This window comes from Haliotis cracherodii, unplaced genomic scaffold, assembly GCF_022045235.1.
Source record: "Haliotis cracherodii isolate W230 unplaced genomic scaffold, xgHalCrac1.p SCAF_8, whole genome shotgun sequence".
Lineage (NCBI taxonomy): Eukaryota > Metazoa > Mollusca > Gastropoda > Lepetellida > Haliotidae > Haliotis > Haliotis cracherodii.
Window position 1 is genome coordinate 46,438,224 of NW_027266341.1, and position 111,959 is coordinate 46,550,182.

The window sequence follows — 111,959 nt, forward strand, 5'->3', positions numbered from 1 at the left end:
GTTGTATAATGATGGGAAGTTTTACTTTGGCCTCTGTAACCTAATGTCTGCTCATGTTGTATAATGATGGGAAGTATTACTCTGGCCTCTGTAACCAAATGTCTGCCCCTGTTGTATAATGATGGGAAGTATTACTTTGGCCTCTGTCACCAAATGTCTGCCCCTGTTGTATAATGATGGGAAGTATTGCTTTGGCCTCTGTAACCTAATGTCTGCTCATGTTGTATAATATTGGGAAGTATTACTTTGGCCTCTGTAACCAAATGTCTGCCCCTGTTGTATAATGATGGGAAGTATTGCTTTGGCCTCTGTAACCAAATGTCTGCCCCTGTTGTATAATGATGGGAAGTATTGCTTTGGCCTCTGTAACCTAATGTCTGCTCATGTTGTATAATGATGGGAAGTATTACTTTGGCCTCTGTAACCAAATGTCTGCTAATGTTGTATAATGATGGGAAGTATTACTTTAGCCTCTGTAACCTAATGTCTGCTCATGTTGTATAATGATGGGAAGTATTACTCTGGCCTCTGTCACTAAGTGTCAGCCCCTGTTGTATAATGATGGGAAGTATTGCTTTGGCCTCTGTAACCAAATGTCTGCCCCTGTTGTATAATGATGGGAAGTATTACTTTGGCCTCTGTCACCAAATGTCTGTCCCTGTTGTATAATGATGGGAAGAATTACTTTGGCCTCTGTCACCAAATGTCTGCCCCTGTTGTATAATGATGGGAAGTATTACTTTGGCCTCTGTCACCAAATGTCTGCCCCTGTTGTATAATGATGGGAAGAATTACTTTGGCCTCAGTCACCAAATGTCTGCCCCTGTTGTATAATGATGAGAAGTATTACTTTGGCCTCTGTCACCAAATGTCTGCTCATGTTGTATAATGATGGGAAGTATTACTTTGGCCTCTGTAACCAAATGTCTGCCCCTGTTGTATAATGATGGGAAGTACTACTTTGGCCTCTGTCACCAAATGTCTGCCCCTGTTGTATAATGATTGGAAGAATTACTTTGGCCTCTGTCACCAAATGTCTGCCCCTGTTGTATAATGATGGGAAGTATTACTTTGGCCTCTGTCACCAAATGTCTGCCCCTGTTGTATAATGATGGGAAGAATTACTTTGGCCTCAGTCACCAAATGTCTGCTCATGTTGTATAATGATGGGAAGTATTACTTTGGCCTCTGTAACCAAATGTCTGCCCCTGTTGTATAATGATGGGAAGTATTACTTTGGCCTCTGTAACCAGATGTCTGCCCCTGTTGTATAATGATGGGAAGTATTACTTTGGCCTCTGTAACCAGATGTCTGCTCCTATTGTGTAATGATTATCTAAGAGTAATCATTGATATTGATTGAATGCCCTAAAGTGAAGTAGGTGTAAGATGTTCCCACTTTAGTGTCGGGGAGTTTGGTTTTATGTTGCTTTGAAAAATATTTCAGCTTAATGTGGATGGAAAAGGCCTAGGAGTCACGATGAATGACTGAAACATATGTCACTATTTGTAATTAGGATTGTAGTGACCAACAGTTTTTATACAATACCTGACACTCGTTCTTCTCTTCTCATAAGTTCGCATTACAGTTTGTTATTCAAGAAAATGATTTATATATTTATGCATCCTACTTATAAAGCTAGATACCACCCACATCCTTCATCGAGATACTATTGTTTGTTTGTTCACAAATGCAGTTCCACCTGTGTAACAGTGGTCCATCAAAAATCTGAGCCTGGACCATACTCTGGTCGATACCATGAGCACCAAGATTGTCACCAGACTCTGGCAATCTGATCCACTTAGACACCTCTTAAAACAAGCAAGGGTTATTGGGCATTCATTCTTACTAAACATCCTGATACAGATATGGAATACAGATATGGAATACAGTAGTGGAAATAGGTGGAATGACAGGAGTGAATTGCCAATTTACCAGAGTGAGTGAGTGAGTGAGTGAGTGAATGAGTGAGTGAGTTGGGTTTTACGCCACTTTTAACAGTATTCCAGTTATATCACGGCGTGTCAGCTTAATGTGGGAGGAAAGCCCGAAGTGTGCAGGTCTCAGAAGTTTACCACTTTGCTGAAACCCAAGAGCACGGGTATGGTGCTGATAAACCTAGAACCATAATTGGGGCGAACCGGAATTCAAACCCACAATGATAGGTTTCTGGCGTGCCCAAGGGACGCAACTCTGCACAGCGAATCGCGGCGTCTTAGACGACTGGGCCACCCGTGCCCCATAATTTACAGAGAATATATTTACATTACTATGTATATAGGCACACATACGAACCAAAGACCCGTGAAGGTTCGGGGTAGAATAGGTCTTCAGCAACCCATGCTTGCTGTAAAAGGCGACTATGCTTGTCGTAAGAGGCGACTAAAGGGATCGGGTGGTCAGACTCGCTGACTTGGTTAATGCATGTCATCGATCCCAATAGCGTGGATCGATGCTCATGATTTCAATCACTGGATTGTCTGGTCCAGATTCAATTTTTTACAGACCGCCGTCTTATAGCTGGAATATTGCTGAGTGTGGCGTTACACAACAAACCCATCCAACTTCAAACCAAAACCAGTATGGGTTAACTTCTTTCAAATTGTCTGGTCCAGAATTGATTACTTACACGCCGCTACCATATAGCTGGAATATTGCTGAATGTTTTGTTAAGAAAATAATACTCACAAAGCATTAAAAAAAAAAGATGTAAAGCATAGGAGAAACTTGTTGAGCTGGATCAGGTATTCAAAGCCACGTTTCCGTATAACTGCTGACATTGAAAGACAACCATACTATAAATCTCATCATAAAAACTGAACACAATATTTATTGTCCGATAAATGATAAAGTTACAAGCAGTTGCTGCTATAATTTGACGTGAACAATGGATACACAGCAAAACCAAATATTGGCCATACAGAGTCAGTGAATTGCTTCAATGATGCTATATATGGAGCATAAGTTAACAGCAATGTGTAGAAGCAAGAATACTAGTTCCTGGAGGACCTGGCAGTTAGAGGGTGGGAGTGAGAGTGGGTCTCGCAGATTCATGTCCTGAAAAATTGTGCCAGTAAATAAGGTTTCAGGCCCCTTTTATGAGCATTTCAGTTATATCTGGGCATGTCAGCTTGTCTTGGGAGGCAAGTCCAAGGTGAGGAGCATGCTGACAAGTCATAACCAATCTGGGATTCAAAGACTTGGTTCTCAGGCAAAAACTTTTGAAAATATAGATCAGGCAGGCGGTGTTTTTTGTGTGTGTGTGGCTTGTTCAAGATAGTATGTAACCAAATAAACAGTTGTGTACCATCAACCTCCCTCCAAAAACAAGCATACAAACTCCAATTGCCAGCAGCTCCGTAACACAAGATACAGTAAAGCAGTGCGGACCTAAAGTGAAGTAACTGTGTGCTATATTGGAATGCATAGTTCTTAAGTATTGGGATTATTTTATTATTTTTGAAAATGGAAATAAAAACTAAATGTGGAGCAGACTTTATGACGCTGCGGGTGGTGCCTGAGAACCAAGACTATTATTTTTTATCCCTAACGAACATTTCTGTCCTCAAAACCTGAACAACTGAGGGAAGTTCATGATCCAAATGAACAACTGCATATGGTTAAAATGCCCAAAACATTTGATAACTACTTTGGCAGTTGTGTGTACTGGTGCAGGATCACAAACCAAATGGCCAAAAATGGGAGGCCAAAATTGTTAACATTCTTAAACACTAATCTATGACAATCCAGGCCCACCCAACCCTTTAATAAATGACAGGGTCCTTCGGGACAAAGTTACAAGCTGCCATATTGGATATGGCAACCTAAACAAACATTTGTATCTGTAAAAACAAACATTTGTATCTGTAAAAACAAACATGGTACAGAATTAGAAAATTCAACACATATACCAGATATACACTCACAAAATCAAATAGCCTTCTAAAGGGAGGTTTCACAATGGTTGCCATAGTTACAACTGAAACACCATATTGTATTGGGATATGATTCTAAATCCATAAGTCTTAGACCACGGATGTATATACGTCTTTGCTTAGACTTAAAACAGTACACAATAAACAAAACTTAAGTATGGACAATAATAGTTGAAAAACAAAGTTTGCAGCAATAGGCAATTGTCCATCTGTCTGGATGGGAATGGCCTTGCTCCAAGTCCAAGAGAGTACTGAATGGTTAAGTCCATGGGTGCATAGTAATTCTATCCTTATAATACTCAAGTCTAGATAAGCAGACAGTACTAAGGATGCCACTTACACTCTTACACTTGTTCTTACCTTTTATCTAATCTAGAAATTATGATTTAAACTAATAAATATTCCCTTAGAGACTTGGGCAAGTCTAGGATCAGATCAAGATAGGCATGCACAGACCCCTCCCCTAACCCCCGTTTATATGTATTTACTTTTGTCACCAAGTACATGTACAAGAGAACGTTATGTGCAAAGCTTTAGCATGTGTATACCTTTGATGCTATGGGATCTATTTACTGAGTTAACCAGTCTTTGAAGGTGTCATGAAGGTGCCATGAAGGTAGGGGTGGGGTGGGATAAGGCAAGTTACTTTTGATCACTTGAGAAACTTAATGATTGCAGGAGTTACTTTGTTCACAATATCCACAATTTCCCAAAGGAAATTTACTTAGAGAAGGGCTTGCTTTGCTGCTGTGTCTTGCTTTTTGTTGGTTTGTTAACTCAGGCCATCGTAAGCACAGACCTCATCACAAGTGTTACCCAGCATGATACCAATACACCATCTGCCTCATCACATCATCATTAGATGCATCATCAAAATCTGGCAAAAAAGTGGTGTGTGAATGAATTCTATCAATCTTGCCATAACTGACAAAGTGCAAGGCATTAGTCCCCGGTTATCCAGACTGACAAACTAGTGGACCATCCCTACCTAAAGTGTGTTACAGTCACCTCCCTGTCCTCAAGAAACTAATTATCAATACTATTGAAAAACAAGGAGCAAGTCACAATACAGTGACACATCAATAACAAGCTGCTACATTGTATAAATGATACAAACACAAGTACTGACAAAATAGTGCCACTAATGCACTGCAGCTCACCTGTATATATGTTGACAGTTTGAAATGTCAAGATGCCTCTTACCAAAAAAGTTGCTGTCAGCATTAATATATTCAAAAAGAATTCTGCACAAGATTTAACACTTAAAACTAAAGATTTGAACAAAATATCCAACAACCAAATAAACTTTGGAACAATCATGCTTCATTGGTTTGTGAGCAGATGATGTTAAGGATGAATGATGCACGTTTTGAATTCTTAAATATGGTCAATATGATTTCCAACCATGAGGTCTCGGACAAATTTGGAACTACGTATGGAGACAATCTCACTCACAATGTTCAGGCCTCTGGCACTTTAAGTGTCGGAAAACAAGATTTCTTAATTTGAATTTTTATGCATCCAATGGTGGAAATGTTGTAATTCCAATTTTGATGCTTTCAACAAACTTGAACCCCCTCATAATAACAAAAATCTACACATTTTCAGTGAAAAATGCCAAATCTACAATTTTTATAATATACCCATAAACAAATGAGTTTGGTTTCGATTACATGACACTGTCAGTTTCAAATGAGAGAAAATGTAGGTTGTAGACATTTACAACTTGGGTTAAACTCAAACCTTGAAATAACAATGACACTGGGCCCCATTATGTAAAGTTTGTTAGATGGTTTGTCTGTTGTTAAACGCTGTACTTGGCAATATTCCAGCTTTATGAAGGCGGTCTGTAAATAATCGAGTCTGGACCAGACAGTCCAGTGATTGATATCATGAGTATCGCTCTACACAATTGGGATAACCAAGTCAGCACACGTGACCAGTCATTGAAGTGTAAAACTGGTTGAACAAATATTTCAGCTTGCTTTTGGTAAAAAGTCAAAGTGCAGTCGACTGACATCAGTGTCAACTTCCCTGTTGATGAGTTACATGGGTCACTAGCGGGTTGTACAAAATTATAAGAGCAGAATCGACTTTTGTAACAGGCTGACCATCCCACCTATAGGAGTTTCTACAGGATGGTGACAAGGAACACAATGACTTCTCTATCCTGTACAGGCAGACCATCCCACCTATAGGAGTTTCTACAGGATGGTTACACAGAGAACACAATGACTTCTCTATCCTGTAAAAGGCAGACCATCCCACCTATAGGAGTTTCTACAGGATGGTGACAAGGAACACAATGACTTCTCTATCCTGTACAGGCTGACCATCCCACCTATAGGAGTTTCTACAGGATGGTGACAAGGAACAAAATGACTTCTCTATTATGAAAGGGGAGACCACCCCACCTATAGGAGTTTCTACAGGATGGTTACACAGAGAACACAATGACTTCTCTATCCTGTACAGGCAGACCATTCCACCTATAGGAGTTTCTTCAGGATGGTTACAAGGAACAAAATGACTTCTCTATCCTGTACAGGCAGACCATCCCACCTGTAGGAGTTTCTACAGAATAGTTACACAGAGAACACAATGACTTCTCTATCCTGTACAGGCAAACCATCCCACCTATAGGAGTTTCTACAGGATGGTGACACAGAGAACAAAACGACTTCTCTATCCTGTACAGGCAGACCATTCCACCTATAGGAGTTTCTTCAGGATGGTGACAAGGAACACAATGACTTCTCTATCCTGTACAGGCTGACCATCCCACCTATAGGAGTTTTGTACAGGATGGTGACAAGGAACACAATGACTTCTCTATCCTGTACAGGCTGACCATCCCACCTATAGGAGTTTCTACAGGATGGTGACAAGGAACAAAATGACTTCTCTATCCTGTACAGGCAGACCATCCCACCTATAGGAGTTTCTACAGGATGGTTACACAGAGAACACAATGACTTCTCTATCCTGTACAGGCAAACCATCCCACCTATAGGAGTTTCTACAGGTTGGTGACACAGAGAACAAAACGACTTCTCTATCCTGTACAGGCAGACCATCCCACCTATAGGAGTTTCTACAGGATGGTGAAACTGTAAATTGGCCTGGGGAAACTCAAACATTTTTTGCCCCAACATGTTTGTTGGTGTATTGGCCAAATCAGTTATACTCTAACCTGTGAAAGTAAGTAGAATAGATGGTCGATTGTAAAGAAGGACAGACTTTCACTGAAACACAACAGACAACATTTAGACATCTATGCACATCATGTACACCATATTTACTACACAATTAAACTGAATTCATTCTTGAACAAGTGAATTCATTGAATTCTCGGACCCCACTGCAGCATCACTTTCACAGAGGCGATAACATGTACTCTGACATTCAATGAAAACTAACATCTCATCATTACTCAAACAAACGGTTCTCCGACAAATAAGTTTCAAAAACTATTTCAGGTAGGTTGACTATTTAAAAACAAGTTTAATCTTACATTCCATTTTGTGGCAGTAAGAAGAAAATACTTGTGTGTTTAACCAACACAAGAGAGCCTCTATCTGGACCACAGGCACTGCATAATGTAAGGAACTGGTCAAAACATTTAGAAACCATTATGAGATTTGATAATCGCATGTGAGCTCATTTTCCTCATGTCAATGATTGTGAACTTTTGGAATATAACAGCTTTTGAATGTATAGGTATGGCTAAAATTTAATACAAATTACTGATTTTGCAAGTTTTCAGGAGTACTTTCTAATATTTTGAAATTGAGGAAGTGTTTGACCGAAACCAAGTTTCTTAGATGTAGATAAAGTCAGTAGAACAATCTTACGTCACAGACTTGCTCATAGTTTTTCATTCATTTCAGCCAAACTCAAAGACTCAAATTAAGATCAAATTTTGCAAGTGTAAGGAGAAATAGTGCAAGGGCACTGTAGCTCACCTAGATATGAAGTCACAGAGCTTAAAATTTCAACAAAGACATACACATACACAAACATTGCTGTCAGCCTTGATATTAAAAAATTCTGACTCGAATCTGTTGAAAATATTGGTGTGTCGTCACTGGTGGGAAGAAGCGTGTGATATACTCAGATTCACATTGGTCCAATGGTTTCTGATGGGATGTCTACCGTGTTCAGAATGTACTTTGAGAGAATTGAGGAGTAAAGTAAACGCTTACAATGTCACAAACGTGAGGTGACGTAAGGTGAAATGGGTTTTAACGTCTTGTTCCACACCATTACACACATACAGCAACATGCATGTTTGTGTCTGTCTGGACTAGTGCCAGGTTTTATAGTAGTACTAGCCCACTGAGATACCATGCCACAGTTTATCATATACTGACACTGAGCTGACCAGTTTTTGTTTTCTCCCTATGATGCCGAGTGCAAGGTAGGGTAGCAACAAGTACCATCTAAAAATGTTAACTGGTATGATGTGGCCAGCGATTGAACTGACGATCTTCTCCTCTATCAGCTGTTCATTACAATTTTAAACAAAAATGGCCCAAAACAAAGTTAATCAATATGGCAGCCACACTGAAAATCAGATTCAATACTCTTGATCAAATTGGGGTGGCATCAAAGGTAGGAACAAGCATGTAAAGTCTCAGCTTCATTGGTCCAGTGGTTTCTGAGATCAAGATGATTATGACGGATGCTGGACAAATAGGCAAAGATATGAGCTCACATGACTTTCAGACTGGAGAGCTAAAAAATGGCTAGTTTTCAACTATTCGAACATGTCTTGTAACTTTCATACAAATATTCTATCTTGTCCTTTTTCAGCCAATATATTGAGATCATGATAAAGAAATATTAAAAACTATGTGTTCGGATCGAACGGAAGTCATTCACAAAAAATATGTGTAGACAATTCATAGCATCAGAATTAAGAAAAATATTTTGAAACATTCGTTGACATTAGGGATGTTTGTTTATTATCCATAAAACTATCTTGTTGCAATTCAAACACTAGCCAATTAATACTTATAAAGAAAATTGATATTTTTAATTATTTTTGCAAGATTAAGGGCATCATTTTGTTTCATTTCTTTGTTGTTGAACACCACACTCGGCAATATTTCATACATCAAGCTGAAAATGATGGTGTCTGGACCAGACAATCCAGTAATTTACGTCATTAGGATTGATCCATGAAATTGGGACAAATGACATAAAGTCAACCAAGTCATTGAGTCTGACCACCCAATCCACTTAGTAGCCTCTTACAACAAGAATAGGCTACTGGGGATCTATTTTCTCACATGGAATCCCCGAGAACCTGTTTTTAAGAGCATCAAGAAAACAAGGACCATTTTGTGTCAAGCATCATCAGTTCTGTGTAACATGTCGGAAACTTTTATTACAAGTTGCCTCTAAGATCACAGCAAATGGAAATTTGTCAATTTCCAATTCTCAAATCATAATAACTCAGTCGACGAAATGCTTTGGATACTTACTACAATCTATCATCTTGTCAAATACTTTGTGTGGTTCCATCTGATAAAACCAGATCTTATGTTCAAACTTTGTGACTGCATTACCATCCATAACAGGCGATCCTGAGTTGTTGTCATATCAAAACAATTGTCTAAAACTTAGAAAAGTTCTTTTTGAGGTCAAAATGTTTGAGGTAAATAGGATGATGAGCATATAAAACACATACATTTCATTTTGAACCTGTAGGCAGAACTCATAGGCAGAATCTTGGTTGAACCAGTAGGCGGAACCTGTTTGACAAAGGCTCCAAAGTGATACAAACCTGATATGAGAAGTCCCCCACTCAGTCATTGGTAGAACCACTACAACATCAAAAATCTCAGTCCAATGTCCAAGCAACTAGATTTCAGGTGGGCACTACCGAGCTACATGAGATGCATTTTGATCAACAAGATCAAATGAACTTGTTACTTGTGATTCATTCTCATTTTCTAGTTTTCTGCCGCCTTTTTGAAAACAGCAATCACAATTCTACACAATTTTACAGTTTTCTAAATTTTTTAAAGCAAAATCTTTTTACCAACAAAAAGCTATTGAATTCTCTCCCCATAACAGTTATAGACACGACCACTATTTTGCAACTCTCTGACTAGAGAAGTTCTTGAAGAATCAGTTCTTTTCTCTTAAATATTAACTTATACACTCCAATCACCAGCTGGAAAGGAGCCGAGGAATAGCTTGGACTCTACACATGGTGTCTTCCCCTTACATTGATAACCCATGCCAATAAGGGCGGACTTTAAATTCCCTAAAACATCCAAATGATTCAAGAGTTGATCAACTTATGGATTCCTACTTCTCTATTTTTTCCCTACAAAAAAACCAACAACGTGATTGTCACCGTTGTTTGTTGTTTTAATTAATGTCTATGTATGTAATCCTAAGCTATATAACCATATACGTCTGTGTTACTGGAGATTCTGAAATTCCACTTACAGATATTGGCAAATGGTTTGATCCTCAGGCTTCAAGTCCATGACATTCTCATTGAACATCATTTCATCCTGAACAATACTTCTTACAATACCAGGTGACAGCTCTGCTACATCTATTTACAGCATTTACATAAACTGCTAAAATCATTTTCATGTACAAATTCAGGCCCACAACTAAGGCATATTCAGTCCTCTCCACATACAATGACCGTCTTGCCTTGTCAGTCAGGCCTCCTTCGAAGGAGCAAACTAAACACCGAACACTCAGTTGTCCACTATGGCTGAGTTTAGTTTGCATTCAACTGTATTTCAGAAATATCATGGTGTCAGCTTCAATCGGGAGGAAAGCCCAAATGTGATACAGGTCTTAGATGCTTTCCACTAATTTTAACCCCTCAAGAAATGGTGCTAACAAACCTAGAAACATTGCCAGGGAGAATCTGGGATTCTGGTACATATAAGGGACAAAACTCTGCACAATGCTTGCTTGGTGCTAGAAGGCTTCAGCTCCCATGCCCCCAGGTACTTGTCATGACATTCATATGCTGGCTACAATACAGACAATGATAAAATAATGGTTTCAAGTAACACGCATGCTAAAGCAAAGCAATGGTCCCAAGAACATTGGCTTCATATCTAGCAACATGAGAGACATCTAGAGCAAATATGTCTGTTCCTTCATTCTGTTAACACTTAACAAAACATGGAGACTGACATTTCATACTCACCACATCTTCCCGAGGCAAAGGAGTTTACCGACTATAAAAGTCCAGTTTCCACCCTTGCCAAACTAGGGTTGAGTTATGGAGTTATATTTTGGCTGGACCAACGAGTCTATCCATAGTCCATTCAAAATTTTGGAATGAAATCAACATTCGGTTCATAAACAACACGGCAACTGCCATGCTGATTTCAATTGATTGCTGGATTTGCAGAGCAAGTGTACCGTCAAATAGGCGTCGACAGATGTTTTCCAAATCTGTTCATGTTTTTTATAAACGTGCTCAAGTGATTTGATCTACTCTGCGAAATAAGACCCATTTTATTACAAAAAGATCTTGATTATCAATCAGATTGTCTTCACTGGGCACTGCAATTTTGTTTGAAGCAAATGCAACTGATATGAGAGGTTGAAATCTGATTGATCAATAGGAAGGACAAAGAAGGGACACAATCCATAATCGTCACTGGTGGTGCTACATCCGAACCACAAAATTGCAAACTAGTTTGGCAAGGGTGGAAACTGGTCATTTCCAGTCAGTTAACTCGTTTGCCTCGGAAGATGTATTCACCAGGTCACAGTTTAATTATAGCCACTAGTCCAGAGTCCAAGACAAGAAAAATTTCTTACAGTATAGTAAGACCAGCTTATACTAGTCCATATACTATAGTCCATATACTAAGGGTAAAGTCTACTAAAAATAATGCCAAAATACCTTTTCGGAACAGTAGACTTGAAAGGCTTTGGCACAGATTGAGGTCAGACATCTTTGCATTTGTCAGATTTGAAAATGACTCGGCCTGGTTAATGTGTTCATATGTTTAAAGAGGCAAGCACAGGGTTGCTGTCTGTACACATCAATACCACTGTGGAGAGGCCAAAAGTAGAACTGACAAGTCCAAAGCCAAGGGACATAACTCTGCCCAGGTGAAAAACAATATCTCCAAACCCCACAATGCAACATATAACAATAATGGAGAGAGTAAGTATGAAAGTCGATGAAACGTGTCTTGTGTCATCAACAGACAGCATAATGTACAAAGAAGGCCTACAAACATTACCTGCCTGAATATATCATACTCCATGCTCATGGATTTCAATAGCACAACAAGAATATGATGTTCTAGAGATGTGCTTCAGGGACTTATCACAGATTCTAAATTAAGTGCCTAGGCTGGCAAATTTGAAAAAATCATTATTGTGCAAAACTAGGAATTTTACATCATGAGATAGTCAGAATCATAATTCAACACTGCTTTTAGCAAAGATTTCTTAGGCTTGTGGAGAAAAGTTGTTGTTGTTTTATGTCCAAATTTTCTTAAATTCAGAGGTATTACAACATTGTATTCATTTGTATAATGTCTCTTCCTTGGTCCTGTTCTCAGTGAAATGCAAGTCACCTTTCCAAAACGATACTATAAGACACAACAATATTCACATGAAAACAGGAAATCTTAATTCCAAATTGGGAAGTTCTACTGATCTAGAACAGACCTGGGGCTGAATATCAGCCTCTGACCAGGCCCAGATAAACCCATGTGCTTAATAACAAAAGCACATGGTAAGTTGTGTTTGTCAGGTTTGTCATAATGGGGTCTTCCCCTTGAAATAATGTCTATCTAGCCTTGTTACTGCAACTGCATCAAATTGTGAACTTTGTGGATATATAATTACACCATTGGGTTAAAACACATACTAAATAACCAAGGTCATAGTTTTGAAATTTGTCCTGCTATGTTAATAAACACACTTACTTTCAGCTGCTAATGCGTCACTTCATAAGTATACTCATGATAAACATTAGCTATTTGTCCGTACAAGGGAGACAATTTGAAAAGAAACCTGTCACAATCTTAAATCATCTCACATGACCTTGATATATTGGGATAAAGATATTTCGCTCCATTTTGTCAATGCAGCTGTGAATGTGTCATGTCAACATCAGTACTAAACAGTGCCTGATGGGCCATAGACTTTTGTTGACTTCTTCACTTTACATGCCAATCTCAAAGTCGTGTGTGGTGTAATCAACAGTTTCCCTCTCTTGTTTCAAATCTAAAACTTTATTATGTATTTAGTCATGAAACGCTGCTTCATATGTATATAATGTAAGCATTGAAAAGAAACAGTAAGTAGGTTGTTAAAGCCTCAACCTCACATTTCAATTCTGTATGTTAAACCTGTGTGTGACAGGTGACACAGGACAAACACATGGGACATTCGGGAGGATACATGTAAAGATTCCTACATAAAACGTCAGTAACAGTCAGCTACTGAAGTATTCAGTAATAATGGATTATCTTACGAATGACAGATCAGTAACGACTAACAAGGATGCCATCTCCAGAACAAGTGAGAATGTACAGAATCACACAAATGTATCTCACAGTAGCTCATCTCAAACAGCGTTCAGCCAGACTCTTGGAGCATTCAGTGCCAAGTCATGTCCTACACTCACATATTTGTTTCTTATTTGAAAGCATATGTAACATGACATCTGTGTGTATACTGATAGTAGTAGGCTGTGATGCACATCCAGTCACTGGGTAGCCCTGGGGAGTTGATATCAACCTATAATGGATGTCCATGAACAAAAGCATGATATATCTGTTTCTTGATATGCACATGGAGGTGCTTGATATTCATTGGAGGTGTTTGACATTCCCATGTTGATATCAACACAGAGTTGCTTGATATCTACATTGACTTCTTGATATCCATATTGAGTAAGCTGATATCCATATTCACAGTGGTGCTTGATAATCCATATAAAGTAGATATCTACATTGATACCCACTTGATATCAACTTGATATCAAAATGGAGTTCTTGATGTCCATGTTGAGTTGGTTGATATCAATGTTATATTGAGATTCATATACAGTTCACACAAAGTTCTTAATATTGATATGAATTTTCTGACATCAATATGCAATCTGTTGATACCAACACGCACCTGGTTCATCAATAAAGTGTCTCGCTACTTACATTGAGCTGGCTGATATCCATTTACAACAGCTGAAATCTGTGACCGGCCAATACCTAGAAGTAACATACTACTCTCACTGTCTATTGCACACACCAGTTGTAGGCATTGAGGAACATCCGGATCCACGGTGAATATGTGTTGTCCTCTCGCCATTCGTACGGCATCCACGGACATTGCCAGGTGAGGAAGCACCGCTCTGGGTGTGGCATTATCGCCAGGTGGCGGCCATCTTGAGAACACACTGCTGCTATGCCATCGGGAGATCCATTGGGGTTGAGAGGGTAGTTGGTTGTAATTTCACCATCGTCATTGACGTAGCGGACAGGCGCGAGGTTGTTAGAGAGGATGTCATGATGTAAGCCATCTGTCTTGAAAACCATTTTGCCTGGAATGCCAAATATGTTGTATGAATTGTTCATTCTGCATAGAATGTAATACAAAGTCTGTAAGTCATTGCCTACTTGGACTAAGGGACACGGTGGACCAGCGAATATGTGTCTACAACTAGCTTTTCCTTGAAACCTGCTCTGAAATATTTATAGTCAAGACGTTTCCATATTCACGATATGTATCATATTGTGACCTACGTATCACGATACGTATCGTACCATGACCTTGCTGTATCGTTTATCCCCTACATACAAGGAGTATTAAGTACTGGGGTCTACTTACCTGTCACCCAACATGGTGAGGTAAAATGGGGTTAAACGACATGTCCAAGATTATTGCACTTATATATATAGTCATGTGCATGCATGTGTTTATGTGTGTGTCTGCTTGTTCTAGTCCGGACTAATGCCGAGTTTTTAGTGACAGCCCACTGAGACACCATGCCGCAGTTTAACATAAATACCCCACTCGGACACAGTATACTCTAAGCCGACCAATCCTTGTATTAGCCCCTTGATGCCAAGCGCCAGGAAGGATAACAACAAGTACCATCTTCTTACATTGTTTGGTATGATGTGGTCGGGGTTTGAACTATGTACCTTCTGCTCACCGGGCAGATGCTAGACCCCGGAGGAAGTCGTGCTCAACATGGAGATATACACACACACACATGTGGAACCTACAGGGAGAGCATGAGGTACTGGAGACTGTTGGGGAGACAAGCATGAGGTACTGGAGACTGTTGGGGAGACAAGCATGAGGTACTGGAGACTGTTGGGGAGACAACCATGAGGTACTGGAGACTGTTGGGGAGACAAGCATGAGGTACTGGAGACTGTTGGGGAGACAAGCATGAGGTACTGGAGACTGTTGGGGAGACAACCATGAGGTACTGGAGACTGTTGGGGAGACAAGCATGAGGTACTGGAGACTGTTGGGGAGACAAGCATGAGGTACTGGAGACTGTTGGGGAGACAAGCATGAGGTACTGGAGACTGTTGGGGAGACAAGCATGAGGTACTGGAGACTGTTGGGGAGACAAGCATGAGGTACTGGAGACTGTTGGGGAGACAACCATGAGGTACTGGAGACTGTTGGGGAGACAAGCATGAGGTGCTGGAGACTGTTGGGGAGACAAGCATGAGGTACTGGAGACTGTATCGGGGACAAGCATGAGGTACTGGAGACTGTATCGGGGACAAGCATGAGGTACTGGAGACTGTTGGGGAGACAACCATGAGGTACTGGAGACTGTTGGGGAGACAAGCATGAGGTACTGGAGACTGTATCGGGGACAAGCATGAGGTACTGGAGACTGTTGGGGAGACAAGCATGAGGTACTGGAGACTGTTGGGGAGACAAGCATGAGGTACTGGAGACTGTATCGGGGACAAGCATGAGGTACTGGAGACTGTATCGGGGACAAGCATGAGGTACTGGAGACTGTTGGGGAGACAAGCATGAGGTACTGGAGACTGTATCGGGGACAAGCATGAGGTACTGGAGACTGTTGGGGAGACAAGCATGAGGTACTGGAGACTGTATTGGAGACAAGCATGAGGTACTGGAGACTGTATCGGAGACAAGCATGAGGTAATGGAGACTGTATCGGGGACAAGCATGAGGTACTGGAGACTGTTGGGGAGACAAGCATGAGGTACTGGAGACTGTTGGGGAGACAAGCATGAGGTACTGGAGACTGTGTGGGAGACAAGCAAGAGGTACTGGAGACTGTGTGGGAGACAAGCAAGAGGTACTGGAGACTGTTGGGGAGACAAGCATGAGGTACTGGAGACTGTTAAGGAGACAAGCATGAGGTACTGGAGACTGTATCGGAGACAAGCATGAGGTACTGGAGACTGTTAGGGAGACAAGCATGAGGTACTGGAGACTGTTGGGGAGACAAGCATGAGGTACTGGAGACTGTTGGGGAGACAAGCATGAGGTACTGGAGACTGTTGGGGAGACAAGCATGAGGTACTGGAGACTGTATCGGGGACAAGCATGAGGTACTGGAGACTGTTGGGGAGACAAGCATGAGGTACTGGAGACTGTATCGGAGACAAGCATGAGGTACTGGAGACTGTATCGGAGACAAGCATGAGGTAATGGAGACTGTATCGGGGACAAGCATGAGGTACTGGAGACTGTTGGGGAGACAAGCATGAGGTACTGGAGACTGTTGGGGAGACAAGCATGAGGTACTGGAGACTGTGTGGGAGACAAGCATGAAGTACTGGAGACTGTATGGGAAACAAGCATGAGGTACTGGAGACTGTATGGGAGACAAGCATGAGGTACTGGAGACTGTTAGGGAGACAAGCATGAGGTACTGGGGACTGTTGGGGAGACAAGCATGAGGTACTGGAGACTGTTTGGAGACAAGTAAGAGGTACTGGAGACTGTTGGGGAGACAAGCATGAGGTACTGGAGACTGTTGGGGAGACAAGCATGAGGTACTGGAGACTGTGTGGGAGACAAGCATGAGGTACTGGAGACTGTATGGGAAACAAGCATGAGGTACTGGAGACTGTATGGGAGACAAGCAAGAAGCACTGGAGACTGTTGGGGAGACAAGCATGAGGTACTGGAGACTGTATGGGAGACAAGCATGATGTACTGGAGACTGTTAGGGAGACAAGCATGAGGTACTGGGGACTGTTAGGGAGACAAGCAAGAGGTACGGGAGACTGTTAGGGAGACAAGCATAAGGTACTGGAGACTATTGGGTGACAAGCAAGAGGCACTGGAGACTGTTGGGGAGACAAGCATGAGGTACTGGAGACTATTGGGGAGACAAGCATGAGGTACTGGAGACTGTATGGGAGACAAGCATGAGGTACTGGAGACTGTATGGGAGACAAGCATGATGTACTGGAGACTGTTAGGGAGACAAGCATGAGGTACTGGGGACTGTTAGGGAGACAAGCAAGAGGTACGGGAGACTGTTAGGGAGACAAGCATAAGGTACTGGAGACTATTGGGTGACAAGCAAGAGGCACTGGAGACTGTTGGGGAGACAAGCATGAGGTACTGGAGACTGTTGGGGAGACAAGCATGAGGTACTGGAGACTGTGTGGGAGACAAGCAAGAGGTACTGGAGACTGTTGGGGAGACAAGCATGAGGTACTGGAAACTGTTAAGGAGACAAGCATGAGGTACTGGAGACTATTGGGTGACAAGCATGAGGTACTGGAGACTGTTAGGGAGACAAGCATGAGGTACTGGAGACTGTTGGGGAGACAAGCATGAGGTACTGGAGACTGTTGGGGAGACAAGCATGAGGTACTGGAGACTATTGGGGAGACAAGCATGAGGTACTGGAGACTGTTGGGGAGACAAGCATGAGGTACTGGAGACTGTATCGGAGACAAGCATAAGGTACTGGAGACTGTTAGGGAGACAAGCATGAGGTACTGGAGACTGTATGGGAGACAAGCAAGAAGCACTGGAGACTGTTGGGGAGACAAGCATGAGGTACTGGAGACTGTATTGGAGACAAGCATGATGTACTGGAGACTGTTAGGGAGACAAGCATGAGGTACTGGGGACTGTTAGGGAGACAAGCATGAGGTACGGGAGACTGTTAGGGAGACAAGCATGAGGTACTGGAGACTATTGGGTGACAAGCAAGAGGCACTGGAGACTGTTGGGGAGTCAAGCATGAGGTACTGGAGACTGTGTGGGAGACAAGCAAGAGGTACTGGAGACTGTGTGGGAGACAAGCAAGAGGTACTGGAGACTGTTGGGGAGACAAGCATGAGGTACTGGAGACTGTTAAGGAGACAAGCATGAGGTACTGGAGACTGTATCGGAGACAAGCATGAGGTACTGGAGACTGTTAGGGAGACAAGCATGAGGTACTGGAGACTGTATGGGAGACAAGCAAGAAGCACTGGAGACTGTTGGGGAGACAAGCATGAGGTACTGGAGACTATTGGGGAGACAAGCATGAGGTACTGGAGACTGTATCGGAGACAAGCATGAGGTACTGGAGACTGTTAGGGAGACAAGCATGAGGTACTGGAGACTGTGTGGGAGACAAGCAAGAAGCACTGGAGACTGTTGGGGAGACAAGAATGAGGTACTGGAGACTGTATTGGAGACAAGCATGATGTACTGGAGACTGTTAGGGAGACAAGCATGAGGTACTGGAGACTGTTGGGGAGACAAGCATGAGGTACTGGAGACTGTTGGGGAGACAAGCATGAAGTACTGGAGACTTGGGGAGACAAGCATGAGGTACTGGAGACTGTTGGGGAGACAAGCATGAGGTACTGGAGACTGTTGGGGAGACAAGCATGAGGTACTGGAGACTGTTGGGGAGACAAGCATGAGGTACTGGAGACTGTTGGGGAGACAAGCATGAGGTACTGGAGACTGGTTGGAGACAAGTAAGAGGTACTGGAGACTGGTTGGAGACAAGTAAGAGGTACTGGAGACTGTTGGGGAGACAAGCATGAGGTACTGGAGACTGTTGGGTGACAAGTATGAGGTACTGGAGACTGATGGGGAGACATGCATGAGGTACTGGAGACTGTTGGGGAGATAAGCATAAGGTGCTGGAGACTGTTAGGGAGACAAGCATGAGGTACTGGAGACTGTTGGGTGACAAGTATGAGGTACTGGAGACTGATGGGGAGACAAGCATGAGGTACTGGAGACTGCTGGGGAGAAAAGCATAAGGTACTGGGGACCTCTTGTCCTGGAATCTCCCAACTGTATGTTTCTCACCTTCACCGTGTGACACCCACATGCCAAACGTTGTTCCCTCCATGCCTTTGAGCATGACTGCTGGGCTGTCCTGTACCTGCACTGTCACGAAGCGTGACTCATAGCGCTCCGAGTCGTTGTGGTCCAGCAGCAGGCCCTGCTCACTCAAACCCACTTCTGCAACAACATCAGGACCACTTTCAGAAGGTGATATGTGAACAAGCAGATTTGTTACCCTTCAATAGTCCTTGAAATAATCTGTGATTTCACGACTGCCAAAGTTTCTTCTGTCCAGGATATATTTTTGTTATTGAACAAATGTAGAATTGAATTGTAATGGACAATCTGTAAAATCAAGAACATTTTCTCCAGGGTTGACAAAGATTGACTACACTCTAGTTTCATAATAACAAACAAGTTTCAATTTTTAAAGCAATAGGTTTTCCAGAAAGGAAATGATTAAATAGAGGAACACACAAACATGGTGATGACAAAGGAGGAAATACAAAGAGGAATGATGCTTCACAAACCCCCGCAATGCATTTATAGTTGAAGCATTCAACACATCCTACCCTATTTTTAAAGCAAGTGTGACCAACCTGACGGATCTGGTGCTACCCATCCAAGGAGCGCCATCAGCTGGCAGCCATTACACACACCCAGGCTGAAGGTGTCGGGACGCTGGCGGAATCGCTCAAACTGCTCCTTATTTGTGGGGTTGAAGAGAGCAGCTGCTGCCCAGCCTGGGAGGTAGACGTCACATGTTTCAAAATAATTACTGTAAACCCACCATGTGGTTTCATGTACCACGGAACCTCCTTGTGGCCCGGATATTTTCACAGGGTGATTGTGACACAAGCAGCTCAGAGATTAACAGTTTGTTATATACATTAAGATTAAAGTGAGTGAGTGAGTTGAGTTTAAAGCACTTTAAAAGTATTCCAGTTATATCGCGGCGTGTCAGCTTAATATGGGAGGAAAGCCTGAAGTGATGCAGGTCTCAGACGTTTACCACTTCAGTGAAACCTACGAGCACGGGTATGGTGCTGACAAACCTAGAAACATAATCGGGGTGAACCTGGATCCAATAAGATTAAGAGTACACACAGGATCACAAAGTGAGTTCTCTATATCCGTTATTTTGCTATCAGACTGTTTGTTGCATCCATTAATTGTACATGATAAAGTATACAGCAAATGGCCGGGACAAAAAAAACAGTTTGTCATATCCGTTAGTTCATTGTGAGCTTGTTTGTTAAAAATGTTGTTTACTGTAGTTATATTGACAAACCATATCACTCTGGAAAAGTTATGATGTAAAAACATAAGTCCAATGCTTCAGAGCATTGTTCTCTGTGAGGGAAATTGTGTGGTGACACCAATGTGCACAGGTTTTGTTCTATCAATGACAAGATCTTATCCTCAAAGGTTAACATTTGTTGTACTTGTGTGATCAACACAATGTTTATAACATTAATTATCCTTATCTTGAATTTATTCTTAAAATAACAAAAAGAAGAAGAAATAAACAAAGTGTATCCCTCTCATGCTCATCTGGTAGCATGTGTAGAACTAATAAAGCCCAACTAACATGGAAAAGAAACTTAAAAATAATGTGTTATGAACATACTGGTGTTTTCAAAGGGACCCTTTTGTCAAGTGAACACATAACATGAGAAAGGACCACACATTGAATCATAAACTTGAGCTACATCAATGGTACCTTTAGCTGAACCCAAAACATCGGCATAGCTGAAGCCCCCGACAAACGCAAGTCCTCGGAATGTGTCCAAGTCGACCTTGCCATCTTGCAGATCCTGCATGTTGATGTCCCACACCTCGAACCCCGCGGACGTGAACGCTGCGCACATCTCGCGGTCACCGTTGCTGCCTTCCTCCCTCAACACCGCCACCATCGGCAGCTGATCTGAGCATGGGAGGAACATTGTCACAAATAGGGCAACAATTTTTATGACAAGGCTAAGTATCAAAACAAATCTTTCACAATTTACAAATCCAGATCAAGACCTGACAGGATCAGACAATTCAGTGATTAATGATCCACACCATCGGAATACAATGACATACAAATCAACAAAAAACACTGAGCTTGACTCTGATCTGATTCATTATGCTTCTTTTCACGACCCACAGAGGTTGCTGGGGACCTATTGCAACCCAGAATCTCCACTGTGTCATGCTTTGTTCCTCATTCTTTGTTCATGGCATCATCAGTGAGTGACCTACCCAATTCCTTGTTGATCTTGATGTCATCGTCGGGACAGAAGGGGAGTTGGTAGGGGGGGAATCTGCGAGACTTGAGTCCCTCCTGCTCCTGCTGCACCATGTGGGGGTTGGCCTGGAGACGCTCCAGCTGGAAACTTGTCTCCTCCCAGATGTCTCGCAGCACCATCGTCGACTCAATCAACACCTCCTCGTCGTTGACACTGATCGCAACCTGTTGAGTGCAACAGCTTGGTATCGGTATGGTTTGTTTGTTTCTTAATGAGGCACAACAGCGTCACCCGGTCAGACAACAGCATCACCCAGTCAGACAACAGTGTCACCCTGTCAGACAACAGTCTCACCCGGTCTGACTAGTCTCACCCGGTCTGACAACAGTCTCATCCTATCAGGAAACAGTCTCACCCTATCAGACAACAGTCTGTCTCAGTTTAACAACAGTCTCACCCTATCAGACAACAGTCTCACCTGGTCTGACAACAGTGTCACCCTGTAAGACAACAGTCTCACCCTATCAGACAACAGTCTCACCCTGTCAGACAACAGTCTCACTCAATCTGACAACAGTGTCACCCGGTCTGACAACAGTGTCACCCTGTCAGACAACAGTCTCAACAAATCTGACAAGTCTCACTCAGTCTCACTCGGTTCAACAACAGTCTCATTCTATCAGGCAACAGTCTCACCCGGTCAGACAACAGTCTCACCATGTTTGACAACTGTCTCACCCAATCAGACAACAGTCTCACCCAATCAGACAACAGTCTCACCCTGTCAGATAAAGCCTTTGATCGGCCAATAGGGACGCAGGGTACATTCTCATCGTCAAACATCTCGATGACCTCCTCCTCGTCCCCTGTCCGGACCTCCAGGATCACCCCGAGGTCCTCACAGAACAGGAAGTCCACGATCTCATCTGGAACAGAAGATTACCATACTCAACTACCACGTGACTGAACATTACCATACCCGACTTCCATGTGACAGAACATTACCATACCCGACTTCCACGTGACGGAACATTACCATACTTGACTTCCACATGACAGAACATTACCATACCCGACTTCCACGTGACGGAACATTACCATACCCCACTTCCATGTGACAGAACATTACCATACCTGACTTCCACGTGACGGAACATTACCATACTTGACTTCCACGTGAAGGAACATTACCATACCCGACTTCCACATGACAGAACATTACCATACCAGACTTCCACGTGACAGAACATTACCATACCCGACTTCCACGTGACAGAACATTACCATACTTGACTTCCATGTGACAGAACATTACCATACCCGACTTCCACGTGACAGAACATTACCATACCCCACTTCCACGTGACAGAACATTACCATACTTGACTTCCATGTGACAGAACATTACCATACCCGACTTCCACGTGACAGAACATTACCATACTTGACTTTCATGTGACAGAACATTACCATACCCGACTTCCACGTGACAGAACATTACCATACTTGACTTCCAAGTGACAGAACATTACCATACCTGACTTCCACGTGACAGAACATTACCATACTTGACTTCCACGTGACAGAACATTACCATACCCGACTTCCACGTGACAGAACATTACCATACCCGACTTCCACGTGACGGAACATTACCATACCCGACTTCCACGTGACAGAACATTACCATACCCGACTTCCACATGACAGAACATTACCATACGCGACTTCCACGTGACGGAACATTACCATACTTGACTTCCGCGTGACAGAACATTACCATACCCAACTTCCACATGACAGAACATTACCATACCCGACTTCCGCGTGACAGAACATTGCAATACCCGACTTCCACATCACAGAACATTACCATAACTGACTTCCATGTCACAGAACATTCCCATAACCGACTTCCACTTGACAGAACATTACCATAACCGACTTCCACGTCACACGATGTTTCTTTCCGCTTGTTCAAATAGTATTTCACCAGATAAACAGTTGTGTACCATCAACCTGGGATGGTGCCTCCCTACATAAACATGCATCTATTGCCACATGACTATAACATGAGATGTGTAGTGAAGCAGTGCACATGTAAAGGGAAGTAACTGTGTGCTTATTTGTATAGCATTGTTGTTAAGTCCTAGGGATTTGTTTTCAAATAGAAATAACAAGAGTTTGCCACTAACGTGGCTATATCCCCCGCCCCTGTTGCAGAATTTATGACATAATTAAATCTAAACAAACCCTAACCTTTTTTAACCAAGCTGGAACTTGTCATGGAAATTGTAAAAAAAAGATGAGTTTGGAACCTAATTCCATCTTGTTGCCATGGAAACGTAAAAAATAAATATCTCTAAAATTTCTAAATATCAAAAGGCACCAGTTCAGCATGTACCTGACAGACCGGCAAAGTTTGATGAAAAAATATTGAACGGTTTATGACTTATGCTCCGGAAACGAACCCTACCCTCACAGAACCTAAGTCCATCTTGTTGCCATGGAAACGTAAAAATAAAAATTTCTAAAATTTCTCAATACTCAATATCAAAAGGCACTGGTTCAGCATGTACCTGACAGACCTGCAAAGTTTGATGAAAAAATATTGAACGGTTAATGAGTTATGCTCCGGAAATGAACCCTACCCTCACAGACCCTAAGTCCATCTTGTTGCCATGGAAACGTAAAAAATAAAAATTTCTAAAATTTCTCAATAGCAAAAGGCACCGGTTCAGCATGTACCTGACAGACCTGCAAAGTTTGATGAAAAAGTATTGAACGGTTTATGAGTTATGCTCCGGAAACAAAACGTGACGGACGGACAGACGGACGTATGGAAGGACGGACGGACGGACGGAGCCCGTTTCTATATCCCCCGCCCACTTTGTTGGACGGGGGATAAAAAACGAAATGTGCGGCAGACTTTATGATGATCCAGTCGGTGCCTGGGAACCAAGACTATTATTTTGTTTAGCCTTGGAGCAAGAAACTCGACACTTTTTCAGTGTGAGGTGCACTGATGTTCAGTTCTGTAGCAGATGAACCCAACAGGCTTTCTAAAGATTTCAAAATATGCAGATTGTATAATTCAAATTTGACCTAGCAAGTTGTGTGGTTTTCATACTAAAAATGTTGAAATGTTATTTTCTTTTGAAAATCTGAAGCATGCTTTCTTTTTATAAGACAACAATAAAACAAATCACCTTGTTAACGAATCTGCCTGTCAGTCAGGTAATCCATAACTTAATAAATCTTTTGAACTACCACACCCTGGGGCTGTCGTTTTAAGCAGATAACCAATTTTTCATGTTGTTTTCCAAAACAAAGTCTGTGAGCTTCACCTTCATCCTCTAGAGTGTGTAGACTGACGTCAATGCCGCAGTTGCCAGCAAACGCCATCTCCAACAGACAGGTGATCAGCCCTCCATCACTCACATCGTGCCCTGCTGTCACAAGCCGCTCTGCAACAATAGGGTACAGATAGCTATTTTACTAACAGGCCACAAAACCATTTGATGCACACTAACAAAGTTTAATAATCCACAGCTCATCTACAGGAATGGTACAAGGGAGATAATTCACAATCTCCAGATAAATAGATGTACATCTTTGTACTTTCTGTATTTGACACATCTGTATATATATTGTATTGAAATGATGTCCTGACCTTTTACTGTTTAATGTTGCTCTAAAAGTAATAACCCTACACCGGCTGTACTCTACAGCACTGCTTTCAGCAGAATATCAATGTAACCTCTGTGTGGAGTTTTCTTTAATGCAACTGTCAGCTGCAGAGTATGGAAGACAGCTTGGGTCACTCAGTGGTTGGGTTCTTTGTTTAAGTCAGCTTATGCCTGATTGGCCTTGTTCAAAATACCAACCTGACACTCAGCATTTCACCAGCACACTAGTCACTGACCACAGCTCAACTGCTTGGTGTTTGTATTATAATCTCAGAGATCACCCTTCCAGGTTAGTAACATATAGTATACACATTGTTATTTTGTATTTATATTTATATGTGTATTCAGGTATATTATCACAATGTTTTACTATTTATCTAAATAGTCACTTCATTTAGACATATATTTGAGGTCATTCCATGTTTTAACCAGGTCAGTAAGTTTGTAAATAGTTAAGGGCATATATATATATATATGTATATATACACACAGGGGAAAAAGTAACTGTGCTTCATTTAAGAATTGACTTTCACTTTGTGTGAGTTCATTGGAGTATGAACCTTCACAGAGTGAGGACCAAACATTGTATGAACGTTGTCGCAAGCTGACATTCATACAGTTTGGCCCTCACACTCAGGTAATTCTAGTCAATTCTAATAATAGACCTTGATCTAGACACAATTATATTGAGTGTGACTTCATGTTTACACTGACAGCCATACAACAACCAGCTGTATCGCGAATAACATTGTTCCTCAAAACGAGAGGTAACATGTATGCTGAACATGCTCAACAGGGATAACTTTTGTAGTTTCTATAGAACAAATGTACTCAAATAATATCCTCATTAGATGAGAAAGGTCTGTAAAGAACTACCTCAGTAAGTCAGTCACAATGACAGCGCGTCGTAATACATTTACATCAAGTTCAAGATGTCAAAATGGCCAACAAGTTAAATGTGATGGGAGAGATTTCAGAAGTTGTTATTGAACCTGTGGTGGTTACATCACTGATCAACTGGCCGATCATTGAAAGGTGATTAAAGATGTGTCAAACAGACACTAAGGTAAATTCATAGATTGCTGTAGACGGTCAGTGTCAGCCTAGACACGGATCGAGTCGACTCTACCATTGTTTGGCTGCGCTTTTTTTTCATTTTGTTCATTAGGAAGGGTCAAAGCGTGGATATTCGGGATTCATGCAGTCAAACTCAGACGTTTCTCAATGTATACTGAAATGCTGAGTTCAAGATGAAGTAGACTTTCACACTAGGTTGTTCATCAGGTACAATGAAAAGATAATAAAGGAGCCACATGAAATATAAAATTGGTCAAAATATTTCACTTAACAGGGAAAAAAAGCAAGCTCAAAGTGGAATTATTTGAAGAATTTTCAATATGATTAAATTATGTAAAAGGTGATTAAATCTTGTTTAAAAATAAATGAATGTATTTAGTAATTGAACCTATTTTTGATTTCCCCCCAAAATTGTCATTTTCTGAGACATACTCAACTGACCATAAAAAGACCAATTTTGATAATGACCCGTTATGTTAAGATGAGAATGCACACAACAGATGGTATTTGAGCAAACATTTAATTATTTAAGTTTTTATTGCTTGGGGACAAGAATAATTATGCGCATATTTGGTTATTGAACATAACAACACAACTTTTGGTCCTTTGTAAGATCAAACAAAACAAATACCTGGCAACAGGAGACAGAGACACGCCCTAAAAGGGGGTGGTGTAACAACTCAATGAACAATGTCAATGGGACCACCATTTGCATTGATACAGGCGAGGCAGCGGTGGCACACTGAAAACACCAGAAAACAGCCTGGGGGATGCTGTTCCAGATGCCAGATTGGCCCAACTGAGCTGGCGTTAGTGGATGGTTGTGGTCCTGTTGTAGGCTTTGTTCTATCTCATCCCAGACATGTTCAATGGAGCAGAAATATGGTCAGTCATAGCAGTGCAGCAATGTTATGCTTCCTCCAAAAGGGCAAAATGTGCCATTAACAATAATGAGGTGTGTTCTCCCATGAGTTGTGATGCCACCACATACCATTACTCTTACACCCACAAACTGATGACACAAAGTAACGCAAGCATTGTTAAAACGTTCTCCTGAATGCCTGTAGACCCCTGCCAACCATCAGAGCGATCCAGACGAAACCTGGACTCCTGTAGACCCCTGCCAACCATCAGAGCGATCCAGACGAAACCTGGACTCCTGTAGTCCCCTGCCAACCATCAGAGCGATCCAAACGAAACCTGGACTCCTGTAGACCCCTGCCAACATCAGAGCGATCCAGACGAAACCTGGACTCCTGTAGACCCCTGCCAACCATCAGAGTGGTCCAGACGAAACCTGGACTCGTCTGTGAACGGTATGCTGTCTACACCAATTAAGGTGTGCCTGACGGTGACATGGAAGCAAAACTTGGCATATCGTCGGAGCCGTATGTTCTGATCCTTTACCTGGTTGCATACAGTTGTGCCCCCAGTTGGCCTCAACCCAGAAATTGTCCAAGCCGTTAATGTTGTTTTGCTGACGTGATGTCACACATTGAAGACAGGCATGTTGCAAGTCATGTGTTAACCTGTTGTAGAGGTCATCTCCAAAGAGATGATGTTTCGATGTACATTAAAACGTACGGCAACTTTGTTTTGCACCATTTCTGCACACCAATGGCATGTAGATGTTGATTTTCAGAGAAGCTGTGACATTACATTCAAACAATCATGTTTATATGAGCACCTGACAGCTAAACAATCATTGTGTGCTTCTCACTTTAAAACAAATCAGGAGTATCATGCTCCCAACAAACACACAAAACATTCAACTTGTGAATTATGAAGTCGAGGAGGTATACCAGTATGTATAGAAAGATACATTTTTTAATTTCAGAATAAATTTATTCTTATTGAAAGTATATGAAGTACAGTTACTTTTTTTCCTTCCATGGCATTTGTATAGAAATTCTTCGTTTGAAAAGGGTGAGTTCATACTTAACATGTATGTGTCTGTTCATAGCTATCTATGTTGTCCATGTATAATGTGAGGGAGTCACGTGAGGGGACGTGCCAAATGAGGTATGGTGTGTGGTCTCAAAGACTTGATCAATGTACCGAGCTGCTGTGACACCATTGCCTCTCCCTGGACCGATGTTCTGGAAGACCACCGGGCCGACCCTCTGTGCAAGACCAAATCCACCCCACACCTTGATGCTCGGACCAACCCACGAGTCTCTCTAAACAACACAAGCGTCCTAATAACGTTCCCCACGTAGTCACCAGACTCTCTCTGCCATCTGCTGTTGAGTTTCAGTAACAGCTCTCGTCTGAGATAGGACTCTCCACTGCTGGTGGCGCCAATGGTGGTGCTGCGTTGCCCACTGAAGACAGTCCTGGCGATGACGTGGTGTCAGAAAGGGTCCTCGGTGTGGCCTGTGACAGTGGAGATGTGTGCTCATCAATCGTCTACGCACGGTGTCCGCATTAATGTGTCGAGCAGTTGCGCAGCAGTAACAAAGCGATCTTGAAGATGCTATCGCACAATCTGACAATACTGACGTTGGTGGTGACCAACTACGTGGTCGGTCTTCTGTAGTATTGGTGGTCCTTACATGGACTTAAAATGCAATGGCGACTTGCCGGGGGGTTTGTCCAGCTTGCAATCGTCCAAGGGCTTGTCGTCGCTGATTTCTTGTCAATCTTGGCATGTGGTAGAAATTCAACAACGAATGAATGTTAACCGTTCTGGGTGGATTTTCATAGGCTAGAAATGGGGAAACGCATGAGCATTTCAATTCGCATGGTACTCACGTGCATCGGGATACCATGGCCGTTGCCGTGATGTGTTTGGGCGATCGGTTTTATTGTCATCTGCTTTGTTTTTTTATCATCAAAATTCATTTTTCCGGACAAGGTAATGTTAAATTTTTGAACTTTTTATTACATTTGAGTACCGTATTTTCTTGAGTATAGTGCACACTTTTTTTCTAAAAAGCACAGCTGTGTAGAAGGGGGTGCGCATTACACGAGAATTATGAGTTTGGATGGAAAGACATTACCGTGAGCACGTAACACCGGAAATACAATGTCAACAAATCCATACTGAAGTACGCAAAATAATCATGTAATTACACTGTCTGGCTATAAAAAGTGTTCTTTGTATATCTGGACTTATGTTTGTAACTTATTTCATTAATTTTATTCAAAATTCCTTTTAACATTGTTTTTATTAATTTCGACGAAATCGTGTGTGAAGCGATCGGAAGATCGCACAACTTACCGTTATTAACAGCAACCACGGTCAGAATACCGCTATTGACGCCTTGAAACGAACTTTAGTTGACAGAGAATGGATACATATATCATAAATGACATACTTTGACTCGTTAAAAGTCATATTTGTTTTTGTTTAACGATTCTATGTCAACATGAAATTCACGCGATCACGTGTGTGTGAGCCTTGACGGTGACTGGTCAGACTGGTTCCATGTAAAAAATAATACCCGGAATAGCGATCAGCTGCTTCGCTTAGGGTTATTATTATTTTAAATATGTTTAGTAAAGGCTGCATATACTTAAGAAAATAATGGAATATATTATTCCTGATAAATAAAATAGTTTCAGATACAATTTTTGCCGATCCTTGCATTAAAAATCCTACAAAGTTATATCATTGGGTGTGTCTTGACCGAATCACCGGTCGATTCCAAGAAAACTTGTGTACAGTTGATTGCTGTTTCCGGCTTAGTTTACGAGAAAATATACAAGGTAATCTTAATCCCTAGATATAAAACAATGCCTAGCAGAACAATAAATACTATTTAAACGGTAAATAAACATGTCTGGTGATTTTTTATCTCAAATTTTGAATTTGTACTGACGAAGTTCCTCATCACCCGTTCGTTTGCCGGACTTCGCTGAAAGGGTATGGTGTAATTTTTTCTGCGCATAATATTCAAATTTCTTTTTTTCCTAAATATTGAACCCGCTAGAAGGGGGTGCGCACTATACTCAAGAAAATATGGTATTTCAATTTATGCATGCATCTCTGTACACAAGTTAATAAAAAGTAATTGGGTTTTGAAAGTAATTGGCCATAATATATCAACATGTTTACAATGAAAAGGGCCAATATTAATTCCAAGTTGTGAATATTTACTGATGTTTACTGTAGACTTACTGTCAGTCTCTGAGGCAGTCCAGTTAAATCCCTGCTGATACTGAAGCCATGTGCTGGGAACATGTTGTATGAGACATATTGCTGTTTGTGTGATGTCATCTGTGCAACCATTGGTCAGAGCACTTGCTGACTTCCCTCCTGCTAAACATAGTGCCTACACAGTGCCTACTGATGGGCAAATACCTGTATAGTTTCATCACTACCTACCTTCAAGCAGAGTCTGCATCACTCTGAAGGCCGAGACCAGGAGCTCGGGCTGCAGGACATCGGACACGTCGTCCCCGATTTGGTTGTAGCACTGCGCCAGGGCTGACCCACCCAGAGTCACACTGCTGCTCAGGTTCACATACAACAGCGTACCTGTACATGATTTTTGGCATGGTCAAAATAGGTTGTGATATCTATGAATACATGACTGACAGTTCCAGTTTCACACAGTCTGGACGTGGACTGGGCAGTGTTTGTCAAGAGGGTAGCCACCAGCGACTTACAGGGTGCATGCCAGGGGACTTGTTCGGAAGTTTTTACATGTGATATTTTTTGTGCTTTATGCAGGTCAGTCCCGGATGTTGTTTCATGACAAGAGATGTCATCGGCTCATGAAAGTTGCTTTGCTGACCCCCAATTCATGATTGGAAGAGTCAGCCATTACCATACTTTGGAACTCAAATGTGTTTTTAAGCACAACCATTATGTTGTTGATTTTCAAACATGCAGATAAGTCAATATCAGAAAGTGAAACACGTTGACAAAATGTGAAAAAATAATGCAAATGGAGATATTTATAAGATTTTTTTATAATGGTAACCATGTGCCCCCAAATGGGCATCACCCGTAGAACCCATGTGGGGAATCGAACCACCGCTTGACACGGCAATGCCACACTTTAGAATAAACACTAGGGAGCAGGCCGTTGGGCACACCTGAGCGTCAATAGGCTCTGCTGACTAGTTATCAGAGTGTGTGAGTTAAGATTTTAAGTCACAGCGGCAATATTTCAGCCATATCGTGACGACTAGTTATCAGAAAGTGCCTAAAGACAAAATGTACTTGAATGAACAATATCCATAATTCTGACTTTTTTTGTGAAATTTGAGAAAGGCCACATGAATAGTTCTAATAAGCAATGTGACCTGACCTTCGCCCCCGAGACACTTGAGGTCAGGGGTCACAGTTCTTGTGACATCCGGACAGGCAGCATAGGAGGATATCACCAACGTTCCTGTTGAAAAAGTTGTGTAACTGAAGTCCACTTTTATGCAAAACATTGTCCTCCAATATTCATGACCATTAAAGTAAAAAAGTCTTGATTTTCCAATAAAATGAATCTAAACATCTGCTCAACACAAGATGGATGTCAGCTCAGTTTGGATGAAAGACCGAGTGGGCTCCAGACCTACATCATGAAACATACACTGACAAACTGATGAGCATAATTTGGACAAATCGGATTACCAGCACATCCTGGCATGGCTAAGGGAGGCAACTCAATGGGAAAATAACATTACACATTACAACCACAATTTTGCACAAGTTATTAGTTATACTGAGATTTTCAAGTCAAACCTTGATATGTCAGGCAAAATTTTTTATTTCTACTGAATTGAAAGTTTGGCAAGTCCTCCTCACCGGGTGCTTTGACAGTTTCATCCCCTACTCGTGCTGCCATGCTGAGTGAGTCCTTGCCTCCATCCACGGCGATGCCGATCTTCCCCATCAGGTCACACATGGCCTTACACGCATCCACCAGTGCAGCGCCCTCTCCTGGCAGCTTGGCTGCCCACATCCAGTTGCCGCTACACTTGATGTCCTGGGTTAGCATACACACACACACACACATAACGTACATAGCTACAACCAGTGTTGGAAATAATTTTAAAATCCAACAAGACAGTGAGGCAGGTGACCTAAAAATGTTGCCTGCCGATCTTTAAAGTTACCTGCCTACATTCAGACATAAATATAAACAAGCATATAGTCGACGAAGTCATCTATATCCCCCGCCATTTTAACACGTTATGGTCCCAAACCTGGTAACTGACCCAACATTTCTCTTAGGCCATGTCAAAATAGTTACAATGGAAGTTCTAAAGTAAACATTTATAAAACTCCTAAATAGCAAAAGGCACTAGTTCAGTATGTGTCTGGTAAACATGCAAAGTTTTGTAAGAAATTATTAAACAGTTTTTGAGTTACGCTCCGGAAACGAACAGCACCCTTATAGAACCTAAGACCTACTTTGTGCCATGGAAAAGTAAAAATTAAAAATTTATAAAACTCCTAAATAGCAAAAGGCACCAAATCAGCATGAATCTGATAGAAAGATTCAGTTGAAGTAACAAGGGGTTATGATAAAACTGAATACGTAAGTACCTTCTTTGAGAGTCAGATATATGACAGAAGTTACCAGCCACGGGCAAGCGGTTATTTCGGACACTGGCTACAACATCCAGAGGAACTATACTGATCTGCTACTTCTTGTAAGTATAACACAGCTACACAGCCTAGAATGTAAGGGATCATCCTTATCATACGAGGGGTGTTCATTAAAGATTTCCCCTACACCACTTGTATCTATGGGTTATGTCTGAATTTGCAGCACTGAACTATTAATGTTACCACTTTTACAGGTGTTATGAGTGAGTAGGGTGTGACAATGGAGCCAGTAGAATACCGAGCAGTGATTGGGTTTTTATATTTTATAACTTTCGATGAAATGAAAGCAACTTATGGGGAAGATGCCCCATCATATGATGTTGTTAAACACTGGCATGGCCAGTTCAAGTGTGGTCGGACATCTGTGGAAACAGCTGCCATTCCTGGTCGCCCCCATTCAGCCATTGATGAGGACACTATCCATCAAGTGGAGACCGCCATTTTGGCAGACCGACGTATAACTGTTCGCCAGTTAGCACAAGATGTCAAGATGCATAAGGTGTCTGCACGATGGATTCCCAGGTTGCTCACACCTTTTTAAGCAGGAACGAGTCAATTGCTCAAAGGATCTTTTGGACATGTGCAAATATAACCTGGCAAACTTTTTTGACAGACTTATCACACAGGATGAAACATGGGTCCATCACTATGATCCTGAGACTAAAGTTCAGTCGATGCAATGGAAGCATGTGGAGTCACCACCTCCAAAGAAGGCACGTGTCCAACCCTCTGCAGGTAAGGTCATGCTCACGGTGTTTTGGGACCAGCACGGAGTAATGATGATGGATTTCTTGGCCAAGGGTACCACAATTACAGGAGCTTATTATGCTTCACTGCTGCGGAAATAGCAGGACGCTATCAAGCTTAAGAGGCGTGGCATGCTGACCAAGGGTGTCCGTCTCCTGCAAGACAATGCTCCAGTACACACCTCTCATGTTGCCCAGACAGAAGCGCGGTCCTGTGGCTATGAAATCCTCCCACATCCTCCTTACTCTCCTGACCTTGCACCATCTGACTTCCACCTCTTTCCCACCATGAAGTCATTTTTGAAGGGAAAACGTTTCAAAGATGCACTGCATGACCTTTATTATGTCAAGTGACATCATAGTGAGTGAATGTGGCTTTACGTTTCAGCAGGATCGAGGCTACAAATTTTACCTCAGAGGCACAATAAAAACATTTTTTCATGACTGAAGTTAAGGACAAATCTGTCCAAATTTGAGTGTCTTCCATGACTACTGTTTCAAAATATATACTTCATGGTTCAGTAATTTGTGTAAATTTGTGTTGGATATGGAGTTGTAGCAGTAGAAATGGGAAGAGGCTATTACTTCTTAATTGAAAACATTTTGAGTGAGAAGACATACCTTTCAAGAGATAAAGTTTCTTTAAATTCTTTGTAGTTCAAACCTTTTGATCTGTCCATAACAGAGCTGTGCCAGTTTTGCAAGTATTGATCTTTAAATATTTCTTCACCCAACAAATCCATCAGCAATATGGGGTGCATTAGAGTGATAAACTGGTGTAGAATATTTCTTACTTTTGGGATTTTCATGTTAGCTGCAAACTTATGCCAAACATGATAATGCGTTTATACAGGTGCTGATAACATACAGTCAAGAGGCAAGTTTATATTTCGTGCTTTCTTTTATAATGCAAACTAACTGATTTATTGCTATTGTGAATGTGGGAGATAAACCTCCTGTGTTTTGAAATTTGATGTAGTCCCACTGTAGTACCTCTTTATATTAATTTTGAACCGAGTGCTTTAGCTGTGTAAGTGTTATTAGTTAGCAATAACCCCCAGTAAACAATAATAACATCAAAATATATGCCTCTCTACCCCGAACTTGGATGTGGCGGACCTTGACCTTACAGCTGTCAATCTTGTGTTTACATTCTCCGTTGCTAGTGAAATGAAACAAGTTGACAACCCAGATCTATGATGTGGTTCAACATTAACCTGTAGAATTACTGGGAATGATAGAGCCTGCTGGTACAATATGATTACCAATGGAACTGAGTATGTCTGAACAGCCGCTTTTCAGCCTGCAGACAAGCCAGACATTTTGACACGAGGTAGGGCCTATCTCAGTATTTGCATGGTGTCACCTGTCAATTTCAAGATTTCATGCATTCCAAGCCAGAGTGTGAATGGAATGAGACAATCATGGCCCAGAAATAGTGGGTCGTGTATGATTTGCTTTAATGAATTTCATCAAGTTTGACTTCAAGGATTTTGGGACATTGTTTTCGTGGCTTTTTGAATGGACGAGTGTTTTCTGAGTGGACTTTCAAATCCTCCTCTATCTGCTAAATCCTTACGATGGTGGTTGAAGGAGATTGCAACGAATATCGATCACGAAAAGGTTTGTAAACAACATAATGTCTGAAATAAAGTTTTTTCAAACAATTTTTCTAATGTCTGGTCACCAGAGAACAGTTTCATAAACATTTCATTTGTATGCAAAAGATATGCCTTCGTTTAATGTCATCATCTAGGTTGCAGTCTAGATCGCCCAAAACATCCGATATCACACTACCATATTTCCTCTATTTTATAAATTATGCCGCTATAATTTCCCAAGAGTCCTTGACTTGGCATGTATCAGAGACCTGGCTCGTATGAGACCCAGCGTGAAAAAATAGATATGTTTTACAGTTCATATGGGGAGTGATCGATCGGCAGCCATTTTTTATGTAGGCTATCTATGTATTCATACGTACATTTTTTGTGAATTCTATAGGTAAGCTCAAAGGATCTTCGGCTTTCAATAACTTGCTTACAGAAACACATGTATTAAATATAGAATACTAAACGAGTTCCCGTGTAATACCAATTTTATGAAACGAGTGAATAGTTCTGGTATCTGACGAGCGAAAGCGAGTCAGATACCACAACTATTCACGAGTTTCATAAATTTGGTTTAACACGGGAGCGATTTTAGTATTTTATTTATTACTGGCCATTTATAACGTTTTTAGAATGATACTGTTGAGTGTGAATAGGCTGACACCTACACGATCCCGGCATAATCCAATCGAGATTAACACAGTAATACTTCAAACACGTCAAAAGTTGAAACGTATGAATTTAATACCAGACAACAGTCCACATTTAGAATTCAGGCGTCCGTTCCACAAAATTATCGTAGCGTTAAGATTATTGCAACTCACATACTTTAACTTAGACCAACGAGTGTCGTTGCGCTACTTTACGATCGCCTTGTGAAACGGGGCCTTGCACCTCAAAGTTTACAATCACGTCACAATACCCGATGACGTAATTTGTGGAATTTTGTTGCAAGATCCTTCGGCGAAACAATGCCATGTGACGTCAGCCTAGCAACAAGGTTGCTGGGGTCATCGAGTGTGCATAAGCTCCTCTCAGTGATCTATCATCTCCACACGCAATGTCGTTGAATAAGCCAAGGGATGTTGAGAGTTTTCAAAATTTGTTCGTGAAACGTGTTCCGAGAGTACATAAGCACGCGTTTTGGTATTACACAATGTGTAATACAGCTGTATGTTTATTAAACGGGTGATCTCTTCACGGGCAAGTAATAAATGAAAAACTCAAACAGCATGTGTAAATACCCAAAGAAGCTTTTTCAGCATGCATACAAAGGGGGTAATTTCCGAAACACAATTACGAGCTAATTTACACTCTGAGTTTCGACTATATATTTATAACAGTTATGTACATCTAAAACATTTCATTTTTTTTAAATCTTAAAATGTTCACTGATTTGGGGAAAACCCCAAATAGATGAGTGAAAAAAATTGGTTACCCGATGAAAAATCTAATAACCCAATTAGAATAGTAACCCTTAAACTCAATTGCTCAAAAAGTTATCTGGAGCTTTATAGTTGTAAGTCATTATAATTATAGGAGTGAACCAAAATTTCGCAGACATCATCAAATTGTGCATTCACCAACAGCTGAGGACATTATCCAAATGACACTGGAACTTATAAATTGTTTCTTTGTGATACTAAAGTCTATTTGGTAGAATGCTCAAAACCCATTATGCTTACATGCCATAGCTGTAACAAAAACTGCTAAAAGCATTGAATATTTCACTACCTCACAAGCAGCTTGTTTTTGCGAAATGTAATGGAAACATTTGCATAAATGCTGACAAGGCTTGATTTGTTCCAAATATTTCAATCAATAAACAATGTATTTCTTTCTTAGTTTCTATGGTCAACCAAATGAGTCAAACATCAATAAAAGAATGCATGACAAACATTTTGTAAATAATAAAGCATTGCCTTTCAGCATGTCAAATGTCTGGTTTTGAAACACTCAAAATACTCTACCTTGAGATCTGTGACACTTGCAAACATGAGGTTAGTGAGAGACTCCGCAACAGCCATCCGGGCACCAGCCTCGGGGTTGATCAGACCTTTGATTGGCTGCTCTCCGATAGCAGTCGCTGCACCGACCTGAAACCAGATCAGATGACATTCTGTTACACTGTACAAAGAAATATGGTGCCAGTGATGATTGTGTCGTAAGTCCCCAGTGCCCAATGTCTGGTGGAGCTGACTCTAACATGGGTCGGTTGTAACAATGTGTGATGTGTCTGAGTGCCAGCCCACCCCAATAGGTGGTCACAATGTGTGATCTGTCTGACTGTCAGCCCACCCAAATAGGTGGTCACAATGTGTGATGTGTCTGACTACCCCAATAGGTGGTCACAATGTGTCTGACTGTGCCAGCCTACCCCAATAGGTGGTCACAATGTGTGATGTGTCTGACTACCCCAATAGGTGGTCACAATGTGTGATGTGTCTGACTGTGCCAGCCCACCCCAATAGGTGGTCACAATGTGTGATGTGCCAGCCCACCCCAATACGTGGTCACAATGTGTCTGACTGTGCCAGCCTACCCCAATAGGTGGTCACAATGTGTGATGTGTCTGACTACCCCAATAGGTGGTCACAATGTGTGATGTGTCTGACTGTGTGTCAGCCCACCCCAATAGGTGGTCACAATGTGTGATGTGTCTGACTGTGACTACCCCAATAGGTGGTCACAATGTGTGACTGTGTGCCGGCCCACCCCAATAGGTGGTCACAATGTGTGATGTGCTAGCCCACCCAAATAGGTGGTCACAATAAGTGATGTGTCAGCCCACCCCAATAGGTGGTCACAATGTGTGATGTGTCAGCCTACCATAATAGGTGGTCACAATGTGTGATGTGTCAGCCTACCCCAATAGGTGGTCACAATGTGTGATGTGTCAGCCTACCCCAATAGGTGGTCACAATGTGTGATGTGCCAGCCTACCCCAATAGGTGGTCACAATGTGTGATGTGCCAGCCCACCCCAATAGGTGGTCACAATGTGTGATGTGCCAGCCCACCCCAATAGGTGGTCACAATAAGTGATGTGTCAGCCCACCCCAATAGGTGGTCACAATGTGTGATGTGCCAGCCCACCCCAATAGGTGGTCACAATAAGTGATGTGTCCGACTGTATGTCTGACTAACCCAATAGGTGGTCACAATGTGTGATGTGCCAGCCCACCCCAATAGGTGGTCACAATGTGTGATGTGTCTGACTGTGCCAGCCTACCCCAATAGGTGGTCACAATGTGTGATGTGTCTGACTGTCAGCCCACCCCAATAGGTGGTCACAATGTGTGATGTGTCAGCCTACACCAATAGGTGGTCACAATAAGTGATGTGTCAGCCCACCCCAATAGGTGGTCACAATGTGTGATGTGTCTGACTGTGACTACCCCAATAGGTGGTCACAATGTGTGATGTGCCAGCCCACCCCAATAGGTGGTCACAATGTGTGATGTGTCAGCCTACCCCAATAGGTGGTCACAATGTGTGATGTGCTAGCCCACCCCAATAGGTGGTCACAATGTGTGATGTGCCAGCCTACCCCAATAGGTGGTCACAATGTGTGATGTGCCAGCCTACCCCAATAGGTGGTCACAATGTGTGATGTGCCAGCCCACCCCAATAGGTGGTCACAATGTGTGATGTGCCAGCCTACCCCAATAGGTGGTCACAATAAGTGATGTGTCCGACTGTATGTCTGACTACCCCAATAGGTGGTCACAATGTGTGATGTGCCAGCCTACCCCAATAGGTGGTCACAATGTGTGATGTGCCAGCCCACCCCAATAGGTGGTCACAATAAGTGATGTGTCCGACTGTATGTCTGACTACCCCAATAAGTGGTCACAATGTGTGATGTGTCTGACTGTGACTACCCAAGTAGGTGGTCACAATGTGTCTGACTGTGTGCCAGCCTACCCCAATGTTTTTGTCGTAAACTTATGACAACTAAGCGCTGAGGCTGTTCCGAGAATAGTTTACTAATATACTTTACACTACAACACCTTTACTTCAATCTTAGTGCTAAGGGGGCCTGAATTCAATGGTATTTTAACATAACATTGAATGCAACTATGTTAAACCAATGATTAAAACCTCTTCATTGGTCCTGTTATCAGTGAAATACAAGACACCTCAACATACAACATTAGTTATATCTGGGTAACCAAAACAGCATAAACAGGTAAATTTGGGATTTTTTACTGACATATGCTGGTCTTTTCAGGAATCCCCACTGGGTCTGCTTTCCGAATAATGAATAGGCAATCTAAAACAGGGGTGGGCGAGTACCCCAAGTTTGCCTTATTGTTAGTATGTCACAGTTGAATTCTTCAGAAGAAATTCATCAATACAACTCACTGCATCGAAGTATGAGGTAGCGGTGACTGCCACGTCTGCGAGAGGTGTGTGTAGTGGACCCACACACTGCTGCTGGGCGATCAGTCCCGTCACCGACCGGTCCACCTGAAACACTCACACACCTGAGACATCTGGCAGTACAGCTGTCAATACCTTTAATGGCCATTTAAGTCCCGTTTCCACCCTTGCCGAACAAGGCTGGAATTATGGAGTTATGTTTTCAGCTGGACTAACGTGTCTATGCATAGTCCAATCAAAATTGCATAACAAAATCGACATACAGTTGCACAAATATTGAAGTAAAACAACAACAAAATTTGAAGTTCAAAACATGTAAAAAATACATATACATATATTAAAATCAAAATTTGCACTGCACCTCTGCTATTAGTATGGAAACTGTTTGTTTAATTTGAAAAGAATCCATGAGATATTTTCAAGATACAGGTCTCACAGCAATAGGCTATAGCCCGCGGAGCTCTTTACTATCGCTGCCACCAGTCAAAACTCCCCACTGTGAATAGGTGGCCACAACCATGCTTGGAGTTGAACTCGCAACTGAATGACCGTTATGTTTACAAACAAGTGACGACTGTCGTGACGCCGATTACACTTATCGCTGCTAAATTACTTTCTTTGTCAATTTGAAATTCTGTTTCATTAAAACTATCGTGTTATTGATATAGTAAGAATGTAAGGGAGAAGTTGGTTGAGTCTGCAATCTTGAACCAATCTGATTATTAAAACAACAAAGTAAATTCATCTGGAAAACATGGTCAGTCGTAAACTTTTTCAAAATGAAATATGATGGCATTCCCAAAGACATAAACAAAAGTATCAACGTTACTATATTTTGGGTTAGAGGGCAAATTTCAAGATTCTTGTAATGGCCGCGCCCACACTGGTGGCAGCGATGTTACCGAGACTGTAACGAAGGTGTCACGCGCTGGGAAGGAGCTTGACATCTTCCCAAGGCAAGGGAGATAACTGACTATAAAAATCCAGTTTCCACCCTTGCTGAAGTAGGCGGAAATTCTTGGAGTTGATCGTAGCGCCGCCATTGGCTATTAGAAGTGATGTCCCTTCCATGTCCCACCTATTGACCAATCAGATTCCACTTTTCATATTTCTTGCAATTGCTTCAAGCAAAAAAGTCAAGACCGAAAAACATGAAAAGATTTGGACAATATTTGTTGACATTTAGTTGACGGTACACTTGCTATGCAAATCCTGTAATTGACAGAAATCTGGACAGCAGTTTTCCGAACCGGATGTGGATTTTGTTATGTGATTTTGATCTGACTGTGGATGAAGTCGTTAGTCTAGCCAAAATATAACTCCATAATTCAAGCCTAGTTCGGCAAAGTTGGAATCTGAACTTTTATAGTCAGTTAATTCCCTTGCCTCGGGAAGAAGTAGGTCGCACAAATGTTTAATGCAATCAAACTTGGCACTGCACCATTCTTGTTGGAATAGAAAGTGTTCACCAAGTTTGAAAATAATCTATGCAGTAGTTTTCAAGTTACAGGTCGCACACAAAAATGTCCTTGAAGGACGGACGAATTCCTTGGTATTTGGTCAAGGGTATAATAAATACTCTTGAATTTGCTTCCAATTTGACAATATTATAGAGGCAAATTAACTGTACATCTTTCAGTTACCCACAGGTAAGTATACGCTGTCAATAAAACACAACACAAAACACATCCTTCTGGCATAATCATCACAACGATGTACCAGGAAAAACTCGGGGTGACAAGATACATCACCCTCAGGTATTGATACCAATCTCATTAAAATCAGACCTTAGTTCTCGCTACTGCTACACAAAGATCTGAGGACATCCCATTACGGGTCACATCAGACCGACCTTGTGCGAACTTTGACCGAGCAATGGAATGACCAATCAGAAGGCAGCTTTCTCGTGCTTTACAGCACTTATTTCAAATTGGCGACTACACTTCGAAACATATTTTGACAAATTCTTGATTACAAATTTGAAACCTGAACAAAATAAAACATTCTGGAATGGCTGATAGACATGATAGATGATCTAGATTGTAAGGATTCAATTATTAAACCCGTAACTATCGTTCAGAATACCCGATGTTAAAGTTTCCGAGGTTGCATGATTAGAAATCACATTCCGACTGTCACTTTCATAATCTGGTAAGCGACGCTCTGACTGGTCGGATGAAAGGTCATTCTGACGTGACCCCTAATGGGATGTCTTCAATAGGGAGAACTAAGGTCTGATTTTAATGATTGGTATTGATATATATATCACTATACTTGTGTGACTATGATATGTATCATGATACATCTGTCTAAGCAGGTTATTTCCAGCAACAGTTTGTGTTTAACTTGAATGTCCAGTCAATTTTGATATTCATCAGATTTTGCGTTTTCTTTCATGGTAGGAGGAAAGGTAACCCTAGCCAGGACTAGTTCTTGTCCATATAATGTTCACAGATCAGGAAAAGCATGCTCTCACATGTACACTAACACACGCAGTAACAATGATTTACCTTATTTGTGAGGTATCGCTTACTGGCAACAGACGGCAGACGCAGGACTCGTTCCAAAGCATCTCTCACCAGCAAGTTGTCCGGCAGTTTGATAGGTGTCAGCACAGGTGTCATGTGTTCTAGCTTGAACACCTACATGAACAGACACAATGTGCATTAGATAATCCATGACATGCTGAAAGTAGCTCAGCTGCCAATCTCAAAAAGAAAAAGTTAAATATTTCATTGCCTGAGTGTAAAATGCAGGGGCAACAACACCAGACCTGTAGCTGTTCATGAGGTAGAGTCAGGAATCACTGTACCCACTTGACCCCCATAAGGATTCAAAAGTTCAAAAACTAGCTTATTCAGGGATCTTAGATTAAGATTGGTCCAGTCCAATTGTAAGTTTGGATTGTAGCTTACAATGGTCCAAGCCTACAATCGCTTTGTGCAATTGGCAATTGTAGCCGAAGCCCTAAGATCGGATTTACAATAGTCGTAACACAAAAATTGTTCTGTAAAAGTGGACCCTGAACTACTGGGCTTGTCAGCTTATCCCTGGGACCAGATCTACGGGGCTTGTCAGCTTGTCCCAAAGACATGATCTACAGGGCTTGTCAGCTTATCCCTGCAACCATATCTACAGGGCTTGTCAGCTTATCCCTGGGACCAGATCTACTGGACTTGTCAGGTTGTACCTTGGACCAGATCTACAGGGCTTGTCAGCTTATCACTATGACCTGATCTACTGGGTGTGTCAGCTTGTCCCTAGGACCTGATCTACTGGGCGTGTCAGCTTGTCACTAGGACCTGATCTACTGGGCGTGTCAGCCTGTCACTAGGACCAGATCTACTGGGCTTGTCAGCTTATCCCTGGGACCAGATCTACAGGGCTTGTCAGCTTATCCCTGGGACCAGATCTACTGGGCTTGTCAGGTTGTACCTTGGACCAGATCTACAGGGCTTGTCAGCTTATCACTAGGACCTGATCTACTGGGCGTGTCAGCTTATCACTAGGACCTGATCTACTGGGCGTGTCAGCTTGTCACTAGGACCTGAAGTACTTGCCTTCCTGGGCATTGACCCCAGCACATGCTCCAGCTCCAGGTCTACCGGCAACACAGCATCTGTCTTCGCCATCTTAGACTCGGGTGTGTCCTCACCAGATCTTGAGCTGAAGTCTTGTAACTGAATCTGAAATGTCCACAAACAAGTGCAATATTTCTCTCTATGACTGCCACAAACTACAGTGGCTGCAAATTTGAGTACATTGTTTTCACATGTTTCCAGATAAACAAAAGTTAATTGTCTTCTTCAAGCAGCCTTTGGTGCAGTGTTGGGTAATTTGGGCATGACATGGTCAAAAGATTTGCTTGCGGACCTTGGTTGAATAAGCTGAATAAACAAATGACCTCCACATTCTCAGTGCCATGTTGGTCCCTCACCCTATATTTGTGATACCTGATGAATCTGTTTCTACAAGGTAGCAAGCATCCCTTGACTAAACTTTTTCCCATCTGTCTCAAGCTCTGACAAACTGAACTGCTCATATAACAGCAAATTGAAAATCACAAGGCGAAAAAAATTCTGCTGTACAACAGTGTCATCACGGCATCGTGATATATCAAAACACAATGACACATGGTAATAAAAGTTGAATGCTCTGCAGATCATTTGCAAAGTGCAATTAAATTTGCATATATAACACTACCAACGCTGTTAAACTAAATAGTGTGCAAAATATGTCTTGGTAAGACAGATGGCCCAATGATTCACTGTGCAGAGTTACATCCCTTGGGCATGCCAGAAACCTATGATTGTGGGCTCGAATCCTGGTTCGCCCTGATTTCTAGGTTTGTCAGCACCATACCCATGCTCGTGGGTTTCACCGAAGTGGTAAAAGTCTGAGACCTGCATCACTTCGGGGTTTCCTCCTACATAAAGCTGACAAGCCATGCTATAACTGGAATACTGTTAAAAAATTCTTTGATGACAACGTGAGATCATATGAAGTGTTGAGTTCTGATGTATCATAATGAAACCCACTATCTATCTGGCGTGTATGACAACAAAACGATGCATCTCACCCTCCCTGTTCCTGTGATTGTCCCCACGAAGCACACGGGACACCGCTCTCTCTGCCCCAGCTGCTTCAGGCATTCCACGTCCTTGGGCCGCACCAAGATGGCGTTGCTCTCCTGGTACTCAGCGCCCCACAGCTCCAGGATGCTGAGTGTCGGGTCACCCAGCTGGAAGTCATCAGCTCGAATGATGGCGCCTGATGGCTCACAGATCTCTTTCAGGACATTGCCTGGAACAAGAGATGCAATGACACAAATTATTCACATGGAGCATGTTTGGTTGGATCATGCATAGGATGTATTCCTTTCAAGTAAATACCAAAGGGAACACTGGTAACAATTGTTTTAATCACTTCCCGAGGCAAAGGAGTTAACTGACCATAAAAGTCCAGTTTCCACCCGTGCTGAACTAGGCGGGAATTCTGGAGGTACATTTTGGCTGGACTTATGAGTCTATAGTCCAATCAAATTTGCGTTACGAATTAGACATCCAGTTCGTAAACAACATAGATTTTAACATGCAGATTTTGGTTGATTACAGGATTTGCAAAGCATGTCCACCAATAACTGGTAGCCAACACATATTTGGCAAATCTTTTCATGTTCTTAATTAAGGTGCTCAAGTGATTTCATGCAGGATAAGGATGGAAACTGGACTAGTATAGTATGTTGACGCCCTTGCCTCCGGGAAATAGGTGATTGCAGATTGCTAGTGTACAGGCGTTGAAGCGGAAGGCCATGTTTGGTAACTAATATGGACAGCACTCCAAGCTTAAATGATTTCCTCGTATAGGTGCCATTTCAAACTTTAAAGAGCCACATTAAAATTTAAGAGATCCACATTGATTTAAGTTTACAAAGAATTTATTATTAAAGACATTCCATAAAAGACAAGACAGGATTGTAGACATTCCAATTGTTCTTATGTGTCTGAATAACAAAACTTTGAAAACTTGCTGCAATAAAATCAAGTCATTGAACAATTAACCTTGTCGAAAGACCACTGGAATTCGCACAGCCAATTACCTGAATCAATGCTGCCTTTTTGCTTATTCTAATGTTTGTTTTACGCATTCGCTTGGATTTCCAATTCATTTATTACCATCAGACACATAGCAGATGAAGTAATTTCAGTCGCATCTTGCCTCCCAATGCTGAAATCTCCGATGTCACTATGCCCATCAATATTCGCATCTAATAAAAGCCGCTTTTAGAGCATGTAGAGATGACTCTTGAAAACATGTAGAAATATTCTTCTATGATATGAACATGCCACCATTGTGAAAGAAAACAGAAATGTCCACATGACCAGGCGTACCTAAACTTGCTGCAATACAGACAGCAGCATCAGAAGCAAGATAGGCTTCAGTATTGCCTTAAGCATGTTAAGGAGTAAAACTACACCCTAAGCAGGGAAGTCATGATGTTGATACAGATAAGAGATGTTCTACTCCAGTGTCATTCAATATGTTAAATATTTTAGTTGCCAAGCTATTAAAAGGAGCCAACTGGCAACCAAGCAATAAATACAATAAATGTTAATTTAGGTAATTTAACTTACAACTTGGAAGAGATGACAATTATTCATCAAAATCAAAATGTATCTGCATCAGTGATATCATAAGCAAAACTGGAGCAGTGAATAAGTGAGTGAATGGATGTGGTCTTACCATTACCCCCTGCACCCTGGTCGTGTATGCTGCAGATGGGGTTCCTCGTCTCCAGCTCCACACAGCCCCGGATGAGGCGGTTCAGCTTCTGCTCCATCTCTGCATCACCCCGCTGAACAGCCCCGAAGTCCAGGTCAGCCTTGTTGTCCCCCTGAACGTGCACAGACGAGGCTGCCCCTCCCCCCACACCAATCCGGAACACAGGGCCACCAATCTTCACAACCTTCATTCCTGTGGGGAACCAAGAAATAAAATGTGGGCAAAGAAATTTGTTGTTTTTGGTCAGACACAATTACAAAGTAGTTAGTATTTAGTGCCAACAGTCAGTATAGCTTCCGTCTGCCCTAAAACATGTGTCTACTAATAATGTGGAGTGTCCTAAAGAGTTTCTGTATCATGTTTGTTTGTCAGACACTACCGACTGCCAATGTTATGGTTATTTATTGTTTAATGAAGCACTCGGCAATATTCCAGCTATATGACGTCCATCTGTAAATAATCAAATCCAGACAAGAAATTCCAGTGACTGACATCATGAGCATCGACCTACACAATTAGGATACAATGACATACATCAGACAAGTCACCTAGCCTGACCACGCGAGAGTACCACAGAAAAACACAATATGCTCTTTAATACATTGTAAATCACAAAACACATCTAAACATTTGGTTCCTTCTATCTTTAGAGCAAACATCCTTACCTTTCTCTGTTTCTGCCTTGTGGACATGTCTGCCGTCCAGCGCCCCAATACCCCCGCTGAACATGATCGGCTTGATGTACTCCCTCCTCTCACCTTCCGGGAGGGTCATCCCAAATGACCGGGCAAAACCTGCCAGAACTGGCTCACCGAACTTATTGCCATAGTCTGAGGCACCGTTACTGGCCTCCACAGCGACCTCCAGGGGAGGGGCAAAATTCGGGGGATATTTCACCTGCTCGTCCTCCCACGGGAGTTTGTAACCTAGAATGTATGATGTAAATGATACGTCATTCTCTCCATGTGAGACCTGCCAGTGAACTGCTTCACTGCTCTCTTAACCAACATTTGACGATCAATTGTCATGAAGTTAGTCTGTTGGTTGTTTACCACCTCAATCAGCTATCAGGGACTTATCTGGACCTGCTAAGAGCCTATGCAGCATATGTCAGTAAATAGGACTGACCAATTTGGGCAGGTAACAATACTTGCCAAGGACAGATAGTTTGGAAACCGCCATATAAATAAGGAAGCTGGGACCAGGCAAACCATTAATTACCATCATGAGCAAGAAATCCATGCCGTATGATGACATGCAATCCACCAAGTCACCAACACTGACCATTTGATTCACTAAGCAGTGTTAGAAATAGGCACTAGTCCTATAGCCCTCGCCATATTGCCCAAAAGTTAGAGTTTCATAAGGAATAGTAGAAATTTGCCCTCTCTTACGGTTTTGCTATATTTTGTCCTTTTAAGGACTAGTGGACTAAAACTGTTAATTCTATCACTGCAAAGTCTCATCGTACAACAAACATCTAGGTCCCTGGGCCCCATTCCGTGAAGCAGAAGAAACACCCATGTTTTAATTAGATTTATGACATTCGTGATGCTAATATGTGGCAGGGGGGTATTCAAATCCCTATGGCTCTACCTTGATTCGCTTGTTTGTTGTTTAACGCCGCACTCAGCAATATTCAACCAATATGGCAGTCTGTAGGTAATCCAGTCTGGACCAGACAATCCAATGATCCATCGATCTTGGCAATTGGGATACAGTGACATTCAGCAAGGCTGACTACCCCATCCCGTTAGCACCAGTTATGAGAAGTATAGTTGACTTTTACAGCAAGCATGGGTTGCTGAAGACCTATTCTACCCCAGATCTTCATATGTAGGTTTTGTAGAATTTTCCTATTCGGAATATTCTATAAATAATACGTTACCACTGTTATACCGAGGCTGTTGTCCCCCACAACTGCTCTTATAGCGAAATCTTCCACAGAGATCTCCATCACCTCATGCAGCACGTGCGTAGCCACCTAGCTGCCATGTGACACCGTTCACTCTTGTCTCTTGCGAGAGCAAGTGCTCAGAAGATGGACGGGCAGGCAGCAGCCAAGTGGTAACGTATTACTTATAGAATATTCCGAATAGGATGAGGCGAGGATGGGAAGATCAGCTTCCGAATAGAAACCTTCCAACGGGGCGACGGTGAGCCGTAGATCCGCTTTGAGATCTAGCCGATAGCCATACCGGATCGTGTTGACCATCCACGGGTCGTCGAACACTTGTTCCCAATTCTCCCAGTAAGTCTGGAGTCTGGTTCCGACAGGGGAAGGGGAGGGAGACCTACGAACATGCTGCATGAGGTGATTGAGATCTCTGTGGAAGATTTCGCTATAAGAGCAGTTGTGGGGGACAACAGCCTCGGTATAACAGTGATAATGTATTACTTAATGTAATTTCATATATACAGGTGACTCATGAATACCAGAATGTCTCTGAAGAAATTCTTAATAACAAGATGCGTCTGGGTCCCCTCTATCACTTGTTTAGCTATTTGACTGTGCTAGTAGATAACAAATTAACTATTGGATGGGCATTTAGAAGTGGTTTGTACACATATACTGTAAATCTTGAAATAAACGTGAACGTTAATTAAATGCGAAAAATGTGAGTGGTTTTTGCTCCCATTAATTAACTTCGCAATTGTGTCTCCAAATGACTATCAACAATAAGACGGCCTCACTGCGCACTTTGGATGGCGGAAATACCAATTTGAATATAAACACAAACACGGTTTATTGACAGCAGTTGTAACAAGCATATAAAAATGTCATTCAAAGAATAGGAATTACACAATGGGAATCCGGTGAGTTATCACCGCCGAGGTCAGGAGTTCTACCCACTCGTGTCAAGCTTGTTGACACCTTCTCCGCATAGCAATCAGTGAACTGTTGTTGTTTCAATTAATTTATTGCATTTGAACTTCCTTAATGCCAGTCTCTGTAAATATATAAACTATGTTTTTAGGAAAACACTGTTTATTGTTTTTTACGGAAGTGTCCTACTCAGTGCTAATAACAAGTGCTCTTTGTTGATTGATTGGATTAAGGTAAGGATATGTATCATTCCACTGGGGATGGGGTGGGGGGAGTCACATTGATATTGAGTTACATATTAGTTAGGGGTCAGCAGTCTCATTAATTTGGAAATGCATTAATTTCCAGATTTCCAGTACATGACAACAAAGTTTTACACTGAAATTGTGAAATTAATTGTCTGGCATGTTGGGAGTTTTTTTGTGATGATATGTTCACTAACACACCAAATAAACACAGGGCCAAATGCCTTCTTCAGAAAAAATTAACTTGGATCCCTGAAGCATAATTACAAGTTTTGTATGATGACTGTGAGACCTACAAGGTCAAGTTCAGCCTACCTGGAATGTGGAGGTTCCCGAAGCAGTAACCAGCAGTGCCTGCTACAACATGAGCACCTCTGCCTGTGCTCTGAACATCTCTGATACGCCCACCGGTGCCAGTCGTTGCTCCCGGAAACGGAGCCACTCCTGAAGATACATAGCATATTAGTTGGGGATGAGGAACGCCTGTCACATAGTGTGTAATTTAACGCCACACACAGCACTATTTCAACTGCATGACATCAGCCAGTAAATAATCGAGTGTGGACCAGACAAAACAGTGATTGATATTATGGCCATATCCCATGCCGCCAGGGAACATTGAAACACAAACCAGCTTGACAATTCGATCCATTACAATGGCTTACGTAACAAGCATAGGCTGCAGTGATTTTGATACAAAAAGCTGTCTGTAGGTCACTGACTTGGACCCAAGACATGTAATAAGTCAATGGAAAGGCAATAAGTCTCATCAACAAAACAACAGAATAACTTATGCCATGTGCTGACAAATCAACAAAAAAGGAGATGAACCATAACGGAGAATCAATGCAAAGCCATTTGTGGATAAATACATGTGATCTGGCCATTGAACGTCGCGATGCAAAGACAAGCACTGTTCAGAGTTTCAATTACAATTTTGATAGCTGTGCATTGTTTTTGAGATCGATACTGTAAGTAGAACTAATCCTTACTGATTACTTTTTAATTAAGAAATGCCTGACTTCTTGCTTAGCATTTCTATCGGTCAAAAGTCTGACAACTTAATCAAAATTTTATTGGTCTATGACCAGTGAAACTGTGGCTTGATTCTAACCCAGAGGATCCCTGTGAATGATGTGAGTGTAATGAGGGGTCTCTGGGTTGATGGGCACCTATTCAAACCCAGGGGATCCCTGTGAATAACGGGAGTGTAAGGAGGAGTCTCTGGGTCGCTAGGCACCTGTTCTAACCCGTGGGATGCCTGTGAATGACGTGAATGTAAGGAGGAGTCTCTGGGTCGCTAGGCACTTATTCCAACCCAGGGGATCCCTGTGAATGACAGGAGTGTAAGGAGGAGTGGGAACCCACCTGTAGGGAAGTTGTGAGTCTCTGCGGTGAAGATGACGTGTTGTAGGATATTTTCTTTCTTGACCATCCTGCTGGGCGCAGTAGGGTCACCTGGGGCCAGGCATGTGACCGGATGACCATTGATACCACTGGAGTGGACCACACAGAATAATGTACAACTTCTTGTCATGCAGCGTTATCAACAATACTAACTCTGCCTAGTAACACTTCCAAAGGGCCACTGCGATGAAGAAGGCCACTCCGCTGCTGGCGGTTTCCGCATCACAGAAAACTACATATCTAATGACAGGAATTTAGGGGCTGTATCTTTGCTGTTCCATCAAGATACTTGTGATTTACTTATTTTATTTTATTTAATTAGAACTTATCACAATGAAGATCAAAAAAGATTATGTCAATTAAACATTGGGCATTCATCAGGGCTTGTGAACAAATAATATTTTGTATTTTGTATTTCTCATACAATCAATAATGATAGGGTCATCCAGTATCAGAATCAATTTGCTCTTGCAACCTTTAGTGCCATACTCAGAAACGATCTCTCTTGTCCATGATGTCACACACTGGTGTATTGACATGTGGAGAAGGGCATCTGATTGTAGGAAAGGCAGACCATGTCATTACTGATCAGAACTTCAGACTCCTGAGGTACAGATGTCATATTTCTAGATTCACAAATACAGGTCCAGGGAACAGAGACAGAGCTATGCAAGATATCAGATACACTGTCAATATGGAAACGTCTGAGCCATTAAATTACTGCGAGTGGCTAACAATAGTCTCAGCTCCATCTGGGAAGTTTTGCGATACCCTGTTAAAGATTACCAAGTATCAAAGTTACCTCTGCAGGTGTTATGTTTGATAAGTAGGAAGCCGCATGATGCAATTAGGGCAACAGGATGAGAGGGACTAGTTGTTTATTATCATGTACTGGCTGGTTTGTCATGTGAAAGTGACTTCAAGATATATGCCTCATGTCTTATGTTTTTTGGTCTGCAAAAGTAACTGTGTCATGAAACTAATGGGAGTGTATATTTCTCGCAGCTTAGCAGTAGTTTTCTGCTCACAAAACTTTCCAGATTTCCAGTATGAGAACAGATGATCGATACATCGCAAAGAGATCTTATTATTTGTCAATGTCAGATGTGCACAAACTCACCACTAGTGGAGCTTAAAGATGTCGTTTTGTTTGTCCTGAGATGTATAGAGTTATAAGTATCTCCGATGTGCACATACCTGCTATTGTCATTGAATTTAATGACATTATTTTTGTTGCTGGAAAGCTGGGTGTCCATGATCATCTTAAAAAGAGACCGATTCATCTCCTCGCCATCGATTACCATCCGACCCTTGAAGAACCAGTGTCGACTGTGTTCACTGAAAACACACAGTCACAGGTTGGTTTGTGCTGATTTGACACAGTGAATATCAGACATCAATGAGATCAAGACAATGCAATTATCGGCATGGACATATGTTTTCCATCACCATGATCACAAAGCAAAAATTGACTTTCAGCAGGTACTTTGATTGGACAAACCCAACCCACCTATGGTATCTCCTGAAGTGAGACTTGCCCTCTTGTGCCGATTTAAAAACAAGGATGCATATTAACTTTGCAGTCAATGTAATAATGGACCCGTTAGTTTTACACGCGTTTTAGTAATATTCTTGCAATATCACGGGGGGGGGGCAACAGAAATAAGCTTCACACATTGTACCCATGTCTGGAATTGAATCTGGGTCTTAGGCACAACAAGCAAACTTTCACCACTAGACTACCAGACCGCCCCAGATCCAGGTAGAGAATAGGTCTTAAGCAACCCATCCTTGCTGTCAAAGGTGACCATACTTGTCATAGGAGGCAACTATTGGGTTTGGGTGGTCAGGCTCACCCACTTTGTTGATGCATGTCATCGTATCCAAACTGCATAGATCAATGCTCATGATATCAATCACTGTAATGTCTGGCCCAGACTCGATTATTTAGACACACCTCAGATTACTGAGCATCAAAATGTGGAAGTTGCTGTAGTTGAAACAGAAACTAAGAGATAAAATTTTAAAATGAGTTTTTAAATCACATTGGACGATGGCTGTTTTTGTTACTACAATCCCCAGTACTCTCAAACAAATATTTGAATTTCCAGACTCCCTGATGCCATCCCTTGTCAGATTTGGTCCGCAGGAGTCTCACCTATTTGATTGTGCTAGATCAAAACACTCCACGCTGGTTGGGTTTCTCTTCACTTTGTCTACAAACAAGTCTGTGTAGTAGTCCAGGTCCCAGTCATCAAATGCAAGGCCTGAAACATAATCAACGTGAGAGTAACAATCCACAAACGGAAACACAGTTCTAACTTTGCTTAACAATAACATACACTTTTTCATGTAACGTGGGTATCATTGATAATCACAAAGATCACTCTTCAGTACCATCAGCAAATTATTTAGCGCAAAGTCACAACATATACTGAACTTTCTATAACCATCACTCTGTCAACACCAGTCAACCAGAAACGTTTACTGCTGTGACACCGAGTTCCAAGTGGCCCTTGTGTGATAGATGAAGCCAACATTTATCAAATAAAATATCTGCTTGTAAAATATCTTTGCTACTACATGTTATACACCATTTGAAAGGTCTGATCCTATTGTTAATAAATATGAAAGTTATGTTTATCACATTATTTAAATAATGCATTTACAACTTAATTAAGTTTGTTGTAAATAAAAAAATGTAGTCTAACACATTTATAACGTCCAGATTAAGGAACAAGGAAGCAAAGATTTGACGATTTTCAGCAAATATAAGATTTCGTAAAATTCGCTCACCTATTTGTTTTATTTTCATTGTTTACATAATTTGAAAATTATTTTAAAAAGAATTATAAATAGTATCTGTCATCACCCATTTCCCAATAACAGCGGCTGTCCGCTCAGTAACATGAAGAAATACCTCCGTTTTCAAAGCTTCGTATGAATAACACGTTCGTCGAAGACTGCCATAAGACTCATCGCTAGAAAGTGTTTTTTTTTCATCTCCATGGTCGTAACATCACCTGGAGTCTTTTTGTAGCTGCAACATGCGATTTTATTGGATAAAATTGGCTTCTAATGACGCTTTCTTGCCGAAATCTACAGCTATGGTACTGTTCTTGTGTATGATGAATTTCAGATTTTGACAAAAGATTTCTGTTAAATCGTGTTATTCTGAACATCTTAAGCAGGAAATCGCGATCTATATTAAAAATGTGGAACTTCGTGTATGTATCATGCTAGTTTACGAGCTGTGACAAATATGTTTCATGCATCTATTTTGGCATTAAACATCATTTCTGGGCTGAGAAATAGAGGCGACCAAAAGCTGAGATGTCATTTGACTTACATTACACGGGATTGCAAGAAAAAATGGAAATAATAACTTAGATGTAAGTTTTTCAACTTTAGATATATTTTTGTTGATTTTATTTATTACTTTGTATACTATATTTAAAGATTTGCTTGAAACGTCTCTATTTTTCTCTTTGACATGTTTGATGTGGACCCGTTGTCGAAGTGTGAATTTTATTTTCAATAACATTGCGGTAAATAGTGAATAATTTTTTACTCTATCAATAAACAAGAGGCCCATAGGGCCTGTATCGCTCACATGGATATTTACGCAATAATGACAAAATATACATTTGCATTGTACATGTATATAATACTGCAAATATTTCATAATTTTGACTCTGCCAGCATTTAAAAGGGGTGGATGGCAAATTTGACAGCATGAACATGTACTTCTCTAGATACAAATGTAGCATAAAGATCTGAACCGTTTCCATGTTATGATCAAGGATCTAAGTTTCCAGAGGAAAGGCTGGATCCCAGGGCGAATCCTATTGGCATAAATGTATTATCTCTTCCTAACAAACAAATGTATACAATGTATCTGTTTATCATAGGGTGGGGATAATATCGGTTTGCATGTCATGGTCAAGGTTTGAACTCCTTTGGGAGTGCCGGACAGATGAACAGAAGGGCCAGTCCTGGTAGCATGGATGTATTGATGAGCATTGGTACATAGGATGGGGATTTTGACAATCTTCTAAGTAATTATGACCCAAAGTCCCTTTCAAGTCGGACCCCTGGGGTGCCAACTAACTCCAAGGCAGATCTTGGTAACATGAATGTATTTGTGCTATGATGTCAAGTATATGTATATATAGATCAACGATAGAAACTAACTGATTTAGTCCACTTGTCCTTATTATGATAACATATAGCAAAACACTTAAAAATGGCAATTTTCTACTAGTCCTTATGAAAACTTAACTAGTTTGGCAAGGACTATAGGACTAGTCCCAATTTCTAACGTTGTAGATTCCATGTTAGGATTCAATTTTTCCCATCGGCCCCGCTCCACCTATACAATGATGAGTATCAAATACAGTGAAACTCCCTCTGTATGGGCAGACAACTTGTAAAATTTGCCTGTTAATCAGCTATTTATACACCACTGATTTTTCTTGGCCAAATGAGGCAAGGGGTCACACATTTGCTTTAAAAAAAAGTTTGCTTGGCCATATTTATGTACTAAACTAGTACACATCTAACTAATCAGCCATTCTGGACTAGTGAAGCAAATTAATGTTAGAAAAGTAAATTAACATCCAGTGGGAAATAACTTTGTCAGTATGCTGCAGTAACAGTTTAAAGGAAAGCTGTGGTACATCACAGGATAATTATAACGTCACATGGCTATCCAGAGTGAAACAAAAATGAAAACAAAGGCTAAGTTTTTATATACAAATCAAGTTTATTGAAGTTGAAACAATATTTGAAAGGAAGTGACAAAACTTTATGCCTAGAAAGTGAAGAAATGGTTATGGGGTGGGGATCCCAACCTTTTCAAAGTTATGACCTGAAGCTGGGGACTATATATAAGTATACCTAGGGCCAGCCCCTCCATTTCTCCAATTTGAATCATCACCAACGGAGAATGCTTCCAACCAAATATGGTTGATATCTATCTCTTAGTTAAAGAGAAGAAGTCGTTTAGAGCAATATAGCCAAATTACCCCTTTTTCACCCCGCCCCTCAGCCCCTTGGGAGGTCAGCCCCACTATTTATACAATTTTGAATTCTCACCACCAGGGAATGCTTTCAACCTTGTATGGTTCATATCTATCTATCAGTTCCAGAGAAGAAGTCGTTTAGAGCAATAACGCCAAATTACCCTTATTTCGCCCCGCCCCTCAGCCCCTTGTGGGGTCAGCCCCACCATTTGTACAATTTTGAATTCACACCATCGGAGAATGCTTCCAACCATGTATGGTTGATTCCAGAAAAGCAGTCACTTAAAGCAAAATAGCCAAAATACCCCTCTTTCGCCCCGCCCTCAGGCCCTTGGGGGGTCAGCCCCTCCATTTGTACAATTTTGAATTCTCACCATCGGAGAATGCTTCCAACCATGTATGGTTGATTCCAGAAAAGCAGTCGCTTATATTTGTACAATTTTGAATCCTCACCACCAGAGAATGGTTCTAACCATATATGATGTTGAGTTAACAATTTCTCTTAATCTCATGTGAAATGAATCAATGGAAGTGATTAAAGGGAGATAACTCATATTTCTGTATCTATGAAAAGTGTAGATTGCCGCATTATTCTTATTCAAATACCAAAAATTAAGGACAGATGGCAGCTTTGTGTGAATCCTCAGGTCTCTAAATATGTAAGGTGTCTGGGTACAATACCTTTCTCACTAGCAAGAAAGAAGACATCACCTGTCTGTGCCCAAACAGTTGAGTCTACTTGCCAGAATTTGGCTCTTAGCATCATCTGTAGTAGATTTTATCATTAACACACCGACAATTAAAAGCTTGGCTTACTAAACCAAACACCGGTTTACTAGACTCTGGCTTCGGACTAGTGGCTCAAATCTCACACAACATCAATATTGTTGAAGTAATTATGATCATAACATAACTGGTTGCCCCATAAAAAACAGAATTGTTCGCTGGAGACCCATTCTAACCTGAAATTCCCATTGGGTTAATTTGGAGTGGCCTTACCAAGTTCTTTGTTTGCTTCTTCTAAAGCTGACCGCCCACGTCCCACGATGTCCACTTCAAACACAGACTCTGTCCGCACAGACAGCTTGAAGCTCTCTAATGGTTTGAGGTATCTACATTGTGTCATACGGTCATACAGTTGAGATAGAACCAGGTCTTCCTCCGCAGTTGAAGGTTTAGTATCGCTGGTGAAGGTGATGAGGTAGCGTGTGGACTCTTCAATCCTCGATATCTTGCTCAGACCAACTGACTGGCAGATTGATACAGCATTGGTGGAGAATGCTGTTGAGGAGTTTAACCTTAAACGAGAGAATACAAGAGATTTAGGCCATCATTCATTAAGTCACCTTGGCAAAGCTGTCTGATCAGGTCGCAGTTCCACAAAGTAATCTTAGCACCATAATCTAGGAACTCTCACAACAACACAGAAGTAACTCTCACAACAGTTAAAACAAGCACGAAGTCGACTGTTTGTAGACTAATGACTTGACCAGTTGACTTGACCCGTGAAGATCCGGGTAAGAATCGGTGTTCAGCAAACCCCGCTTGCCGTAAAAGGTGACTTTGCTTGTCGTAAGAGGCGACTAACAGGATCGAGTGGTCAGGCTCGCTGACATGGTTGATGCATGTCATCGTATCCCAATGGCGTTCATCGATGCTTGTTCTATCAGTCACTGGATTGTCTGGTCCATAATCGATTATTTACAGACTGTCGTCATATAGCTGGAATATTGCTGAGTGCGACATTAAACAACAAACAGACAAAACTAGCTGACTGCAGGAATTTGATAGTCATTTCAACCTTAATAACAACACAGACTTCCACTGAGACCACTCATATGGAACCCTATATCTGTGAGTGGTCTTTCTGCTCAAACATCACTTTCTGATTACTGTGCATGTCTCTCATATATAGAGCTAAACACCCACCATTAGTCACTGACATATGACACACAGTGTACAGTGAGTGTTGAGTGAACGCAGGTCAAAGAACAGTTTCAATGTTTCAGTCGGCAATATTCATTCACAGTAGCCCGTATTTAACCGAGACCTGGTGAAGCAATGCTTGATTGTCTGACCAGAGAGCGTGATGACACAAGAACCCCTTATACAACATGTTATGTCCATGTGGTTCTCTAATGACAAGCATCCCGTTCCATAACTGAGTTAAACATTTGTCTGGTGCTTGACAGCATTGCATGGCATTGCTGCACCTTTTTGACCTGTAGTGTTATACTGAAGAATTCACTTTTATCCATCTACAATGTTGGGATTCCATTGAAGGTTTTGTCCAGGAAGAGTATTTTTGTTTAATTTTCCTATTTGATATAGAAATGAAGACTTTGTTCCTTATCGTCATCAATTCTTCAAGGGAAACATACACTACATTCCTCCATCAACCAAGACTACATATGACTACTTGGCAGTATAGTTCTGACCAAGCAACAGCCTCATTTCAGCAAGAGGGAAAGTAGTGTGTGCTCAGACCAATTAAATCAGTTTACACTGCACCATTACTGTTTTTTCTCATCTGACATCTGCAAACTGTGCCATGGACTCTTGGAATCTGGTCTACACATTACTTCAATGTCAGGCAATGGCAAGATTCACACAAAGTTCCTGCATGGAGCTGAACTTTGAATTTTTCATGGTCTTATTTGATTAGTGAACTACAAATAATAACTAATATGTCAGCACGTATCGGCCTGACGTATGCCCTGGTGATGGAGGAACATGGTGTATACAAACCCCTGTAGTAGTGATGATGGTTGTGGTGGTCAGGACTTTACCTAGGGCCCACTTCTAGGAGGAGGGTTGAGGGAGAGTCTTGGAGACTGGAGGTAGTCTGCAGCTTGTGGGCCTGGAATGGGATGGAGAAGATCCACTGCAACTTCCTCTCTTCCTCTGGATCAAGAGCTGAACCAACAACAAAATATACTTTAAGCACATAATTCACGCTAGGGTATGAAGATTGGCATCTTCCCGAGGCAAGGGAGTTAATTGACTCTAAAAGTCCAGTTTCCACCAATGCCAAACTGAACCAACGAAAGATATGCCAGGGTATGAAGATTGGTGGAAGTCAAAACTATGAATCATACAGTCACTGAACTATCCTCCCTCAGGGAGGACATGACTAACTAAAACACAGTGTCTACATGACCAACAGACACACAGCGTCTACATGACTCACGGAAACACAGTGTCTACATGACTCACGGAAACTCACTGTCTACATGACTCACAGACACACAATGTCTACATGACTCATGGACACACAATGTCTACATGACTCACAGACACACAGTGTCTACATGACTCACAGACACACAGTGTCTACATGACTCACAGACACACAATGTCTACATGACCCACAGACACAATGTCTACATGACTCACAGACACACCGTGTCTACATGACTCACAGACACACAATGTCTACATGACTCACAGTGTCTACATGACCCACAGACACAATGTCTACATGACTCACAGACACACAGCGTCTACATGACTCACAGACACACAGCATCTACATGACTCACAGACACACAGCGTCTACATGACTCACAGCATCTACATGACTCACAGACACACAGCGTCTACATGACCGACAGACACACAGCTTCTACATGACCAACAGACACACAGCGTCTACATGACTCACAGACACACAGTGTCTACATGACCCACAGACACAATGTCTACATGACTCACAGACACACAGCATCTACATGACTCACAGACACACAGCGTCTACATGACTCACAGACACACAGCATCTACATGACTCACAGACACACAGTGTCTACATGACCCACAGACACACAGTGTCTACATGACCCACAGACACAATGTCTACATGACTCACAGACACACAGCGTCTACATGACTCACAGACACACAGTGTCTACATGACCCACAGACACAATGTCTACATGACTCACAGACACACAGCGTCTACATGACCGACAGACACACAGCGTCTACATGACTCACGGAAACACAGTGTCTACATGACTCACGGACACACAGTGTCTACATGACTCACAGACACACAGCATCTACATGACTCACAGACACACAATGTCTACATGACTCACAGACACACAGCGTCTACATGACTCACAGACACACAGCGTCTACATGACTCACAGACACACAGCATCTACATGACTCACAGACACACAGTGTCTACATGACTCACGGACACACAGTGTCTACATGACTCACGGAAACACACTGTCTACATGACTCACGGAAACACACTGTCCAAATGTTTTTGGTCAAGGTGCTCAAGTGATTTCATGCACTTTTCGAAGTAAGACCCATTTTACTACAATAGAAGCCATGATGATTGATCATATTGTCTTGACTGGGCGCCACCATCTTGTGAGAGGTGTAATCTGATAGATCAATAAGCAGGACATAGAAGGGACTTAACTTGTAATAGCCACTGGTGGCGCTACGATCAATTCACGAAACAGTTCATCATAGAAGGGATGAATCAGGACTTTCATAGTCAGTCAACGCCCTTGCCTCGGCAAGAAGCCTCTCATATCAAGCAATAGGACCTACTCTAACCCAGGTTCATATTTAACTATTTTGGAAAAGTCTGACTTTTTCAGGCAGCCTTTGGCATCTAGGAATTTTATATCTTTTGAAGTGCTTCTTAACTTACCAATACCATCATTCTGTACATAGATACAAGTTTCTGTGTCGATAGTTTTGACCAATGTCCCCTGCAAGACTTTGTTGATCTTGGCAGTGGTCACTTCAGCTGCTCCCTGGTTTAGTCCCGGGCATCGGAAATATCGCAACACTCCAGGCATCCTGGACACCTGACCCTAATACAACAGAGACAGTTAATAAACTACACACCAAACACCAGAGAGAAAATATTTTGATCAGCAAATGTGACAACACAAGAGAGCGTTAACATATACCCCCGACAATAACACATTGAAGAGGGTTAATAGGCACATCTTACAACAACACAACAGAAAAGTCTTATCACTAAGATTAGGACCAAAATAAAGTGTCTTTTCAATTTGTCTGACAAGGGCATTTAGTTTGGAATCCTAGAAATATCCCTGGACAATATGTTGCAATTTTTTTGTGTAGATTCAGTTTCCTAATTATTTTTAGTCATTTTGTCTCCTCATTTCAGGGGCCATTTGTAAAGTGGACGCCTGTGGACTCATTGACACACACTACATACTTTTTAGAACCGTGTAGATCCAGGGTAGAATAGGTCTTCAGCAACCCAGGCTACTATGTTTGTCGTAAGAGGTGACTAACGGGATCGGGTCAACACTGTTAGAAACTGGCACTAGTCCTATAGTCCTTGTCAAACTGCCCAGTAGTTAAGGTATCGCAAGGACAAGCAGAAATGTGCTACTTTTAAGGAGTTTTGATATACATTATCATTATAAGGTCTAGTAAACTAAAACAGTTACTTTCTATGGCTGGTCAAGCAGTTTCAGACATGTTGCCAGGTAGGAACTACCTCACCTCATGGTGTGATGCAACAGTGTGTCACTCGTATCATTACAGGAACATACTGGAATACATAGGAATAATGATTTCAGGCATTCATGTCCTTGCTCTATGGTAAATTATTCATCAAGAAATAGGAAACTACACACAGCGTAGTCCATCCTTCAGTGTATCACCAGTCTATCAGGAAAAATAGAGGAGTTGACTACAAATCAGAAGGAACTTCTATTTTAGATGAGAAAGATGTTTTCTTGAGTATTAAGACAAAGGAGGGAAGTCATTATGCTACCAGGCATTCCCAGTTATACTCTCGTACCTACTGTACACAAGTGTTCCTGTAACCAATATTGTATAATTTGATCGGCCGTCTATTTTCAGTGTTGTGTCCTTTCTACTTTAAACGAAGCTTTGGTCGCGAATGAGTGCAGGGTATTTTTGATACACTGGATAATCAAGTATGAACTGACTGGTCAACTTGTTGTTTCAGACCTACATTGAACCAAAACATTTGTACAGGTAGTTTTCTGGTAAGTACATCTTCCTTATCCTTTGCACAAGTCATCTAGGACAGTAACAATATAATACAAGTTGTGGACAAGGATATATTTCACCATAGTGTTTGAAATATTTTTAAAACCCAACAAGACAGTCAGACAGATGACCCATCCATCCTGCCCATCTTCAAAGTTACCTGCCCACATTCAGACATTATAAATATTGAACAATCGCGAAAAAAAGAGACAAATCTCCTAGTGATTCAGTTGAAATAATGTAAACATTTACTTGAAAATCTACAAACAGTTATGATAAAACTGAATACATAAGTTGTCTTAAAATTATCTGCCAGACAGTAGGGTATGTGGAGGAAAACTTCAGACAGCCCAACAGAAATGTTACAGTTATTGCGGACACTGTTTCACTAGTATTTATCTAACTGGCCAGTTACATGTCAAGTCTTGGACCAGTAGTGCAATGTTAGCAGTGATGTGGCAGGGTCAGTGAACTCAGCCCCTGGCAATGTGAAGCACTGTAAGAGCCAGTCAGCTTGGTTTATCAGTGTCCTGTCCTTCGAAAATGTCTATCACAGAGTGTCAGCTTGATGTGGGAGGAAAGTCATTTAAGTTAGATGTTTACCCCATTGTTGAAACTCAAGAGCATAAAACCTAAACAAACCTAGAAACATATAATCAGGACGAACCAGGATTTGAGCCAACGATCATATGTTTCTGTAGACTTTCAAAAGGATGCCCCTGACGCGCTGCAAAACTTGTGTGTCAACGTATATTTGTCCTGATATCCTCAAGGTTGTTCGTACAATGGAACAAAATCAATTGTAAGCAATGTATATTGCCAGGAGATTGAACCTAGGTGGCATTCAAGCCAGAGCATATTATTAATGTATACAATATATCAGGCTTCGGGCTAACATTATAGCTAGTGTATTCCACAGGGATTTAAAATAATCTCTTCAACAATTGCAGCTTCTCCGTAACTCATCCTCGAACAACTGAAGCTTTTACATTACTCATCCTTGGGCAATAGAATATAGGTGTACTACTGTTTGGGATTGTGGATGTGGAAGTCGACACACATGTAGGCCAGCCTAACATGAACAGCATCGTTGCATTGTTACATTAATTTATTTGTGTCAAATTGTGTAAATTCACACAGATCAAACATTTATTGGACACATTTCATCATTTCTAGATAAATTTATATAATGAAACTTAACTAAAAATCTCAAAGATAGCATAGACTTCTCAGTCTGTGAATTTTTAAAATCTTTTTCAAGAGCATGTCTCAATGAACAGGAAAATAATATCCATATTAATCATATCAATAGTCTTTTCATGTTTTCTGCATAACAAATATTTTCCTGGTTGATTTCTGCTGTAATCTACATTGAATTTGTGTATAGTAGGACCAGAATATAGACAATTCCAAGTGTTAAAGCAGTTAGGAATATTAGCCTTGAAGAGTGACAACAGGGACATTTTTTAAATATTTTTATACCGAGATGTCAGACATCTTCAGAGATCTTTCTAAACTAGCTGATCAGACAACTCGTTTGTGGAATACACTTTAAATATCCATCACTAGCATATTGGTGTTTGGAATATCCCATTGTCGTGTGTTGTATAACTGTCAACAACACGAAAGAGACATTGAAAAATGGCTTGTTGTGTTTGTCCTAGCATGACTTTCGCCATCGAAATTTGCAGTACTGTTGATGCAATGATCCACCTTTGCATGTTTCATTGAATGCATTTTTGTGTCCTAACTTCAAAACATGACATTTCATCACCTGTTTACTTTCAGAACGATGTCAATTTCCAGTGTGATAATGACAACATCATTCGTGAACCACGTGTTTCCAGTTCGCAATCTCCCGCCGATTACGGCGTCAAATTATATACGACGGTTACCTCCCTTTACATTAGCTGCCATTTGAAGTATTCGGGTCACGGCTTGGCTGTTGGAGGGCGTCCTTTTCCCAGACCAAGCCTCAGCGCTATTTTTATCGAGAGGTAGGGCTGCTGTACACGCGCGTATAGTTCAACTGTACTATATTTCAGCTGCCGAACAACAAAACGAAATGTGCGGCTAATGATAAACAAATCCCAGTCGGAACAATTATTACTCAAAAGCGAACGCAGTATTCTGGGACCCATTTTTCATAACAAATAACGATAAAGGAGAGTATTTTATTCTCTAAACCTTAAACTTCGCACTGTAACATGTTTTATAAGTTTGAAAATCTATATTTAATTCAAGATAATTCAATTTGACACATTTAAAGCCATTATTTTTGTTATCTGCACTGTCAGAAAGTTGACGATTGAGACCAGCTGTAGTTTGATTCAGTATCTTTAGACATCATGGTAATGCATCACGCTACCCTATACTAATAAATACATGCACGTTTGTAAAATCCGTTTGACCAGGTATTAGAACGGATATAGTGCATATATTCTTCATACACATTCTCGCAATCTCACAAATATAGCTGACAAACGACAGCCGAACTTCCTTTTCAAAACACAGGCGACTATATTTTACTCTTATTCCTTATTTTTCGTTTCTCTAGAGACAAACGTTGCTATCAAAATGATAAGTCATCAGAGAGGAAAACAGATATACGTATTATAACTGGTTGGCTCTCAGTTGATATACATGTACTACAAATATTGTTTTATATTTACGCCACACACATTTCACTCTACACACTATTATATGAAAGAAAGAGCCTTTCTTATATTCCATATCATTATATCTGGGGCGAACACTGGTTACTTACTTTGATTGGGTTTTAACGTGCGCTTTCCGACATTTTTGGTATTTCGCACACGAGCCCGCCAGGCCATTTTAATTAGTATGTCCGAAAGGTAAGGCAACCTGGAGGGGCTTTATGGTCGCTGAATTAATGATGGCCGAAATTTGGAATTTTGAAATATGCCATGCTAATAGGGTGGAGGGAATGAGTTTGTGTGTTTTTATAGATTTATGATAGCTTGTTTGTTGTGTTTCTTATTCTATTTTATTTATTTATTTATTTATTTTTTTTTGTTTTGTTTTAAATGCTACCGAGTAGGCCTGTTTTGATTAGATAAATGCCTCCTGCTTTATAGGTTTGTACGTTATTTAAGGGGTTTAGTGGAGTTGCTGGTGTCATTTGGTTGTTGTAGTTTAATGTGGAGTTTAGTGTCATTCCGTGTTGTTGGTAATATGTGCAATGTAGTATTACGTGTTCAGGAGTTTCTATTTGGTTGCAATTTGGCCATTTATCGGTTTGGTTTTTTTTTTTTTAATTTGGTGTCGGCGTGAGTTTAGTTTAGTGTGGCCTGTTTGTAATTTGGAAATTGCCCTGTCGATTTTTTGGTTTTATGATGGATTTTTTTTTTTAGTGGCGTTTGTAGCAGGTATTTTAGTTTGCAGTATGATTTCTGATAGTCTGACTTTTGGAAGATTTTTTCCTTAGTAATATTTGTTTTAGATATTGGGAGGTTGATGCTTACTTCTTCTAATTTTAGTGCTGATTTAGCTGCTTTGTCGGCATGTTCGTCACCAAACACACAGACGTGGGCAGAGATCCATGCGTATTTCTATGTCTTTGCCTCGTTTGCGGAGATTGTCGGAGCTATTAAGTATTAGTTTTGGACTGTTTTTTTTTGTTTGTTTTTTTTTTTTATAGCCTGGAGTCTACTTAATGAGTCTGTTAGGATAAGTTTTTTTGTTGCTCTTTTTTTATTTCTGGCGCTGTGTAGGGCTGTTACTATCCCCATTAGTTCGGCTGTGAAGATTGATTGGTTACTGGGGAGTCTATAGGATTTTGTTTCTTTTGTAGGTGTGTTGATGTGGATGCCGAATCCCCATGCATTTGGAGTCCGAGTCAAAGGACCCGTCTGTGTATATGGGACACCAATTTGGCCATTTTTCATGTATGTACATGTATTCTAGTGTGGTGGATTTAGCGGTGTTTGGGTCGGTTTCTTTATTTAGTTTTGTGGTAAGAGATATGTCGATTTCGGGGGTTTGGAGTTTGGGTATAAAAGAGTATTGTTGTTTGGCGCCTAAATTATTTAGGTTGGGAGTATTTAAGTAGTTAAGTATGAAATGAGAAATTGGTACTAATTGTGGGTTTTTTCGAGCTAGCGCTTGGAGTTTTGGGCTAAGGTTGTTTTAAAGCATATGTTGGATTTGTGGGTTGTCTTGGGTGGAGGCCCAGAAATTTATTGTAAGTTGTTTTAAGGGGATTACTGCCTGCAGTGTTGTTTGTGGTGTGCCCTGTTGTGTGCATGTGATCAACCTTAGTGCATGGTATTGGATAGAGTTTAGTTTATTGTTTAATATTGAGTTTAGGGTGTTGTATATTTGGCATCTATAGTCTTTTTAGAATCTAATTAGTGATTTGTGAAGTGATTGTAGGGTCTCCTTGGAGGCCCCCAGTTCGAATCTGTCAGAAAGCGTAGTGTGTTTAGGTCTTTAGTGCATCCATTTATTAGAATTTTAATGTGAGCACCCCAGGTGAGATGTTGATCAAAGATAAGTCTTAGAATTTTAGTCTGGTTTGGGAAATTTAGTTGGTTTTAGTTGGTGTGCCATCTTTAGATGTGTGTAGTCTCGTTAAGCTTTATTAAATGCGCTTTTGCGTTTTTTTCTGGTCTTTGTAATTTCCTCGGCCCACCAATGTACCGTGGTTTTGCCTATCTCTGGTGTTCTGAAGGGGAGCGTCTTTTTTGCTATGTTTATTGTGCATTCTGCTAAGTTTTAGCAGTATTGATTTAAACATATTTATTGTCAAAAAACTGTGCAAATGGATTGGTAAACAAGCGAAGCGCTTATGTTAATACCGCTCTATTACACATAAGACATGATGCAATAAATGAATCAATGAAGGTTAGATGTAACTAATGATTTTATAGATCTCAAACTAGATGTGTATATATAACAAATATATTTGCAGTTAAGTAACAGCCCTAACGCATCACGGCAATGGCCATGGTAACCCGGTGCACGTGAGTTCCGTGCAAATTGAAATGCACATGCGTTCCCCCATTTCTTGCCCTATCAAAATCCACCCAGATCGGATAACATTCATTCGTTATTTGCTACCACATGCCAAGATTGACAGCGACACCAAGCCCTTGGACGATTGCAAGCTGGACAAACCGACCGGCAAGTAGCCAATGCATTTCAAGTCCACGTAAGGACCATATACAGGCTCCAGCAACGGCACCAGGCCACCAATACTACAGATGACCGACCACGTAGTGGAAGACCAAGGGTCACCACCCGACGTCAGCATCGTCAGATTGTGCGACAGCTTCTTCAAGATCGCTTTGTTACTGCTGCGGAAACTGGTCGTCAGACCACGGGGACACACCGTGTCGACGATTGACGAGCAGACACCTCCACTGTCACAGGCCTCACCGAGGATGTTTTCTTGTTTAACGCCGCACTCAGCAATATTTTAGCTATATGACGGCGGTCTGTTAATAATCGAATCTGGACCAGACAATCCAGTGATCAATATCATGAGCATCGATCCACGCAAATGGGATCGATGACATACATCAACCAAGTCAGCGAGCCTGACCACCCAGTCCCATTAGTCGCCTTTTACGACAAGCATAGTCACCTTTAACAGCAAGCATGGGTTGCTGAAGACCTATTCTACCCCGGAATCTTCACGGGGCGGATGGCATCCGAACCATGCAGTGGCCTACCCTCAGCCCCGAATCAAATCCTATTGAGCGCCAGTGGGACGAGATTCAAAGACGGCTGAATGACGTCCGACCAAGGCCGACAACTGCAGCTTAATTAACTACGTCAGGCGTTCCTCAGAGTGTGGGCTCAAGTGCCTATGGCCTTCATAAACCGCCTCATCCATTCCATGTATCGACGTTGCACGACAGTCATCAATGCACATGGCGAACATACGAGATATTGACTTGTGATACCATTTTCTCAGAGACTAGTGTTGTGTTTCACTTTAAGAACATTTGACACTTTAATTTCAAACTTGATGATCAGTTTTGCGAAGTTTCATCTTCTTAATATGTCTCAAAGTATGTTTTCAGTGTTTGGACAAATAAGGCTTCTCATATATCTATCCATGGTGACGTTTCTTTTGCGGTTCAGTATATATTCAACCAGGTTTTTGTGATACAAATTATATCATAATCATGAAATTCAGTATCGATTATATCAGTTTTGTCTTTCAAACTACAAACATTTAAATGAATTATTTTTAGCAATGTATCTCCACCAGGCCCAGGGTTTGGTTGCACATCCCGACAGCATGGCGACTGATATAGAAATAAGCAAGGCTATTCCTTTTTTAATCATACTGTGAAGAATGATCTGCCCGTGGCTGAAAATATGTAAACATAATTGTACCAGTTGTGGTGTTAGCGGCGAAGGCTTTCCCACACCCTATATACAAGGCACTATGGTCAGCCTGCAGTTGTCTCTTTCCCAGACCCAGCTAGCCGTCATTACCAAGTCCGTATCAATATAGACATAGGGCCGTGTACAATCTCCAGTTGTCCCTTTCTCAGATTAATGTTCACCTCTCGTTTGTTTATTTGATATAGAAACACGCAAGGCTATTGCTTTTATATTCTATGTAGCGGCTGTGGCTTAACTATGTAAACATAATTGTATTGTCCCAATTGTGGTGGTAGCGCCGATGACTTAGCAACACCCTATACACGAGGCACTTTGCACTTAGACTAACAGTCTGTAGTTGTCTGTTTCTCAGACCAATGTTCGCGCCACGTATAAAATAATATTGAAAATATGCAAGGCTCTTTTTCCATAATAATGTGTAAGAGTGACATACTATTGGACTAAATATAAACAAACATCATTGTATCATACCAATTTCGGGGATAACGATGATGATTTTTTCACACGCCTATATACAAGGCAATGTGAACAGTCTGCAGTTGTCCCTTTCCCAGACTAACGTTTGCCTCCCGTTTAATTGATGTGGACAATACACAAGGATGCTTCTTTCATTTACTAATGTCTAGAGTGACTTGTCAAAGGCGTAAATATACAAATTCTTATTTTATTATACCACTTGTGGAGAAGCATCGATGATTTCCCCACACAAGGCAATCTGAACAGTCTGTTGTCCCTTTCCCAGACCAAGTTTCGCCTCCCGTTTGATATTGAAATATAAAAATGTGCCCTGTCAGTGGCATTAATATAAAAGTAATCATTGTAGTATGCCAAGCAGTGTTAGCTCCTGTCTTAATGTATGTCATAGGACTGTGTAGAAAGGGATTGGAAGCTTCAGCAACTGTTACTGTGTGATGATCTCCCGGTATGTGTGTGTGATAGAGATGTGCTGGTGAGCAATATTCCATATGAACAAATGTAGTACAATCTTAAAACAAATTACATTTGTATACTTATATCCTGCATTAGTAATTTACTATCAATGCATTTATTGCCGGTCTTTTTACAGAAAGGCGAAGCCGTGAGAGGTCCAGCTGCAGAAGAAGTTGTTTCAATTATGTGTGTGGCGTGTACTCTCGTACATCTGCCGTGAATAATCACATTACTGCTGAGTGAGCATACCTTCACATGTGATCTTCAATAAACCCTCAGTAAAGTCCAGGTACCTCGTACAGCATCCTGATCGAAGAAAGGAAAACTGTTATCATTCCTGTCAGAAGGAAAAAACGAGACCATGAGGAATGGAGGAAGAACAGGTAGGACAAAATGTGATAGAGAAAAGCATACCCAAACTGGGGTCTGAACGCAACGCTTGGAGTTCCGTGATCTTTATCATCTTGCGATCTTGGGGAATCGCCAATACTGAGTTAAGGGCTACCAGATAGGTGCTGACATCTGTCCTTGCAAAAGGACTCAAAGAAATGCCACTTACCGAGTTACCCTTGGCGCCAAAGGCTCTTTGTAAATGGACCCGCCATGCAGGTGAAACCTGTTTGGGGACGAATGGGAGTTCAAGAGGATCTCTTCTGGCGAGGTACCTGAGGTCCCTGAACCAGCCCCTCATCCGCATCCACGACATGATCAAAATCAGATCAACGTTCTGTGTGGTCTTAATCTTTTGAAGAACCCCGGAAGGAGTACAGGTGGCGGAATAGTGTACGCTCTTAAATCTTCCCAGGGGATGCTGAGAGCGTCGACCGCCCACACCTGAGGGTTCAGAGCCAGAGATATGTTCGGTGCTGGAAGTGTGACTGGCGGCAAACAAGTCGAAGTTGGGGAGGCCCAGCTGTTGACAAGTTAAGGTGAAGGCATCTAGGTGGAGCTGCCACTCTGTGGGAACGACCTTGTCCATAGGGGAAATAAATCCGCTAACCTGCAACCTGGAATGTGTTGGACAAGGAATTGCAGGTCCAACTGATGAGATGATGAGAAGCCGAGTGTGGCATCTCCTGATTGCGGAGACACCGAACAACCGTGATGTCCGTGGAGATGGATATCTTGGTGTGCAGGAGACGATGCATTCTGCCAATGCGATATGGCCAGCATGAGAGCTTCTAGTCTGACCACAGCCCTGAGACAATCTGCCCCTTCAAAGAAGCTTCCCGACCCTGAAGGAATGAGTCGACGAACAGGTTTAGTGTGGGCGTTAGCGTGGTCAGGGATACACCTCCTAAGACATTCGACGCCATTGTCCATGAACGGAGATGAGGCTTTAGGCTGTAAGTGGGGACAATCGAGATTCACTGATTCTGGCGACTGATGAAGGGAGCTAGAAATTGCTGATTTGGTCGCTACGTCACCGCGATTCGCTGTGCAGAGTTGCGTCCCTTGGGCACGCCAGAAACCTATGACTGTGGATTCGAATCCCGGTTCGCCCCGATTATGTTTCTAGGTTTGTCAGCACCATACCTGTGCTCGTGGGTTTCACCGAAGTGGTAAACGTCTGAGACCTGCATCATTTCAGGCCCTCCTCCCACATTAAGCTGACACGCCGTGATATAACTGGAATACTGTTAAAAGCGACATTAAACCCAACTCACTCACTCACTCCAATTGCGTAAATCGATGTTCATGTTGTCAATCACTAGTTCGTCTTATTCAGCTGAAATATTGTGCTTCGTTAAACAGCAACAAACAAATCTGACACAACTAACCCTAAGGATCGAAGTGGCACGCGTTAATATCACAATAGGCCAATGTATTATTTCCGATTGTGCTGGGTGGCGAACAGATTCTGCATTCGCACTGTTGACTCTACCACAATAAAACCGACCATAGCCCACCTAAGAGGCTTCCTGTCGGTTATAGTAAGCGATCTGTAGGTTAACTTTACAACAGGCCTGTCTTCGACAATAAATGCGTAAACGGATCCGCCATGACAGTAGCACTTCGCGCAAGTAATCCATGGAAAGAGTCGCGTCCCTTTTCAGAGGCTTACCACTCGATAAACGAAGCACTGAGGCCAGCTCTGGGAAGGGGACAGATACTGACGCGACCGGAGGAGGGGATCTCTTTATAAAAGATATCTGTAACCGCTCGACATAATTGTTACTGTATAAATATATATATCCAGTATGTGTGTATAACATTGGCCTGGACTATAATATACTGGTCACTATTTTATGTAGGGTTATATATGTAATATTTTGCAACAAATAAATTATAATATTTGCGTGGTGTGAGTCGTACAGGCAGACCAGAGACCATATGGTCAGTGAGGCCGACATACACATGTGCGTTATGCATGGCAGTTTCTTCATGTTACTTTAGTGCTCCTGGTCTGTACGTTTGATACTAGGACAACTGTAGTCCCACTGAAACTACCTCTTCCCGCTCCCTGTGATTATATGATTATCCCCATGCCCTGGGGAGAGGGAAAAACCAAGGGGGCGAAGCCCCCGCTGTTTTTCCCGACCCCCAGGGCATGCTCTGTCTACCAAAACCGAGGGAAAGTGTTTTTCCATGCTTATAAACCGAAAATATAAACTTAAAACAACATTTATCAACAGTTTTATGTTTCGAACATACTTTCCATGAACCTTAGGAAACTCGCGTACGGATCTTGAAAAGGACATTCTAAAAACCAGTGAGGCTTGTCAACACCTCTGTAGCCTTGAGCTCGTGGTACACTCACTGGGCTACAGATAGGAAGGTTGCGAGTTCGATCCTCGGGAATATAAAGAAAATATTTGTCATTTGATTTTACATTTCATTACATGTTACAATCTGAACGGAAGTTATATTAATAAAATACCCAGGACATTATATAATATCCCTGGGATATTATATAAAATCCCAGGGACATTACAGCGTCCCTGTTTATGATATTTAACCCGACTGGAAAGTAAAACCTCACAATAGGTCTTAATGCCTATAGAAAGAAGTCTCTTACTTAATAGCGATCCCAATTAATAGGTTCATAATATAAGTACCATCTCTCACCCACAGTAGCGTATAACACAAATTGGAAGGAACAGATGCGGACCAGAGCATTCCCAAGCAAAGATCTCGTAGTAGTAAAAATAATAGTACTAACAATAATGTTCAGATTGTCATAATGAGTGAGTATGGTGTTACGCCGCTATTAGGAATATTCCTGCAATATCACGTTGGCGGACACCAGAAATAGACTTAACACATTGTACCCATTAGGGACATCGAACCCGGGTTTTCGGCGTGACGAGCAAACGCTTTAACCAACAAGCTACCCCACCGCCCCTTGTCAGGATGAGGATGAGGGTGATGGTGATTGAGATGATACTGCTGCTGATATTCCTTCCGTAGTACTAATAATTTAACCAAAAAATTAAAACAACAAAAATAAAGAAATAGCGTGGTCACACATATTCAGTCAAATATTTAGTTAACAAGGCTCAAATATAAACTGTCGGGCAAAACAAAGCATACACCCAGGTTTGATGGCGGCTAAAAATGAAACGAACATGCATCATTGTGTATCTCGACAATTCTCAAGTGTTTAAATGTTCTTTCCTTTGCCCTGCAGTTTATATCAAGAGAGATTTTAATGATGACATCACCGACTGGTCATGACAGCATGTACATAATCGGTTACGGCTGCGTCAGGGATGTTACACGACTGGTCAGGGATGTTACACGACTGGTCAGGGATGTTACACGACTGGTCAGGGATGTTACACGACTGGTCAGGGATGTTACACGACTGGTCAGGGATGACACACGACTGGTCAGGGATGACACACGACTGGTCAGGGATGACACACGACTGGTCAGGGATGACACACGACTGGTCAGGGATGACACACGACTGGTCAGGGATGACACACGACTGGTCAGGGATGACATACGACTGGTCAGGGATGACACACGACTGGTCAGGGATGACATACGACTGGTCAGGGATGACACACGACTGGTCAGGGATGACACACGACTGGTCAGGGATGACATACGACAGGTCAGGGATGACACACGACTGGTCAGGGATGACATACGACAGGTCAGGGATGACATACGACTGGTCAGGGATGACACACGACTGGTCAGGGATGACATACGACTAGTCAGGGATGTTACACGACTGGTCAGGGACGACATTGCACTGACCAAAGGTATTATTATATCAACCAAAACCGAGGAGGAGTGTTTTATCCGACTTATGAACCATCGAGACATTTGTTAATGTTTCTTTAATATTATGTATAAAGGTGCGTTGCAAGAGTCTAAAAAACACTCGTAAAACATATCTTGCTTGAAAATATTCGCTGAAAATGGTATCTTCTAATGAACACCATATATTCCACAAGTTTTCTGGTCTTGTGGTTAGAGTGCCTGACTACTGATCAGGAGTTTGAAGTTTAATTCCCGTCATCCATATTGAAAACAGTTTTATTTGTTGTCTTCGATTTTGAGAACATCGGACGTTTGAAACATGTCCAAACTCATCAGGTCTTACTAGTAAACAGTAAAACCTCCTTCGAGGTTATTACGAAAAGACAATGCCCCAAAACAATAATCAATGGAGGGGAGGATGGTGAGGGTACGGTGGACTTATAATACTAATATTCTAGCACATTATTCGTGAACCAAATATGTTTTTAGCCCTCAAAAAGTCAATTAAACGATTCATTGTAGTCACCAACAAATTTAATTATAAGTTGCTTTTTAATCCCGTAGGTTTGATGGTGTTCTAATATATTGATGTTGAATTGAATGGTGAGGGTACGGTGGACTTATAATACTAATATTCTAGCACATTATTCGTGAACCAAATATGTTTTTAGCCCTCAAAAAGTCAATTAAACGATTCGTTGTAGTCACCAACAAATTTAATTATAAGTTGCTTTTTAATCCCGTAGGTTTGATGGTGTTCTACTATATTTATGTTGAATTGAAATGTGGCTTTTTATCCAATACTCCAGCTACAAAAAGTGTCATCTTCACCAGTGGTTTATAATTACGATGCATAAATACTGAACGGGTAATAACATCCTATGCATGTTACTCAAAGACACTTTCCCTTGTTCTCATATTCTCTTTTTGCATAGAAAGCAATCACATTTTATTTCCAGTGTACTGTGTCAGCCAACGTTGACTTTAAACTTAGTTGTTTTGACATTCATTGATGCGAATCAAAGTGAGGACCACGTTTAAGTTGAGTGTATTGACATATGGACTATGAACCTTCTCAACCATGCTGTTTGACCTTGTGGTTATTGTCTATTGTACGTATGGCTGACGAGAAGAAGGAGAACTTTTTACCAGTATCTGGGACACACGTCCCATGTTGGACGGACACGACTATTTCCAGAAAACATACAGTCACTTTTCATTTCAGGTTTATACTGCAAAACCATTTGTTGTAGCACAAACTCACACATGTCATATACTGTAAATACATTAATCGATGAGTTCCCTGTTTGTTCGAAGGGAAGACCTCCCTGATAGTTTAATCCTGCAGGCTGCAACATCCCAACTCTATCACGACGGGACAAGGGTGTGGTATGGGATCAGAGTTCTCTTTGGTTACTAAGTTACAATTCAAAGCGCAGAGATACGACTTACAAACAGCTAGCAGGTCGCCCCTCGATTATTGACCTTGGCGTGTCTGAAGCACATCATTGAACTTTTGTCACACCAAAGTGGTAAACATAAGAAAACCCGCATCGCTTAAAACCAAATTGATCTGACTAATACATTTGAATACATTTGACGTGAAAGTCAATACATTCACTCACATACTAAAACATTTACTTTGTTCTTGAAAGGTGTCACAAGAGTCCAAGGCACCGTGGGCTGCTGTACAGGGTGGAGTCCCTGAGGCGTGCCAGAATCCTATAAGCGAGAGTTCGGATCCCAAATTCGCCCTGTATGATTTAGCAAAATACCCGTACCCCTGCGAATACCTGCATCAGTGACCCATGAAGATCCAGGGTAGTATAGGTCTTCAACAACCCATCCTAGGTGACTATGCTTGTCGTAAGAAGCGACTAACGGGATCGGGTGGTCAGGCTCGCTGACTTGGTTGATGCATGTCACCGTATCCCAATTGCGCGGATTGATGCTCATGATATCAATCACTGAATTATTTACAGACCGCCGTCATATAGCTGGAAACAACAAAAAACAAACCTGCATCAGTGTGTTTCTTTTCCCACATCAATCTGGCACGCCCTGATATAACTGAAATGTTGTACAAAGAGGCGTTAAACCAAATTTACGCTCTCAGTTTTACACATATCACTACAATGTCTAGACATGTGCAGGAGATGGTTTAGACCAAGGAGAATTGCCACCCTTGAATGATTATTCAGAATGTTAAGTTCATGTACTTAACGTTACCTTCATTCAGACGACCATCGTGTAATTACGGGTACATTCACACATGCCTTGTGGGTAACCTACTTACAAATGATCGGGTTCACACGAAGGCCGATGCGTTTATCCATTATGACTGAGTAACAACTCCGAGGCTTAACCCGTCAAGCGTCACCCGTCTTCCCCCGCCCCATCCTTCCACACACACCTTCATGTTCACCACGAACGGGACGACAGGTGTGAACAGGTCTCACGACACGACGTCTATATAAAGGGAGGTTCGCAGCAGGCGCAGGTAGAGTGTTAAGCAGCACTGTGCAGACATATGTAGATACGTTTCAAACATACATCGCTGGGCTGTCCTGAATGCCGCGGTCCAAACATATCAAGTAAGTGTTTACGTGTTGTTTACTATTCAACATTGCCACACATTTGCTGATGCAAGTTGCTTTGAGTGGATAGTCGTCTAACGATACGATGTTCTTTTCATTGTATTGATACAAAATCCTATTCCAGTCGGTCATGACAGGTGTCATGCTTGGTACGTTTCCAGGAAACGATCTCGGGGAAGATTCGTTTGACGTGCCCTTTACAAAGTCAGCGAACCTGTCCATCCGATCCCGTCAGTCGCTTTGACGACAAGCATAGTCTTCACGCGTCACCTCTTTCTTACCAGGATAATAATGTGCTTATATTAATGCACCAAACGCAGGCTCAAAAGGATTTACATTCAAAGCAGGCCCAGAGGACTATACAATGTTTTCAATGTTAGTGATGTGACTGGCAAGAATATTTTTCTGCGCTATGGTATGCATGACCTGTTTGACTCCGCACTTCATCAACGTATTTTTGTAATGACGTACGTGCTGTTGCTGGTTTTGTGAATCGGGATATCAAGATAGAAGTTAAGAGTATAAGTTTTCTCTCATGCGTGGGATTCGAACTGCTAACATGCAAAATATAAAAGTCATTACTGCTATTCCACGGGACCAAGGAATAAGAAGCAATTGGCGACTATTTACATAATAACATTTTGTGACTAGTTTATGTCCGTTACGGTTATTTTATCATCTGTCACGTAAAGGTGACCTAGAATCGAAAAGGTTTAATCAATGTTTATTCGCCCGGAGTTGGGTACAGACTGGCTAAAGAAGGGACATAACTCCCACATTGTAACGCCACACTCAACTCGCGATCGCTTGCACCAATTTCATGACGGTGCCCTGTAAATGTCCAGACGAGACAGACCACTGATTGATATTATTAGGAAAGATCCACGCCATAGACGTACGTGACCCGCTATCATCCACTAGGTCGCCGAGCTACCTGATTCATTAAGTCATCGAAGTACCTGATCCTGGCGCTGATACACCCAATCCATTAAGTCGCTGATACACCCGATCCATTAAGTCGCTGATACATCCGATCCATTAAGTCGCTGATACATCCGATCCATTAAGTCGATGATACATCCGATCCATTAAGTCACTGATACATCCGATCTATTAAGCCGCTGATACATCCGATCCATTAAGTCGCTGATACATCTGATCCATTAAGTCACTGATACATCCGATCCTTTAAGTCGCTGATACACCCGATCCATTAAGTCGCTGATACATCCGATCCATGAAGTTACTGATACATCCGATCCATTAAGTCGCTGATACATCCGATCCATTAAGTCACTGATACATCCGATTCATCAAGTCGCTGATACATCTGATCCATTAAGTCTCTGATACATCTGATCCATTAAGTCGCTGATACACCCGATCCATGAAGTAACTGATACATCCGATCCATTAAGTCGCTGATACATCTGATCCATTAAGTCGCTGATAACCCAATCCATTAAGTCGCTGATACATCCGATCCATTAAGTCACTGATACATCCGATCCATTAAGTCGCTGATACATCCGATCCATTAAGTCACTGATACATCCGATTCATTAAGTCGCTGATACATCTGATCCATTAAGTCGCTGATACATCTGATCCATTAAGTCACTGATACATCCGATCCATGAAGTCTCTGATACATCCGATCCATTAAGTCGCTGATACATCTGATCCATTAAGTCGCTGATACATCCGATCCATTAAGTCACTGATACATCCGATCCATTAAGTCGCTGATACATCTGATCCATTAAGTCGCTGATAACCCAATCCATTAAGTCGCTGATGCATCCGATCCTTTAAGTCGCTGATACATCCGATCCATTAAGTCGCTGATACACCCGATCCATGAAGTCGCTGATACACCCGATCCATGAAGTCGCTGACACATCCGATCCATTAAGTCGCTGATACATCCGATCCATTAAGCCGCTGATACATCCGATCCATGAAGTCGCTGATACATCCGATCCATTAAGTCGCTGATACATCCGATCCATTAAGCCGCTGATACATCCGATCCATGAAGTCGCTGATACATCCGATCCATTAAGTCGCTGATACATCCGATCCATTAAGTCGCTGATACATCTGATCCATTAAGTCACTGATACATCCGATCCATTAAGCCGCTGATACATCCGATCCATTAAGCCGCTGATACATCTGATCCATTAAGTCGCTGATACATCCGATCCTTTAAGTCGCTGATACACCCGATCCATTAAGTCGCTGATACATCCGATCCATGAAGTCGCTGATACATCCGATCCATTAAGTCACTGATACATCCGATCCATTAAGTCGCTGATACACCCGATCCATTAAGTCACTGATACATCCGATCCATTAAGTCGCTGATACATCTGATCCATTAAGTCGCTGATACATCCGATCTATTAAGTCGCTGATACTTTCGTCACGCATGACTGATTACATCATCTTGAGAAAACATAATTATTCCCGTAATTATATCTTTCATGGCTCTTACAAATATTGGGACCAAACAATAATGAAATACATTAGGGTGTGCTTAACTTTTTTCTTTGTGTATATATGTCAGTGCACACACGAATGTCAAGAATTTGTCCCTATGTAATGCCTTGAAAGAGGCCAGTGCTTCATTATTGAATACTGTCTGAAGATGCCAGTCGGTGTTTCAATCAGGCATATAACATGCATGTCAGGTTGCATGATAAAGACCTCGATTGCCCGCTCGTGTATAGGTACAGCCAGCATTTTAGAAACTGTCACATCACGTGTGTTAGTCAACCATAGGATGTACCTCTCAATCACACATCCTGTTCCAAGCTGGCCACAAATGCATTTGATATTTTACGAGCGTTTCAGTCATTTGTTGCCACTGACAATCACGAGAAATAAACCAACACCAATGTTCAGTGCCACATGGCAGTACTGTTAGTGTGCAAACTATATCAATGGACACTCCGGGGTAGTATTGATCCCCAATAACCTGTTCTTGTCGTAAGTGGCGACTTCATTGATCAGGTGGTCAGACTCTTTTAGCAATATTCATGCAATATCACGGCGGGGGACACCAGAAAAAGGCTTCACACATTGCACCATTATCGCGAATCGTACCCGGGTTTTCGGCGTGACGAGCGAACGCTTCAACCACTAGGCTACCCGACCGCCCCATCAGCATCTGTGGCTTGGTTGATAGGGTCTGACATGAAATCAATCACTGATAGTGAATCGATAGTTTACACGCAAGCACCATATGACTAGAATATGTTCGGTGCGGCGAATAAGCAAGGTGTAGATAAAACAATAACCTTTTTCGTCAAAAGTACTTTCATAATGCACGATTAGCAAATTGTCAATAAAACATTTTCCGTTTATTTTTTTATCATTTCGCATGCGTCAATTAATCTCAAAGTTAAGTTTACAAATAAGCGTGAGGAAATTAAGTTCTTGGTACTTACTATATTGCATCACAAGGTAAGTGAAAGATGCTTGACTTTCGCGCGTTACCGAAATGAAGTGGTGGTTTGAAACCACCGAAGGATGAGGTTCATTTGTCGTCTACTCATCAATGATGTATTTAATGCTGGTTCATACCCTTAGGAAGCTAAACGCGGACACACCAAATACCAAAAAGATATGAAAATAAAACATGTGTGTCACACCTTATCTTGGTAGAGGGGCCACGGGTGGCTTTGTGCTCTAAGTTGCCGCAATTCTTTGTCTAGAATTGCGTCCCTTGGACACACCAAAAATCTATGATCGTGGGTTCGAATCCCAGTTCACCCCGATTCTGTTTCCACAGTTTTCAGCACCATATCTATGCCCGTGGGTTTCACCACAGTGATGAACTTTATCACTCAGGACATAATTTGTAAGTGTTGTAATGGGCATCTGTTGTCAACTTAGCATTACTGACACGACTTATTCTTCAGAACAAGTAACATTTATAACAAGAGTGAGGTACAGACATATAGATTTGTGACAGCTGTCAAAATGATCGGTATCTTCAAGGCTGGTTTAGGGATGGGTTAATATATACATCAGTTCACAGTGCTACTTGGGAAAAAGTTAGGTTTCATGTGTGTGTGTGTGTGTGTGTGTGTGTGTGTGTGTGTGTGTGTGTGTGTGGATACATATTGTAATTGCATTTAATGTCAGACGTTTAAACTGTTCAACAATATTTAATAATGACTAACGAACATAATTTGTTTCGTATTACAGGTACACCAGGTGGGTCTGTGACAACAGTTGATAAAAAGGAGATAATAACGATGAGGCTGAAAAACATGCAGTACTTGATATGTCCGATGATAATTCTTATCTCTTTAAACGTATGTTATGTATTTGTGAAAACGAAAAGTGATACCACGAGAAAATATTCGCCACATATACGGCTTGTGAGCAGCAAGCACAAGCATTTTCAAAATACCTTCAGCTCCTTCAGCACCGATCACGCCTTATCTGAAGTAGACACTGAAAGCCAACCTGATGCAGCTGTTGGCATTTCATACCCTGTGATCATCACGGAGGAGTCAAACAAAGAACCTACGTCTGTATCTGGATCTCATGTTCGGCCGTTTAGGTGTAACAGCTGTTTCAGACACGACTTCATGTATCTCATACAAAATAAAGACATCTGCAGCGAGACGAATAATGACTCCGTTGACCTTCTAATACTCATCCTGACAAGCCACAACAATGTGTACAGAAGGAATGGCATACGCGCAACATGGGCTTCAATCTCCAGGAACAATACTGGACATGTGCGCTATGTCTTCCTACTGGGTGAAGTTCTTCGTGATCAGTTAATGGAAAACGTTAAGCTTGAGGCAATGCGCCATAAAGACATGTTGATGGAGGACTTCAGAGACTCGTACACCAATCTGACATACAAAACCATCATGGGTTTAAAATGGGCTTCCTTATTTTGTGACAATGCCAAATTTGTCCTAAAAACAGATGACGACATGTGGATAAATGTGCCTGAAATGATACGACTAGTCAAGCGCAATCAGTTATTTTTGCAGTCAGGTGCATTAGGAGCATGTGGACGTTTAGATGTGATAAGGGACAAGAGGTCCAGGGGTTACATTTCCTTCAACGACTATCCTGAGCCATACTATCCTGATTATTGTTCAGGTAGTGGCTATGTTACTAGTATGGCCGTTGCAAAACAGGTATATGACATATCGCGTCATGTACCGTTCTTGAAGTTTGAAGACGCATATTTTGGTTTATGTATTGACGCCCTTGGAACGGTGAACCTCAGATACCAAAGAGGATGTTTTTACACAGGTGACTATAGGAAAAACCTGTGTATTTTGAAATCAAAATATGTTTTAACATGTCATGGTGTGCCTTTACCATTAATCAAAAAGGTAATGCAAGCTGAATGTTGACGTTGATGTTGCTACAATTGTATCAGGCCTACAACTTACCTTAAACATCGAACTGGAACGATCACCACTGTCTGCATTATAATTATGTGACTGTCTGCACCGATGATCTTTGCATAAGTTGTTATAAAACTTATATAACTTTAGAGGCTGCCGTTTTCTGTACGTACACATATCAGGGACAATAAATGATGTTTGCTTTGTCATATACCATTTCTCATTTTTGAAAATAGACTACAATTCGCCTCACTCTATAACTGGAGACCGCCATTTCGAGCGTAGGAGTCATGGTGCTAAATGTTCACTGCTATCACCTGACGTATTTCGTATTACGTATTGTAATTTAATCGTATATCCATTGCTTCCTCGAGGATTTTGATTTCTGAACTCAGTGAAATAGCAGACTGTACCGACTACTCTTGACGAAATGCAAAATCTGAAACTTATCATGGATGCAGAGATAAAAGTCAGAAGAGGAAATCTCAGGTTTGAAAGGTTAATTTTCAAGGACGATGTAAGTGTGAGCAGTAACCATCACAGCGATTCCCCTGTGTTCACCCTACAGTTTGCTCAGAGCAACCTCACAACGCCAAATCAAGAGGTGGAGACAACAGAGAAAGGTGTGTAAGAGTGTGGATGGGCATTATTCTGTGGAGTCATGTCCCTTATGTCTTGGAAGTTTATGTTCTAAACTAATGTACGCTGAGCCCTAGAGGAAAACGTTCATCAAACATTGGAAAATAAGTCAAACTCAGTTTCATAAAATGACGTTTATGATTTCTGTGGATAATACGTCAAAAGGTGTTAATAAACTTATTCAAATTTCTTCAGTCATCTGCTCTACATTGCACCTTTATATAACGATAACCCAAGCAGGAACTCACTGTGGTTTATCAAAGACTGTACATTTTTATGGTAAAGCCTTTGATTCAGTTGACAGAGATTTTCTTTGATATAATGTAATGTTAATGTAATGTTAAAGAATAACATGCATGTTTACATGTTTAATATCTTAAAGGAAATGTATTCAAATCTGAAGCAGATGTTGAATCATCAAGATCAGTTTGCAGAGGAATGGTGACTAACTTTCTTAATTTTGCTAATTGGCATAAATGATCAATTCTGATGAAACGGAAGTGTTGGTTTTCAGAAATGGTTGGAAGTGGAGGAAGCATGAAGCCTTGTATGTTGGAGATAGAAGATTAATAATTTCAACTTAAAATCATTTGGGATCGATAATTTCGAACAATTTCTGTTCAAATTTTGTTAAAAAATAAAAATAAGCATCGTATTCGGTTAAATAATTTGCAAACATACTTCTGAATAGATCTCCAGTAGTTGCATTTAAAATAGTTGATGTTGCGATACAACCTGGAAGGTTGGAGACTTCAGAAATGTGAGGTTTCGCCAGTATGTAATGGGTGTAAGTTATACATGTACAAATAATGCCGTTGTAGCTGAATATGGCAGGAATTGTTTGTTGATTCCTCGTGGTTGAGTGGTTGAATATTTGTTTGAGCTTTGGAGCTCCCGGAGGATAGATATCCAAATCAATGTATTATGTTGTGTAATGTAATTGATGTTGCCAGGAATCCTGGATTTGTCTAGGAATCCCAGGGAGTTGGTAATAAAGCAGCGTTTCGAAATGAAATGTCTATTCAAGGATAATGGTTGTAAAGCGCAGTCAATCTTCTCTTCACTCAATATGTATTCCAATGTCAAGCATTCCTTTTGTATTGAGTCTCATCTGTCAAACAAGAAAACCAAAGAGATACGGCGCAGAAACATCTCATCACGACAGAAAGGAGGCTGATAATGGTAAACATGAATTTCATTGCATGTGCCGTATATTACAAGTTGCAGCATAAATACTTAGAAATTTACCTGTGTACAATCATGAAAAATTTCATTGAAATATTACATCGTAACAGTCTGTCAACTCGAACGAACTGTTCTAACTACAAAAGAGATGCATTAGCATCACGTTGTTCATGTCATGTTCAGCATGTCTAACTCCTCCGTGTATTATTAATGTTTATTTCAATTTGTACGTGGGTCAAATATTGCAAAAAGCGGCGTAAAACCACACTCACTGAATCACTCACTCCAAGGCCTTAAAAAGGAAATAAAAGGGATTGATTGATTGCACCATTTTTTACATAAGGTAAATCTTACACAGACTACCTCATAAGCTCACCACTTTCAGAAACCATCAATCCAAAAACATTACAAGAAGACATCGTTTTTGGAGTCACTTCGAGAAGCAATCGATAATATTTCACAATATATTCATTAATTGCCAAAACCCAGAAATCATTTGTCTGTTGAAGCGTGATCCCGTGATCTTTTTTCTCAGAAAATAACAAGAGAGTCTGTATCAAAATGTCTAAACATGAATTGTTGGTTTGATGCTTATGTTGCTTGTAAAGACGTGCGAACAGCCACGTCCACAAGTTTGGAAAAAGAGCCAAAATATATTATTTATATCATCATACATACAACTTCACTGCAAAGTCATATGAATAGCTACCAATGTTCCAATGTATGATCCAGACCTTATATTGACAAATTGACTGCATACTATGAGATTCTTGTAATTAAAGTGAAAATCCCTAAGGATATCCCATGCTACCGTTAGCACGAAGCACAGCAGAAACACTGTAAGTACACATTTATATTGTGACAAAATGTCTTCAGCAGTTTCTTCCATTTGGATAAAACAAAACTGCCCTGAACACTGATCATTGTTCGCGAAATATATTTAGAAACATATTAAATTGGTCGGGAAAACACAGGGAATATTATAGGAATCGATTACTGAAAATCAGTAATGACACCAGGTTGTCGCGAAAAGGGTAAGCAGGCCTTCACCCGGTAAGACCCACCACTCTCACACGATGTGCTTAAAAGGTAAATGTTTGTTGCCTGATGCCACACAGCATAGTCATGATCATACCATGTGACGGCGGTATGTGAGCAAACCAGACAATCAAGTGATGAACCAGCAACCCCAGTAATTTTGGGAAATTAAAGTTCGCTGTTTGTTTGTTTGTTTGTTTGTTTGTTGTTTAACGCCGCCTCAGCAAGGCGCCGGCTATATGACGGCGATCTGTAAATAATGAAGTCTTGACCAGACAATCAAGTATGTGATATTATGAGCATCGACTAACGTAATTGGAATAGGATGACTTGCATCAACAAAGTCAGCGAGTCTGACCACCCGATCCTGTAAGTCGCCTCTTACGTCAAGCGTGGGTTGCTGAAGATATATTCTAACGATGATTTTAACGGTTTTAAAGAAGTAAAATCCTATTATAATTTTCTTTCTCGTACTGAAAGTGGATATTGCCTAAAAGTCGGGCCGGTCGGGGCCAAAGTTATTATTGGCTAATTTCTCCATTACCATACCTACATATTATTGATGCAACAGACACACATGACATTAATATAATGAACAATCACAAACCAAAATAACGTGCAGCATAATTAAGTGATTGCGAGTAAATCGCTTGAAAATCAGAAAGTCGACCTGTGTGTAAGCGTTGTTGAGCTAGGTAACATGTAACTTATCAAATATGTCTGTCGGCATAGCGTTTAAATCTCTAGGATAGTCCTATATCTAAGTAAAAAACACTTTATAATGTCACTGTTCATCTTATTTAAAGCAGACACGATGGTTAAAGTAGAGCTCTTATCTCCATACTCTCAACAGTCTGACAAGTGTTCCGTCTGACTTGGCCCGGGCTGTCAAAATCAACTTAAACCTCAAAGATGTATCATGAAATGTGTTTACATCTATAGACTAGTATTTTATCTACCAAAATACAATTTATAGTGTCTTAGATCGTGGTATTTAAAGAAAACACGGTAGCGGTGCTCAAAGTGAAGCCCCTTTCCCTTCACATTCTCAGTGTAGTCTGTATCAGAAGTGTTTAGCTTGTGTTGGGTCCGACTTGGCCCGGGCTGTCAAAATCAACTTAAACCTCACAGATGTATCATCGAATGTGTTTACATCTATAGTCTGGTATTATAAACTATTCGCTCTCTCTTTTACTACACGTCAAGTGTGAGCTTGCTCCAGCTGACCGTCTGCCAATCGGAAGCCTCTTCCCACCCCCTGAATACTTGTACACTATTTGAGGAGTACATTCCCCGCGCCACTGATGATGTTTACATTTATGCTAGCCGCATAGCTGTGTTCAGTCATCCGTCCTCGGGACTTGGCCTAGGGCACCCTCCCCCACCAATCCTTAATAATTCCTTAGCAGATGATTGTTTATTTTCACATTATCTTAAACGCGATGATTTGGATTTTCTAAAATATTTATCAGAGTTTGACATTTTGTATTTACTGGAAACATTCAGTGATAAAGTTATTATTATTTATCAGAGTAAACCCCTTATTTAGCAAAGGCACATAAAACTGCCCGTCATGGACGACTGTATGTACACATATCAGATACAATAAATGATGTTTGCTTTGTCATATACCATTTTGTATGGTTTTGTCAAAAAGACATTAGATGCATTGTGCACACAGGTAATGCTTGGTATTGATTATTCTGTTGCTCTGATAATATCTAAACGGGTACTGCAAAGAAAAAAGGATATTTTCTTGATAGGTATGTACGTACCACCAGAGGGGTCCACATTGGTATTGAACTCCTTGAACAGTGGCTGGTTGTCTGTCTTACAGACCCTGATACAAATATATATCAAATACAGCCCATGCAAGTCTATAATGTTTGGCAAGTCTGGATTACTGCAGTATCAGGAAATGTCTTCTGAAAATGAAGAGAGTCACTGGTCTCCCTTTAATTATATTTTAATTCAGATAACTGAACAACTGTTTTTTCTGTACGATATGTTCATTTCACAGACTAGATGTTAGTCTAAGTGGCTGGTTGAGAACCTAGATATCCTAGCTGACTGTTATGTGGTTATCACCGGTGTTCTGAACGCCAGAGTTGGACAAAGAAACAACCCGCCAGAGAATTTACCTGACTTTAACGGTAACGTTTTTCTTCATAAGGAACCGGTACCACTTAAACATCGCAAGTCAAGTGACAATGTTACCAACAGATTTGGAAGAATATTACTAAATAGAATATTACTAAATTTGTAAACGGTTATTTTATCGCTTGAGTTGACGCTTTTCAGCTTGTGGAGTCATTGCATGTAAACGGCAGGGTTGAATCGGATCATATGCAATTAGATATCTATCTTACACATCAAGAAAAGACACTGAAAATGTATAATCATCATCGTTCAGATATATTTAGTGATAATTACAAATACACCTGGAATCAAACTGTAGCTAATGTATATATTGAAAATATCCACTGTGCCTCCCAATCATTTTTGTTAGCAGCAACACAGCTCGTGGATATAAGCATTGCGCTCTCGGATCATTTGGCCGGGTTATTATAAAAGCAGCCGAATGTATGAGAAGGCGTACATGTGCAGGCGCTTCTAGTGTTTTCATATTCACTGTAAGCGAGCAAAGTATCGAACTCGCAAGACTTTAAGACGTTTTCGGAAATGCAAATCTGTTCAAAATAGGCGACTTTATTGTGTTGAAATGAATAAATATAAGAGCATTTGAATGCAGACAAAACAAGCTTATCAAGTGAAATAAGTAGATATCTGAAAACTAACAACAAATAACCCTGCTAGATTCTGGAGGGTACTTTGGGGTATATCCACAGTACCCCGTCATTTTAACACTACCAGTCAGAATATGTGGTTTACATATTTCAGTGAAATGTTTCAGTCCGACAGTTTAAACCTCAAGGGTAATAAGATTAATATTGAAGACCCGCCTTAAGATGAAATTGATTATATTATACTAGAATCATCTATTACAGAGGAGGGCCGGTCTGGTATCCTAATGGTTAAAGCGTTCTCTCGTCACGCCGAAGACCCGACATGGGTACAATGTGTGAAGCTCATTTCTGGTGTCCCCCGCCGTGCTTTTGCTGGAATTTTGCTTAAAGCGATGTAAAACCACACTCAATCACTCACTCACTATCACAGAGGAAGAAATAGAAAAGGCTCTTTATAGTATATAAAATGGCAAATATGCGGGTATAGATGAGATTTTGATTGAAATGTTAAAAAGAACATCAGACAGTTTTGTGCCATTTTTTTATTTGCCTTTTTAATACGACTTACAACTCGGGTATATTTCCTTCAGTCTGGACCCAGTCTATTATAGTACCGCTACATGAGAAAGGAGATAAGAAGATGCCAGACAACTACAGGGGACATGTCATTATTAAGTGTTATAAGCAACATATATATGAGTGTTCTTAATAACAGTCTTTCCGCTTGGGCAGAACTAAAGGACAAAATGCCAGACTCGCAGCTTGCAGGCTTTGATGGAAATAAACATAAATTTGACTAAAATAGGAATGATTGAACCAAAAGTATATTTTAAAATATTTGATATACAGGTATTACCAATACTTTTATATGGGTCAGAAGTGTGGGGTTACCGGCGGTATGATCAGTTAGAACGAATTCATCTTTTGGCATGTAAAAGTTGTTTAAAGGTGTGCAAAAGAAACGCTAAATCCCATTGCCTACGGTGAATGTTGTCCCTACCCGCTTTATGTCAATGCGCAGGTCCGTATTGTAACGTATTGGTTAAAATGAACCAGAATGCACGAAGGGCGTATCCCAAGAAAAGTATATAACATGTTGATGTATTTCGATAACATCGGTCGTAATTTTTGAGTAGCATCTGTTCGTAACATTTTATTCTCGCATGGGTTTGGGCTTATATGGTTAAAACTAGTCTGTTGGGGACAATAGAGCTTTCATTGGGGTATTTAAAACGTGTTTTGTAAATTAATTTCGTCAAAACTGGATGTCAACACTCAGCAATGGTACCCGATATGTGATGTATAAAGAATATAAAACACTGTTTGAACCTGAAAGATATGAGTATTTTACAATACTAAACATGTACGCAGTGTATTTATCAAATTAAGATGTTTTACCTTTACGACAGAACGAGGGTAGATGGCAATCTATTGAATCATGTTTACGTATGTGTCCTGTTTGCAATATATCTGTTGAAGATGAATATAATTTCTTATTGATCTGTAAACATAATATTGAACTACGTGAACTGTATTTGCCAGAATTGTATTGAGAATTTCCAACTATATATAAATTCAAAAGTTCGTTGTGTATAACTCAGGATGATTTATTAAAACGTCTGCAATGTTATGTATATTATGCATACAAAAAAGACATATCATCGTAAAAGCCATGTAATGTGTTTCACATTGTACTATTGGCATTGCATTTCTTGTATATGGGTCAAATGCCTACACACAAATAAACTATTTTGATTTTGAACAATTCTGTGTACTCTGCCAGAAAAAAAACATTTTCTCTTATGCCCTGTATCAATTTAACTATTTTGTATCTGTAATTCGTCGATGCCTATCCTCTCCGTTTTGTCTGGAGAAGCCTACGCGTCTTTTAGATAATCCCATATGATGTATGTACGTATATTCTTTCTACGGTTATGGGTACATTATCGCTGTACATGTATGTGGACGCCCTCATATATATGTGTGAAAAACAGCAAATACTCTACAAGGGATATTGTTATATAATGTCATGTAATAATTGTGATCGCATCCATTGTCATTTTGTCAATATGCATTGTGGTATTTCGGCGACGAATGCGGGTTAGAACTGGTCCCTAGCACCCTAAACTCGTGATTAAATGGATCGGATATTTGGCCTGACTCGTTGCTCTCAGTATCAATCACTGGATCGTATGATCTGAGCTCGATTATGTTATTTGATTTAAACATATTTATTTTCACAAAAATGTGAAAATGGATTGGTAAACAAGCGAAGCGCTTATGTTAATACCGCTCCATAGATGTAACAAATGAATTGCACATGCCAAGCTAGATGTGTAAATATAATAAATATATTTTCAGTTTATAGTAAACAATTCATTTGATTGAAAATCTGCCGGTTTTTAAAATGAAGTTTTGAATAGAATCTAATGTTTTGATATGCTCTTCCTTTCTCAAATACGAATTTCCGCATAGCACTGTTTGTAAAGAATGACCATGTTGGTAAAAAAACATTTCATTTCGAAGAACATGGTAATTTGTACACACAAAAAAGAAGTGTAAAGCATCTTCGGTATGATATCCACAGGAACAAGTCCTTGTATCCAAAATATATCTATCATACTGATCTGCGTTAAGATCGCTGCAGCCAAACCGGAGGCGACTGTGAATAATTTGACATAATCTGTTTCCATAATTTAAATTCCAGTGTAAACCATTATCTCCCCATACGTGAAGCAAATTCTTAAATTGTGTAACAGTCTCTGCCCCCGTAACATATTCCAAAGTTGTGTTGTAGCTGGTATAATTGAAACTGCATACGCTTTTGTTTTACACTTCACTGTTTGAAAATTAGTTTTACCCCGTAAGCTACAATTTGTGTTTTCCGAAACTGTGTTAGGAATAAGCCTACAAAGATATCCCGGGAGAAAATATTATTCATTTTGTAAAACATTACCAGTTTTGAATTGTATCTTCTCTCTTTTAATGAATGAGTGAGTGAGTTGGGTTTAAAGCCGCTTTCCTAGTTTTTAAATGACTTACAATTTGTTTCATTGTAAATCTTCTGGTTACTCGTAGCCCGGACAGCGCCATATATGGTTCTAAGAGCATCCAAATTTTTTTTTTACCAATAAAGTAGCTCGTTCATTGGTACAGTTGTCACAAATATGACAACAATAATAAAAACAAATGGTAAAATAAATGATTTGTACATAGTTTCTAAGGTAGTTCGGGAGAGACGATATTTATAACTTCTTAAACAGTTCAGTATGTGCTTTATATATAGACATGCAATGTTTGGCAAGGAAATACTTAACAGTTTATTTGTTATACTCCATAAGTGAACCCACCCTATATTAAAACTTAAATCCAACTTGTTGCCATGGAAACGTAACAAATAGAAATATATAAAATTCCTAAATAGCAAAAGGCACCAGTTCAGCATGAGTCTGATAGACATGCAAAGTTTTGTTAGAAAGTTTTGAATGGGTTTTGAGTTATGCTCCGGAAACGAACTCTACCCTATAGAACCTAAGTCCAACTTGTTGCCATGGAAACGTAAAATATAAAAAAATATAAAATTCCTAAATAGCAAAAGGCACCAGTTCAGCATGAGTCTGATAGACATGCAAAGTTTTGTTAGAAAGTTTTGAATGGGTTTTGAGTTATGCTCCGGAAACGAACTCTACCCTATAGAACCTAAGTCCAACTTGTTGCCATGGAAACGTAAAAAATAAAAAAATCTAAAATTCCTAAATTGCAAAAGGCACAACTTTACCACTTGAGTGCTATAAATGCAAAGTTTGATGAGGATTTTTTAACAGCTTCGGAGTTCTGCTCCGGAAACAAACATCACTCACAAAGTTAGCCTATGTCCAGCATGCTTTCATGAAAATTGGAAAATATAAAAAAATGGAAAAATTCAAAAATAGCAAAAGGCACTACTTGACCACTTAAAGTGATATAAATGCAAAGCTTGATGAAGACATATGTAACGGTTTTCGAGTTCTGCAGGGCAATAATCACATTACAGATAGGACACACTTAACTAAACTCTCACCTACACAAAATCAGAAAACACCCAACAGGTAAATGCTCTGTAACCAAATACAAAAACCTGAACATGCACTATCACACTGCACACACCACCAACAACACAGACCAACCCTCAAATCCACAATAAACTGCAACAACCAAATGTTTCTAGCAACACATCTAAACTCACTAAACGACCTACAAGACTTCAAAGCATTAGGCAGTTTCCTAATTATGACAGGCCGTCTAGGCCGCATCTAATAAACTACAAATTCATGCTATCGCCAATCTTAAACCCTAAAAAAACAAAATCCACAATAACACACAACCACACAAACTCCCTTAGTTCCCCCATCTATAGCACGACCTTCTTCAAAATTCCGAATTTTCAAAAAAATAAATAAGCAGCCCTAAAGCCCTCAGGTTGCCCTTTTCGGACATACCCTCATCGGCAAAACCACAGAGTGGTGAGAACGAGGCTGCGCGATTGAAGGCACGCTATCGAGTTGGCGGGACGACAATGTACATGTTACTAGGTATAAATGTACACTCTTCAAAAAAACAAACGCATAGGTGTTTTGAGAATTCCAATTAGATTTTTGTCCCCAGCAATCGTCATATAGACAAGTCTTATGTTTGATTCCCGTTAATCTTGTCATGTTTGTTGTGCAAATATTTTTGTAAACGTTTATCAGCAAAAATGCAAAGGATGCACGGAAATTGCTTTCAGAAAAAACATTTCAGCACAATGCACGTGCAAAATGTTGGAAACAAGAGTAGAGACACTGACTATAAATGACCGTAGAAAATTCATCAGTTCATTACGAATTTACTGACGTGAACGGAGATCGAAAAATGCCAAGATTAACTGCAGCTGACCGAAATATAGCCATTGGGCGTTTGGAAGCAGGGGAGTCCCAGTCTGCCGTTGCAAGACACTTCAACGTTCATCAAAGCACAATCGATATAACCGCACTAATTCGACTCAAGATCATCCTAGAAGTAGACGACCAAGAGTGACCACCCCTGCTCCGGATCGGTACATCCGGTTGCACCACCTTCGGAATCGATTTGCTACCGCAACGGACACTGCGGGACAAGTGCCTGGTATGCGAAGAATTTCCGACCAAACCATCAGAAATCGTCTGAGGGAAGTGGGAATTCGAGCGAGACGACCAAAAGTTGGACTTGTCTTGCGACGTGTACACCGTCAACGACGTATCCGGTGGTGCAACAGAGTACAGGCATGAGATCTCAGGAACTGGCGACGAGTCACGTTTTCTTCTTCAACGACGGGATGGAAGACAACGTGTATACCGACGTCGACATGAACGTTTGCGCTGAACTGCGTTCGACAGGTGGACCGATTTGGTGGAAGGAGTGTCTTTATGTGGGGAGCCATATCCTACACGGGTATATCACAGTTAGTGGTTGTCCAGGGCAATCTTACAGCAAACCGATACATAGACCAAATTCTGCGTCCTCACCTCCTCCCAACTTTGGACCGCCAGAGGGAGCTGTTCCAACATGACAACGCTCGGCCCGACACAGCACGTGCAACAGTTAATTTCCTTGTTAATGAGAAGATCCAGGGATGTGAGAGGGTTCTCCAGAAAAAAAAAAGGAAAAGTCTAGAGGGGTCTGGGGGCAGATGCAGTAGAATTTCGAAGTTAAATCAGTACTTTTAAAAAATCGGGCATAACTTTCGCGCACCTGGCTACCCGCCAGGTCTGGGAGCAATACTGCCAATAACTTCAACCCCCATCCCCCAGACACAAGGACAACTGTCACAAGCGTGCAATGTCTGACCCTTTCCCCATGTTGAAGCATATTGAAAAAAAACTTACCTTGCACTTACCTTTTGATGAAAATAAAACTCCATTGCAAACATAAGACATTAATACAACATATATCCCCATGACATGGGGTTTTGGACGCTGAAGAAACATTCATTGTTTTCTCGCTTATCACAAGAACAACTGTAAAACATCCCATTCACTTACAGGCTAAAAGACAACTTTATCTTAAAAACAAGCCATCGGCTGACTCTGAGTATTTACAATTTCTGTGTGACGCCACACCCCACGTTATAGTGCAAGTATTCATGATAGAAAACCTATGCTGGTGAAAGCTCTGATCGAAAACAGAACAATCCGCGACGGTTGTCCGGATTTCGATAATATTTTTCGGAGTGTTTTTTTCATAATTTTTTATTATTTTTTTACGCAGAAGATGATTTTTTTCCGAGGACTACTGTTTTAAAAAACGCGATTTTCCGCGTTTCCGCGGAGATTTCACATCCCTGAAGATCAATGTCCTTCCATGGCTGTCCAAATCGCCTGATCTCAACCCGATTGAAAATTTGTGGGACGAACGTGGTCGACGCGTCCGCCAACGTCACCACACACGGGCACAACTCGCCAACGCCTTACAGGAGGAATGGCGAAAAATTCACCACGAAAAAATCCGACGACTTGTGCAATCTGTGCCAAGTAGGTGTCGAGCAGTGGCGGCTGAGGTGGTGTGACCAGGTACTGACCATGACGCCCCCTTGTGGTTACACATGTGCAATAACTGAACTGAATTAATGCTGACAATGACGACAATGCTTTTGTCGATCACTGTGTCTAATTTCATTTGATTGTGTTCACGCATATTCTGTGTAGATACTTTTACATCCGCTTAATAAATATCCTTATGTTTTAACTATGCGTTTCTTTTTTTGAAGAGTGTATATTTCTGAGTCTAATACCGCCCAATCACTCAGTGGTGTCCCCCGGGTACATTGTGAACGGTCATTAACCAAAAGCAAATACCCCCGACCAGTCATGGCTCACTTCACAAGTACCATGATCGTGATGATGTCAGATCTACAGCATACCGGAAATTAAAAGGTGACTGTACAATCTTTGTTAGTGAACAATTCCCTGAAAAAGTCCGCGAATATCTGAAAATTGATTTGTACACGCTCCCGAAGCAAAGGAGAAAGCACATATTATAGTGGGCAGGCTATACATCGATATAAAGTTGGTAACCCCCAGAAACCCACCACCGTACAGAGCAGCTTCGGCTGGTTGCTCCCGTACTACCCTCAATACTGCAGTTGCACATCCAAAGGAACAATAAGAACCCATGAACTAAGACACTCACAGTCGTACCACAACAGATCTGCATACAACTCCTACAAGTCTCCACTGTGATAATCAGGATGACAGTGCTCAACATGGCAATATCAATGATAGCAGTATATTTATTGTCAACGATTATCAATGTCTGTGGTTTACGCAGCAAGGTGAAGTTTCCAAAATTGTGACTTTCTTAAATCATCATCAATCGTTGGATTGCAAGAAACAAAACCTGACCAATTTGATAATACTCATTTAGAAGGATACAAACTACATATATGTATATTTCTAAAAAACAGATCCAATAGAGTGCAGTAATCTGGTGGTTTGGGAATGTTGTTTTCTAATACTAATGAGAAGTAGGTAACTATACTTCAATCAAGTTGTGTTGTTGCATGTGGATCCGCCTTGACAAACAACTGTTCAACTTAAATGCTCATCATCATCGAGATTTGCTAAAGATGATCAATTTCATAACTTGCACTGCAAAAAAAATCCATCTATACAAGCTTGTATATGCTTTGGAGTGATATATACAAAAATATACAAATTTGGCGTCAAACGGAAATTGTTAATACTCCAATAATGACTTTTTTGGTGATAAAGTTGTCTTTTATAAGTGAATGAGATGTTTTACAGTTGTTCATGTGAAAAAACTATGAATGTTTATTCAGCGTCCAAAAACCCATAACACGGGGATATATGTTGTATTAATGTCTTATGTTTTACAAGAGATAAGTAAGTACAAAGGTATGCTTTTCTCAATATGCTTCAACATGGAAAAAGGGACATTGCACGTTTTTGGCAGTATTGCTCCCAGGTGGCGGCGGCGTCCACTAATGCCTACATCCACTAATGCCTACATCCACTAATGCCTACGGTCTACAATAAACAAAGTCATGCAACAGTGATTTTCAGCGACACCTGCTATCAGTGCATCATTTCTGCATCATTGCATTAGTTCTTATAGTATACACCAGCAGATATCTGATGATTTCAAAGAAATTTCAAAGAGTTCATTCCTAGCATGGGTATGTTGTTTTCACTGTGTAGGCATTATTCCACACTGCTTTATTTTTTTTGTAGGCAATAGTAACTGTAGGCAAAAGTGGACGTAGGCATTAGTGGCTGGAACCCAGGTGGCCGGGTGCGCAGAAACTATTCCCGATTTTTGAAAAGTACTGATTTAACTCCGAAATTTTACATCCGCCATTTTTTTTATTTGACTTTTGCCACGGTTTAATTTGTTGGTATGAATATTGTCCAAACGGCACAAAATTGCTTAAAATGCAATCAAATGTTCAAAACATTTCTTGGGGCTCAGCCTAATATCGTTAGCTAAGTCAACAAACTACGACCATAAATGTAATGTACAACAAGCACAAGAATATTAAAAAAAATTCTTACATATACAAATGATAAGAAGTCGAATATGAATACTTATACCTGTACTTTTTAGAACAAGAAATTTACACATTGACGTATTCAGATTAAATTGATATGTTCTTTACTTATGTAAATGGAAATGATAAAAAATAATTAACAGTGAGATACTCTGGCTATTGATTAAGCATCCAGTCCCAATGAAAGTGATCTTAGGAAAATGAGCGCCAGAAAAATAACCTCGGCATCCGGGAGTAAAGCGGGAAAACTAAACATGTTGCCGCTTCCACATGTATCTAAATGTTCACTGAGTGGAATCGTGCGGTTTTGTGGCTGCTTTATTTGTGAACGGTGAAGATTCATTCTTCTTTTTAATTTATGTTCTGTCTCCCCGATATACTTTTAATTGCATCCACTACAAACAATCAAGTAAATATCATTTCTAGTATCACAAGTCATATTTTGTTTTACAGTAAATTTAGTGTCCTTTGTAATTTGGACTGAACAGCCTTCAATTATAGTGCTGCAAGTAAGGCAACGGTTGTCACCGCACCAATGAAACCTGTGGAGTGATGACAATAGATTCAAAATTTGAACTTGTCACAATCTTCAGATTCACCTCAGTGAGCTAGCACTATAAATCGGCATCAGTCCGGGCTAGTACAAGCTGACACACACACACACACACACACACACACAAGCACGTCGCTATAGAAGTGCAACGTTACACCCCAATTAACCTCACTGATTCTGAAACGTCATCTAAAATCTTGTAGTACATGAGCTCGGGCTATTGAATACATACGTCAAACCAGTTCCATCTAAAATGTCTTTAACCTTTAACAACCAGGAATTTTCTAGTTTTTCATTATTCAAGGTCAAGTAAATATAGACAAGGTTTGAAAGTTTATTTACACCGTTATGGTAGGTTAATTTATGCCAAAAGGAAATGAGACGTTTGTACATCTTTATCATGATAGGGAATCTGCCGAGTTCACCATAGAGCATAAAACGAGGGTCATATTCTTTAACAAGTCGAAGAAATTTTAGATGGATTTTTTCCAGATATTCAACATTTTCAAAACACCAAATTTCGGACCCATAAATTAGAATAGGTAATATCATTGTATCAAAGGCATACAGTAAACAATCCAATGGCAAATCGACATTTCGTGATTTTTTCAACAGACTGAACATAGCTTTTGTAGCTATCTTATAGAAGGTCAAATAAAAAACTTTGTACAATCTACAGTATTGTTAATAACCTATGCCCATCGTATTTACATGACATGTTACCACCCAAAGTATCAACTTTTAGTAGATATGAGTTACGAAATCAGAATAATCTGAATTTGCCGAAAGCACGAACACTTACATACCAACAATCATTTATACCTTCTTCAATCAAATTATGGAATGAGTTACCCCCTGAATACAAAAGTGCAACATCATTATCAAATTTTAAACATATGATTAAAACAACCATTACAGCTCCACCTCCATACTTATCAATCGGCAACCGTAGAGCTAATATTTTACATACACGCCTAAGGCATTCTTGCAGTTCCCTAAATGCAGACCTCTTTAAAGTAAATTTATCTGATATTTTGTCCTGCTCTTGTGGAAACCCATGTGAAAACAACATACACTTTTTTCTTGAATGTCCCAATTACACTATTCCCAGAAATTTCATGTTCGCTTACATTATAAAAGCCGGAACTACATATACTCTACGGTGATGTATCCCTACCTGAAAGTCACAATAACCTCATCTTCAACAGCGTTCAAAAATATATACTGTCGACTAATAGATTCGAGTAACCCTTTATCATTAATACAGAATATCGCTCTGCGACCATTTATTATTAATTACTCCATCAGTGAATAAACTCCATGCATGTATATGAATACATGTGTTACTTACAGTATCTCTACCTCCTTCTGTAAACATAATGTTAACGGGTATATATATATCCTGGTGTATGTGTGTAAATATGTGTATGTGTTTGTATATATATATGTATGCATGCGTATTCAAGGGTATATGTGTATGTATGTACATGTAGTGTGTGTATGTAAGCATATGTGTACATGTACATAAGTGTATGTATGATTGTGTAATTATATATGTAGTCTTGCATGTATTTTGGATTAATGTGTATAGTACAAGTAAACTGTGTCTATAGGCAATTCTTATGCATGTCTATGTTATTCTTGCAAACATTATGTTTATGTTCTTGTGTAAATATATTTCTCTTTGTTACTATAAATGTAATATGTGCATATGTATTTGAGTATGTGTATGTATGTATGAGTATGTATGATTGTGTGTATATATGATTATGTGTATATGTTTGTATTTCTGTATACGTATGTATATGTATGTGTGTATGTATACGTGTATATATATGTATAATCAATGTCTGTACCTATGGAGTAGGGAAAGGGCCACCTAAGTTGGATAACTTTTGCCCAATCCCGTTGACCATATATGTCAATAAAATATGTTTAAAACAAAACATAGCTTTTGTAGCACTATCAGCGAGATCTTTAATACTTGTAACCAGTCTTCTATTCCTATTATTTATATGTGTCAACTATATCAAGACTTTTGTTGTTATAATAAAAAAAATAATTTTGATGTGTTTGCTGGTCAACTCCCAAAGATAAGAATTTTAGTTTTGCTGATATTGACTGACAATTTCCATCTATAACAATATATTTCGAAGGAGCCTAATGCTTCCTGTAATCCTTGCGGTGATTCATCAAATAGAACGGCATCATCTGCATACAGTAAGATCAAAAGTTGTATGAATAGTTCAATCTAGTTTAACACCATTACAATTAGAGTCAAGAAGGTGATTTTCAATGTCATTAATAAAGTTTGAAAACAGTAAAGGAGATAAGTTTTCTCCCTGTCTAACACCAATATTGCAGTTGAAGTAGGCTGATTCATTGTTATTATATTGTACTAGAGATTTTATACCAGCTGCTGCCGTACTGTCCAGCATATTCATGTATGTCTCATCTGCGAGCCTCTTCGCCATCTGCAGTTCCGTCGACTCGCAGTTCTTTGGTCGTACTGTAAAAAATCTTTATGCCGTCTTCGTCATAGTTACTTTCCTCGGAGGGCATCAACTGAGCTATCTTTAATGCGTCCTCGTACCTCTGTTTCTTCTGGACGGGAAGGTTGCGATGGCGTATCCCGAGGACTCGGTTACGACTCTTCTGAAGAAAAACAACAACTTTATTTACAATTGCATTTCAAATTTATAATGAATATGCATGTATATCCATGTATATGCTCATGAGCAAAGGAGGAAATATGTGAAAATCAAATTCAAATTTATTCCGATAACCCTTAAGCAACGTGTCAGTATTATAGCTGGATGTATTAGAACAACACTATTTGTGAATGCCAGGTGCTACCGGTAGTGTTGGGTATGCTTACCCTTTTTGAAGATTCACTCTTTGTAATTCAACATCAAACGGATTACATCACACTCTAAGTAAACAATCTCATTTAACCCTTAATTAGTTAATTAATCTAGTTAACCTGCAGTATACTGTATCACTTAGTATTGCCTTAACGAGGAGTAATCCCTTGTCAGTTGTTGGTGAGTGATCAATTAATGTCTGGAGAAAGGGATTAGCCTTACTAACAATAAGGTAACATTTCACACTGCAACAGAAGAGATTATCGATCATTATGCCTTTATAAGAATGTGAGAAAGATAAAGATTGAATGATACATAACGGGTCGTACCTGCATTATATAGCCTGCAAGAATCGTCACTGTAAACTAATAGAGGATTAATTTCAATTTTACAGAATATTCAACTGCTAAGTATATGATGAAGTGTTGAAGTAGCATTGGATATGTTTGAGATTACAGTTTTCAATTAACTGTATAATGTACCTTGCTGTCTCTGAGAGAGTCAGTGTCTGTAGAGCTGGCTTGGTCTAATTGGTATTCAGTCCCTGGGACACAAATATTGTTTACTAGCATTGTATTGTGAGCAGCCGGATGCGTAAATAATATGTAATATATTTCCGTATTATATTTTATAGTACTTGTTGTTTTAATATTGTTAACCAACAGAGAGAACGAAGATTTTTTTTAAAAACCACAACAGCATGCATATGTTCTAGCAAAAGGAAACTTGATAAATATTCATTTTGTTTAATTTCTACTTTGGAAGACTTATTTGGCGCTCTGAAAGCTGGACGCTGTATAATTTGGCACGCGCATGGTTGGACGCAAACCCAATGTTTAATTCTCGCAAATTAAGACACCAGCGGCGGTATAGGAGCATATATCTAATGTCATTCAATACAGAATAATGCATCAAGATGACAGTTAATGTTAAGATTAAGTATTTCTAAAGATGTGGAAATTAAATCTTGATAACTGTTTTTAATCTTTGATCTTTTGGGAAAATAATAGTGGAACTGGTTGAGTGACTGACGTATTCTACATTAAAAGTGACAGATACGTGATTTACATCATTAAAATTTAAAGTGATACAGTGATACAATTACAAGTGAGAGTTGTGATTTATTTCGGAACGAAGTCAGTAAACAATCGAGCGTGGACCAGACAATCAAGTGATTGATATTATGAGCATCGATCAACGCAATTAGATACGATGACATGCATCAACCAAGTCAGCGAGCCTGACCACCCGATCCCGTTAGTCGCCTCTTATGATAAGTATGGGTTGCTGAAGACCAATTCTAGCCCTTCACGGGTATTTTTCTTTCTAGTATATCTTGATGACTCATCCCTTGGTTGTTCCGTGCTCAGTCGTCTCAGGCACTGGAATTCGCCTTGTAAAGTTGCGTCCCTTAGACGTCCCAGGAACCTATGACAGTGGGCTTAAATCCGGCTCGCGCTGAGAATTCTTGGTCTGTCAGCACCATATATCCCTGCTTGGTGGTTTACGATAGCTGCAAACGTCTTAGTAACAGAAATACTATTAATCAGCGTTAAAGTCACGCGCAATAATAGCTCTCAAAATTGTCTTTTGATGTGAAATATATCCACAAGTGTTGAAAAAATAACAAAACAGGTTTACTGCTGATATCTACGATATATTGACATTTTTGTATTCATTACCTGCCGTTTATGCTCATAATGACTACATGTATGTGCATCATATTTGACTGTAACTGCACGAACGACTTTGAAATGATTTTAAATATGTACAAAATCGGTTCTGTAACAGCTGTGTCCAACTCAACTTCGACCGTCCCTTTGTGGAAAGACCAGTGACACATTTCACTTCGAGCTGTACAAGAGACTACACGTAGCCGTCCCAGTGACATGCACATGCAAGGTAACGTCAATGTTATGTCATATATATTTCATATTTTAGTTTCTTTCTGCTTTTGTTAAGTGGATATTTATCATGTGGCTTTTTGCACAGGCTGCTCGAACTCTTGTTGGCCATATTGCGTTAGATGAAATACACATAGCTGTTGTCTATACTTAAAGTTATAAGCTACAAAAAGGTTCGGAACAAACACGCCTACAATGTCAATGGCTACGCGATCATTGAGAGGCAGAGATTTTGAAACAACTCCATTGTCCACCGTATTTATATCTCGATTCCGTCTTAATATATACTTTGAAGGTTAGACACAACTGAAGTTTGTCGTATAGAGAGTGAGTTAAAATAGATTTCCATTGTAACTTTATATTTACTAAACATAATTAGTTATTAAACTGTCATTTCATGAACACGTGTAACAGCCTGGCCCTATAACTGCATAAACCACAGACTTTCCGAGTACAGGAAAGTATGAACTCCAACTGCATTTCTGCACCAAACGACAGTTATAATAGCGTACCATTACTCCTTGAAACGATAATATGACTTCAAATCATAAGTACAATAGAGTGAACGAGAACAAATAGAAATAGCATATATATTATTCAAGGATCGTCTCTTTTATCACTACACGCGTACATTTACGTTTGTATTGTACAAAGAAGGCCGTCTTGTAGATTTAGATATGACTCAGAAAGTATACATATCCAATTGCACTGAGAGATGTGCGGTGCAATTCATTTGATATTTGTAAGAAAAAATAAATGTATGAGTAGATGAATCAATGGTTCATACCCGATTCTAATTCTAGAGATTCCAATCATAACAATCGGAGAGAACAGTAAAAGTTCGGCCATATTTGACCTATGAGAAACGAAACTCGAAAACATAATGAAACCACAAGTTTAGAATATTTGATAAATATTGCAACCAAAGAACAACATTAAAATTGCGGTAATTAGCCTTTAATTTTTTGTCTAGTGCATATTACGAGACAGGACCGTTCGCTGATATAGGGAACGTAACATCCAGTTGATCCTCCAATAAGCTCACTTACTGTTTCTATCAAATAGGAGGATTGTATGCGACATATGTCAGTTTATAAACAAAGTTTGGACAATTAATATTTTGATAAAGAAGTTAAACGATAGTTGTGACATGGAGAATTGTATGGTGGCTGTAACAGACATATTGACAACAGTGGTATGGTCGTGGACGATGGGAGTAAGGGATCAATCCCCTACTGAAGGGAGATGTGGCCGATCTGAAGGAACTAATGGCTAATTACACTGCAAACACGAAAACGTCGTTTTTTTCCGTATATGGTCATTGGACGGAAAAACGACTAAATATTCATTAAAATTGATTAATTGGTCAGCGTCTAGAAAGTGTCCAGAAAAGGGTCGAGTTTTTCAAGCGTAAAATGGACGGAAAAACGATGCTTTTTGCTCCGCCTTGTACAACTGTTAACGGCCAATCAGATGGCGCTGGTCCCCCGACGCACGTGATGTCCAAGGCTTCCTTTCGGAAGCTTTAGGTTTCGTATTTCTGGCATGCCTTGCTCTAGTATCTCTCGCGCGCAGTGCAGCGAGATTTGCTGATAAGCTAGTTTTAGGATATGTTACATGTTAATGGAATTCAGACACGCGCCAAGAAGTCAAACCAAACAATGTTACTAAGTTTATTGTGGTAACGGCTATGTACAGTTACCCCTATCGGATAATGGGTTGTGTTTCATTTGGTTATAACAATAACTATTTTTTTAATGTGAAGTTTACAAGATATACGACTTGGACGCGAGGTCGGTCTCATGACGTTCTTCACGTGACTGTATTCTTGAAAAGGCGTAAACACTGACTACTTCCACATTCCTGGGGAAAACCCTTGGAATTCCCTAGTACGAATTCATACAGAAGCGTGGTTGCAAGCCCATTTAAGGATACCCTCGATACAACCCATCCCAGAGAAAAAAAAACACGAAAAAAAATCCAAACTGTCGCAGTGACAATTTACAGAAATCTATGAATTTACCTTAGTATCTATTTGACACATCTTCACAATCACCTTTCAATGATCGGCCAATTGATCAGTGATGCCAAAGGCTTGAAATAGCCACAGGTTAATTAACAACTTCGAAAATATCTCCCGTCACGTTTATCGTGTCGGCCATTTTGACGTATTGTACTTGATGTAAATGTATTACGACACTCTGTCATTGTGATTGACTTACTGAGGTAATTCTGTAAAAGATCTTCTCATCTAATGAGGATATTGTTTGGAATATATTTCTTGTAAACATACTTAAACATGTGTTCCTCGCTTTGGGGGGAACTATTTTATTCCGGGGTGGCCCATTAAATCTAGTAGTAAGTCAAGGCACCATGCGTGATCTGTATATTTTATGTGTTTAAATTACGATTTGGGGCGTTAATAAAATACACTGACGCAAGTATATTCTATTCAAATCAATTGGCTAATTGAATATGCTTTCTTTTACATATTACATAACATCACTGCACAAAATATGAACAGTTGCAGTAACACACTACGGTAATCGCATCAAACATCATTTTCAACTGTACAGTATATCAGTATTTCAGTTATATCATGGTGTATCAGACTGATGTGGGATAAAAATCCGAAGTGGTTCAGGTCATCCAATGGGTGTTCGGGAAAAGGTGAGCGTATACTGCCACACAAGTGGCACCCGTCACAAACACATGCAAGGACAAGTCAATTGTTCACCTGAACAAAGCACGGAAACACACAATGATGCCCGTCCTCAGTTTTACCGAGCATGTAAATTATTTTGTCCGTCAAAAACATGGACGAGTATAAACAATATGTTCATTCACGTAATACATGTCATACATTTGACAAAATGTATTGACTCGGAGCATTATTGTTAATCACAGCGTATGCATTTGAACTCATCACCCATCCCATTATTGATAACCCTTCTTGAAGATCTATGAAATCAGAAGCTGCAACACTCTATCTTTTAACTGGCATGTCAGACTTCTATTTCATTACTCAGTTTTATTTGCACGGATTACTATGGAAGGGACATTGTCTCGTCGTCGCATTGTCGCATTGACGCCTTTACAAAAACAAGCAAAACGTGTCAAAATTAACAAAAGCGCGACAATTGGCCATTTGTCGCATTGTCGCGTGTTCGCATTGTCGCTCTTTGATAATCCTTTTCTTTATTTTACAAAAGGGCGACGATGCCGTAACGAGACATTTTCAAGGTCAAAATATGTCTCGTTGTCGCATTGTCGCCCCATCACAAATGTGTATAAAAGGCGTAAAGTTCAGTTATTGTTACAGTTAGGAAGTTCAAACTGATAAATGTACGTCTTGAAATGAAAACAGTCCGTCCGCGAGTCCATAAAGTTTTATTGTGAGCTCTTCTCTAAAAGTGCTTAGTGTTCAACTCCCAGTTCCAAACACGTAGTACCTCCTCAATAATCCACATACCTCCAGTGCAGTGGTCTTCCGGAAGATCTTACTCTTGACCGTATTAGACAACTGACGAGGGCATTGCCTAAAAGTAGGGCCGGGCCGGGCCAAGACGGGCCAAAGTGTTATTGGCTAATTACTTCATTATCGGCGATCATATATTATTATTGATGCAACATACACACATGACATTAATGAACAATCACCAACCAAAAACGTGAAACATAATTAGGTATTTCGGAGTAAATCGCTTGAAATCCAGAAAGTGGAGCTGTGTGTAAGCGTCGCTGATCTAGGTAACATGTAAAAGAGCAATCGTTAAACGAAATAAGATTTGAAACGTATCAAATACTTCTAGCTCTCGCGATATAAATTTCCATCTGTCGGCATAGTGTTTATATTTATAGGATAGTACTATATCTATGTAAATACCACTTAATAATGTCACTGTTCATCGTGTATAAAGCAGACACGTTGGTTAAAGTAGACCTCTTCTCCCCATACTCTCAACAGTCTCACAAGTGTTCGGTCCAACTCGGCCCGGGCTGTCAAAATCAACTTAAACCTCACAGATGTAACATGAAATGGATTCACACCTATAGATTAGTATTATATCTACCTAAATATCTCTTTATAGTGTCTCAGATCGCGTTTTTTAAAGAAAACAAGGTGCTCAAAGTGAAGCCCTTTTCCCTCTACATTCTCAACATAGTCTCTATCAGAAGTGGTGCTCGGTCCGACTTGTCCCGGGCTGTCAAAATCAATTATACACACAGATGTATCATCAAATGTGTTAATATCTGTAGCTTAGTATTGTATCTACATATAAAACACTTTATAATGTCACAGTACATCGTATTTAAAGAAAACAAGGTGCTCAAAGTGAAGCCCTTTCCCCTCTAGATTCTCAACATTATCTCTAACAGAAGTGTTTGGTTTGTGGTAGGTCCGACTTGGCCCGGGCTGTCAAAATCAACTTTAAACGCACAGCTGTATCATCAATGTAGAGGGAAAAGGGCTTCACTTTGAGCACCAAGTTTTCTTTACATACCGCGATCTGAGACACTAGAAAGTGGTATACAGGTAGATATTATATCATTTTGTCTTGGAACATCTATAAGATGTACAGCTACATGTATTTACCAAAAGAAAGAATCTACGTTTTTACTTCATTAAATAAACATTCACTCATTGAACATCTCCAACAGTTTTGTCCATGTTGAGATCCACTGAAATGGTTAGTTCACTTGTTACATTTATATAGAACAGAACGATATTTGTGATTAAATATGATTGTGGATACATTTACCTAGGCTATATTTTAAAATTCAACAATAGCTTGCGTGTGGTTTGTTTGGAAGCATAAAATCAACTATTGTTTGTAAAAACCATTTGTGTGTGTTAATATATATGTTTTTTAAAGGAAGAGGTGTTTGAATAAATAATTATTTGTGTGTTCACAAACCCCTATCATGTAATTATATTTTCCTGAATAACATGTTGTTTGCATGTAAAATAAATGTCCCTGTTCACCTATGTAGAAAGTCGATAAGCGAAATAAGACTGAGTAACAGACTGTGTATTATAGATCCATAGAAATACGATTGCATAGACGATCAATTCAGAATACAACAGGTGTAAAGTGTGGCTAATTGACATGTATCTCGATGACTAATTGAAATGTATTTCGCAGGTAATAATCAATAAACATTGTGACAGAAAAACAAGTGAAGGATTGAGTTGAATTTTAGTTTTGCGAAAAAGGTCCGTGGTTTCTGTGGATGAAACTAAGTTTGACAATGTTGCAAATGATCACCTTCTTTGACTTCATTACGGATTCCTCAACCTGTATCGAGGAGAATTGTTTAGAGTTAAGTAAAATTCTAATTAAGATTTCTTAAAGCTGTCACGGTGGCAAATTCAAACTTCGATATCATGGTACACAGTTCTATTGTAAAGTCAGATTGGGAGTTCAAATTGGCGCTATGTATTTTTATCTCGAATTTGAAATAAGCGGTTAAATTTATATGTTTTGTTTGTTTGTTTGTTTTTTTGTTTAACGCCACACTCAGCAATATGCCAGCTATATGACGGAGGTCATGCAAATAATCAAGTCTGGACCTGCCAATCCAGTGATTGACATCCAAACAATTGGGATAAGATGATATGCATCCAATCAACCAAGTCAGCGAGCCTGACATCTCATGTTGTGGATGATAGGGATTTTGTCATGTTTTGAAGAAATGTCATCACTGGCATGCTTTTGATGGTACACAAAACGTAAGCTTTACCTCGAACATGCTAGTTCCGGTCACAAAATATATGCTTTATCTTTTACTGATTTTTGTATTAATAACATTACAACGTTTCTCAAGGTTACAGACTCCAAGGATTCATTAAAGTGCATTTTAAGCACCTAAAATTGACAACTAACACCCTGATCGCAAAACTCCTAACGATTTTTACTAAAAATAGATACGAAAACTTTTGCTGAACCCGAGATTTGAATGACTGACAAATCCGTACTTTCTTGTGTTCTCATACATAAAACTGCAGTGTAAACATGATCTAACATGGCTTAATGTGGAATGTGTCTAGGATTGTAAACTTTCCATATTATTCCAAATTGTATGCATACACATGTGTCATGTCTTTATTTGGTTTTGTGTCTCTACCCGCAAATATATGTGGCAAGATACACCTTCCATGATAGTGGACGATGTGGACACTGACAAAAATGTCTACAACATGTCCAAACATTCCCAAACAGACAGAATCGTATGCTTTCTGAAAGTCAATCCAGCACATCGTTGTTGTCGTTGTCGTTTTTGTCGTCTACGTCATCATTATCCTTCAAGGATAGTGGACGGTATGGACACTGGAATATTTCGAATATTTGGAAATGTGTGCATTTTAATTAATATAAACACTATTTTAAGCGTCAGGAAACGGGATTTTTCTTGTCATGAATGGCGAGTATAACAACTTGGGAAGCTAGCTTGACATTTCGTTAGTACGGTCCTCATACTGTCTTTGTCTTGTTTCTCCTGAATCTCATTAGTTTCAAAAGAAACAGATAAATCGGTCATACAATGCTTTCATTGGATTTATCAAAAAGGACCATATCAGGTTTGTTCGCTTGGATACGTCTGACTCTGTATTTGGGCGTATTCCAAAGAATTTTATATGTAATTATCATTTCCCACGACGCCCTCTGCATATTCTGGGTCGTACCATTGATGGTCTCGGAGTCAAAACCACGCAGTACGGTAACAAGAGGATCGAACCATGCCAAAGATACTGTGTTTGTGTCAAGCTGGACATCAACTTTGACACAAAATCACACATTGACGTTTTCGAGTAGCAAGTGACTGGTTCTAGGTCGATTTGATATGGCACTTCGCTTGATTGACACTCATTTCTGTACCGTCCAGCACCATCAACAAAATAAACATTAACATTGATATTCAGTACTGCATCAATGGGTCGTTTAGGAAAATCCATTGAATGACTTGTTTTCAGTCTTGACATGCTTCACAAGAGGATCTTCAGATAAATAAATATGTGCAATAGTGCACGATTAAATTCAATCATGAAAGGCCTCCTTGTTAATCACAACACAGACGTTAAAATATGGTGATCATCCTCATCATAAACAACTATCATCATCATTATCATTATGATGTTTATGTTCCCGTCAGAGTACATCGTATTTAAAGAAAACAAGGTATAGATATAAACACATTTGATGATACAACCGTGAGTTTAAAGTTGATTTTGACAGCCCGGGCCAAGTCGGACCCAACACAAGCCAAACACTTTTGATAGAGACTATGTTGAGAATGTAGAGGGAAAAGGGCTTCACATTGAGCACCTTGTTTTCTTTAAATACAGCGAACCGAGACACTTTAAAGTGGTATATAGGTTAATATTATACTCGTTTATAGATGTGAATACATTTGAATATACATCTGTGAGGTTTAAGTTGATTTTGACCGCCCGGGCCAAGTCGGACCCAACACTTCTGACAGAGATTTTCTTAAGAAAATACAGGAAAAGTGTTTGACTTTAACGGACCAGTTTTCTTTAAATACGATGTACTGAAACATTATAAAGTGGTATATAGGTAGATAAAATACTAATCTATAGATATAAAACACATTTGATGATACATCTATGTGTTTAAAGTAGATTTTGACAGCCCGGACCAAGTAGGACCCAACACAAGCCAAACACTTTTTATAGAGACTATGTCTAGGATGTAGAGGGAAAAGGGCTTCACTTTGAGCACCTTGTTTTCTTTAAGTACAGCCATCTGAGACTCTATAAAGTGGTATTTAGGTGGATATAATACTAATCTTTAGATGTGAATCCATTTGATGATATATCTGTAAGGTTTAAGTTGATTTTGACAGCCCAGGCCAAGTCGAACCGAACACTTTTAACAGGGATTTTCTTAATAAAATACAGTAAAAGTGCTTGACTTTAACGGTCCAGTTGTCTTTGAATGCGATATACTGTGACATTATAAAGTGGTGTATAGGTAGATATAACACTATTCTATAGATGTAAATACATTTGAAGATACATATGTGTGTTTAAAGTAGATTTTGACAGCCCGGGCCAAGTCGGACCCAACACAAGCCAAACACTTTTGATAGAGACTATGTTGAGAATGTAGAGGGAAAAGGGCTTCACATTGAGCACCTTGTTTTCTTTAAATACAGCGAACCGAGACACTTTAAAGTGGTATATAGGTTAATATTATACTCGTTTATAGATGTGAATACATTTGAATATACATCTGTGAGGTTTAAGTTGATTTTGACCGCCCGGGCCAAGTCGGACCCAACACTTCTGACAGAGATTTTCTTAAGAAAATACAGGAAAAGTGTTTGACTTTAACGGACCAGTTTTCTTTAAATACGATGTACTGAAACATTATAAAGTGGTATATAGGTAGATAAAATACTAATCTATAGATATAAAACACATTTGATGATACATCTATGTGTTTAAAGTAGATTTTGACAGTCCGGACCAAGTAGGACCCAACACAAGCCAAACACTTTTTATAGAGACTATGTCTAGGATGTAGAGGGAAAAGGGCTTCACTTTGAGCACCTTGTTTTCTTTAAGTACAGCCATCTGAGACTCTATAAAGTGGTATTTAGGTGGATATAATACTAATCTATAGATGTGAATCCATTTGATGATATATCTGTAAGGTTTAAGTTGATTTTGACAGCCCAGGCCAAGTCGAACCGAACACTTTTAACAGGGATTTTCTTAATAAAATACAGTAAAAGTGCTTGACTTTAACGGTCCAGTTGTCTTTGAATGCGATATACTGTGACATTATAAAGTGGTGTATAGGTAGATATAACACTATTCTATAGATGTAAATACATTTGAAGATACATATGTGTGTTTAAAGTAGATTTTGACCGTCCGGGCCAAGTCGGACCCAACACAAGCCAAACACTTTTTATAGAGACTATGTTGAGAATGTAGAGGGAAAAGGGCTTCACTTTGAGCACCTTGTTTTCTTTAAGGACAGCGATCTGAGACACTATAAAGTGGTATTTAGGTAGATTTAATACTAATCTATAGATGTAAACACATTTTAAGATACATATGTGTGTTTAAAGTTGATTTTGACAGCCCAGGCCAAGTCGGACCGAACACTTCTAACAGGGATTTTCTTAAGAAAATACAGTAAAAATGCTTCACTTTGAGCCCCTTGTTTTCTTTATATACGATGTACCGTGACATTATAAAGTGGTATATAGATAGATTTAATATTAATCTATAGATGTAAACACATTTGAAGGTAGATTTTTGTGTTTAAAGTAGATTCTGACCGCCCGGGCCAAGTCGGACCCAACACAAGCCAAACACTTCTGATAGAGGCTATGTTGAGAATGTAGAGGGAAAAGGGCTTCACTTTGAGCACCTTGTTTTCTTTAAATACAGCGAACTGAGACACTATAAAGTTGTATATAGGTAGATATAATGATAGTCTATAGATTTAAAGACATTTGATGATACATTTGTGTGTTTCAAGTGCATTTTGACAGCCCGGGCCAAGTCGGACCCAACACAAGCCAAACACTTCTGATAGAGACTATGTCTAGGATGTAGAGGGAAAAGGGCTTCACTTTGAGCACCTTGTTTTCTTTAAAGACGATGTACTGATATATTATAAAGTGGTATATAGGTAGATATAACACTGATCTATAGATGTAAACACATTTGATTATACTTCTATGTGTTTAAAGTTGATTTTGACAGCCCGGGCCAAGTCGGACCCAACACAAGCCAAACACTTCTGATAGAGGCTATGTTGAGAATGTAGAGGGAAAAGGGCTTCACTTTGAGCACCTTGTTTTCTTTAAATACAGCGAACTGAGACACTATGAAGTTGTATATAGGTAGATATAATGATAGTCTATAGATTTAAAGACATTTGATGATACATTTGTGTGTTTCAAGTGCATTTTGACAGCCCGGACCAAGTCGGACCCAACACAAGCCAAACACTTCTGATAGAGACTATGTCTAGGATGTAGAGGGAAAAGGGCTTCACTTTGAGCACCTTGTTTTCTTTAAAGACGATGTACTGATATATTGTAAAGTGGTATATAGGTAGATATAACACTGATCTATAGATGTAAACACATTTGATTATACTTCTATGTGTTTAAAGTTGATTTTGACAGCCCGGGCCAAGTCGGACCCAACACAAGCCAAACACTTTTTATAGAGACTATGTTGAGAATGTAGAGGTAAAGGGCTTCACTTTGAGCACCTTGTTTTCTTTAAATACAGCAAACTGAGACACTATAAAGTTGTATATAGGTAGGTATAGTGCTAGTCTATAGATTTAAAGACATTTGATGATACATTTGTGTGTTTAAAGTGCATTTTGACAGCCCGGGCCAAGTCGGACCCAACACAAGCCAAACACTTCTGATAGAGACTATGTTGAGAATGTAGAGTGAAAAAGGCTTCACTTTGAGCTCTGTGTTTTCTTTAACTACTGAAATATGAGACAATAAAGTGGTATATGATTAGATATAATACTAATCTTCAGATATAAAGAATCTTAGGAACTTGAGAAGTGCTTGGACAGTTATTAACACGTGTCGTGTCAGTCCTTTGACATTCGCGAATATCCACTTCCAGAAAACATCCTGTGTTGGTTTAACACGAATTAGTAAAGATTAATTAGGGATGCCCAACGCGTTAATTAATGAAAGAAGAGTAGTCAAAACACTGTCGTTTCCTGCCCAGGACATCACGCCCCTACACGCCAAGGTCGGTGAGAAGCATTCTAATCAAAGAATACACACAGTCAATACACAGTCATCTCGGCTTGGACACTCGTCCCGTGCAGACGTGTCCTTCCAAGCTCGCTACCCACGCTCAACTATGAGAGACATCGCTCTGTCGCAACCGACCCAAACATAGCTAAAACTACCACACTAGCATACATACACGAAAATTGGTCAAATTGGTGTCACATTTACACGGACGGATCCTCAAATCCGACCTCCAAACACACAGGTTTCGGAGTCCATACCACACAACCAACTAAAACCACACAATCCTTCCGACTCCCAAACAACCAATCAATATTCACGGCAGAACTAATGGGCATGGCCTCAGCCCTCCATAATCAAGAATCCAAAAAACACAAAAAAATCCTAATACTTACCGACTCCCTAAGTGGACTGCAAGCCCTCCAAAACAAAAATACCAAAAACCGACCTAAATTAATAAATCAAATACTTAAAAGCTCCAACGACCTAACTAAGGCAGGCAAACAAATAACCTTCTTGTGGATACCCGCCCACGTAGGAATATACGGTAATGAAAACGCCGATAAAGCAGCTAAACTATCCCTCAAAATCCCAGAAATAAGCTTAAACTTACCCATCTCAAAATCAGAAATTAAAAGTGTAAACAAGCAAAAAATCACAAAAAATGGCATAACCTATATCTAAACTCAAATAGCCAAATCAAAAAAGTGCTCAGCAAACCACTAACCAAACCAAAAATTCTCCATCCATCCAAAAAAATCGACAGAGTAATCACTAAACTCCAAACAGGACACACCAACCTAAATAACCACCTAAAAAAAATTAAAAAACACACTACAGGTAACTG

General features: G+C 40.4%; 1 protein-coding gene and 1 pseudogene across 1 annotated transcript; one reads left to right on the top strand and one right to left on the bottom strand.

Moving 5' to 3' along the window:
- Window positions 1-8,471: 8,471 nt before the first annotated feature.
- LOC139449578 (phosphoribosylformylglycinamidine synthase-like) lies at window positions 8,472-63,180 on the bottom strand. Its single transcript, XM_071231037.1, has 25 exons — window positions 63,096-63,180; window positions 59,973-60,138; window positions 58,084-58,210; window positions 56,294-56,592; window positions 52,429-52,537; window positions 51,468-51,608; window positions 50,232-50,359; window positions 49,179-49,307; window positions 46,457-46,717; window positions 45,753-45,983; window positions 44,089-44,312; window positions 43,070-43,195; window positions 42,020-42,151; window positions 39,492-39,596; window positions 37,095-37,220; window positions 31,965-32,145; window positions 31,474-31,557; window positions 30,543-30,695; window positions 24,794-24,913; window positions 22,227-22,372; window positions 21,460-21,670; window positions 20,936-21,139; window positions 19,812-19,955; window positions 19,234-19,389; window positions 8,472-14,494 (listed from the first exon to the last, which is right to left on the bottom strand). The coding sequence occupies exons 2-25, from the start codon at window positions 60,121-60,123 to the stop codon at window positions 14,190-14,192; spliced, it is 3,993 nt and encodes a 1,330-aa protein (XP_071087138.1). The 5' UTR covers window positions 60,124-60,138; window positions 63,096-63,180; the 3' UTR covers window positions 8,472-14,189.
- Window positions 63,181-75,421: 12,241 nt separating this feature from the next.
- Window positions 75,422-80,979, top strand: LOC139450703 (beta-1,3-galactosyltransferase 5-like; annotated as a pseudogene).
- The last annotated feature ends 30,980 nt before the right edge of the window (window positions 80,980-111,959 follow it).

Excerpts from the sequence above, each read along its gene's own strand:
- LOC139449578 (XM_071231037.1), bottom strand. The coding sequence starts at position 60,123 with ATGCCTGGAGTGTTGCGATATTTCCGATGCCCGGGACTAAACCAGGGA. Across the intron at positions 58,211-59,972 it reads TGTACAGAATGATGGTATTG|CTCTTGATCCAGAGGAAGAG; the intron begins GTAAGTTAAGAA and ends TTGTTGGTTCAG. Across the intron at positions 43,196-44,088 it reads CAATCACAGGAACAGGGAGG|ATTCAGTTACAAGACTTCAG; the intron begins GTGAGATGCATC and ends TGGACATTTCAG.